Source organism: Solanum lycopersicum, chromosome 3 (genome assembly GCF_036512215.1).
Source record: "Solanum lycopersicum chromosome 3, SLM_r2.1".
In the NCBI taxonomy this organism is placed as follows: domain Eukaryota; kingdom Viridiplantae; phylum Streptophyta; class Magnoliopsida; order Solanales; family Solanaceae; genus Solanum; species Solanum lycopersicum.
The window spans coordinates 51,571,572-51,715,750 of record NC_090802.1 but is presented as its reverse complement, the minus strand read 5'-3'; the positions used below and the strand labels follow the sequence as shown (position 1 = coordinate 51,715,750).

The window sequence follows — 144,179 nt, the reverse complement described above, 5'->3', positions numbered from 1 at the left end:
ATAAAAAATTCCCCAGGACTTGGTATGCTTATGTCTTCAGCATCATCTCATAGCTTAACTGCATATTGTGACTCAGACTGGGAAGCTTGTCCATAGACCATGAAATCAGTCACAGGTTATATGGTTAAATTTAGTTCTTTCTTAGTGTCATGGAAGTGAAAGAAGCAGGATACTCTCTCGAGAAGTTCTGCAGAAGCTGAATTCAGAAGTATGGCATCCACTCTTGCAGAAATATCTTGGCTGACATAGCTTTTTTAAGAGTTAGGTGTCTCACTTGTGCAACCTACTAATCTGCATTGTGATAGAAAGGCTGCAATTCAAATAGCAACAAATTCAATTTTTCATGAGCGAACCAAACATATAGACATTGACTGTCACTTTGTAAGGATAAAATGCAGCAGGGATTAATCAAGACTCAGTACATAGGAACTAAAGAATAGTCAGTTGACTTGCTCACAAAAGGATTGGGAAAGGCACAACACTATCATTTGCTCATCAAGCTTGGAATGTAGAATGTATTTTTGCCGTTCAGCTTGAGGGGGAGTATTGAGTCCAGTAACGTGGAAGTTAGTTAGGTAGTTATAACTAACTTATGTATAATTAGTTAACAATGGTAAAACAGTATACATTGGAGTTAGTTAGATATATGTATTTAGCATTTTAATTTCAATTCATGTATATAAGCAGACTGTAAGTCATTGTTATATTGTGATATTGAATTAAATGAATCTCTCTTCTCTTCTCTTCTCTAAACACTCTCTTGTCTTAATAGATGATCTAATATCACAACTCTAAATCCATAGTGTAATTTATGGTAGCTGAACTTTACAGATAACCTATCTCATCCTCCGATTGTTCTTGAGCAATATTCCATTGAGAGAAGTTTTTGCTTTTTTTAAAAATCCTTTTTTTTTTTTTTGTAAAATCTTGGTTTGTTTAAATGGAGAATAGACATATTATAGGGTAGATACAAGCACACAAAGCAATTTCATTGGTTGAGAGTCTGCTATGCAGTGAGAGACGCGCACCAACCAGAACAAGTTTTGCAGATGCAAGACTTTTGGACAGCTATAGTTTTTACGGAACACAACTCTCAATTTTGTCTAAAATCAGATCCAACGTTTATCATCAAAACTTTAGACACTCGAACACAACTTAAAATAACACATAGATATGCATGTGAGATATACAAATATACAGAAGGATATACAATCGTATATGATTAAATTGGATAAACAATTACCAAATATAATAGTAATAATTTTGTTTGGAGTGACTCTGATATGATTTTTCCATTTGTAAGGTCAGAGTTAGGGACATTTATGAAAAATAGTTATTCTTTTCGATTTTTACTAATGAAGAAACTAAGTTAATTAAGTTATTTTTTCAAATAGTTGAACCAAATCAAATTTAGAATAAATTAACTCAGTTCATTTTTTTTCACGAAAAATCATGACAGAAGTGATAGTCGAATTGAAATGGTAACATAAAATAAAGTATAATTTACTTAAATAAAAATAAAAAAATTAAACTATTGAATGACAGCTAACGGAATATGAAGTTAATAATCTAAGACCGCTTTATGAAAATAAATATGGTACCACCAAAAAATGTGATAGCTCCTTAATCAAAAGTGTTCAAATTTTGAAAATAATTTTTTTTTTTAATAAAAATAGGAATAATGTTCAAGTACTCTCTTAATCTATGTCCGAAATCTCAGAGATATATTTATACTATATTAAGGTCCTATTACCCCTCTGAACTTATTTTATTAATAATTATTTACCCTTTTTCGACCTACGTGGCACTATCTTGTGGAATCAACGATAGTTGACTTTTTTTTTCCAAACTAGTTCCATGTAGGCTAAAAAGGGTAGAAAATTACTTATAAAATAAGTTAAGGGGTAATAGAACCTTAATATAGTATAATTGTGTCTCTGAGATTTCAGGCATAGGTTGAGGGGGTACTTATTCATTATCCCTAAAAAAATATTTTTTTCAAACGAAGTTACTCTATAGAGCAAGAATATAAATTAATCAAGCTTTAATATAAAAGGTTGAACATCAATTTATTGATCTTTTTTGAAGCTAGAGATAATTTTTTATATATTTCAGGGGAAAAAAACAAAATTCTAGTTTTTTGATGACTTAAATTCGTTTTGCAAAGAGAGTCAACGGCAACAAATAAAGGGAGCATTAATTAATCGTTGGTCCACAGGAAAATGTTTTTAAAAAAGAAAAAAAAAATTGACCAAATATTTCTTCAAGGAAAAGAAATCAAAGAATTGTATAAAATCAGAAGAATATTTCTTAAAAGTAATGAAGTACTCCATGAAATCGGATCACGGCTGTTGAAAAAAACATTGCGGCTGAAATATATTACCCTTATATTAATATATTTTTAATCTGTTTAAAATAAGATAACATTTTTTATTTTTTGCAATTTTTAATTTAAACTTTGCGCATGAGTTTTATGTCATATATGTATAAAGTTTAATCAGTATTTTAATTGTATTTTAAATTTAAGATCATAATATTTAAATTTTATTTTTTAAAAACTTTGTATCAATGCCAAGCAAATTTTTAAGGAAAGGATCTTTGTTATTTTGCAGAAAATATGATCTCACTATGTTGATTAAATGAGAAGTTGCAACTGGTAATTTTTATGTATTTTCGTCTTATTTTATGTGATATCATCTGACATAATACGATATTTAAAGAAAAAAAGAGATATTTAAAATTTATAGTCCAAAACAATTTTTAAATATTATTTGTATATTCGTAAATCGTTTATTTAATATTAATTTTTTACAAAAACTGCTAATATGTTTGGATAATCTTTTAAAATCAGATTATTTTGAAAAGTCCAGGAAAACATTTTTTGAGAAATAGATTGTGTTTGATGTTTAATCAAGTTTTTTCAAAGTATTTTTAAAGTTACTTATCTTAAAAGCTTTTTATCTTTATTTCATTTTTAAAAAAACTATAATTTATTTAGCTTCGACTTAGTACTTATTTTCTTTCCAAGCATGATCCAATACATTACTTTTATAAAATAAATGTTTTTATCATTCAAAATTTGATCAATATACTATAAACTTCGTTTTAAATATTTAATGATAAACAACACAGATCGTTCCGAAATTAAAGCAATTTTAATCCTTCGTTTTAAATATTTAATGATAAACAACACAGATCGTTCCGAAATTAAAGCAATTTTAATCCTTTGCAAGTTGAAGTAGATGTTGAATCATGAACGAAAAGTCAAGTTTTTTGTCTATATTTTATTGTTTTAAATTTTTTATTTATTTCATTTATCTAATTAAATAAAATAATAGAAAGTCGTTGAAAAGTATATTTCAGAAGAAGCAATAAAGTCATCATAAGGTCCTTTAGTCAGCACACGTGCCATGTTACGTATACGTACTTAATTATATATGGGCTTGGATAAGAATTGTTAATGCTTCTTCGCACGTAAAATCTAATTTACTAACACTACAATTCAAAAGGATATAATTAAGGGAAAACATTTCATTCGTATCATCAGTTAAAAATTTAATTTATTTATGTTATTATTTATTTTATAAAATTATTTTTAATATATAATTAATTATAATTCGATTAATCTATTAATTTTTTTAATAAAAAAATAAATTCAATTTTATTTAGAATTTTAAATTTTTTATTTAAAAAATTGACACCTATCCACTTATAATTCGATCATGTCATCAATTTTTTAAATAAAAAAAAGTCAAAAATTTAAATTCATTTTTTTCAGAATTATTATTTTTTAATCAAAAAAATTAATGATGTGGCACGTGTCAAAAATGATTTTGCAAATTATTATTAAAAAATAATGACATGATAAGTCTTTTCTTGAATGATAAAGACATAGATGAGCCAAACTTTTAACTGATGACATAAATAATTTTTTTAAAAAAATTTAATGACATATTTAAGTCTTTTTCCTATAATTAAAATGTCATTACACATTATATTCTTATTTGATTGATGATCTTCGAAAGAATTTCATCGTGTAATAATTGGGTGGTATAGCTATTTTCAGTTGTATATTTATTTTTTTCTTTGCTTCAAAAAATAACAGGACTATACACTACTTTGCAGGTGTTAAAATAGACTTTCCTGGAAATATACACAAGTCAAAATATTTAGTCAAACAAGCAACCATTAAATATCCATTAATTATAAATTCTTATTGAGGAACAGACTAGTAGTACATTCTGTGTGTTTGTTTTCTTATGAAAAGCAGATCATTTTTTTTATGGAAAAAATAAACAAGAAAACTCAATTTAATAGTATGATTTATGGCAAAGAATATATATTTCACATTCAAAACTACTTTAAAAATTGAGATTTAGCAACAGAGTATTTTGTAGCTAAACAATAAAATCTATCATCAAATTTAGCATATTTACATTAGGTACGGACAAAATAGTGATAGATTAGCGATGAAGTTCAGAGCTAATTTCATATTTCTTCAGGTAGTTAAATATAATCATATAAGCTGTTTGAATTTCATTTTCTTACCAATGGTATAACCTCTTATCCTCTAATCATCATCAATCATGTGTGCCAAATGGTAGCTTCCTCCTAATTAAATAGTAGGAAGGCAGAGTTAAATTGTAGTTTTTTTTTCCACCAATTTGAACATCGCATAGAGCACATTCTACACCATTTTTAACCAACTTAAAGTAACATTTTATGTAATTTAAATTAAAGATCTAGAAAAAGATATAATTATCAAAATCAATATATATATAAATGAGGACCATAGAGGAGGTGATGTGACACCTCTATATGGTCTCCATTTGCATTTAGTTTTTTCATCTTTTTTTTTTAAAAAAATAATTATTATATATCATAAAAAATTACTTAAATTTATTATAAATAAATATTTTATTAATGGTGGGTCATTTATAACAAAAACTCTTCATATTTTTTATTTATTTATCTCACTTATAATTAAAAGAGAAACATAATTTATTTATTTTTGACTTTTTTTAATTTAAATTAATTATTTTATTGTAAAAATATATTACTTCATTTATACAAATATACAAATAAATACTTTATTAATGTATGAACATTTATAATTATAAAAAAAATCTATATTTTTTTTCTATTTGTTTATCTCACTTCTAATCATGAAATCATATTATTATTTTGTTACATTTTAAGTATTTTTATTTTTATTTTTGAATTTATTCACTAGGAGTTACTACCTATGACTTGCCTTTCTTTAATTTTTACTTTTAATAATATTCATGACTCTCATAATTTTTATATTCATAACCTCCAATTTAAATTTATAAGTTTATGTGTCTTATAAAATTCCTTTATTTTGCCTATAAATTTATATTAGTTTAATGAAGATTCACTTTCACAATTATTCTTTCTTTTTTCATCATATAAGTTTGATCTGTAATAAAAAAAGTACATGAAGGTAAGAAATACTTCATTGAACTTTTTATTTTTTATTTCATCTATTTTTGTCTATAAATTCGTATTTGATTTGTGAAGGAAACTAACATGTAACCAAAAAAAAAAGTACATGAAGTTAATCAATATATCATTCTCAAGTCCTTTTTTTTCATTTCCTTTATTTTGTCTACATAGATTCATATTTATTTTCATGAAGATTCACATACAAAGTTATAATTTCTCTTCTCCATAATACTTGTTTGTGAATTAGCTAACATGTAACAAAAAAAATATATGAAGGTAAGATATATTTCATTCTTAAGTCTTTCTTTTTATTTTTATGGACTTAGACATGCTTACTTAATATATATTTTTGTGTTTGTATTATAATTTATCAAGTAAGTATAATTTAAAAAATCTCTTTAATTCTTAACAATGTTTTGTCCGTATGCAATTACTTTGTTTATAGTTAGTTTTCTATATATAATATAGTTTGATTATAATATTTGTTAGATTTCAAGAAATAATTATTATTTAGTATTGTTATTACTATTGAAAAGATAATATATAAATATATTAAATATGATTTATATTTTATTCTTTTTTTTTACACAATTATTTTTAATTCGTATATGCTTTTTTTTTATTCAGTTGGTTGCATATTTGAAGAGTTTGGCATATGGATCAAAACATGATGATGGATCTCATTGCAAAGGAAGATGGTACAAGGAAAAAAAATTAAGCATAATTAGAGATTATTTTTTCACTTTAAAATTTATTAGCAACTTAATTACTTTTACTAGAGTTTTTAAAGTTTTAATTTATGTAAATAATTTAGCTAAATGTATTATATTGTCAATACTAATCATTCGATCCTTTAGTATTATATTTTCTCTTTGTTATGAAAAAATAAATAAATATAATTATTTCATTTTAACAACAACAAAATTTATGATGATTAGTTTCACTTTTATTATAAATTATAAAAAGTAATTGAAAAATATATTATTATTTTCATGATGTCATTTTTTGCTTATGTAACAATCTGTCGTCGTTCTATTTGCTTTGAAATGTATTTATAATTTTTATGTAGTCACCAATTATTATATTTTCTCTGTTCATTTTTTGTATTTTCACACCTTTTTTTATTTTTTATTTTACAAATAAAATCAATACATAATTAGTAATACATTTAGTGGCTAATAAAATTATACATTTGAATTATTTATAATTCATGTCTCTTCATCTTACTTGTAAAGTTTAATATTAAATATGAATCATGACTTTATATGCTTCATTTTTCGAAAATCTTACAAGTATTTAAATAATGTTTAAAAAATTATGATAAGCAAATGTAATAATAAAATAAAATAAAATAATTTTATTTGACGAAATCAGAGTTTAGATAGAACATCACTACTCCTAGAAAAGATAGAGAAAATTAAAACATCTAAAATATTTTCAACCTAATTCCAATATATTGTTATTTCAACATATTATACCTTATTCCATTTACTTCACCACAGTGAATATTTTGTTCTAATATATACATATACTAAACAAATAAATATATTTTATATGTTTTTAAAAAGTCTATAATATCGCAGACGAGGAGAAATATAAATATTATCTATATATTCGATACTAACCTAAATATTATATATTTCATATTATTATCTTATAAATATTTCATATAATCGCGCGAAGCGCGAATAGTTTCACTAGTGTGATAAAAAGGGAAAATTCCTTCAACATTACTTCAAACATGTAATGACATGTTTCCGTCGTTAGGGAAAAATCAATCGGAAAAGAATTGGGGTAGAGAACTTTTGAGTAGTGACTTGAAAAATTGTAGTCTAGTCAAGATTTGGACGAAACCTGAGTCAGGTGGTTTAGGGAAATTTGATCATGAATGGGGATTTAATTCTGAATTTGATCACATGGGTAGATAGCTAAGACGTTAGGAAACCCGTACGACTTTACTGAATATAATTTGGGCGATTAGAACTCTCGAAAATGATTTTGGCATGAAGGAATAATTTTTGAACGTCAAGGGTTGAAGATGTGTTGTGGAATGGGAGTTTGTAACTCAAACTCCGAAGTTCTGTCTCCGTGCAAGTCTCTGCGGCGGAATTAATCTCGTCATGGTAGTACCATTCTGGTGGGTTAGGGTCCACTATCGTGGTCCAGTCGTGACTGAAGTTGGGGAAAAAATCTCAATTTCGTTATTTTTCTGCAAACTTTGCTCTTAAGAGTTAGGAGACAATCCAGGATGAGTACTTGAAAGTTTTCCGCGACTTTTGGTGTTAAATGTAAGAATTTTACTTACCTAATCCATTTTTTTGATTCGTAGAACTTAGAGTCTTGGGTAACTATCGATAGGAAGGGTCTTGGCCTGAAGTTAATGGTGGGAAAAGCCCTAATCACACATTAGGATCATGATTTTGGTCTTGGATTTGTTATAATCCGGATAAATTAGACCTTAATTTATTGATCATTGTGTTATATTAATTGTTTGTAGGCTTAGAACAAATAGAATGAATTCGAAAAGGAAAAAATTAAGTGTCTTATGAGGATTCAAGCCTGATTTCGAGGTAGGCGATGGTTTGATTTCCTGTTTGCGTGATGAATATTGATTGATTGCTACATGTATGCATGTGTATGTGAATAGGGAAATAAGAATCGAACCTAATGAAATGATGATGTGTGAATAATACATGTCATTAAACCGCTACATGATTGTATGATTATTGTTCATAATGGATGTGATAATGATTATGATTGTGTTGATTGGATCAGGTGTCACGCTCTGACACATATATTAGATCGAGTGTCACGTTCCGACACATACTTTGGATCGGATATCACGACCCACACACTAATAGCTTGAGTATGGTTTTGATGAGAGGACTGCTTGTGATTGGTTGTTTATGTCTACTTGTCATTGATAATGAAAGAAATTCTGCATATGTGTGTTTATTGTGTTGTGATTGCTCGTAGTATATTGTGCTTATGGGAGTAGTCGTGTGATCCTACCAATATAGTGTGTTGTGTATTGATATTGCACTTGCTTGTTCTTTGTTGAGTACATAGCATCTTCATCGACTACTAAGATACCTCATTTAGGAGATCACTTATCGAGACCGGATTCAAGGGTGAGCCAGTTCTTCAATACTTTCATGAATTTTCTGATATTGAGTCTTCGGACTTACACTAGCTCTTTAAATATTTGTTATGTTTTAACTGTCAGGGTTGTACCCCTTTTCCTTAAACTTGTTGATCTTTAGAGTTTTGGTATATTGACAGTTCTAGGAGTTGTCTTTCGCAAATATTTTGGCAGTTATTTGTTAAACTTAGGAATTTATAGGAATTCCATAATTTTCTTTAGACATTTAAACCTGCTTTTGTATCTTTAAATATATTAGTTTTCATTAAGTTGTGTAGTTGGATTGTAGTAATAGTTCTCCCACCGAAGAATTACTGTGGATATCAATCACGATAATCTGAGTCGTAACAAAACAACTAAATGTTTTTACATTTCATCAAACCACCAAATTTGTCATTAGATTCCTCAAACTATAAAATGCATCTACATTGAATCACAATAACATAACTCGGAATTTATCAAAATTAGTGAGAAAAAAAACTAAATCCACTTAAGTAGCATCGAGAAATTTAGAAGAGGGGCTAGGCTTCGAATAAAAATATTCTGTAATGGTTTAAAGGTTTAAGAACAAGGAAGAGAATGATATACCGATAATTCATCGAATTATGTCACAATAAGAATATAGTCGATTCAATTAAATAACATAAAAATTGATACTTAATGAAGTGAAACTATTAACGGAGGACAAATTTGTTAGGTAGTGGAGCCTGATTAATTTTAGGTTTTCCTATTTATTCTCTATTTTAGGCTTTCCTATTTATTCTCTATTTTAGGTTTTCCTATTTATTCTCTGTAACCAAAAATACTCTGATTTATTAATATAAATATACCTCACCGCCGTGGAAGTTTACTTACGGGGTTTTACCATGAAATATTGGGTTTTCTCTTTCTCTCTCTAGATCTCTCATTTCTTTCTCTTGAAAGTTCTTGTGTTCTTCATTCATCTAGTGTGTGTGCGTGAATTCGATCCTAACAACTGGTATCAGAGCCAGGTTGATTCAACACGATCACTGAAGATGGATTGTTCAAAGATTGGAATCGAGAAGTTTGATGGATCCGATTTCAGTTTCTGGAAGATGCAGATCGAAGATTATCTGTACCAAAAAGATCTTCACGAACCGTTGACCGGGGTGAAGTCGGAATCCATGACGGAGGAGAAGTGGAAACTCAAGGATCGTCAGGCTCTAGGGTTGATCCGGTTGACTTTGTCAAGAAACGTTGCGTTCAACATCGTGAAGGAGAAAACTACGTCCGGTCTGTTGAAGGCACTATCAAATATGTATGAAAAACCATCGGCTATGAATAAGGTATATTTGATGCGTAGATTGTTCAATTTACAGATGTCTGAAACTGGATCCGTTTCTGATCATATAAACGAGTTCAATATGATTGTGATTCAACTCAATTCTGTGGATATTAATTTTGAAGATGAAAATAAGGCGTTGATTTTGATGTCATCTCTACCCGAGTTTTGGGATACTGTTGTTGCTGCGATTAGCAGTTCCTGTGGATCTGAGAAATTGAAGTTTGATGAAATCCGTGATGTTGTTCTTAGCGAAAGTATTCGCAAACGAGAAGTGGGAGATTCATCGGGCAGTGCTCTCAGCGTTGATCGAAGGGGAAGAAGTAAGACGAAAGACCAAAATCAACATGGTCGATCAAAATCAAAGAATCGAGGAAAATCACTGAACAGATCAAACGTGACTTGTTGGAACTATGGAGAAAAAGGGCACTTTCGGACGAACTGTACAAAGCCAAAGAAAAAACAGAATCAGAAATTTGGAGATGACAATGATTCTGTAAATTTAGCAGAGGACATTGGGGATGCTCTAGTCCTTAGTGTGAACAGCCCGGTTGAATCATGGATTTTGGATTCTGGTGCATCTTTCCATTCATCTCCAAGCAAGGAGTTGTTCCAAAACTTCAAATCTGGAAATTTTGGAAAAGTATATCTTGTTGACAATAAAGGCTTAGAGATTGAAGGAAAGGGGGATGTTTGCATAAAGACCACCTCGGGAAACCAGTGGACATTAGAGGATGTCAGATATATTCCTGGGATCAAGAAAAATCTGATCTCTATAGGTCAGTTGGATAGCACGGGATATGCAGCAGAGTTTGGGAAAGGTTCGTGGAAGATCATGAAAGGTGCTATGGTAGTAGCTCGTGGCACCAAATCTGGAACCTTGTACACCACTGTAGGGTGTATAAACATAGTCGTTGTTGCTGAAGGTGCATCCGGTTCATGTCTATGACACAACAGACTTGGACACATGAGTACTAAAGGAATGAAGATGTTGGTTGCAAAAGGAGCATTAGAGGGTCTGAAGTCTGTTGATATGGGTCTTTGCGAGAGCTGTGTTATGGGCAAAAAGAAAAGAATAAGCTTCACAAAGACTCCTAGAGAGCCAAAGAAAGTGCGGTTGGAAATGGTCCATACAGATGTTTGGGGACCATCTCCAGTATCATCACTTGGAGGATCAAGATTCTATATTACCTTCATTGATGATTTTAGCAGAAAGGTATGAGTTTACTTCTTGAAGCATAAGTCAGATGTGTTTGAAACTTTCAAGAAGTGGAAAGCTGAAGTTGAGAATTAGACCAGTTTGAAAGTCAAATGCCTAAGGTCTGACAATGGAGGAGAGTATGACAAATCAGAGTTCAAGGAATTCTGTGCAGCTGAGATAATCAGATTGATGAGAACAGTTCCCGGTAAGGCAAGGCAGAATGGAATTGCTGAGAGGATGAACAGAACATTGAATGAGCGTGCAAGGAGTATGAGGATACACTGTGGGCTGCCCAAAACACTTTGGGCAGATGCTGTGAGCACAGCTGCATACTTGATCAACAGGGGACCATCAGTTCCTTCAGGGTTCAAGATTCCAGAGGAGGTGTGGACAGGAAAAGAACTCAAGTACTCACACTTGAGGACTTTTGGTTGCACTGCTTATGTTCATGTTGATCCAGAAAAGAGAGACAAGCTTGATGCCAAGGCTGTGAAGTGTTACTTCATAGGATATGGTTCTGATTTGTTTGGTTACAGGTTTTGGGATGACAAGAACAGAAAGATTCTGAGACATTGTGACGTGACATTTGATGAGTCTGTCCTGTACAAGGACAGAGAGCAGAAGGTTCTAGAGATTACAAAGCAAGTGGGAGTTGAGGTTGAGTTGGAGAAGAGTAACCCCAGAGATGTCGAAGCAAATACTCAACCAACTCCTACTAAAGAATCTGAAGTGGAGCAAGTTACACCTGAGCAGGTGTTAAGAGATCATCCAGATCTATCAGGGCACCAGATAGGTGTTCACCTTCATTACACTATCTATTGCTGACTGATGAGGGGGAACCAAAGTCTTTTGATGAGGCCCTACATGCGGAGGATTCGATCAAGTGGGATCAAGTCATGGATGATGAGATGAGGTCACTTGAGAAGAATGACACATGGGTGTTGACTGAGTTACCTGCAGGGAAGAGAGCTTTGCTGAACAAGTGGGTGTTCAGAATCAAGACTGAACTAGATGGCAAAAGAAGGTTCAAGGCTCGTTTAGTGGTTAAAGGATATTCACAAAGGAAAGGTATTGATTATGCTGAAATATTCTCTCCTGTTGTGAAGTTAACCTCTATTCGGATTCTGTTGAGTATTCTTGCATCAGAAAATTTGCATCTAGAGCAAATGGATGTAAAAACAGCGTTTTTACATGGAAATCTGGACAAAGAGATCTATATGCAGCAACCGGAAGGATTTGTGGTTCCAGGCAAGGAACACATGGTGTGCAAGCTCACCAGGATCTTGTATGGACTAAAGCAAGCACCAAGGCAGTGGTACAAGAAGTTTGACTCCTTCATGACCAAGAGTGGATTCTGCAAAGCTGAAAAGGATCCTTGTTGTTACTTCAAGAAATACACTGATTCATATGTCTTTCTACTCTTGTATGTGGATGATATGTTGATTGTAGGATCTAGTATGAGAGAGATTAACAATCTGAAGACAAGGTTGTCTGCAGCGTTTGAGATGAAAGATTTGGGTCTAGCAAAGCAGATTCTGGGGATGAATATTTCTCGGGATAGACCTGCTGACACTTTAAATTTATCTCAGGAGTTGTACATTGAGAAGGTGCTGAGCAGATTCAGGGTTAATGATGCTAAACCCAGGACTACTCCATTGGCAAATCACTTTAAATTGTCAAAGGAGCAGTCACCCAAGACTGCCGAGGAGCGTGATCACATGACACTTGTTCCATATGCTTCAGCAGTTGGTAGTTTGATGTATGTTATGGTCTGCACTAGACCTGGTATAGCACATGCAGTGGGAGTAGTTAGCAGGTACATGGCGAACCCTGGGAAAGAGCATTGGGAAGTTGTGAAGTGGCTTCTGAGATATCTGAGAGGTACATCCAGTACTTCACTTTGTTTTGGCAAAGGCAAGGTGACGCTACAAGTTTTTGTGGATGCTGATCTTGGTGGGGATGTTGACTCGAGCAAGAGTACATCCGGGTACATTTACACCATAGGTGGAACAACAGTGAGTTGGATGCCCAGGCTTCAAAAGTGTGTTTCTCTTTCATCTACTGAAGTTGAGTATGTGGCAATAGCTGAAGCTGGGAAAGAGATGATATGGCTGGCAGATTATCTTGAGGAATTGGGCAAGAAGCAAAGCGAGAAGATTCTTTACTCAGATAGCCAAAGTGCCATACAGTTGGTGAAAAATCCAGTCTATCATTCAAAGACAAAGCACATCAGAAGGCGATAACATTTCACTCGCAGGGCAGTGGAGGATGGTGATATGTACTTGGAGAAGATAGAGGGTGCAAAGAACCCGGCAGACATGTTGACGAAATGTGTTGATGTTGGGAAACTGAGGTTATGTAAAACCTCGGTTGGTCTTCTGTAGTTGTTGCTACAGATGTTGCGGTGTGGTAAAGATGTTGATGATGAAGAGATTTTTTTGAGAATGTATTTTTTGGATGACTGAGTCAGTCTCCAAGTGGGAGAATTGTTAGGTAGTGGAGCCTGATTAATTTTAGGTTTTCCTATTTATTCTCTATTTTAGGTTTTCCTATTTATTCTCTATTTTAGGTTTTCCTATTTATTCTCTGTAACCAAAAATACTCTGATTTATTAATATAAATATACCTCACCGCCGTGGAAGTTTACTTACGGGGTTTTACCACGAAATATTGGGTTTTCTCTTTCTCTCTCTAGATCTCTCATCTCTTTCTTTTGAAAGTTCTTGTGTTCTTCATTCATCTAGTATGTGTGCGTGAATTCAATCCTAACAAAATTTTATAAATTATATACACTTATAAAAGATACTTTTGACTCTTTTCTCTTATATTAAGTTAATAATGATCCTTCAGAGAAGGTACCCAAAAAAGGTCACATTCTATAATTACCCGTTAGCATATATATAAAATACTACGTCTTTTTCATAAGAATAAAAAAAAAAGGAAGTCCATTTTCGTATTCAACTTGTGTTAAAATAATATTCACTGATTTAAAAGAAATATTTTCCATATATATTATTGTGCTAAAAGTTACATAGGATCTACTTGTAGTATCTCAGTATTCCACTTCTCTCTTAGATTCTTTATATAAAATAGTAGATTTATGCGATATATTTTATTTTTTGAAAATTAAATAAATTAAGTTTAATTGTAAATTTGTGCATGAAAATTTTGATTTTATTTAAATAAAATTTGTATATTTATAAATTACGTAAAAAATATTGTAAATTATAATAATTAATAATTTAAATATTTATAAAAAGAAATTTCACCTAATCTGTTGAAATGTGAACAATTTCGATTTAGATGTGTTTATATAGTAAGATAAAAAAGATCTCAAGTTTTTCCTCTTGTTCTATGTCCATATATTGTATAAAATCTTTACTTCACTTTATTTGTTATAATTTGATACGTTTGACATTTTCAAATTTTTGTGATCTTATTTTCTATTCTTTTAGATTTATTGAAACGTGTGATTTTAGTATTTCATAGTATTTGTACGACCATAAAAAGTTTTAATAAAAAATATACCAACACACAATTTAGTTAAACATTAATAAAAAAACTAAGAGATCGAGAAGTATTGTAACAATTCAAATTCATCGCGAATGATTAGTTTCATTTTCAAATTATTGACATTTTAAAAAATGTGAGTGTTTATATATATATATATATATATATATATATATATATATATATATATATATATATATATATATATATATATCAGATCTTGCACATAAATAAAATATACCCCTTAAATTTTTGTCAATATGTAGGGATATTTCAATACTTCTTTTCAATTTTTTATTAAAAGTTTTATACTTCTATAAAAGTTTAAACACCAACTTTCTATATTATAGAACAAATAAATAATATATTTAAATTTAGTTAATCAAATAAAAAAAATACTTTTTTAAACTTATTAATAATTCAAAAACGATAATCATAATTTACCCCCAGTTCAAAAATATTGTGGATAGTTATCTCCTCATTAAACAGGATTTAGAAAAAGGGAAAAATAGAAGCAACCTAGAAATACAACTCTTGGTGGAAGAGATAACTCATCCATCAATACCCAACTTTTTTAATTGAAAAACAACAACAAAAGAGACAAACAAACAAAGCAAACATCATCACTTTGTTGTCCCACATCATTTCTTTGAAATAATAATATTATAACATATATTTTCTCCGTTTATTTTTATTTGTCATATTATATTTTTATATCTATAGTTAAATTAGTATCTTAATTCAATATACTAAATAAAAAATTTAAATATTCAAAAATTATACAAAAAATATTATATTTTATACATTATAACTTTTTACATATTAATATTATAAAAAAATATCGTAAAATATTAATCAAAATTTTAATAATTTAATTTTAAAAATAAAAAATATGATAATTAATAATAGACGGGTTAGCAATATTTAATTGGCGTACAACAGTAAAATAAAGGTTTATAAATTACCCCACCCCACATGATGCTTCCTCTCTCCATCTTAGAGGCCTCCTAGGAACCCTCTTCTCAATCTTCAAATTTCCACTCTATATAATCAACCCTCAACACACTCTTTTTCCACTCAACTCACACAAGTTTGAATTTTAACATTCCCTTTAAAGAAAAAAATGGGTTCTCCACAAGAGACTTGTACTTCACTTGATTTGATTAGGCAACATCTTTTTGATGAATCTCTGGACCAGACTTGTTTCTCTTTTGAAACAACTCAAACTTCAAATCTTGATGACATCGCAAGCTTCTTTAATGCTACTTCAAAAACAGAGTATGATGGTTTTTTCGAATTTGAGGCAAAACGACATGTTATCCGTTCAAATTCTCCGAAACAGAGTAACTTGAGAGAACGGAAGCCATCTCTGAACGTAGCAATACCGGCGAAGCCTGTTGTTGTTGTAGAGAACGTTGAGATTGAGAAGAAGCATTACAGGGGAGTTAGACAGAGGCCATGGGGGAAGTTTGCAGCGGAGATTCGTGACCCAAATAGAAAGGGGACTCGAGTTTGGTTAGGAACATTTGATACTGCTGTGGATGCGGCAAAGGCATATGACAGGGCAGCGTTTAAGCTTAGAGGAAGCAAAGCAATATTGAATTTCCCACTCGAAGTTGCAAACTTTAAGCAACAAAATGATGAGACTAAAACAGAGATGAAGTCGTCAGGCAGTAAAAGGGTGAGAGGAGAAACAGAGGAATTAGTAATCAAGAAGGAAAGGAAAATAGAAGAAGAAAGAGTACTCCCAACGGCGGCGGCTCCATTAACACCGTCAAGTTGGTCGACGATTTGGGATGAAAAGGGTATTTTTGAGGTGCCACCATTGTCACCATTATCTCAGCTTGTTATGATATAATTTTGGATTATAAGTATTTGATGAATATGCACCTGACTATAAACTAAGTCTGAGGTGAATTAGGATTATAATTATGTGTCTCTTTGGATCTTTAATCTTTAATAATTTCTTTCATTAAGCGTTATTTAATGTAAATAAGCAATCAATCTTATATTTGTTCAATCTTATAATATAGAAATTTTAGAGCATAGACATTTAATAGGAAGCAGCTTGTTCATTGCACCAATTTTATTCAAAACAATTTTGTGTACTTGCAAGGGATTAAGGGCCCGTTTGGATGGGGTTAATAAAAGCAGTTTTAAAAAAATACTTTTAAAAGTGCTGAAACTTATTTTTAAAAAAATAGTTATACGTTTGGATAAAAGTGCTGAAATTGTTATGTCAAACGTGAAAAGGGAAAAATGGAAGAAAGAAATGTTAGGGTTATTTGGGTAATTTGGAGATTGTATAAAAATATTAAGCACAAAAAGATAAAAATGTGGTCAACTTAAAACAACTTATAAGCTAAAAAAAAAACACCCCTACCCCAGCTTTTAACTTTTGGCTTAAAATAAATTTTTTTAACTTAAAATAAGCTGTTTTGAGTATTGCCAAACAGCTAAATAAGTCAAAAATCAACTTTTAAGTCAGTTTGACCAGCTTTTAAGCTGAGCCAAACAGGCTCTAAGTCCCAGTGAAAGGCTACCTCAGTAAAAATCTCTTTAAAATCTATATTATGTCGTTGTAATCGTAAAAACAGCATCTGGAATTATAAGGAGATTGGAGAGCTGAGCCTTTGACAGAACAAATATACGCACGCTCTATTTGGATACTTATTATTTCATAATAAATTGTATTGTATTGTACTCTATTATAGATACAATATTTGATTAGTTTGTACTATTTGTTGTTGTTTATTAACATTTTTATTATTTGGATTGACGTATAAAAACTACAACTACAGATTTGATCTCTTTTTCTTAGGAAATCTCGATTAGATGAGAGAGATATAAAGCTACGAAAATGAAAATTATTATTGCATAAGTAATGAATTATTTCTTATGAGAAGACTATTTGACTAGACAGGTCTCCTTTACTGGAGGTTCCCACAAAGAAGTCTATCTCTGGCTTGCCAAAAGCGTTTAATATTGAAAATGTTGAATGTATTATACACTGGTAGAATTGCGTAATAAGGCTTTTAACTTGCTTAGTGAATCGATTTAAACTAGAAAATATTGTATGTTTTTGTTGGCAGTGAGTAAATCTTTGATTCAGAAGGTGGAAGATGTAATGAATCTAAAGTGGTCTCTTGGCTTAATGTTCACAATTTTTTTGTCTTTTTTCGAAAAGGTATTGTAATTTATAAATTTACTAATATATCCTTAATTATTTTAGGGTAGGAGATATGATTAGAATTAAATAATATAGGGTAAAAGGTAAAGAAGTATTATGAAATATTATGCTAGAATATAATTGAAAAATAAATTAAGTAACAAGGGAAACATACCAAATCAATTATTCTAAAAAATTTTCATTAAAACGTAACAATAAAATATAACAATATAATATAATACATTTTAAATAACAAAAAGAAATATCACAGATACAATAACTATATAATACGAGAAAATAGATAATAATGATCCATATAAATTATCATATTCAGAGGTCAGAACTATTATTGATACAAAATTCTTGGTACGGCTTTCTATTTTATTGAGAGCTATAATTATATGGATTTTTCAAAAGATGATTGATAGTTAAAATTTTAAGATCTTTATAATATGAATATTTTCCTAAAATAATGGTGAAAACTAGAGAAAATGTTATAAATAGTTGAGCTCTTCGTGAAATAAATTTTTAACCCAGTGAAGATAATTTAAGTGGAGAAAAGATTTGAAATATATTTAAATTTTGATTAAAATTGTTGTAATGATGTCAAACATTGAAAATGATTTTTTGTCCTTGCACTATTTAATAGTGTATTTTAAAGTTTCTAAAATATGGTGAAAATTAAAGAAAATGTTATAAGTAGTTGACCTATTCATAAAATGAATCTTTAACCCATTTTTTAGTGAAAAAATATATTCGAACTTTGATCGAAATTGTTGTAACGATACCAAATTTTGAAAATGACCTTTTACTCCTTTCACCATTTAATAGTATATATTAAAGATATGCATATGTGCCCACATGAACATAAAAAATATTACATAATTATAAATACTAATGTATTCACTAGGCACAAATATACCTTTAAAATACACTATTAAATAGTACAGGGATAAAAGATCCTACATAAAGTTTGGTATCGTAACAACAATTTCGATTAAAATAGAAATATTTTTTAGATACTTTTCCCTTTTTAAGTTGTTTATCTATCTCCGCTACTTTTTCTTCAAATTACTCTTACTAAAAGAACTATAATCTCAACAATTTCTAATAAAATTAATGAGGAAAGAAGTTAAAGTCGTAGTTTTATTCAATGGACGATAAAATGAAGCATACAATTGTTATTAATGACGTGAATATATGGTATTTCCTCTTTGGAGGTTAACGATATAGAATCCGCGTAAATATTTTAAATTCAATTTTTCATGGAAAGAACAATTAATATGAGTTCTCAATTTTCTTTACGTAAAATAAGATGAACATAATAATAAAATCAATCTACTTTTTTTTTATAAAAAAAAAAAGGTTACCAATCTACCATTTTATAAATTTCAACCTTTGAAAAATTAAACCGATCTGTTTAATAAAGTTGTTCGAGTACAACTTTTGAATTCAATGGATAATATTTTTTCCTCTTATAATAAAGTTTAGCATATTCAAGTTCTTAAGAGCAATAATATGCTTCATTTTACTGTCTTTTGAATGAAATTATTACTTATATTTTCTTTACTTGTGAATTTTATCTTGAATCGTTGAGATTAAGGTTCTCTGCATAAGGCTAATTTGAAGTAAAAGTAGTTGGGAGAAAGAAACAATAGAAAAAATGGCTTAAAAAATTATTTTTTTGAAACATGGATTTGTTAATATAAATCTAGGTTATTTGTATATAAAATAGTTAGTGGCCAAACCTGATAAGATTTTAAATACTTAAAGGACTAAGTTCGTTAGTTTATAGTTAAAAAAAACTAAAATCGATAAACATATAATTAAGGAATCGAGTTTGATAAGTTTTTAAATAGTTAAAGGACTAAATCCGACAAAACTATAGTAAATAGACCATTTTAGAGACCTACTCCTATAGTTAAATGACTACTTATGACATTTTCTCATACAAACAATAACTCAACTAACTTGTTAATGAAGCCTCTAACACACTGAAGAGAGGTTATTGGGAGAAGACATAAGACTAACTAAACTCTTAACAATATATATGAACCACAAGTATGCTAGATAAACTAGAGCCTTGTGTGCAAGTATCTTGGTCTCACTGATGATTCGATGTTGTGAATATCTAAATATGCATCATAATATAAAGCTTTGCTAAACGACATCAGTAAATAGACTGTACGATATGTAAAATAATTGAATGTAACAAAAGGCTAAAATTGAACATATTGAACTAAACAAATAACTGTGAAGAAAGAATGAATTTAAATTGATTTGATAGTAATGCATTTACGTGTTCATTAACAACAAAACTTTATGACAGAAAATATGCATGAATAACATACTGAAAAAAACGTAATTTCACTTTTCTGTGAAGTTTCTCTAACTGACAATCACCGTGTGAGTCTTATAATGATACAATATTTTACTTATGTAATCAAAATCGTGATATATCTTGTCAGGATAATGGACAAACTTAGCTGATAAATTCATTCACTAAGCTCTTACAAGAGCTTTTTGAGGGGTCGCTTGAATCAACCGACATGATCCTGTCCTACACATACATTGAAACCCTTACCCAATTCGATACTTAATATGAGAACCTTTTTCCTAATTCTAATAACAAATGTTGTCTAATTCAATTGAATTTGTTTGATTATTTATAGCACACTAAAGGACAAAAGGCAACAACCTGGATAGTTACCTAGTTGATAAAAGGAAACAACCTTTTGCAAGTTGAATGATGGTTGATTGCCTTATTGGATCGTTGACGTTGAATGCAAGTAAAGGTAGAAAATGGATGGGTTGACTTTTAAAAATTATTTGAGTGAAACAAGTTTAAAATGTGAATCATAATTCAGGCTGTTCGATTTTTACCAAGTTAAATTATTTTTTGTTCTCTTTTTTATTATGATTTTATGTAACATATCAAATAAAATGAAATATTTTTAAATTTTTTCAGTTTCTTTTTATTACTAATTGGGACTTGATAGTCCAAACTTTGTTGGGCTGAAATAGATTAGACTGAGTTAATAAATAAGTGTTTCTTATGCAAATGTACAAATAATGAAATCAACAAAAACGGACATACGTATACGCAATGTATCAGTATTATATAAATAGTATATAATCATATAGATATAATATATTATATGTCATAGATGATTATATATCTATTGATAGAATATATGCCTTCACTTAACAAGTAATGGACCAGGTCCCTTACTACACTAATGAATAAAACAGAAAGTTAAATGCAGTAAAATCAACACAATGATTTTACGTGGAAACCTCCTTGCTTAAGGGAGTAAAACCACGACCTGTCTCACAGGATTTTCAATCGTTTTCACTAATCTTCAAAAGCAAAAGTAAAACACGATTACACCAAAGGCAAGAAAGAGTTTTCAATCTTACAGTTAAGCAATAGTCCCTCTTGCTTAACAAGCCTAAGTAGAAAACTATCTACTCACTAAATTATCCCACTTGGACAACCTAGACTTTTAACACTACACAACAATTCCTTTATAGATTGAGGAATGGTTTACAGTTTACGAACAAGAGAATGTATTCCTAAACAACTATACGAAAAGCTCCAGAGATTGTTGTTGTTGTTGGAATACTTCTGCCTTTGTTTTCTAGCATCCTTTGCAAATGTTCTTGAAGAGGTTTCTCTCAAGTTGCAAAAACTACTCAAAATGTTTAGGAAAGTGCCTTTTATATGGGCAAGTCACTTTCCTAAACCTCTTTGTCATTGGCTGGAAAAGTCACACTTTCTGACGCCATCGGGAAGTGTGCACCTACTTTCTGTACCGTATCCAACTGGCAATCAACTGGCTCCTCATCATGAGAGTCTGGTACCTCTACTAGGTCCCTGGGTTTGTTTCATCTGCAATACTCAAGCAAGAACCCTGCAATACTCAAGTAAGAAACTGGTACCTTTACAAGATCCCCAAGTTTGTCAAATCATCAAAACTACAAATAACATTTCCCCCCTTTTTTGATGATGACAAACACTGAAACAATGATCTAAGATCTTCTCCAACTTTGTTCCCCCTTTTTATATTCCTCCTCACTGAATTATCATTTAGCTACATTCATTTAGCTACATACAATTTTTTACTTCCCTCTTTTGGCATCATAAAAAAGAAATGCAGTAAATCAGTGATGTCAACATAAACACTGAACAAGATCAAAGCTAAAAAACAATCAAACAGTAAGGAAGAAACATACACAAGAGAAGATAATCAGAACAGCAAAGGAATGAATTAACCAGCATGCCATCATAACATAAATACATTAAAAACAAATTGAACATCCATCAACACAGTGATAAGCCACACAAAAAAAAATTGACACAGGGAAGGGAGTTGTTCAACAGACTAGGAAGAGGGGGGAGGATAAGGCAGGGAATGGATAACAAGAGTGAGTCGTGCATTGGCAGCATCATTATCCGTGATGGCCTTTTCCTGCAGCGCAGTTATCTTCGCCTTCAACTCAGCATTCTCTTTCTCCAGGGCTTGAACCACTGAAGAACCAGGTCCCTCACTCTGTGCAGTAAGCAGTTTTGCTTTGAGTATAGCAATCTCTGCCTCTCTACCACTTAACCGTACAGTAAGCTCCTCAACCTTGTGCTTAAGCTGATCTTGATCATCAATAAGTTGGGCCATCTTGCTCTTGGGATAGCCTCTTCCTTCAATGCATTCGCACTCAACCAAGGTACTTTCGGAGATAGTCCGCTTAACTGTCCCCATTTTTCCCACACTGAGAGGAATTTGAAAATGCTTGAATACCTCTGTGAGAAAGTATCCGTAACCCATTCGGTGAACACCTTTCCTCTCAATGACAGTTTTGTGGATATGCTCAAGCATTAGACCAGGGAGGTTCAGGGCTTCGAAGCTGCACAACATCTCCATCACAAACAAATCAGCAGCAGTTACTACTGTCCTCTTTTCAGTGCGAGGAAGGAGAACTTTGTTGATGAACTCAAAGACCAACTGGTACTCACTCTTCATGACCTTGGTTGTGGGTGTCTTAGAAATCACCGCAGCAAACTCAGAAGAGCAAGTTTTTCCCAGCACAGACCGGGTCCCCTCTTTAGGCACCCTGAGAATTTTGCTCAACACCTTTTCATCCAAAGATATGGCAATATCATTTACCCGTGTGAGGATGCTCCCATCTTCCCTGAATTGAACATTGTATTAAAATTCACGTACTTCTTCTTCATGGAGGATTCGGGATTTTTTGTTGAACAAGTGCAGCCAAGATTGAATCTCTACCATATCGTGTAGAGAATCCATGCCAGGAAGAGTTATGATTCCCATATCAAAAACTCTTCCTGCCAAGACTTCTTGGGTTCTCATGCTGTCAACCACCTCCTGCATGTTGACACTCTCAACTTTCCTGGCTTGGGAACCAGGTCCCTGTGACCGCTTTCTCTTTTTCTCAGATCTCTTCCCTTTTGACTTTATGTTCTCAACCTTCTGTGTAGCCTTTCCCCTTTTCTTCTCTAACCTCTTTTTCTTATTTTTCTTTTCCACTTCTTCTCCAGACAACTCAACCACATTAACTGCAGGTATTTTAAAATTTGATACCTTGAAGGTTCTTGCACTTCTAACTGCAGTAGTAGAAAGTGTATTCGCCTTCAAGGCATCAGCCATCAACTTTTGAGCGGCAGACCTAGTAGTAGGTCGTCTCCTAGGGGCCTTCTCTACAACTTTTTCTAGATTTCTCCCCATCTCTTCTCTCAACTTTCCATTTTAAAGGTTCCCCCTCGCTTGCAGAGTCAGAGGAAGATGAAGAAGAGTACCTTCCTATATCAAGGGTCTTATCAAAGATAGGTTGAGTGAGTCTTACCTCTTCACTTTCTAAGACTTCAGTATGCTCTGCCCTTGCTTCTTCCCGCATCATGGCCAAGCTTTCAATCACGAGCTCCTCACTCGCTGCCAATATGTTGGACTTAGAAGCCTTATGCTTGGGTAGATCCCCTTCAAACATATTGTCAGGCAACATGTCTTGAAACGGACCAGGTCCGGTAGGCATGCAGAACTGTTTAGATCTATGGCGAAAAAGGGATTATCAGGGGTGTCTTGTTGAGAACTGGAAGGGGGAGAAAGGTTGGCTTGTGTAGTTGTCGGAGAATAGAAGGCAAGAGGCTCTATTTCACTGAGAGCATTCAACATCTGTTTGGAAGAAGATGAGGGACAAGACATGGTTTTCACACTAGAGAATAGTTTATTTAAACGACGAAGAGAAGAAAAAGAAGACAAATTTTGCCTTTTGAAATTTTACTAGAACCCTTCGTGAACAGGAAGAAGAAGTTAAGAAACAGATAAGAGTTTCAAAAAGAAGTAAGGGTTTTTAAAGAAAGAGAAAAGGTGCCAGGTCCGTGATTAGATGCGTCGTTTGAGAGAGAAACGATGGGACTAATCGGTCAGAGTAACCAATGGCTGACACGTGGCATTATCAACGGTCATATTTTTTCAGTTTCAATTTAATGTATAAATGCTAACTTGGACAGGCACCAGGTACCATAGCACAATTAAGCTTCATTCCTCAGTTGTTCTAGTTGCTTTCCTTACTAAGCAGGTCCTTACTGAGAGTATACCTACAGAAGGTACAAAAAGGGATCTTTGTTCAGATATTTAAAATTTACACAAAGGATACCTGCACTGCAATTTTAGCCATCAAGGGAGTTCAACTGTTGGAAGCTAATAACATCACTTGGAGATCAACATCCCCAACTTCAATCGATTTCTCTCAAATTGATCCTTGCTGAGGGCTTTGATGAAGATGTCTGCAATTTTCTCCTCCGTTGGACAATAAGTGAGCACAATATTTCCCTTCTCAACATTATCTCTCAAAAAGTGATGTCTAACATCAATATGCTTTGTTCTCTTATGGTGGACTGGATTCTTTCTCATACTAACAGCACTGGTGTTGTCACACATAAGAGGAATTGTTTTGATGTGAATCCCAAAATCTTCCAAGTGTTGCCTGATCCACAGCAACTGAGAACAGCAAGCTGCAGGAGCTACATATTCAGCTTCAGCAGTTGAAAGAGCCACAGAGTTCTTCTTCTTGGTACCCTAAGAGATAAGTGATGATCCAAGGAAATGAGCCATTCCAGAGGTACTCTTCCTGTCAACTTGATAACCAGCAAAATCAGCATCTGCAAAACCAACCAGATCAAAAGTGTCACCTGCAGGATAGAAGAGAACCAGGTACCTGTTTTCTTCAAGTATCTGAGAATACATTTTGCAGCCTTCAGGTGTGAATCACGTGGACATGCTTGAAATCTGGCACACATTCCAACACTATACACACTATCAGGCCTGCTAGCAGTCAGATATAACAAGGAGCCAATGATTCCTCTGTACATTGTCTGATTCACAAGAGGATCAGATTCTTCTACTATCATCTTGGAATTTGTTCCCATAGGAGTATCAATAGGTTTAGAATCAAACATATTGAATTTCTTCAGCAGATCCTTGCCTCGTTTGAAACCATTCTTCAGCAGAAACTTTGACAACCTTTCATACTATGCTCTTGGAGCTTGCTTCAGACCATATAGTGCCTTATTCAATCTGAACACATGATTTGGTAGCTCTGCATCTTCAAAACCAGGAGGTTGCTTGACAAACACCTCCTCTTTGAGATCTCCATTCAGAAATGCACTCTTCACATCCATTTGATACAACTTGAACCCCATAAATGCAGCAAAAGCTATTAAAATTCTAATAGCTTCCATTCTGGTAACAGGTGCAAAGGTCTCATCATAGTGTATTTCTTCTTCCTGATTGTATCCTTGCACCACCAACCTGGATTTATTTCTAGTAATCACTCCATTTTCATCAAGTTTATTTCTGAAAACCCATCTAGTTCCTATAACTGTTCTGTCTTCAGGTCGAGGAACCAGGTACCATACCTTGCTTCTTTCAAACTGATGAAGTTCTTCTTGCATAGAATTGATCCAGTCTGCATCACCTAATGCTTCTTTCACATTCTTGGGCTCAATAGATGATATGAATGCTGAGAATGCAACTAGATTTCTTGTTTTTGATTTAGTATGAATTCTAGAATTCAAAGGAGAAATGAGATTATCAAGAGGATGTGATGAACTATGCTTCCATCCTGACCTTGGAGCTGACTGATTTGGCTGATCAACATGTTCTTCTTCATCAAGAGTGACATCATTTTCTGGGGAGTCTAATGTACTCTGGTTGGAATTTTGAGTAGTACCAGGTACCATATCATCCTTTTCAACCTCAACAGCCTCTTCAGGTGGACTATGATTCTGATCATCACAATCATTTTTCAGTTGTTGATCTGCATCAGCTTCACTTTCTTCAGTCTTCTTTGTTTTGAACAGTTTCATCACATGATCATCATCATTTGATCTATCATTCTTCAAGCTTCCATCTTCATCAAATACAACATGAATACTTTTTTCAATGCATTGAGTTCGTTTATTGGATATTCTATAAGCCTTGATGGATGAAGAATATCCAACAAACACTCCTTCATCACTTCTAGGATCAAATTTTCCCAATTCATCCTTCCCATTGTTCAACATGAAACATCTGCATCCAAATGCTCTAAGATAGCTCAGCATTGACTTTCTGTTATTGAGCAGCTCATATGGGGTCTTATTCAAAACAGCTCTTATTAGACACCTGTTGGTAACATGACATGCTGTGTTAACAACTTCAGCCCAGAAATTTTGAGGAAGATTTGATTCAATAATCATAGTTCTGGTAATGTTCACCAAGGTTCTATTTTTCCTTTCCACTGCTCTATTTTGTTGAGGAGTTCTTGGAGTAGAAAAATTATGGCTCGTACCATTCTCCATGCAAAATTTATCCAGTGTTGAGTTTTCAAACTCAGTACCATGATCAGATCGGATGCTGCAAATAACTTAATTAAATTTGGTTTGAATCATTTTGAAAAATACCACCAACTCTTCAGCTGTATCTGCCTTTGACCTCAATAATCTTGTCCAAGTGTATCTCGAGTAATCATCAACAATCACTAAAATGTACTTTTTGCCATTTTTGCTTTGAACGTTTAAGGGTCCACACAAGTCCATAAAAGCAGCTCTAGTGTTCTTGATGATGTTACTTGCTTTTTGGGCTTAAACAATGACCTGATTTGCTTTCCTTTAACACAAGCTTCACATATTTTATTTTCAGCAAACTTCAGCTTGGGCAGACCTCAGACCAGGTCCTTAGAAATCAATTTGTTCAATAAAGATGAGATCACATGCCCCAGCCTACGATGCCAGAGATCAGCATTCTCATTCTGAGCACTAAGACATGTTAGGTCATCCCCATGAGACGTTTCTAAGTTTTCCACATACATATTTTTACTTCTGTGTGCAGTGAGAATTACTTTGTTTGTAGTTAGACTCACCACAGTGCATTTCTCGGAAGTAAACTTGACCTCATTTCCTTTGTCACAGATTTGTGACACACGTAACAAGCTGTACTTCAACCCATCCACATGATACACATTGTCAATTGAATCTTCAAGAGATCTTCCTACTTTGCCAACTCCCAAAATGTACCCCTTCTTACCATCACCAAAACAGACACCTCCTCCTTAGAGTGTCTTGAGTGAGAGGAAGTTTTTTACATCACCAGTCATATGCTTAGAGCATCCACTATCCATATACCAACATTGACTGCTGCTCCTCTCACTCACCTGCACCAAGAATCACTTGTTTAGCTTGGGAACCCATTTCAGCTTGAGTTCCCAGTAGGCAGACAAAGGAGTGATTAGATTGTATTTAGTCCAATATGGTATATTTTGAAGCTTTCTAACAAATGACATAGAAGCAGGGACAAATTTTTTCTTTGAAAATCTGTGAGTTGATACATAATTTGAAGGACCGGGTATCTCATTTGGTACATTTTTCCTTTCAGCATAATTAGAGAGCCTTTCACAGGAGTTTCTCCAGCTAGAACACTCACCCTTCAAGTGTCCATTCTTACCACAGTGAAGACATAGCAGATTGTCAGATACAAACACATACTTACTATGAGGATTATAAGGAGGAGTGATGTTCAAACTTCCTAGTCCTTTCTTATTGAAATTATTCTGATTTGTTGCATTTGACAGTAACTTTGAGGATTTTGTCCACTTAAGGGATTTTTCAAGTTCTTCCTTAAGTTTGACAATATCCTGTTCTAATCTGTTACTCTTTTCAAGCGATAGACCAAGTTTTTTCTCAGAGTTTTTCAATTTTTCTTGAATTTCAGCTTGCAAACTATTTGACATTCCATTCAACTTTTCAGCTTCTTCAGTAATCTGGTTCAACTGGTTCTTAAGTTCAGAGTTATTTGACTCTAGAGACACCATTTTTGACATTTTCTCTTCAAGTTTAACTTTGTTTTCAGTCAAACTATCAAGTTCAGCATTCATGGTGTCTCTTTCAGATGTTAACTCTATCACAGAATCAATCATGACTATTGCCAAAGTTCTCAATTTTTTAAGAAAATATTTATCCAAGTCATTTTTCATATCTAGAAGAGTTAGCTGATTGTCCTCTTCTTCATCTGCTGTGTGAGCCATGAGAGCAAACATTTCATTGAAGACAGTTTCCTCCTCATGTACAGCAACCATGGACACATCTTTTGGCTCATCAGGGTCTTCTGAATCACTTGAGGAATCACCCCATGCAGCAAGAGCCTTTTTGACAACCAAATCTGCAGTAGCTTTTCGATCTCTCTTGCCGAGTACCAGGTCCCTTCTGTTCTCTTTGTCACTTCTTGGTTTTTGATGTTCCTTGCTTTCATTCTTGAGCAAAGGACACTCTCTGATGAAGTGCCCAGCTTTTTCACACTTGTAGCAAGTATCACCTTGAGCAGCATTTCGAGTATCATTTGATCCTCTTTTATAAAATTTGTTTTTTCTCACAATTTTTTGAAATCTACTGATGAGATATGTCATATCATCATCACTGGGATCTTCATCTAATTTGTACTTCAGCATCAATGACTTGTCCTTCTTGGCTTCCTTCTTTGATAAATCGTAATTTCGATTCATCTCATGTGTCTTCAGATTACCAATCAAAGCATCCATAGTCAGCACCTTCAAATCCTTGGCTTCTGTAATGGCATCAATCTTGATCTCCCAAGACTTTGGAAGAATTCGAAGCACTTTTCTGAATTGTTTGGTCATTCTTATAGGTTCACCCAGACTTCGCAGCTCATTTGTAATGGAAGACAACTTGGTGAACATGTCATGTATTGTTTCTCCTTCCTTCATTTTGAAGTTCTCATATTGTGAGGTGAGCATGTCAATCTTAGATTCTTTGACTTGTTCAGTTCCTTCATGTGCAGTCTTCAAGCAGTCCCAAATTTCCTTAGTAGACTCACAGGCTGACACTCTGTTGTACTCATCAGGTCCTATCCCACAGACAAGAAGAGTTTTAGCTTTGAAACCTTTTTCAATCTTTTTCCTGTCAGCTTCGTCATATTTCTGCCTAGGCTTTGGAACAAGAATAGTCTTCTATCCATCCTTTTCTTCCATCGTCAGAACAAATGGTCCATCCAGTACAATATCCCATAACTCACTGTCTTCAGCCATTAGGTAATCGTGCATTCTAACTTTCCACCAACTGTAGAAATGTCCATTGAAACGAGGAGGTCTGTTTGACGACTGACGTTCTTCGAGGTTAAGTGGAGATGTCATTCTAGAGCAAATATCACTTCCTTGGTGTTAACCAAATAGATAGTGCCTGCTCTGATACCACTTGATAGAATATATGCCTTCACTTAACAAGTAATGGACCAAGTCCCTTACTACACTAATGAATAAAACAGAAATTTAAATGCAGTAAAATCAACACAATGATTTTACGTGGAAACCTCCTTGCTTAAGGGAGTAAAACCACGACCTGTCTCACAGGATTTTCAATCGTTTTTCACTAATCTTCAAAAGCAAAAGTAAAACACGATTACACCAAATGTAAGAAAGATTTTTCAATCTTACAGTTAAGCAATAGTCCCTCTTGCTTAACAAGCCTAAGTAGAAAACTATCTACTCACTAAGTTATCCCACTTGGACAACCTAGACTTTTAACACTACACAAAAATTCCTTTATAGATTGAGGAATGATTTACAGTTTGCGAACAAGAGAATGTATTCCTAAACAACTATACGAAAAGCTCCAGAGATTGTTGTTGTTGTTGGAATACTTCTGCCTTTGTTTTCTTGCAGCCTTTGCAAATGTTCTTGAAGAGGTTTCTCTCAAGTTGCAAAAACTACTCAAAATGTTTAGGAAAGTGCCTTTTATATGGGCAAGTCACTTTCCTAAACCTCTTTGTCATTGGCTGGAAAAGTCACACTTTCTGACGCCATCGGGAAGTGTGCACCTACTTTCTGTACCGTCTCCAGCTGGCAATCAACTGGCTCTTCATCATGAGAGTCTGGTACCTCTACTAGGTCCCTGAGTTTGTTTCATCTGCAATACTCAAGCAAGAACCCTGCAATACTCAAGTAAGAAACTGTACCTTTACAAGGTCCCCAAGTTTGTCAAATCATCAAAACTACAAATAACATTTATATACATTGATTATACAATATGTATAAATTTTTAAGTTTTTTTTAAATCCCGTACAACTCATATTTCTTTTAAGCATCTCAAAATTTAAGATAGAAGCTTCTTTTGATGTTAAAGCTTGATAATATCAAAATTTGAAATAAGCTTTAATGATCGAACGTTGATTCTTTTAATGTGGGCCAACTCAAAACCTCCTCTAAATTATTCAAAATTTTAAATATGAGCTCAAGAAGAAGAACGATGGAAGGAAGAACAAGGAGGAGAAAGAAGAAAAGAAGGCAACCAAAATTATGCTCCCTTCGTTCAGAAATGTTCGTCATGTTCTGCTTATCGAAATTCGAAAGTCTTTTTGATTAATTTTTAAAGATAAATTAGATTACATTAATTCGATGTTTTAAACAAAAAAAATTAAATATTCTAAAACTAGATGAAAAGTACTATAAATTACAATTTTTTACATATTAATATGATGAAAAAATGCATCTTAAAATGTTAGTCAAAGTTTTTATAATTTAAATCTAAAAATAAAAATCATGACAAACAATACCGAACGAAGGGAGTACTTTGTTGTTCATAAATAGAGCCGAATGATATCTTTGAGTTATTAATGATAATTGAGTTATTTTGAATAAAAAAATAAATTTAATTTGATAAGTATTTTTTGTGTAATTTATCAATAAATAAATGAATTATTAATTAATTTCAATTTAAATAAAAGAAATAACTAATAATTTTATAGATTAATGTTATGGACAAACAAGAATGGTACGTGACCTATATTATTATTTGTATTATCTCCTACATTATATATTGTTTTAAATATTACAAAGCGTTAATGCCGTTGAAAAGTAGGTTTGAGAGGAACAATTAAGGGCCTATTTGGATGGGCTTAATAACAGCAGCTTTAAAAAAATACTTTTAAAAGTGTTGAAACTTATTTTTAAAATAAGCAGTTATGCGTTTGGATAAAAGTGCTGAAGTTGTTATGTCAAACCTGAAAAGGGAAAAATGGAAGAAAGAAATGTTAGGGTTATATGGGTAATTTGGAGATTGTATAAAAATATTAAGCACAAAAAGATAAAAATGTGGTCAACTTAAAATAGCTTATAAGCTAAAAAAAAAACACTCCTATCCCAGCTTTTAACTTTTGGCTTAAAATAAGTTTTTTTTTAACTTAAAATAAGTTGTTTTGAGTATTGTCAAATAGCTAAATAAATCAAAAACCAGCTTTTAAGTCAGTTTGATCAGCTTTTAAACTGAGCCAAACAGGCTCTAAGTCAACTGATGCGGTTCTTTTTGCCTTTGGTCATTTCAACGTGTTATGTTTTTTGTTTGATTGCAGCTTCCTGTTTCTTATAAAATAAAAAAAGTTAAAATTACGTGCAATGATAATTTATAATATTTTCTTACAAATGAATTAGTTTCATTTAAAAATAATGATAGTTGGTATCATTGATTGATAACCTGTAATAAATAGTAAATAATCTGTTAAGTTAGATTATTATAGACATAACACATAAATATATTTTTTAAATTTAACTTTAAATCATATTTATACACTTTAATTTTGTATGTGCACAAGTAGACACATAAACTTGTATAAAGTTGAACAAATAGACACACATGTCTTACATGTCATCCTACATGACATTTTTTATCCCGCGTAGTGTTCTACGTGTATTATGTCATGTAGGAGTCACGTGCTTATTTATTTAAAAGTTAAATAGTTAAAGTGTCTGTTTGTACATTATGAAAGTTGAAGATTAAAGTTAAAATTTTAAGTCAAATTTAGGTCCAACATATGTGTTATGTCATTATTATATTATACTCTCTTTATTTCAAATTAATTAAATAATTGAGATATTTTTTATTTTTAAATTTATTTGTTTGTTCAATTTGTAAGATCACATTTAGATTTTTTTTTAATTTCACCCTTCATTAATTAGTACTAAAATTATTTATTAATTAATGTTTAATTATTTTAATTATAAATTTTAACAATAATTAATAACCGGAAATGAAAAACTTTACCTAAGTTATAACTCAATTTTTTTCTTAAAGTACATAAAATACCTCTAGAATAGAAAAATTTTAATTAATATAAAATAAAGAGAGTATAGTTATGTATAAATGTTTTTTCAAAAGTTATAAGATATGCATTAATTGACATTGTGGAAAATAAATTTATGCAATTAAATTACTTAGAAATTAATTACAATAAGCTAACAAAATGACCAAAATAGCACATTTCATCACTTTGTTTTGTTTGAAACAGCAATCTTTAAATGTATTTTAATATTTCCCAAATTTCAAAATAATTATCACGTTTTATATTTTAAAAATTAATTTGATTAATTTTCAAGACTAACTTAGATTAAATTAATTTGTTATTTTGAAGCAAAAAATGCAGATATTAAAAAAAATACGGAAAAATAGTATGAATTTGAATTTTCTCATATCAATGAAAAAAATACTTCTTAAAATATTGTTAAAATTTATTTTAATTGACGCTCAAAAAGAAAATTATGACGAGTATTTTCATGATCCTAAAATGTACTATAACAATGTACGTAAATGTCGTCCATCTTTAGTTTTAAACATATTTTGTGAAAAATTAAAAATTAATTTTTTTTTTTAAAAAAAACATTCTTTTATTGAAATTGGAGTTGAATTATAACATCAAAAAATATATATTTTTTATTTAGTTAACAAATATATAGATTTTCACAATCAAATTTAAACTATTTGTTTGTCGAAACAAAATATTAAAACAGAAGAAGAATTGACTTAATAGTAAAACTATTCAAAACTAATTTTAAACACCCAATATCAACATGGGTTGTGCTGTATTAGAGGAAATATTTCATCCTTAATCAGTTATCTCGAATTCGAGTCCTGAGTATGAAGAAAATTTTGTTGATAAGATCACCCTCAAATAGTGAATAAGCAATCTGAATTTAACCGAAACTCTAACGTGAACTTGAGACGCAAGAGCGGATTTTTTTTTTTTAACTCCCGATAAATAATGCGAGGGACTAAGATTTTGGATTAGGGCTGAGGATGCTTCCTCTCTCCACCTGAGAAGCCTCCTAAGAAACCTCATCTCTTCATTTCTCCTCTTTATAACCCATCCTCCACACACTCTCTTTTCCACTCAATTTTCTCTTCAACTTTGAAGTGTTAACATAAATAGTTGACTTCTCCAACACAAATTATTCTCTTTGGTTGATTAGTGGAAGAAAAATGGGCTCTCCACAAGAGATTTATACTTCACTTGATTCCATTAGGGAACATCTTCTTGATGATGATGTTGCTTTCATGGAATATTACTGCTCTAAATCTTGTTTCTCTTTTCAAACTTCAAATCTTGATCATACCTCAAAAACAGAGTACGATGGTTTTTTCAAATTTGAGGCAAAACCACATGTTATCAGTTCAAATTCTCCGAAACAGAGTAACTTGAGAGAACGGAAGCCATCTCTGAACATTGCGATACCCGCGAAGCCAATTGTTGTTGTAGAGAATGTTGAGAGTGAGAAGAAGAAGCATTACAGGGGAGTTAGACAGAGGCCATGGGGGAAGTTTGCAGCGGAGATCCGTGACCCAAATAGAAAGGGGACTCGAGTTTGGTTAGGAACATTCGATACTGCTGTGGATGCAGCTAAGGCATATGACAGGGCAGCGTTTAAGCTTAGAGGAAGCAAAGCAATATTGAATTTCCCACTCGAAGTTGCAAACTTTAAGCAACAAAATGATGAGACTAAAACAGAGATGAAGTCATCAGGCAGTAAAAGAATGAGAGGAGAAACAGAGGAATTGGTAATCAAAAAAGAAAGAAAATTACAAGAAGAAAGAGTAGTGCCAATGGCATCTCCATTAACACCGTCAAATTGGTCGACGATTTGGGATGGAACAGGTATTTTTGAGGTGCCACCATTGTCACCCTTGTCTCAGCTTGTAATGATATAATTTTGGATTATAAGTATTTGATGAATATGCACCTGACTAAGTCTGAGGTGAATTAGGATTATAATTATGTGTCTCTTTGGATCTTTTATCTTTAATAATTTCATTCATTAAGCGTTATTTAATGTAAATACGCAATCAATCTTATATTGTTCAATTCATATGCATTCATTTTTATAATTCATCCAAATTAGATTGAATTTCTTTTGATGAATTTTGGAGGAAGAAGATGAGAAAAAAAAATTGATTATCACCATTATTATATGAATACACCACATTGATGTTATCATGTTGGATGCTATTCGCACAAATACAAAATTTATTCTTGAAAATAACATCCATTATGAGGAGTGCTTCGTGAGATTTAAGAAACACAACATGTTTCTAAGGAATGGTTGTTGCTTTGGTTCTTGATTTGATTATGTATATGTGATTCTTTTATTCGAGAGTAACTTGTAAACCTAGGCACTTTTTATTACAAGTAGTTAATACTCTTTTTGTTAAGAAAAAGGGAAAAATGGTTGGATATACTCCCAACTTTGTCATTTAGAGTTGATATACTCCTTCTTATAAAAGCTCATATATGTCCTTACCATTATACAAACGGCTTACATATATCTCTGCCGTTAAAAAAGGGCTCACATACATACTTCATTTAAACGGAAGTTAAAAAATTAGTTTTAAATTTATATTTATTACTTCTAATTTTTTTTAAAAAATTATTTAGGGGTATATATGATTCACTATCAAAGTTCAAGGTATATTTTAATTTTTTTCATCCATAAATTATTTTTTGACTTCTTTTATTATAATTATTTGAGTTTCTTATTCTTATTTTATTTTTTTCTTTCATTCCTTAGTTTAAAGAAAAAAAATTAAACTATTTTTTTTGTGTGTATTGTAATTTAATTTCGTATTCGAAGAAAAAATTTGGTCATCTACAATAAGTTTTACAAGAATATTAGTGAAACATAAATAAATTTGATTATCAAAATAATAATTATAAATTAGTCATTCAAACAAAAAAAAGTCAAAAAAAATATGTTTGACGAAGATTAAATTTACTCATATGAGATTATATTTTTTAGAAAAAATTAATAAAAATTTAGATTAAAATTATTTTTTTTTCATTTCCGTTAGAGGAAAAAGATATATGTGAGCTATTTGTTTACAAGTAGGGTATATATGAGCTACTTTCATAACAAGGGCTATATCAGCTCTAAATGACAAAGTTGAGGGGTATATCAGACCCTTTTTCCTAAGAAAAATAATGATCTACTTTGATTAGGCCACGAAGTGTTAAGAAACTAAAAAAGACTTCTAAATTTTTGGGTCCTATTTTAAAATTATGTAAAATGTATAAATTTGTCCTTTAATCTTACAACCTTAAGCATGCTATGTGTAAAACTGAAATTAAAATGTTATCAAAAAATAAATAGATCATTTTTTTTAAACTGACAAAAAAAATTGTAATAGTTGTTTCGAGTGTTTGAAGTTTTGCTTTCTACTTTCTAGATCAGGGAAAAGTCTTTGAAAGGCATTATTTCAAGGGAAAATGATCAAAAATACCCCTCAACTTTGTTTTATTGGTTGATTATTCTTACCGTTAAAACGAAGTTAGTTTTACCCCTGCAGTTTGCACACTTATCATTATTACTATCGAAATTAACGATTTGCCCCAAATCAAACTCAAATTTTCAATTTTAACCCGAATTACTCATTTCAAATAAATTATCAATAAAATTCGACCCATAACCCGTTTAATCTGGTCTTACATGCCAAATGTATAAAAAGAAAGTAATAAATTCACCAAAACCCATTTCAATTCCTAATGAACAAATGAATTTTCAGCCATTAATGAACTTTTAAGAAGTACTATTGGAAGAAAAAACAGAGGATGAAGACATGCCAAGCTTGTGTTCATGCACAAAAATAAGAACAATATTGTTATTGAAATAATCCAATAACCATCTTCCCCAAAAGTCACTGGTCTGATTCTTCAAATCCGCCGCACACGATAGCAAAAATGGAGGTGTTCAAATTCCACCATTAAACAACGACAACAACAAAAAAAAACTAAAATGTTCATGTTGCTGCAATTTTGGATGGGAAATCCTCTAATTACACAAATTCAGATCTGTAATTTCAGTTGTGAAGAAATGGGTGTTCTGTTGTCGATTTGTGTGTTTTGGGAAAGAAGTTGAAGTTATTGATTTTCGAAATTTAAAATTTAGCGGAATAGTCTGGTGCATCGTTTGTACTCTGAACCCTTTTACTTAACTATTTGTCAACTGAGCCCTTAGACTCAACGAAACTCAACATTTTAAACATCCTTGGCTTTGTGTGAACTTCAATCGCTCAATAAAAGTGATACGTCGTCATCCACGTCAGATTTTAAATGACACATCATTAATTATTTATTTTTATTGAAAAAAAAATTATTTTCACTTCTTTCCTCTTTCATTCTTCTTTAACCATGTCTCAATTTTTACATTAGATATCAGCACTACAATCATCATCTTCACTATTATCACCACTTTCCTATATCACAAAAATCACCATTATTTTTTATGTTTTCATCATTCATAAATTTCAGTTATAATTTTTTGTAAAACTTTGTTCATCACTTGAAACTTCATAAACCTCTTTTCTCCATTAATGCAAACTTTATCACCATTAAAATATTTCAATATATCCAAATATTGATTTAATAATTATTTTTTACCATCAAAATTATCAAATTTATACGTTACAAATTTGTAAAAATGAGAAGCAAAAACTAAATAAAAGACACCGTATTGATAGCTAAAGAAAAAAATATTTTGAAGATGCCACCGCCACACCACCAGATCTAGCCGTCGCCGCCAAATCTGACCGTAGCTGCCACACCATCATGACACTGCCGCCGTCGTCCATCAACGCCATACCACCAGATTTGGCCGAAATCTCTTCAATGTTGTAACTAGATCCTCCAACCTAGCCATCGCCGTCGCACTTTCTCTGACGAGCACCACTAATATCGGCCTCTCCCTTTAGAGGCGAATCAATGGAGACAAGAAGGTTTCAATGCCAAGATCTGATTACAAGAGTATAGAAAGAAAAAAGAAAGAATTGGGCATGGAATAATTGGTGTTGAAGGTGGAATATGGTGAAGAAGATGTGGTCTTTTTTTTTTTTTTTTTTAAATTTTGGTATTATTTTATTTTTTTATTAATATTTTTAAAATTGAATATAGAACTCACTAGCCTTAAGGAGTGTGAAATCACACACTCTCGCCAACTCAGCCATCTTAAAGCCCCATAAGCATGGTCAATGGTCAGAAGGGTCCGATATATTGTGTTTTATTGAGTCTAAGGGTCCAGATGACAAATAGATAAGTAAAAGAGTTCATAATACAAACTGATATAAGTACAAGGGTCCACCAGACCATTTTCGCCTTCAAATTTTAAACTCAATATCCAAGCTCCATTAATGACTATGAAGTTTCCATGGTTGGTTCAAGTTTCTGAGCTCTAATTCAACAACTAATACCCTTAGAAGCTTTTAATAATGGTTTTGAAGACATTACATATGGAGCAGCAACTATAACATATCCAATAGCAAGGGAGAAATCCATTCTTTTTTATTTTTGTTGACTTAACAAGATTGAGAAAATTGAAAATTAAATTCGATTTTGTTTATAATGATGGCGGATTTTATATGGGTTGGATTAGAAAAGAATTTCCTAAATGAATTTTAAATGGGTAATTCGGGTCGAAATTGGGAATTTAAGTTTGATTTGGGACAAATCGTTAGTTTGGAGGGTATAAATGATAAGTTTGCAGACGATAGGGGTAAAACTAACTCCGTTTTAACGACAAGGGCATAATTAACCAATAAAACAAAGTTGAGAGGTATTTTTAACCCTTTTCCCTTGTTTCAATCGTTTTAATTTTAGGGGTAAAAATTACTTAGTAATTATAAAGTTGTAATATAAAATAATTGAGAATACAGTGGAGATCTAATACGATATATAGATTAATGATTTTTTACTTCTTTGAGTAAGATATTTTTAATGATAAAATGGTCTCTATGTTGTGTATATTTCGCAACTTTACTTTTTATTTGATGATTGAAGAATTTGATTATTTAACACAGTAGAAGATTCTTTACGTTAGAATAAAATAATTTAAATATTTTGGGATGAACTAATATTAATAATTTGAATAAATAAAAATTATATTTTAGAAGTAATAAAAGAAATAAATTAAATGTGGGTTGGATATACTTTTAGATCAAATGATGCAAGGAGGATATTATTAAGTTAAAAATAAAAATGAAAGATTTCTAAATAAAAGAAAATAGAAGAAGAATATTTTAAAATCATTTTTAATAAATGTAGATCTTATTGGAAAAATTACATAATATAACAAACTTTAATATACATTTAAATAATATAGCTATAATTTAATTTTTTTTATGCTATATGACTATAACTGTACAATAAACAACAAATTTAATTGTATATCAATAATCAATTTTTTTTTATATTTAATATTAACAATTAATAAATAGAAAAATTATTATTAAACTCATAATTAATTATGTATTCATACCTTCTCTTTCATCAATTTTCTTATATTACAGATTTTTTTGTATTCCCCCCCCCTCCCCATCCCCCCCACCCCCACAATTCCTTCCAATTCAAGTTCCTTTTATATGATTGTAGGAGTGATTTTAGTGGTTCAATTCATTATACGTATATTTATACTTATATTTGTGGTTCAACCAAATGTCAAATGTCTATATTTAATAATACTTATATACATAGATAATTGTATTGTAATATTAATAAAATGATGATTTGTGAATATAAATATTATATTTGGATACACAAGTAATTTATCCAATTTGATTAGGCAATACAAGTATAGTTAACGTCAAGCCTAAGTTAACTATAAATAAATACCTAAGTTAACGTCAAGCCTCAAGTATTATAGAAAATTTTACAAAAAATATATCGACGTTTTGTTGGTTTTTTTTAGTTTTTTATATAGTCGAATACTTACACACTTTGATACATAGACATTCTATTGTTTTTCCATTTTCTTATTTAACAACAACGTATTCGTATTATAATATATTGGTGTATTCATATTTTTGGTTAACAATAGTGTATCCATTTTTCAAATTGTTGTATTCATATTCTAAAATTGTACTACTTTACCTTGTTTGATGTATTAATACATTAAATTTTTATAAATACTTGTATCATTGATATATTAATACTTTAAGTTTTATAAATAGAAATACCAATTTGAATCAAAGTATTCATATGCTAATTGTACAAGTAATACATTTTCCTTATTTAGCTATTGTAATTACAACTGTATTAGTGTATAAATAAATAAAAAATAAAAATATATGCAAAAATACAATGAGAAAAGACATGAATAAACTTTTATATTCAAAATTTTATGAATACCTTTATGATTAGTATTTAGTGAATATATTGTATTTAGAAATATAAATACAACCTTTTGTATTATGTGAATCAATCATATTTGCATACAATGTGTAATTATTAGATGGTAATTTAATAATGGAAATTTCAGTTATTTAGGACCATAATAAATAGTTGGTACTTGGAAGTTATGGTAACATATCATACCTTATTTAGTGCATTGTATAAATAATAATAATAACAAAAATAAAATAAATTTTAATACAAACATGTAACTAGAAATTGACATAAAATGTAGTCATTTCTAATAAATAACATATTTATGGCTATTGAACTTTAATAACCTTATAAATGTAGTCATTTTTGTAAATTGCTCTTTCTTTTTTCTAATATAAAAAATATCATCCGCAATTTAAATTACAAAAATAAAATACGCAAAATTAGCCATAAAAGAATTATTACTACTAGTAACAGGACAAGAGGCAGCAACCTGGATAATTCCCTTGTTGGTAAAAGGAAACAAACTTTTGCAAGTTGATTGCCTTGATGGAGTTGATGTTGCATGCAAGTAAAGGTGACAAATAGGTGGGTTTCACCGCTGTGAGCGAGTCAAAATAAATTGAGTTAATAAATATATAAGTTATTAGTTCATCAAAATGAATTAAAATATAAGTTATAATTCAACTTTGTTCGACTTTTATTAAGTTTCAATTTTCTATATATTCTTCTACCATTTTTAGTATCTTCTAAAATTAGTTACTTTTCATAATTATATATTAAATAAAATTTAAAAAATATGAACAAAAAAATTAATTAATAATTTAATTATATATTAGCCTAAACTCTAATGAACAATAGTTTAAACTGTGCTGATAATAATAAGCTCGAACTTGAATAAATTGAAAGCATTATAATTTTATGAATTAATTCTACGTACAAACAAGATGTGCACGATAGCTACATATTGTTAATTATATGTATGATTTCTATTATATTTTGTTAAATATTACTAAGTGTCAATTCCATTGATAAAGTACATTTCGAAAGGAATAATAAAGTCAAGTGATGGGGTCCTTTTTGCCTTAGGTCAATTCACGTGCTATGTTTAATGTTTGCTAGTGACTTCCTGTTTACATATTGCGTCATTTTAATGAGTTAAATAAAATTATATATGTGCAATGATAATTTAGAATACTTATCTTTCTACAAATAAACTATATTTTATATCATTATCCATAATAAACAATAAATAATCTATAAAACGTTTAAGATCTATCTATTATATAATAACTAACAGAGTGAAAAGAATTTATACAATCAATTCAAGTTACTTAAAATGCACGTAATTACAAGTAAGTATAACAGTAAAATATTTGTTGATAATATTAATATAGAAGCTAGCTGGAAATTGGATTGTTGTTGGAAGACGTTGGACTCATCCACCAAAATAGCATGTATCAGCACTTTGTTCCAAGCACCACTCTTCAGCATATTTTAATACATATTTTTTAAATCGGTGTTATAATTTCTGTCACAGTCTTTGTCCTTTGAGTGAGCACGTAGTAAACTTCATATTGTGTTAATAGCTTGCAAATCACACAAGGATAAAAAACAACGTTAGTGAAGCTTTACACAACAAACTCGACTCAGAAGACATTGAGAAGCGATTGATGGGGGTATCGATTCGATCCCAGGTTATCAGTGTGGATGACCACCCAGTCATTCCATATATTTTAACATATTAGACGGGCGTTTGCTATGAAAATTAAATATTATTTATTTTATTTGATATTTTAAAGTTGAAGCTAAAACTATGTTTGTCTATACTTTTTTGTAAAAATATTCAAAATCTTAATATACTTTTACTAAATATAATTTATATCTTTCAATTTTTATAAAAAGAACTAGTTAAAATTATTTACCTCGATTACTTTACCAGAAAATACAAGCAAATCTATATTGGAGTACTTTTCCTAAAAAAAAAATACCATAAAATATAAATTTAACATGAAATATAATTTAAATAGAGTCATATTTATAAAAATAAAATTTAATGTAAAAACTAAAAAACATGCATATAGTGGAATTTTCAAGTTGTATTTGAAATTTCAATGGACAAACGAATTCTAGGAATTTTTGAGTTCAAACATTAAATTATCACAAAATTATAATTTAAAAAAAAAAAAATTCTTCGACTAGTTTATCTGATCTTAATCTTACAATAGCAAATTAGATGACATAAAATGTATAGTAGTCACTTTGAGTATTGTATTCGTGACTATACAATGTAAAATTACTTACTATAGTAATATCAATTGCTCCTCTTGACCCGTGATTATTTCTCTTATTTAGAAGGGTTTTTTCACGTGAAATTCTTGGTGTCATTATATTTCTACTTTATTTTCATTACTTTTACCATATATATTTTTGTGCTTGTCCGTAATTTCTCAACAAACTAGTATCAGAGCCAAGGTTTTATGTGAATATGTTCTGTGGTTGCAGCACATTCTGAACTTCCACATCATAAAAGATTTACTTTGATATACGATAACAATAATTTTTTGGGCAAAAACAATGGAAGCCAACACAAGTAGAATGGTTACTTTGGATGGTGTTAATTATGCCACTTGGAAGGGGAAAATGGAAGATCTGCTTTATGTCAAGAACTTTTACAAATAAGTATTTATCACTGTAAATCCTGATAATAAAACAGATGAAGAGTGGAATCTGGTGCACAGACAGATTTGTGGATTCATTAGGCAATGGATCGACGATAATGTGTTTAACCATATTTCTGGAGAAATACATGCTCGAACCCTATGGAAGCATCTTGAAAGTTTGTATGCTCGGAAGACTGGCAATAACAAAATGTTCTTAATAAAGCAGATGTTGAGTTTAAGTATCATGATGGTTCTCCGATGACAGACCATTTGAATAATTTTCATGGGATCATGAACCAATTATCTGCTATGGGCATCAAATTTGATGAAAAAATTCAAGGCTTGCTTCTACTTGGTTCTCTACCAGATTCTTGGGAAATATTTAAAACTTCATTTTCAAATTCTGCTCCGGATGGTGTGATCTCTATGGATTCCGCCAAGAGTAGTATCTTAAACGAAGAGATGAGAAGAAAAACTCAAGGTTCTTCTTCGTCGGATGTCCTGATAACTGGCCCCAAGGGGAGAAACAAAACTCGTGGTTCTCAATATAAAGAAAAAAATAGGAGCAAATCCAGAGGCAGACTTAAGAATATTGAGTGTTATCTCTGTGGCATGAAAGGGCACACAAAGAAGTTCTGCAGGAAGTTGAAGAGGGAAAACAAAAACAAAGAGGAAAGTAAATAAGATGGTAATGAAAATTACCTAGCCACCGTCACCACTGAAGATCTTGTTACCGTTCTTGATGTAAATATGATAAACATTGCTTGTGATGACTCAAGCTGGATTGTGGACACTGGTGCCGCATCTCATGTGACATCAAGGAAGGATTTTTTCTCTTCCTATACTCCTGGTGATTTTGGAACCTTGAGTATGGGTAATGAGACTGTTTCTAAGGAGGTTGATGATGGTACAATTTGTTTGGAAACTAGTGTTGAAACTAAACTAGTTTTAAATAATGCGAAATATGCTCCTGATGTTCGTTTGCACCTAATTTCTGTTGGTGTTTTAGATAATGAAGGATATGTTAGTACCAATGGTAATGGAAAATAGAAGCTCATTAAGGGATCCTTAGTTGTGGCTCGTGGTAACAAACGTCTAGTGGACTACGACATCTGCTTGTATTGATATGGTGAATGCGATTTAGAGCGATAACTCCTCAACGTTATGACACAAGAGGCTTAGCCACATCAAGGAGAAAGGAGTTAATATTCTACCCAAGAAGAATTTTTTGTAAATTTCAAAGGTGCTAATTAGAAAGTGTAAGCACTACTTGGCTGGTAAACAAAATAGAGTTTCGTTTAAGTCCTACCCTCCTTCGTCAAAGACAGAGTTGCTTGAGTTGGTGCACTCTGATTTATGTGGTCCAATGAAGACAAAGACAATTTGTGGTGCACTCTTGTAACAACATGTTTAGTCTTTCTGAGCAACAGATGCTATTTCTGGAAAACTGGCTGAGACGACGGATCCCACGATGGACCGTCATGGGCACGACGGACCGTCGAGGGGGTCTCGTTTCAAAACACTTAGAAATTCTGAAAAATGGGTACTGAAATCGACTTTCTGAACTTCGTAACGGAATGGCAGGACGGACCGTCACAGACTCTTTAAGGGAATTGAGTCTCTGAACTCTGTGAAGGAGCAGCAGGACGGACCGTCGCAGGCACGACGGCCCGTCACGGGCTGCGTAATCCCAGGCTGAGTCGGATTTCTTTAATGTTTTAAGGGACGTTTTTGACTATTCTTGCTTTAATTATAAAGTTAGTGGGTTAATGTTAATAAGTTTAATTACTTGGGGGTTAAAAGAGATAACCTTGAGTAAATTAGTGGGTTATTATTGCCATCTTTTATTCTTAATTATATGCTAATTAGGGTAAAAGAAAGAGGGTTTGAATAAAGAAAATAGAAAGAACAAAGAGAGAGAGGATCGAACGAGAAGAGGAAAACACAAAGCAAGGATCTTGAGGAAATTGCTTGCTTGATCACGAATCTTCGGTGGAGGTAGGTTATGATTTTTATACTATACATAGTAAACTCTTAATAGCGAATGATATGTATGGGTAGTATTGTAAACCCTTCTATATGCTTAATTGTATGCTTGCATGAATGTGATTATATAATTGTGATGAAATAAGCATGATGAAGCTATTGAATCCTAAATCTTGAAAAAGAAACCCTAATCTACTTTGTTAATGATGATGCCTTAGTATAAAAGAAGGCTTGATGAACGAAAGTAGTGAGATTAGGGGATCGGGTGCCACGTTCCGACACCAGGATAGTATATGGATAGGGTGCCACGTTCCGGTACCAGGATAGTATATGAGGATCGGAGTGTCACGTTCCGACACCAGGATAGTATATGGATCGGGTGCCATGTTCCAGTACCAGGATAGTATATGAGGATCAGAGTGTCACGTTCCGACACCAGGATTGAATATGGATCGGGTGCCACGTTCCAGTACCAGGATAGTATATGAGGATCGGAGTGTCACGTTCCGACACCAGGATAGAATATCTATCAGGTGCCACGTTCCGGTACCAGGATAGTATATGAGGATCAAAGTGTCACGTTCCGACACCAGGATAAAATATGGATTGGGTGCCACGTTCCGGTACTAGGATAGTATATGAGGATCGGAGTGTCACGTTCCGACACCAGGATTAGTAAAGAGAATGAATCTTGAAATATGTTAATATTCTCAATTTAATGAACCTAAATCCCAAATAAGTATGATGGGGAGGCGTGAGTCCTCCTTGATGAGCTTGGTGTTATGACCAAGGGTTATGGTAATTGTAAATGCCGCATGTTGAGTATGGTAGTTGATTTTATGATATTATTTGATATATACTGTTTTCTATTTTTAGTTGGCCGATGATATCTACTCGGTACCCGTGTTTTGTACTGACCTCTACTTGTATGTTTTCTTTTGATTATTTGTGGAGTGCAGCAAACGTGCCGTCATCTTCAACTCAACCGCAACTCTAGCCAGTCTTCATTACTCTGGATTTCAGGGTGAGATAATGCTTCTATCTTGGACTGGATCTTCCTCTTCATGTCTTGATGCCTTGAAGTTCCGGCATGGACTAGCTGTTTACGTATTTTAACTTCTTAGATACTCTTAGATTTAGTAAATTGAAGTAGATGTTCTTGTGATGATGACTTCCATATTTTGGGGATAATAATAGTTGTTGAGTTTTTAGAAGTTATTTAATTGATTTTATTAATGAGTTTAAGCCTTCCGCATTATTTTCTGTTATTATTGGTAAATGATTGGGGTTAGATTGGTTGGTTCGCTAACATAATAGGATAAGTGTGGGTGCCAATCGCGGCCCGATTTGGGTCGTGACAAACTTGGTATCAGAGCATTAGGTTCGTTGGTCTCATCACACAAGAACGAGTCTAGTAGAGTCTTAAGGAACGGTAGGGGGACGCCTTTACTTTTTTTTGAGAGGCTATAAGACTTTAGGAAAATTCCATTCCTTCTTTCTTTCGTGCTATTACTTGGATCCAATTGGTATCTAGGTGATACAAATTGGTATCTGACCATCTTCACTCTATTTCGCAAATGGTTAGAAACTAGAGCAACGACTGCTCCAACACCAACATCGTCAAGACAAGAAGCGTCTGAGCCAGCCACTGGGGCTGTAGCTCGAGGAAGAGTAGCGGCAAGAGGCCGTGGTAGAGGTCGTGGGAGGACGTCCTCTAGAGGAAGAGGACGAGCATCTAGCCCATCTGATACTAGGGCGGTGACTCCTCCACCGACTGAGGAAGTAGTAAGAGAAGAAGAAGGATGGGAGTTTTCGGATGTGCATAGACTACCGACAGTTGAACAAGGTAACTATTAAGAACAAGTATCCCATTCCTCGCAATGATGACTTGTTCGATCAGTTACAAGGTGCTTGTGTCTTCTCTAAGATTGACTTGAGATCCGGTTATCATCAATTGAAAATACGGGCAACGGATGTGCCAAAGACTGCTTTTCAAACTAGGTATGGGCATTACGAATTTGTAGTAATGTCTTTTGGTCTTATGAATGCCCATGCTTCTTTCATGAGCTTGATGAACGGGATTTTTAAGCCATATCTGGATCTCTTTGTGATCATATTTATTGATGATATTTTGGTATACTCAAAGAGCAAGAAGGAACATGAGGAGTATTTGAGAATGGTATAGGAAATGTTGAGGGAGAAAAAGCTTTATGCCAAATTCTCCAAGTGTGAGTTTTGGCTAGATGCAGTGTCCTTCTTGGGGCATGTGGTTTCTAAGGATGGGGTGATGGTGGATCCTTCTAAGATTGAGACGGTGAAGAATTGGGTAAGACCTACTAATGTGTCAGAAATAAGGAGCTTTGTCGGTTTAGCTAGCTACTACCATCGATTTGTCAAGGGATTCTCTTCCATTGCTTCCAAATTAATGAACTTGACTAAACAGAATGTTCCATTTGTATGGTCGGATGAATGTGAAGAAAGCTTCCAGAAGCTCAAGACCTTGTTGACTACTGCACCAATCCCCCTGCCAGTGGAAGGTAAGAATTTCATTGTCTATTGTGATGCATCCTATTTGGGTTTGGGTGCAGTGCTAATGCAAGAGAAGAACGTAATTGCTTATGCTTCGAGGCAATTAAAGGTGCACGAACGTAATTATCCGACCCATGATTTGGAATTGGCTGCGGTAGTGTTTGCCTTAAAGCAATGGAGACATTATTTATATGGGGTTAAGTGTGAAGTCTACATGGATCATCGTAACCTACAGTACGTCTTTACTCAGAAAGATTTGAACTTGAGACAGAGGAGATGGATGGAACTACTGAAGGACTATGACATCACTATCTTGTATCATTCGAGAAAGGATAATGTTGTGGCAGACGCCTTAAGTAGAAAGGCAGGGAGCATGGGAAGTCTAGCTCACTCGCAAGTTTCTAGACATCCATTGGCTAGAGAGGTTCAGACTCTGGCTAACGACTTGATGAGGTTAGAAGTAAATGAGAAGGGAGGATTGTTGGCTTGTGTGGAGGCAAGATCTTCTTTTCTTGACAAGATTAAGGGAAAACAGTTTGAGGATGAGAAACTAAGCAGAATCCAAGATAAAGTATTTCGAGGAGAGGCTAATGAAGCATAAATCGATGAGGAAGGTGTTTTGAGAATTAAGGGAAGGGTATGTGTACCCGGCGTCGATGATTTGATCAACACTATTCTGACAGAGGCTCATGGTTCAAGGTATTCTATACATCCTGGTGCAACCAAGATGTATCGTGACCTAAAGCAACACTTTTGGTGGAGTAGAATGAAGCGTGATATTGTTGATTTTATTGCCAAATGTCCAAACTGTCAGCAAGTAAAGTATGAACACCAGAGGCCCGGAGGAATACTTCAGAGAATGCCCATTCCTGAATGGAAGTGGGAAAGGATTGCAATGGATTTCGTGGTTGGTCTTCCAAAGACAATGGGTAAGTATGACTCTATTTGGGTGATTGTTGATAGGTTAACTAAGTCTGCTCATTTCATTTCGTTCAAGGTGACTTACAATGCAGAGAAGTTAGCTAAAATCTATATCTCAGAAATTATTCGGTTGCATGGGGTTCCACTCTCCATCATATCAAATAGAGGTACGCAGTTTACTTCTAAGTTTTGGAAAACATTGCATGCGGAATTGGGTACTAGGTTGGACCTTAGTACTGCGTTCCATCCTCAGACCGATGGTCAGTCTGAGCGAACGATTCAAGTGTTGGAGGATATGCTTCGTGCATGTGTGATAGAATTTGGTGGTCATTGGGATAGCTTCTTACCCTTAGCAGAGTTCTCCTACAACAATAGCTATCACTCAAGCATTGATATGGCCCCAATTGAGGCACTATATGGGAGAAGATGTAGGTCTCCCATTGGGTGGTTTGATGCATTTGAGGTTAGACCTTGGGGTACCGACCTTCTGAGAGAATCGTTAGATAAAGTGAAATCTATTCAAGAAAAGCTGTTAGCGGCGCAAAGTAGGCAAAAGGAATATGCAGATCGAAAGGTTAGAGACTTGGAGTTCATGGAGGGAGAACAAGTCTTGCTGAAGGTTTCACCCATGAAAGGGGTGATGCGTTTTGGTAAAAGGGGTAAATTAAGCCCAAGGTATATTGGTCCCTTTGAAGTACTTAAGCGAGTAGGGGAGGTGGCTTATGAGTTAGCCTTGCCTCCAGGGCTGTCCAGAGTGCATCCGGTATTTCACGTGTCTATGTTGAAAAGATACCATGGGGATGGAAACTACATCATTCGTTGGGATTCAGTTTTGCTTGATGAAAATTTGTCTTATGAGGAGGAGCCTGTTGCCATTTTAGATAGAGAAGTTTGCAAGCTGAGGTCAAGGGAGATTGCATCCATCAAAGTTCAATGGAAGAATCGACCCGTTGAAGAAACCACTTGGGAGAAAGACGCTGATATGCAAGAAAGATACCCACAGTTGTTTACAGATTCAGGTACTTCTTTTCGCCCTTGTTTTTCTTCTTATGATCGTTCGAGGACGAACGATGGGTAAATTGGTATCTATTGTAACGACCTGTTTAGTTGCTTTGAGCAACAGATGTTATTTCTGGAAAACTGGCTAAGACGACGGATTCCACGACGGACCATCATGGGCACGACGGACCGTCGAGGGGGTCTCGTTTCAAAACACTTAGAAATTCTGAAAAATGGGTACTGAAATTGACTCTCTGAACTTCGTAACGGAATGGCAGGACGGACCGTCACAGACTCTTTAAGGGAATTGAGTCTCTGAACTTTGTGACGGAGCAGCAGGATGGACCGTCGCAGGCACGACGGCCCGTCACGGGCTGCGTAATCCCAGGCTGAGTTGGATTTCTTTAATGTTTTAAGGGACATTTTTGACTATTCCTACTTTAATTATAAAGTTAGTGGGTTAATGTTAATAAGTCTAATTACTTGGGGGTTAAAAGAGGTAACCTTGAGTAAATTAGTGGGTTATTATTGCCATCTTTTATTCTTAATTATATGCTAATTAGGGTAAAAGAAAGAGGGTTTGAATAAAGAAAATAGAAAGAACAAAGAGAGAGAGAGGATCGAACGAGAAGAGGAAAACACAAAGCAAGGATCTTGAGGAAATTGCTTGCTTGATCACGAATCTTCGGTGGAGGTAGGTTATGGTTTTTATACTATACGTAGTAAACTCTTAATAGCGAATGATATGTATGGGTAGTATTGTAAACCCTTCTATATGCTTAATTGTATGCTTGCATGAATGTGATTATATAATTGTGATGAAATAAGCATGATGAAGCTATTGAATCCTAAATCTTGAAAAAGAAACCCTAATCTACTTTGTTAATGATGATGCCTTAGTATAAAAGAAGGCTTGATGAACGAAAGTAGTGAGATTAGGGGATCGGGTGCCACGTTCCGACACCAGGATAGTATATGGATCGGGTGCCACGTTCCGGTACCAGGATAGTATATGAGGATCGGAGTGTCACGTTCCGACACCAGGATAGTATATGGATCGGGTACCACGTTCCGGTACCAGGATAGTATATGAGGATCGGAGTGTCACGTTCCGACACCAGGATAGAATATGGATCGGGTGCCACGTTCCGGTACCAGGATAGTATATGAAAATCGGAGTGTCACGTTCCGACACCAGGATAGAATATGGATCGGGTGCCACGTTCCGGTACCAGGATAGTATATGAGGATCGGAGTGTCACGTTCCGACACAAGGATAGAATATGGATCGGGTGCCACGTTCTGGTACCAGGATAGTATATGAGGATCGGAGTGTCACGTTCCGACACCAGGATTAGTAAAGAGAATGAATCTTGAAATATGTTAATATTCTCAATTTAATGAACCTAAATCCCAAATGAGTATGATGGGGAGGCGTGGGTCCTCATTGATGAGCTTGGTGTTATGACCAAGGGTTATGGTAATTGTAAATGCCGCATGTTGAGTATAGTAGTTGATTTTATGATATTATCTGATATATACTGTTTTCTATTTTGAGTTGGCCGATGATATCTACTCAGTACCCGTGTTTTGTACTGACCCCTACTTGTATGTTTTCTTTTGATTATTTGTGGAGTGCAGCAAACGTGTCGTCATCTTCAACTCAACCGCAACTCTAGCCAGTCTTCATTACTCCGGATTTCAGGGTGAGATAATGCTTCTAGCTTGGACTGGATCTTCCTCTTCATGTCTTGATGCCTTGAAGTTCCGGCATGGACTAGCTGTTTACGTATTTTAGCTTCTTAGATACTCTTAGATTTAGTAAATTGAAGTAGATGTTCTTGTGATGATGACTTCCAGATTTTGGGGATAATAATAGTTGTTGAGTTTTTAGAAGTTATATAATTGATTTTTATTAATGAGTTTAAGCCTTCCGCATTATTTTCTGTTATTATTGGTAAATGATTGGGGTTAGATTGGTTGGTTCGCTCACATAATAGGATAAGTGTGGGTGCCAGTCGCGGCCCGTTTTGGGTCGTGATAACTCTACTTTGTCACTTTCATTGATGATTGCTCGAGAAAACTTTGGGTCTATGTCTTGAAGACTAAAGACCAAGTGTTAGGTGTCTTCAAGCAGTTTCAGGCTTCAGTTAAAAGAGAAACTGGAAAGAAATTGAAATATAATCGTACTGATAATGGTGGTTAATATTGTGGACCATTTGACGAATACTGCAAGCATCAAGATATTAGAACCAGAAGACTCCTCAACTTAATGGTTTGGTTGAGAGAATGAACAAGACCTTGATGGAAAGATTAGATGTTTGCTTTCTGAAGAAAAGTTGTCGAACTTATTTTAGGGTGAGACTTTAATGAACATTGCACATGTTATTAATCTATCTCCAGCTGTTGCTTTGTAAAGTGATGTACCAAATAGTGTTTGGTACGGAAAAGATGTTTCCTATGACCATTTGAGAGTATTTGGATGGAAAGCTTTTGTACATGTGCCAAAAGATGAGAGGTCAAAGTTAGATGCCAAGAAAAGGCAGTGCATCTTCATTGGATATGGCCATGATGAATTTAATTACAGGCTATATAATCCAATTGAAAAGAAACTTGTGAGAAGTCGTGATACTATTTTCATGGAGAATCAAACAATTGAAGATATTTAAAAAGTGGAAAAGGTAGAATTTTCAAGTTTGATGGTATAGTTCAGCATGATGATGTTCTTCACACAGGTGTGCATGATGTTATTGGGTTTGATAATTATGGTGACACCCAGAATCATGTATCGAATCAACATATTGATTTTTATAATAACAATGATATTGTTATTGATGATCTTATTACTCATGAAGTTATGGACGAATCAAATATTTCACTTCGAAAGCCATAGGACAACGATTTTCTTTCTCTCGTTATTCACCCAATGAGTATGTGTTACTCACTAACGGGGGATAACTGAATGTTATGAAGAGGCTATGGAAGATGAGCACAAGAATCAATGGATTGAAGCATGCAAGATTAGATGGACTCTCTGCATGAGAACCACACCTATGAGTTGGTAAAATTACCCAAGGGCATGAGAGCTTTGAAGAACAAGTGGATGTTCAAAGTTAAAGTTGAAGAACACAACTTGAAGACCAGGTACAAAGCTAGATTGGTTAAGGATTCCGGTCAAAGGAAGGGTAATGACTTTGACGAAAGATTTTCTCCTATATTTATCAATGTCATTGGTGACATAGGCATGATTTTATCCTTCTATAATTAGAGCATTTTTGCTCATTTGTAGAACACACAAAGTTAGAGAGAAAAATCATATCGGAGAGCAAAGTGAGGTATTCCATAGACTATAGAAGAAAAATAGTCTGTGAAGAAAAATAAAGTGTGAGCGATATTTTAGTAAGGTAGAAAACAAAAGAGTGTTGTTCCTTTTGAGTGTATAGTAATCACTTTGAGTATTCTATTCGTGACTACACAGTGTAAAATTACTTACTATAGTAATATCAGTTGCTCCACTTGACCCATGATTTTTTCCTTATTTAGAAGGGTTTTTCACGTAAAACTTTTGGTTTCATTATTTTCCCATTTTATTTCCATTACTTTTACCATATTATTTTTGTGTTTATCCGCTTATTCCCAACATTTACAATGCTTTTAAATGCATGCATTAGTTGTTTAAAAATATTATTTCTTCCTCAAATTTCTTTTTCACTATTTCACTATTAGTGAAAGAGAATTTTGTAAATAAATAATTTAATCCCTTCTTCTTAGTTTTTTTTTTTGAAAAAAAATTATTTATCTGATTTTGATTCGATTTAAAATTTAAGAAAAAAATAAATTTTATAGTCTTAAATTAAAGATGTATATAAACACTTTCAGAAGTTAAAAACTGACTTAGACTTTTAAGTCAATTCAAACGGGCTCTAATCTTCTGTCGAGATTTATTCTTATATCGCTCGAGTACAAACATCCCTAGGATGATGTTTGATAGTTGAATAGAGTTATACAGTGGCGCAACCAGTAATTTTAGGAAGGGTGTCCAAAAATCTCATAGCTCCTAAAAATAATTTAAAGAATGGGTGTACTTAAATTTTGTAAAGCAAACTACATAACATGATTAATTTTTTAAATTAAAATGTATCACAAAATTTTAAAATCAAACTACATAATATTTAGCTTTATTATTACGTTTATTGATAGGAAGTGAAGAAATAAAGAAAAAGAGATATATTTCAGTTTAGAGTGAATTCATTTTTATGGTTCAACATTTCACAAACCTCTGATGACTAACAACAAAAAATGAAAAATAAATAATAGAATCAAACAAGTTATATTAAAGAGAATTTATATAAAGTATTTTCACTTTTAATAGCTTAATGGAACAAATAAATAGGATTTTCTTAATAACTTTAAATTTAATAATTCTTTTAAATTTTATTTAAATTTTTAATAAAAAGAAAATAATCAAAGTCAAATAACGGGAATTGAACCAGTGAAAGTTGCAAAGAACTGAGTAGGAGTTGAACGACTAAAATTACTAAGCTAGAAATTTTTTATTGTTTTTCAAAAGGTGTCCAAATTTGTGTTATTTAATCATTTAAAATATTATCTTTTATAAATACGATTTAATTTTTTGACTAAGGGTATCCTATGCCCCGGAAGTTATATATGTATTAATAATGCCCTGAAGTTATACATGTATTAATAAAGTGAGAATTAATTATGCGGATATTTGTTAACAAAGATAAACTATGAGAGGGACTAAGATTTTGGATTAAGGCGGAGGATGCTTCGTTTCTCCACCTGAGAAGTCTCGTAAGAAACCTCATCTCTTCATTTCTCCTCTTTATAACCCATCCTCCACACACTCTCTTTTCTACTCAATTTTCTCTTCTACTTTGAAGCTTTAACACAAATAGTTGACTTCTCCAACAGTTTGTTTGATTAGTGGAAGAAAAATGGGCTCTTCACAAGAGATTTATACTTCACTTGATTCCATTAGGGAACATCTTCTTGATGATGATGTTACTTTTATGGAATATTACTGCTCTAAATCTTGTTTCTCTTTTCAAACTTCAAATCTTGACCATACCTCAAAAACAGAGTATGATGGTTTTTTCGAATTTGAGGCAAAACCACATGTTATCAGTTCAAATTCCCCGAAACAGAGTAACTTGAGAGAACGGAAGCCATCTCTGAACATTGCGATACCCGCGAAGCCAGTTGTTGTTGTAGAGAACGTTGAGAGTGAGAAGAAGCATTACAGGGGAGTTAGACAGAGGCCATGGGGGAAGTTTGCAGCGGAGATTCGTGACCCAAATAGAAAGGGGACTCGAGTTTGGTTAGGAACATTCGATACTGCTGTGGATGCGGCAAAGGCATATGACAGGGCAGCGTTTAAGCTTAGAGGAAGCAAAGCAATATTGAATTTCCCACTCGAAGTTGCAAACTTTAAGCAACAAAATGATGAGACTAAAACAGAGATGATGTCATCAGGCAGTAAAAGGGGGAGAGGAGAAACAGAGGAATTAGTAATCAAAAAGGAAGATGAAAGAGTTGTTCCAATGGCATCACCATTAACACCGTCGAATTGGTCGACGATTTGGGAGAGTGGAGATGGAAAAGGCATTTTTGATTTACTTTGAATTGTCAGTATTGGGTAGATGAAGGATAAATATATGGCACCTGACTCTAAAATGTCTGAGGTGATTTGGGACACGAAGAAGGTCGTGGGTGTATCTAAGTTCTGTAATTTAAGACAAAAACATCCGTAAGATAACTGTTCGATTTTGATTTATTCATTTGTATGAAGTGGGAAATATATACCTAGTGAAGATTCAGCAAGAACTATGTATGTGTGTATAGATTTATTATCCCTGTTATCTAGTGAAGATATATAAATATTTGAATTGAGTTCATTGTTAATAATTCCGGTATTTTTTTGAAAAATATATAGATTTTGGTCTTATTATCTCATGTGAGTTGGGGGCTGGCCGGTGGTGGGTGGGTGGGGATTGGGGATCGGATAAAAAAATAAATTTTTAAAACTGATTTTTTTTTTAAATTGTTGTTTTTTCAAAAAAAAAAAAAATAATTTAAAAGTGGAAGAGAGTTTTGGAAATGTTTTCTTAACTTTTGAAGGGAAGTCATTATCCTTTGTTTTGGGGAAAATAATTAATTTGAAAACAAATTTTCAAAATTTTTATCCCAACCAAACATGAGAAAATTAAATAACATTTTTTAAAAAATATTTTTCTTCGTACCAAACACACTCTTTGTTTCAAACAAATTCAACTTATTATTCTAATAAATAAATTCTGGGCTAAGCAAATTTGGTACCCAATATGGGGCCTTTGCCATATTAATTATCCACGTTATTCTAATTCTTCATTAATTTTGTGTTTGCAAGCAAAAATATATTAAATCAAATAATACAATATTGTTGATCCTAAACCTGAGGGTTGGAGTGATGATTCAAGGGGCGATATTTAGTACAAGTGTAATTTTTATTACTACGAGATATTACAATATGTATATATTTAAAACTTCGAGATATGGATATAATCTCAGTCTCAGAGCTTATCTATCTTAAGCCAGTGACTTGCTTGGAGATTTTTTTCACGATCCAAGAAGTTTGCTTGGTTAGCACTTGAATATCCAAATAACGTGTGTTGAAAATACTTACATGACATCATATTTAAAATATGATGATAATATCATTGTCAAATTAATTGTATCCATAGAATTTTTTACGAAATATTTCTTTCTTTAACGCTTAAATATACTCCAACAAGTCAACAACAACAGTGCAAGAATCACAAACTTTGTACATACAAAATTTTATCATTGATACGATCTCATCAACTTACATTTTCTACTACTATGATTGCTTTAAAGCAACATGTCAAAGTTGATGAATTCTAAGTAATCCGTATAAGAGTAACCAATATATTCAAGATATTTAGGTACGCAAAATGCACAAAATTTCAAAAGAATTACGCACGTTATAAAGAAACTGGCCAATTGTAATTGGTTCATCTCTTTATCATTGAGCAATTGCCTAAACAAATCTAACTATTGTTGAAATGATAATAATAATAAAACTGAACCAAATAAGTGTTGATGGAAATAAATATTTTGCAAGTATAGACATCAATCTTTACTAAAGATGCAACAATAATAAAGTACTATAAGTCATAATAATTGACTATACAAAATATCTAAAACAGACTATAGAGAAATAGGAGATTAACTTGTTTGAATCTTGAAATTCAAAGTGTTACATAAATTGAAACAGATTGACTAGTTATTACTATATCCGTCCACTATTAATTGTCACATTTTCTATTTTTAGAGTCAAACTTTAAAAACTTTGACTAACATTTTAGGATATATTTTTTTATCATATTGATATGCAAAAAAAATGCGATGTATAGTAGTTTTCGTATAGTTTTTGAATATCTAAATTTTTTGATTTAAAATATCGAATTAATATAATAAAATTTTAAAAATTTGTCAATTTAACTTTTATAAAGCGTAATATAACAAATAAAAGTGCGCGGAGAAAATATATGACAATTGGATTATTTTCATACTATGGTATATGAATGGAGAATTGATTTTTTAATTCATGGCACTATCTTCTGAGTCCAGTGCGCATCGACTTTTTTTTTTCAAACTAGTGTCATGTAGGTCGAAAAAGGATAGAAAATTATTTACAAAGTAAGTTCAGAAAATGATAAGACCTTAGTACTCTCTCCGTCCGGTATTATTTGTAATGATTTCTATTTTTTGAGTCAAACTATAAAAACTTTGACTAACATTTTAAGATGTATTTTTTTATCATATTAATGTACAAAAAATTACAGTTTATATAGTTTTAGAATATCTAACTTTTTTTGTTTAAAATATTGAATTAATCTGATATAATTTAACTTTAGAAATTAGTGAAATTGACTTTTGAAAAGTGCAACATGACAAATAATTCTGTACGAAGGGAGTATAATATAAGTGAGTCTATGAAATTTCGAGAATAGATTAAGGGTCCACTTTACTAATGATATATATCAAAGTTATAAGTAAATTTTTTTGGCTTATATTTATTATTTTAGCTTTAAAATAAATGTCTACAAATACTTTTTAACTTTTATTCAACCATTCAAAACTACTTAAAAACTATTTTAATTTAAAATCATCTAAAATAAGTCAATTTAAACGAACACTTAATAAATATGTCAAATCAAAATTCCAAGTAAATGGGGAGATGAAGCGTATATATAAGGAAGCAAGCTTCACTAGTAATTTCCTTTTTTCATCTTGAAAAACACTCCACTCTTACTTTTAACTTTTGTACTAAACCCAAACAAATAAAATAGAAAAAAAAAGTATGATAAGCAAAGAAGAAGAGAAATTAACGTTACAACTCATAAGAGAACACCTCCTCGGAGACTCCTTTATTCACTACCACCCAATACCCCGAGTTAATACCTCAGATGGTCACTCAAGTATGCACTCTTCTCTCAGAAAGTCACTCAACTTTCAATTTTCATTCAAAAGTCACTCAACTATTGCTTTTTTTCTCAGAAAGTCAGTCAACTTTGAATTTTAACTCAAAAGTCACTCAACTATCTACTCTTTTCTCAAAAAGTCACTAAATCTATTAAATTATATTTTTAATTAAAAATTGTTGATATTAATTATTTATATAACAAATCAAAAATTTTTTAAAATATATTAAACCATTTAGTGATTCATCCACCTAATCCGACCCATTAAAAAATATGATATGTTCCATTTTATTTTTGTCTTTAATCCTAAATTAATCCCTCTCTTTAAACCTTGAATTAGGATTAAAGACAAAATAAAATGAGTCACATCATATTTTTTAATGGGTCGGGTTAAGTGGGTGGATCACTAAATGGTTTAAATGGTATTTTTATTTTTTAAAAATTTTGACTTGTTATATAAATAATTAATATCAATAAATTTTAATCAAAAAAACAATTTAATAGATTCAGTGACTTTTTGAGAAAAGGGTGAATAATTGAGTGACTTTTGAATTAAAATTCAAAGTTAAGTGACTTTATCAGAAACAAGTGCATAGTTAAGTGACTTTTGAGTGAAAATTGAAAGTTAAGTGACTTTCTGAGAGCTTAATTCTCCGGTCATCACATCACAAACCCAATAATTTCATTCTAAGCCCAACAACCAGTTCGGTCGGATCCAACCCGGATCGAAAATTCTCCGGGTCAGGTAATGGATCTTCGCCGGCCGATGAAGGAACGAAGAAGCAGTACAGAGGGGTTAGGAGGCGACCGTGGGGAAAATATGCAGCAGAGATAAGAGATCCGACCTGGAAAGGTTCACGGGTCTGGCTCGGAACTTACGAAACCGACGTGGATGCTGCCAGAGCTTACGATTGTGTGGCTTTTTAAGCTGAGAGGAAGAAAAGCCATCCTTAAGTTTCCGTTCGATGCCGGAAATTTAATACCGCAGGAGACGATTGGCCGGAAGAGGAGAATTGATCAGTGATGCACTTAGTTGAGTGGGTTTTTGTTTTAAATAAACTAAATCAATTTGTCGGTTTATTTTAAGTAAACCTAATTGATTGTGGTCATTTTTATGGGGTTTTTTTTCACTCCATCTCTTATCCTCGTTCTAAAAAGATCAACCTCTTAAATTATCACTGAATGAAATTTAGACAATCGATCTATTATATTCTAATGGAAGGTACTATAAAATAAACATATATATCCTATATGGCATAGCATATGTATGATATTATGTAAAATTTAATTTATTTACGTATAATGGCAGGCAAGAAGAATGTGGTCTATTTGTTTAATTTTATAAAAATATCGAATTCATAATTAGATTCCTAAACTTGTTGGGTTATTCTCTTTAAGTACCTCAACTATGCAATTTTCATATTAAATCATTGAACCACTCAAAATTTATTCCTTTTAAATACTGTTGACAGATTTTGATCGGCTATTCTATTATAAATGTCTTCAAATGTGTTCGTATCATAATGATTTCGACTGAAGAAATGAAGACAAACTATATATTAGTCTCATTTGTTTTCTAATGTGTTCAAATAACTTGAAATAAAACACAACTATTCTCGAACAGTTTCACTATCAGTTGGATTAATGAGTTCTGGAACAACATATGTATCCTCTATCAATTCCCCTCACAAAATCCGATTCCACATCAGTCAATGATTTTTAAAAGGAGTAAATTATTGAGTGGTTCAATGATTCAATAGGAAAATAATATAGTTGAGATACCTAAGGGGATCTGTTTATGTCACGACTCAAAACGAGCCGCAAGTGGCACCCACACTTATTCTCCTAGGTGAGCGAACCAACAAATCTAAACCCCAACATTTACCAGTAAAACATTTATAAATAGTAAAAATAATGCGGAAGATCCAAAACTCATTAACGAAATCAATTAAATAAACTTCTAAAGTTTAATACTTATTATTCTCAAAATTTGAAAGTCATCACACCAAGAACATCTATCCTCGAATTTCTAAATCTAAGAGTATTTAAGAAGCTAAAAATAGTAAAAAGATGGTCCATGTCCGAACTTCAAGATATCAAGACGTGAAGGAGAGAATCCAGCACGAGCTAGGAATAATAGCTCACCCTGAATTCTGATGTGCTGAAGACTGGCTAGATCTGAGGACGAGTCGAAGTCGGCGGTACGCTTGCTGCACTCTACAAATAACAAAGAAGAAAATTACAAGTAGGGGTCAGTACAAGGAACACGTACTGAGTAGGTATCATCGGCCAACTCAAAATAGAAAGCAATATATACTGAATAATAATATAAAATCAACCATAATACTTAACAGGTGGCAATCAACAAGTACAAGAACCATTGGCAACAACACCAAGCACACCTATGAGGACTCAAGCCTCCACACCATACTCATTTGGGAAATAGATTCTTCGAATTTGAGTATATTAACATAATTCAAGATTCATTCTCTTTATTATTATCGTGTCAGAACGTGACACTCCGATACCATATACTACCGTGTCGGAACGTGACACTCGATCCAATATTATCGTGTCAAAATGTGACACTCCGATCCAATATTATCGTGTCGGAATGTGACATTCCGATCCAATATTACCGTGTCGAAACGTGACACTCCGATCCAATATTACCGTGTCGGAACGTGACACTCCGATCCATTTATCTCATTATTTTATTTTCATCAAGTCTTCTTTATTTCAAGGCGTCATCTTAATAGAGAGGATTTAAGATTGAAGATTCAAAAGTCTCATCATTCTAATCCACCACAATTACACAATCACAACATACAAACACACAATCAAGCATATAGAAGACTTTACAATACCACCCAATACATATCAATCTCTATTTAGAGTTTATCTATCACATAGAAATAAACCATAACCTAGCTCCACCGAAGAATCGTGATCAAGCAAGCTACTTCCCCAATGCCTTTGTTGTCCTCTTCGTTCTCTCTTTCTCGCTCGTTCTCCCTCTCTGTTCTTTTTATTTTTCTTCTCCAGATTCTTTTTCTTTTACCCTAATTATCATATAATCCATTATGATAAAAGTAACCCACTATTTATTTTCTTATTATCTTCTTTAACCCCCAAGTAAATAAATTATTAAACTTACCCCACTAATTTCATAATTATAATCATGAATAGTCCAAAACACCCATTAAAACTTTTAGCGGAAGTCTGACCAAGTCGGGGTTACGCAGCTACTGACGGTCCATTGTATCTACGATGGTCCGTCCTGCAGGTCCGTCACAATATTCAGAGAATTAACTTCGATAGTGAGGTTATGCAACTTGTGACGGTCCGTCGTATCTATGACGGTCCGTCCTGCAGTTCCGTCGTGAAGTTCAGAGAGTCGATCCCAGTACCCAGATTTCAAAGTTGAAGTGTTTTGGAACGAAGACGCTCGACGGACCGTCGTGCCTATGACGGTTCGTCCTACCTGTCGTCGAGGGTAATGAGGAGAGCAGCAGATGAAATTACACAAGTGTGGGACGACAGAGTCCATCACGGTCCGTCGTGACCATGACGGTCCGTCGCGTGATCCGTCGACCCAGTCAGTTTTTATCAAAAATGATTCTACTGCTCGAACCGACTAAACAGGTTGTTACAATAGATACCAATTTACCCATCGTTCGTACTCGAACGATCACAAGAAGAAAAGCAAGGGCGAGAAAGAGTACCTGAATCTGTAAAAAGATGTGGATATCTTTCTTGCATATCAGCCTCATTCTCCCAAGTGGACTCTTCAACAGGCCGATTCTTCCACTGAATCTTGATGGATGCAATCTCCTTTGATCTCAACTTGTGGACTTCTCTATCTAAAATAGGAACAAGCTCCTCCTCATAAGACAAATTCTCATCAAGAAGAACTGAATCCCAACGAATAATGTAGTTCCATCCCCATGGTATTTTTTCAGCATAGACACATGAAATACCGGGTGCACTCCTGAGAGTCCTGGAGGCAATGCCAATTCATAAGCCACCTCCCCCACGCGCTTCAGAACTTCAAATGGACCGATATACCTCGGACTAAGCTTACCTCGCTTACCAAATCGCATCACCCCTTTCATGGGTGAAACCTTCAGCAAGACTTGTTCACCCTCCATAAAATCCAAGTTCCTAACCTTTCGATCTGCGTATTCTTTCTGCCTGTTCTGAGCTGCTAGAAGCTTCTCCTGAATGAATTTTACTTTATCTAACGATTCCCTCAAAAGATCGGTACCCCATGGTTTCACCTCAAATGCATCAAACCACCCAATGGGAGACCTACATCTCCTCCCATACAGTGCCTCAAATGGGGCCATATCAATACTTGAGTGATAGCTATTATTGTATGAGAACTCTACTAAGGGTAAGAAGTTATCCCAATGACCACCAAATTCTATCACACATGCACGAAGCATATCCTCCAACATCTGAATCGTTCGCTCAGACTGACCATCGGTCTGAGGGTGAAATGCATTACTAAGATCCAACTTAGTACCTAATTCAGCATGCAATGTTCTCCAAAACTTAGAAGTAAATTGCGTACCCCTATCTGATATGATGGAAAGTGGAACCCCATGCAATCGAATAATTTCTGAGATATAGAGTTTGACTAACTTCTCTGCATTGTAAATCACCTTGACCGGAATGAAGTGAACAGACTTAGTTAATCTGTCAACAATTACCCAAATAGAATCAAATTTACCCAATGTCTTTGGAAGACCAACCACAAAATCCATTGCAATTCTTTCCCATTTCCATTCAGGAATGAGCATTTTCTGAAGTGTTCCTCCGGGCCTCTGGTGTTCATACTTTACGTGCTGATAATTCGGGCATTGGGCAACAAAATCAACAATGTCACGCTTCATCCTACTCCACCAAAAATGTTGCTTTAGGTCACGATACATCTTGGTTGCACCAGGATGTATAGAATACCTTGAACTATGAGCCTCTATAAGAATAGTGTGAATCAAATTATCAACACGGGGCACACATACCCTTCCCTTAATTTTCAAAACGCCTTCCTTATCAATTATTGCCTCTTTAGCCTCTCCTCGTAATACCATATCTCGAATTCGGATCAGTTTCTCATCAGTAAACTGTTTTCCCTTAATCTTGTCAAGAAAAGAAGATCTTGCCTCCACACAGGCCAAAAATTCTCCCTTCTCTAGTACTTCCAGCCTTATAAAGTCATTAGCCAGAGTCTGAACCTCTCTAGCCAATGGGCGCCTAGAAACTTGTAAGTGGGCTAGGCTTCCCATGCTCCCTGCTTTTCTACTTAAATCATCTGCCACAACATTAGCTTTTCCTGGGTGATACAAAATAGTAATATCATAGTCCTTCAGTAGTTCCATCCACCTCCTCTGCCTCAAATTCAAATCTTTCTGAGTAAAAACATACTGTAAACTACGATGATCTGTATAGACTTCACACTTAACCCCCATATAGATAATGTCTCCATTGCTTTAATGCAAACACGACTGCAGCCAACTCCAAATCATGGGTCGGATAGTTACGTTCATGCACTTTCAATTGCCTCGAAGCATAAGCAATTACATTCCTCTCCTGCATTAGCACTGCACCCAAAACCAGAATAAGATGCATCACAATAAACAATGAAATTCTTACCTTCGACTGGCAAGGTAAGAATTGGTGCAGTAGTCAACAAGGTCTTGAGGTTCTGGAAGCTCTCTTCACATTTGTCCGACCATACAAATGGAACATTCTGCTTAGTCAAATTTGTCAGTTGGGAAGCAATAGAAGAAAATCCCTTGACAAATCGACGGTAGTAGCTAGCTAAACCAACAAAGCTCCTTACCTTTGTAACATTAGTAGGTCTTACCCAACTCTTCACTGCTTCAATCTTAGAAGGATCCACCATCACTCCATCCTTAGAAACCACGTGCCCTAAGAAGGACACTGAATCGAGCCAAAAATCACACTTGGAGAATTTGGCATAAAGCCTTTTCTCTCTTAACAACTCCAATACAATTCTCAAACGCTCCTCATGTTCTTTCCTGCTCTTTGAGTATATCAGTATATCATCAATAAATACTATAACAAAGAGGTCTAGATATGACTTAAAAATCTTGTTCATCAGGCTCATGAAAGCAGTAGGGGCATTCGTAAGCCCAAAAGACATTACTAAGAATTCATAATGCCAATACCTGGTTCGAAAAGCAGTCGTTTGCACATGTGTTGCTCGTATTTTCAATTGATGATAACCAGATCTCAAATCAATTTTTGATAAGGTACAAGCACCTTGTAACTGATCGAACAAATCATCAATGCGAGGAATAAGATATTTTTTCTTAATAGTTACCTTATTCAGTTGCCTGTAGTTTATGCACATCCGAAAACTTCCATCCTTCTTCTTCACAAATAAATAGGAGCACCCCAAGGGGATGCACTTGGTCTAATAAAGCCTTTACCTAACAACTCCTGGAGTTGGGCCTTTAACTCCCTTAACTCAGCTGGAGCCATTCTATAAGGGGGTATGGAAATGGGGCGAGTACCCAGCTCCAGATCAATACAAAAATCAATATCCCTATCCGGTGGCATACCAGGAAGGTTTGCAGGAAACACATCCAGAAACTCACGGACTATCGAGACAGACTCAATCGAAGGTACTTGGGAAGTATCATCCTTGAGATGTGCCAAGAAAGCTAAACAACCCTTACTAACCATTCTCTTAGCACGAAGAAAGGAGATGATATGAACTGGAGTGGAAATATAGTCACCCTCCCACACTAGCGGATATGTCCCAGGCTTGGCCAATGTCACAGTTTTAGCATTACAATCTAAGATTGCAAAGTTTGGAGAAAGCCAAGTCATACCCAAAATTACATCGAAATCAACCATCTCTAGAATAATCAAATCTACATGAGTATTGCTCCCCACAAAAGTCACAAGACAAGACCTATACACCCTCTCAACTATCACAGACTCACCCACAGGAGTAGAGACACGAATAGACATGTCAAGCAAATCACAATATAAGTTAAGACCAGTAGAAAATGAGGAAGATACATATGAAAATATGGATCCAGGATCAAATAATACAAAAGCCATGCAATCACAGACCAAAAGATTACCTGTGATGACAGCATCAGATGTTTCTGCTTCAGACCTCCCGGGGAAAGCATAACAATGGGCCCTATCTCCTGTCTGCCCGTTGCCCCTACCATGTTGCGCTGCAGTAGTTCCAACTTGCCCGCCACCCCGACTGATTTGATGACTACCATTACCTTGGCCACCACGTCCTCCAGAATGGCGGCCCCTACCATGACCACCTCTACCTCTAGCTATTGGGGTATGTAACTCTGTTTTGGACAATATTTCCTAATATGTCCAGTCTCTCCATATCCATAACAATTTCTGGAGTCAAGCATAGGTCTGTGAGAATGACGAAGTCTGGGGATAACCTCCAAACTCAGAAAAATGCTGACTAGTCTGCGATGGACCCCCAGTTACAGCCTGTAGTGAAGACTGAATAGGACGGGCTGGGTAACCTCCTGAACTCTGCCCTCTGGAGTAAGAACCACTAAATTCACCTCCCTTACAGAACTTCTTAGATGTCGACGTCATGGTGAAGTCGTCTGGCTTTACCCCCTCCACCTCTATCACAAAATCAACCACTTCCTGAAAGGATTTTGCTGCAGCAGCTACCTGTAAGGCTGGGATCTGCAAATCTGACCTCAATCCTTTCACAAAACGGTGAATCCACTCTTGTGGACTGAAGCAAAGCTGGGTGGCGTACCTAGATAGTGCACGAAATTTAGCCTCATAAGCAGTAACAGACATCCTCCCTTGCTCTAGGCTCAGGAACTCATCTCTCCTCTTGTCCCTCAATGTCCGGGGTATATACTTCTCCATAAATACGCTAGAGAATGATGCCCAAGTCATAGGTGGTGCCTGTGCTGGTTGACACTCAACATACGACCGCCACCACATTTTGGCATTCCCCTGAAACCGGTAGGTCACAAATTCAACACCGAATCGTTCTACTATGTCCATCTTATGTAGCAGCTCATGACAATCAACCAGAAAATCATAGGCATCCTCAGATTCAGCACCCTTGAAGACTGGAGGTTTCAACTTTAAGAATTTAGTGAAAAGTTCATGCTGATCACTCGTCATTATAGACCCTGTAGTCAATCGAGGAAACGTGTCTACTTCCAATGAGGCATCTATGCGGGGAGCCACAGCAGCTGCATATTGTACTCCCGGAACCTGAGGTGCTGGTGCAGAAAACACTGGAGGTGGTCTGTCCCTGATCAGATAAACCGCTAAGATAAGTAAAAACTTGGTTAATCATCTCTGGAGTAGGCTGGGGTGGTAATTCCTCATCTTGAATCTGCTCGTTTTCCCCTTCTTCACCCTCTCTCACTACCTCATCAGTCGGTGGTGGAGTCACCGCCCAATTACTAGCTAGACCAGGTGTTTGTCCTCTACCCCTAGAGGGAGTTCTCCTGCGACCTCTACCACGGCCTCTTGACACTGCTCCTCCTCGAGCTACAGCCCCAATGTTTGGCTTAGACGCAGCCTGTCTTGCCGGTGTTGGTGTTGGCACAGTTGTTGCTCTAGTTCTAACCATCTGCGAAATAGAGTGAGGATGTCAGACACCAATTTGTATCACCTAGATACCAATTGGATCCAAGTAATAGCACGAAAGAAAGAAAGAATGGAGTCTTCCTAAAGTCCTATAGCCTCTCAAAGAAGAGTAAGGGCGTCCCCCTACCGTTCTTCAAGACTCTACTAGACTCGTTCTTGTGTGATGAGACCAATGAACCTAACGCTCTGATACCAAGTTTGTCACGACCCAAAACGAGCAGCAAGTGGCACCCACACGTATTCTCCTAGGTGAGCGAACCAACAAATCTAAACCCCAACATTTACCAGTAAAACATTTATAAATAGTAAAAATAATGCGGAAGATTCAAAACTCATTAACGAAATCAATTAAATAAACTTCTAAAGTTTAATACTTATTATTCTCAAAATCTGAAAGTCATCACACCAAGAACATCTATCCTCGAATTTCTAAATCTAAGAGTATTTAAGAAGCTAAAAATAGTAAAAAGATGGTCCATGTCCGAACTTCAAGATATCAAGACGTGAAGGAGAGAATCCAGCACGAGCTAGGAATAATAGCTCACCCTGAATTCTGATGTGCTGAAGACTGGCTAGATCTGAGGACGAGTCGAAGTCGGCGGTACGCTTGCTGCACTCTACAAATAACAAAGAAGAAAATTACAAGTAGGGGTCAGTACAAGGAACACGTACTGAGTAGGTATCATCGGCCAACTCAAAATAGAAAGCAATATATACTGAATAATAATATAAAATCAACCATAATACTTAACAGGTGGCAATCAACAAGTACAAGAACCATTGGCAACAACACCAAGCACACCTATGAGGACTCAAGCCTCCACACCATACTCATTTGGGAAATAGATTCTTCGAATTTGAGTATATTAACATAATTCAAGATTCATTCTCTTTATTATTATCGTGTCAGAACGTGACACTCCGATACCATATACTACCGTGTCGGAACGTGACACTCGATCCAATATTATCGTGTCAAAATGTGACACTCCGATCCAATATTATCGTGTCGGAATGTGACATTCCGATCCAATATTACCGTGTCGAAACGTGACACTCCGATCCAATATTACCGTGTCGGAACGTGACACTCCGATCCATTTATCTCATTATTTTATTTTCATCAAGTCTTCTTTATTTCAAGGCGTCATCTTAATAGAGAGGATTTAAGATTGAAGATTCAAAAGTCTCATCATTCTAATCCACCACAATTACACAATCACAACATACAAACACACAATCAAGCATATAGAAGACTTTACAATACCACCCAATACATATCAATCTCTATTTAGAGTTTATCTATCACATAGAAATAAACCATAACCTAGCTCCACCGAAGAATCGTGATCAAGCAAGCTACTTCCCCAATGCCTTTGTTGTCCTCTTCGTTCTCTCTTTCTCGCTCGTTCTCCCTCTCTGTTCTTTTTATTTTTCTTCTCCAGATTCTTTTTCTTTTACCCTAATTATCATATAATCCATTATGATAAAAGTAACCCACTATTTATTTCCTTATTATCTTCTTTAAACCCCAAGTAAATAAATTATTAAACTTACTCCACTAATATCATAATTATAATCATGAATAGTCCAAAACACCCATTTAAACTTTTAGCGGGGTTACGCAGCTTGTGACGGTCCGTCGTATCTATGACGGTCCGTCCTGCAGTTCCGTCGTGAAGTTCAGAGAGTCGATCCCAGTACCCAGATTTCAGAGTTGAAGTGTTTTGGAACGAAGACGCTCGACGGACTGTCGTGCCTATGACGGTTCGTCCTACCTGTCGTCGAGGGTAATGAGGAGAGCAGCAGAAGAAATTACACAAGTGTGGGATGACGGAGTCTATCACGGTCCGTCGTGACCATGACGGTCCGTCGCGTGATCCGTCGATCAAGTCAGTTTTTATCAAAAATGATTCTACTGCTCGGACAGGTTGTTACAGTTTATATATTTGACTTTATAAAAAATTAAGTGCCTACTTATTATGTATACGCAAATTAAGTCATATTTATCTGATGACATCAAATTAAAAATTATATTTATGTATTTTCTCTAAATTTTAAATAAACAAGTTAGTCAATTAACATATATAATTTACTATAGCTATATCCATTTGTTTTAATGGACTAAAAAACTCATGTCATTTTCAATTTGGTATTGATATGTATGACATATTTATATGGTTAACTTATTTAATAGATGTTCAAACATATAGATAAAAGTTTTTCTAAACCTTAAAGTGTAACCGTGTAATAAAAATATTTATCATGAATTCAGATGTTCAACTGAAATATGTTTCAATTCAAGTGTTTAAATAAAATAAATCGGCAAATTTAAAACATTGTCAATGTATATATTCTCCCTCTTAATAATTACTTTAATAAAAAGATTTTTTTATTAGTCACACAATTTCATAGAAAAGAAGCTATGAAATATTTAGGTTAAATATGAAATTCATTAAGAAATCAATATATGTAAACTTCTGAAAGTTTAATATTAAAAATAAATTTCATAGGAAAAAAGAGAGGTATCATTAGAACTATTGGAATATAAACTTGAGAAGATGTGACCATTTTTAAAAAAAAATTAGGATCTTATTAAGTATAATTTATCAATATTTATGTAAACTTGAAATATAAACGTTCTTTTTGCTTCTTTGTAATCTTTTTAATCATATTCTTAGTATAATTTTTAATAATATGTATACTCAGTTATTACCATTAATAATTATTATCCATGAATACATCATTAGTCAATGCTATTTTTATTCATCATCCGTAATTACTATTACTTGTCGTCGTTATCACCCAATCATAATATATTTTAATTATTTTACTGTACAATATTAAATTAAATTAATATTTGATTAATAACTTTTTAATAATTAAATGATGAAAAATAACAATCTTATTAGTTAGTTTTCATATCTTAATATATTATTATTATATTTAGGTTCACATATCTAATTGCTTTTTAGGATAACTTATATTGGAAAACAAAAGAATGTAAAAAAATAAATTTACAAATAAACATAAAAAGGAACAAAAGATAGAACTAACAACGCAAAAAAAAAATGACACGAACAAATTCCAATTTCTTCTAATTTTGCTTGGCTTAACATAAAAATATTAAAAAAACATATTTCACATTTTAAATAAATATTACCGTTAATATAATAAATTTCTAACAATAAAGAGTCACAGTAATTAAAAGGATTAATATGACTTTGGACTTATTTGTAACATAATTTTAATAAGGAACATTAATTATAAAAAAAATTAAAAGAAAATTAAATTAGAACTATTGAGATAAATATTTTATTATAAGTAAATAGAAAGTAAGGAAGCCAACAATATTTTTAAAATTATAAATTAACCGCAATTTTGAAATAACTTGAGAATTTCTAAAAAAACAACAAAAATGAAAAATATAAAGGCTATAACTTGACTTATTAATAAACAACTTGAAATCTCCTGAAAAGCAACAAAAATGAAAATTTAAAGACGACAGTTTTACACATTAATAAATGTAACGACCCTCTTAGTCATTTTAGAAATTCCAACTATTATTTTTATATTAACGTTTTAGTAGATTTTATAAATAATTTATATGACTTGTAACAATGAGTGACATGATTTTAGATTTAATAAAAGATTATTTTATTGCTAAAAAAATAGAAAAAAGAATTAATTAAAAAGGGGGGCAAAGTGCCCTAAACTGTTAAAAAGCCTCACGGCTTATAAGAAAGAGAAAGAAAAGAACGATCTGAAAAAGAAAAAAAAACGCAGAGAAGAAAAGAAAAGAAAGGGAGAAAAGAAAAGGGGAAAAGGAGGAGAAAAATCAATATTTTCATCTCAAGGCATCAAGGTAATTATTTTCATCCTTTCTGTTAAGTTTTTAATGTAATTAGGAGTAGATTTTTAAGTTAAAACGTGTATAATTTACACTAATATGTGAAATTAGTTTTTGATTTTGTGTACATGTATGCACATGTTATTTACATATAATTATGGACTAGAGAGTATTAAATGAATTATTATTGTTGGTGGATGAAACAATACATGTATAACAGATAAATTTTATGTTGATTAATACTTTTAATTCATTAAGAGTTAGATAGGAAATTGAAGTGGGTTACTGTAGATTTCTAATGAAAAAAAAAGATTTGTGAGTTTGTTTTGAAAGTTAATGGTAATGGGGGGTACTAAATATATAGGAATTTAATGTGTGACATATAGATTCTGAAAATTTGTTGGGGTTTAATTTTCTTTAAATCTTTCTTATAATTATTATGTAATTTGTCAAAGTAATAGTGTCATAACTAGTTATAGATATGTAATTGGATTTTTTGAAATTATTGATGGTGTTCCCTTTGAAAGTATGTCAAGATTTCCAATGGAATATTGATATGCCGTCAATAGCCATTTTGGGAAAATAATTGGACAATTATATTATATGGAAACTATTAGGGTTGTAGTGTTTGGAGAAATTATAACTTAACTCTTAACTTGAAATTTAAGAAATATGAGATTTGACTTATTAGTTAGAACCAAGATTGAGAAACTTTATTATAAATTTGGATAAATTGTTGGGTCAAAGTTAAACAGATAGTAATATGAGTGTTGTAAGATTTGAACTCTTATTGTGGTTATTGATTTGAAAGTACAACAAAGGAGGAAGGCTAAAGTCCCGAAGTGATTGTTCAATAAATTGAGGCAAGTGGATTTCTAAACTTTTGTTAAGTGTATGAAATGCGTGTATTTCCTTGTGGTATATGTTTGGGAGTAACGAGATTGGTGATGGGTTGACTTGTTCACATTGATTAATTCTAATGATGAAAAAAAAGGGATAACAAAAGGCAATGTGATTAATTATTTATGTGTGATGTGTTGAGAAAGGGTTGAAGGCTTGTTGAATCATTGTTGATGTGATTTCATGTTTGTGTGGTTGTGAACTGTGCAATGTTATGAAAATGGTCATCTTCTCATTATTTGTGTGAACTTGTCATCTGCGTTATTATGAGGCATTGGTTGTGACTAGTGTTATGTGCATTGAGAAAGAAAGAGTACTTAAGAGGATGTACCATTTCGAGGGACGTATCGCGCGCCGCGATGGATACTATATTTCGAGGGACGTATCGCGCGCCGCGATGGTTACTATTATCGAGGGTCGTGTCGTGCGCCGCGACAGATGCATGGACAGATATGTCCCCCATGGGTCCCGGACTGAGAGACAGCGGGTGTGTATCACTAGGTCAGACATGCATCATTATACTTGACATTGCATTCCATTGCATTACACATACTTATCATTAGTAAACTTGATATCGTGTTTTGCTAATCTTCTGATTGCCTTTCTGTGAAACTTGTGATTGATCAATATTGAACTTGTTATTGAGGATATGTACTTTGTTAAAGTGTTGTTGTTGAGGATATGTAATTTGTCTAAGTGTTGTTGTTGAGCTACGTGCTATGTAAACTGTGAGCTTTTAGGTTGGGTTGATTTTAATGCAGGTTGTAGTTGTGGAGATTCGGTTGGGGGTGGTAGGAGTACCCGTATTTCATCCCCTTAGCTTGTGTTTAGAGGTTTACTTGCTGAGTACCGTGTGGTTTGGTACTCACCCCTTGCTTCTACAAATTTTTGTAGGTTATGAGCCTGGATTTTTGTTGTACTTGTCATTCTCTTCTTTTTCGAGGCTTCTTGGAGATTTGTCAGGTAGCTGTTTCCATCGCAGCAGACTTTCTTCTCCTTAATTATGATCTTGTTCTATTCTAGAAACAAGTTCATTTGAGACTTGAGTTTTTCTTTTGAATCAATTGTAATACTTTAGAGGCTTGTACGCGTGACTACCAGATTTTGGGGGTTTTATTAAGTTACTTATATTTTATTTCCGCACTTTATTGTAATGATTGAGTTTTAGGCTTACTTGTCTTGGTGGGATAAGACGAGTTCCATCACGCCCATTTTTGGGTCGTGACAATAAATGATTTGTTTTTAATGAAATCAACTGTATTTTCAAAATTATAAATTAACTTTACATGCTAATGCTCTATCATTTTCGTTAATAAAAATTTTTCCACCGGACTATGAAAGTATATGTAAATATTTCTTTCACTAGCATGTCAATATCCACTGACTCATTTCCTGCTTCTATGCTTTAAAATATGGAAAATTTAGGTAACTAGTCAAAAAAATTAATTTATTTAGTGATAAAATTCATACTTTAATAATATCAGTAAACATGTCAAAAATGTATTATTTTAAAAATAAATAATTATCCTGACATTATTAATATTTTCTCTCTCATTATTTACACCCTTTTTTCTCTCTAATAGATTATACATTTTCCTCTCTCTCTCTCTCTCTCTCTCTCTCTCTATATATATATATATATATATATATATATATATTAATGTCATTGTAATTTTTCTCTCTCTTTTCTTAAGCTTATCAATTTCTCTCTCTTACTTCTTCCTAATTAAATCCCCAGATTTTTCTCTCTTTTCTTACTCTTCTTTTCAATTTCTCTCTCTAACATTTTTCCAAATCAATTCCACAAATTTTTGATTCAATATATTAATATTTTCTATTATTCTCATTTAATTTCGTTGCAAGATTTGATTTGAAGATTAACATTGATTTGGGTATTATGTTTTTCAGATTCCTTGTTAAATTACTTACTGATTTTAGTTTGTTTTTTTTAATTTATTTTATTTTGTTGTTGTTCTTAAAACATTTTTTAGGTTTGAGACTACATAATTCTCTCTTCAATGGACGTTTTCAAGAGAGTTACTAGAGGTATTGAACAAAATAATCAAAGTTCTTTCGATTTTCTATCATTTAATTTTTTTCACTCAAAAATTAAACAACAATGTAGGTTCCGCTTCTAAATCTAAAGAAGATATACGATGGGGAAAAATGTCTGAATCCGTCGATGTGCAAAATCGCACACAAATTCATAACCATGAAGTTGAAGAAGACCAATTTGTTGGAGAAGAGTTTTTTTTTCTTTTTTTGAATGTTCTGTGTCTTGCATGTTTAGTTTAATTTGTTTAGTAATTTTTAAGATTCAATGCGTTTGGAAGTGTATATGGAATTTTTATTATGTTATAGTTAGTATTTATTTTTGTATTTCATATATTTATTGTATTTTGTGTTCTATTTTTTTGTGTGTGTTAGTTATGTCAATGTAACACATTATATGAGTTTGATTGTGTATATTTCATAATTTTAATGTTTTTTGTATTCATAGATTTGGAAGTGTATATTGAATTTTGTTGTTGTTTTAGTCGGTATGTATTTTGTATTTCATTGTTTTATTGTATTTTGTATCCATAGATTTGGATTGTATTTTCATATATTTAATTCATTTTGTATTCTGTTTTTTTTTTGTCATAGTTATGTCAATGTACCACAGTTAGTATTTATTTTTGCATTTCATAGTTTTATTATTTTTTGTATTCATAAATTTGGAAGTATAAATTGAATTTTGATACTGTTTTAGTCAGTATGTATTTTTACAATTAATAGTTGTATTCATTCAAAAATTATGTTGCATTGTTTCTGAATTTGACATTTTTTTCTAATTTGTATTTATTATAAAGGTATGTCAACTAGTTATGCATTTTATTTAAGAATGAGTTACACCAAATATTCATTCACTTTTTCATCATACTAATTTTTTGTATTTATATATTATTATATAAAATTCTAAATAAAAACTAAAATAAATAGAAATACAAATAAAATACATATTGAAATGAATACATACAAGATTTTTGAAGAAAAAAATAACTATATAGGGAAAAAATATGAATACAAATATATTTCTTAAATGACTATATAGATACATCCGGCATACCTATTGGAATGAATACAAACTAATAAAAAACTATATAAATATAAATAGAATATATTGTGGAATGAATATAATTTTAAAAAGGTAAAAATTCTGGAGAAAAAAAGAACAAAGTTTAAATTTTATTTGAAAATGTAACTGATGAGAAAATTAAGTAATCCTTACTTTTTTTGAAATATTCTCTCCCTTGATTTTCTCCCTTTTGTTATTAAGTAATTATATTCTTTAAATAAAAACAAATAATAAAAACATAAATAAGATACATAACAAACTAAAATTTGACATTTTTATTAAATATTGAAAGTGTTGCTAATGAGCCACTTAAATGTTAAAATATTGATATTTTGAAAAAATTTCCCTTAAAATATTATAGCCCATAAATACAATAAACTGATATTATCAACTAAAAACTTAGAGATGAATTTACGTGAACAAATAAATTTTTTGAAGAGTGTCATCAATATACTATAATCAAATTATCTAAGAACTACATAAAGGACTAAAGAGAATAAATTAAATAATTTTTTAAAACAAACATAAATGTATGATTTCAACAAAGAAAGAGTTGTAATTATATTAGACATATCAAATAATTTTACCTTTTAAAATCAAATTATGCAAGAATGTCTACCATTTTCATCATAGATATATATCCTATAATCTGCAAAATATGATCAAATAAGTTAAAACAATATCTAGAAAAAAAAAGATAAAGAATAAGGAGAAAATTGCATTTAATCATAACTCCTCCTACACATATAATCATTTTTGAAAAAAAACATAAATAAACCAAAAGAAATAATGTAATAGAAACATTACTTCTGAAGCACCTGAAAAGAAATAAAATAATCAATTTATATAGCTCAAAATTCATTAATCTCCTATCTCTGGATGATTTCATTTCATCCTATACACAAGAGTCAAGAAAAATAACAACAAATTATTAGTCCTTAAATAAATCCCATTGTATGGTCATAAAGAGAATCATAAAGATAACAAACCAAAATAATCCATCCAAAAGAAACAAAAATGTTTTGACATATTAGCCTTACTTACTAATTAAAAGTAATATATGAAATCATATTTGAAAAAATAATGAACCTCAAAGCTTAAAAATATTGTAAGATGTCTGCCACTAATTATCTAACCAAAGATTACTACAAAATAAAATACAATTATAGTGTGATCTTATAGTGTTAATATAACATTCTATATTAAATAATTAGATATTATGAGTATGAAAGGCTTGAGAGGTTATGAATATGAAAGGTTCTTAGTTATGAATATTATTAATACTAATTTAAGAATATGATTTATATATTTAAAGAGGTATATAAGTTTTTTTTTGGAACCTAGGATAACCTGCAATCACTACAACGCCCTTCAGGTGAGCACTCTATGGTCAGTACTTTGTGTGCACTGGGTAAATTCCCCAGTGTACAACCACTACAATCTCTACCACATCCTCTGCCCTTCGGGTGAGCACTCTATGGTCAGTACTTTGTGCGCACTGGGTAAATTTCCCACCGTGTAATAGCCTGCGAACCACACATGGATGTAAACCGCACTAGGCAAGCCCTATGAAACAGACTCAACTCAGAACTCATTGAGGGGAATCGATCTCGGATCATCCGTGTGGATAACCACCATCCAAACCAACTGAGCCATCACGAAGGACTATGAAATAAGAAAAAATGTCATAAAAGGAGAGAACAAAATGAATGGAGGTCATAGAAAGCTGTCACTTCACCTTCTCTCTCTATATATAATTAGCTTTAACTAGGAGGCATGAGAAGCGCAACACCAAATAGTTGAAATAAAAGTATTATAAATAAAATATATTACATGTTGTATAAAAATTCCTTGACATACTTTAATTATCTACAAATATCTGAAAGGAAAAAAAGACATTGACAAAAATGCATGTATGTTACGTAGGAGGACATTAGAATAAGAATGTGGAAAAGTTAAAGACTGACTGAAGTTTGGTAACAAGACAACATTCTTCCTTCTTTTTGCTTTTTTACCCAACTTGATATTTGAAATCTCCATTGAAGTTCAACTAATTTAGATTCGTGTTAGGTAGGATTTCATTCAGAGGTATAGCTCTTCCTATTAAGGATTTTTTCAAACTCAAGGCTCGAAATTGAAACTTTAAATTTAGGATTGTATATTGATCAGTTCGGTTCAGTTTTAAAGTTTATCAGTTTGACTTATTGGTTATCGACTTGTAGAGATGTTAAATCATTATAGAACCATTAAGATATTGGCTTATCGATTATCGATCGTCATCGATTTAACGGTTAAGATTTAATACAATTTTTTTTCTATTGAAAATCACTTAGAAACAAAGTGATAAACCAAAGGAATCATGCACATGAGTTTACAAATTGCATCGTGCTCAAAAGCAAACACTTTTACATCATAGAATAACCAAGAGTTTGAGACAGCTAGAAATAAAAGTATGAAACTAAACTCTAAGTCAGGGACTTTATATACAAAATGGTACAAGTATAATTTTTTTATCTACAATCAGATATCGATTAACTCGTTTAAAAATATCTCAAATCGTTAAGACTCAATAACCCGATAACAAAAACCGTTATCAAAATCGTTAAACCAATAAATTTCTTTTGTTTGAACTATCAATTTCGATTCGTTTTTGAATACTTTACTCTAGTTAATAGAGGAACAACTCCAACCATCGCATTACATTTTCAATCGTGACAACAATGTTCTTGCTCATTACTCTCTTCGGTCTCTTTTATTAATCTACAATGAATTTCATACCCCCTTTATGAAATAGGAGAAAATTCAATGTTTTAGAAGACTTAGTTGAGACTCGCCTTGGGGCTCGCTCGGAGACTCAAATATGGGACTTATATAAGACTTACACTCTAAGCGCCCGATTGTACGTCCTAAGCACGCTCATCGTCCAATGCTAGGGGCTCGCCTAATAGATTTTAGACAAGTCATCCGTTAAAATCTTACTCAACATTGTTGACCCTCGTAATTCTTGAATAAATTAATTATACTTAATTTTTTAATCTATAAAGATAAGAAGATTGAGAGTAACTCAATTAACAAGTTGTAATATCACATCTTTACTATTGGATAACATTGTGAAGGTGATTATATATTACGTAATATTTCTTTTAAAAATACGGAACACAATTTAATTTTTCACTTATCATTGGTCTTAATGGTTTTGTGATAAATCTCAAAATTATCATATTTTATCTAGCTATTTGAAAAAGATTTTATTTTTATTCATGATGAAGTGATGTTTTTATTATAATACTAGTAGGTTTTATTGATTATTTTCTTTTAGGGGGTGAATTGTATATCATGATAAAAAAATATTTTTAGAAATAATGATTCTTTTATTATTCAAAAGTTAAGATATTAGATTATTTATACTTGTATGATCACGTTAGAAGTTTTATTTTCTATAATTTCATTAATCATGTTCGTAATTATTTCAAACTTTGATGTATTTTTATATAATTTGTGTTATTATACTATATTCTATATTAAAACTTTAGAGATCCATAGGACTTACGCTCCACGTCTTGAGGCTTACATCTTGCCCTATACTCCCTCCGTTTCAAAAAGAATGTCCCTATTTTCTTTTTAATTTGTTTCAAAATGAATGACTCCTTTCCTTTTTTGACAACACTTTAACTTTCCACGTGGGATGTTTTAGACCACAAGATTAAAGGACATTTTGGTACATTTAATATAACTTTAATTTTGAACCACAAGATTAAAAAGTCTTCTTTTTAAGTATTTGGTAAAATTAAAGGTGATAATCAATATTTTTTCAGTTAAAATGATTGACATGCTCTTAAATCTATTTACAGAAGATAAAAATTTTGAAAATACTACAAAAAAGGGTTAAATGATTGAAACCGAATGGAGAGATAATTATTAAAAAAAATATATTAGGAGCAATATTTTAACGGTAATAGGAAAAAAAAACTTACCAAGTATAACCAAACAAAAAAAGTTTTACAACTTTATAAACTAGTAAGTTAATAGGAATGATTGAGTTGTGATTTTTTATTGATTTAGGCTTATACACACTTTTTGCGTTTGCAAAAGGCAATAACAACAATAACAATATAATCTCAAAAAACGGAGTCCCAAAATAATAGATATACAAGCAGATCTTATCTTGAAAATTAAAAAAAAAAAAATTTGAAGACCCTCACTTAGCTAATTTAACCAATTTATAAAGTTTTTTAGATTAGCTAAACACCACAATGATAGACCAACAGTCAACAGTGTAGTATATTTTGTTGTTTAATTTCTAGACAAGTATATGAAGTCATCAAGACAATAATCAGACAAAACAAGATAGGGACTGATAGTATATGCTACTTGCAAGATGGGGGATCCTTTTTTCAAAGAAGTTGCCAAGTTGTCTCAAAATTCTTTACATGGCCTACAATGATTATTGGATAATTACGATTTGAAAAATTTAGGTGATTTAGTTTATAATATATCGATAAATATATAAATTTTAGCAACTAAAATAATAATCAAATGATTGAACTCTAGTTGATTAGGAATGTTGCTATGAAAAGTCATTGAATGAAAAGTTACACGCAAGACCCTAAAAACTAGCTCAGAAGAAATAATTATTCAAGCCTTATAAAGAATCCACACATCTCATTTGACTAACAATATGAGACTTGTCATTCTTTAACCATAGACATATATCTTTCATGTGGAGATGTGTGTATCATGTTACCAAAGGTTAGATATTTTGTTCAAGATTATCTTTGCTTTTCGATATAAAAATACTCCAATCTAAAATGGGCATGTCACTTGTCACTTCTCTTCCAATGGTACATAATGAATTTTATAGAACACGTCTCAATTTTGTTCATCAAGATTTCAGAGAATGAATTTCAAATATAGACAACACACCCTAGTATAATCTCACTAGGGAAATGAAATCAAATATAGAATAAGTGATTGAAAAGCACCTTATATAAGACACACCTCATTGATTCCAGCTCAGAAAGTGTTGGAGTACGTAAGAAACATCAAAAACCAGACTAATCTTCCCATAAATGCTCCTCTACATTGAATAATCTTTTCCTACCTAGAATAATCAAGAAGTAAAACAAAAAAGACGAAGGTATTGGATGTGCGGAGACAACTGTCGAATAAATATTTTGATATGGATAAAAATATTCAATCACTTGCTTTTCCGGACTGGGAAACTGCAGCTCCCAACAAATAAAATCAATATCTGGTTAAAAATGCTTACGGAGAGAGATTACAGGATGATGAAATCTATGTGGAATTGATCTTCATATTGTTAATTGCATCAATAGTATTCTTATCAACTCTTTCTCTCAAAGTTTGATGATTAACGAAGCTTGGTTGATTAGTAGAGGCAAGAAGTCGTGCCCACATCCTGCCTGTCATGTTAACGGTGTTTGTAGTTTCAGTGACACGCTGCAATCAAACATCAGGGCATAAACATTAGATCTTCATGGAGACACGGTTGACCAGAATAAAAGAATTCACAAAATCATCAAAATTATTCCAAAAAAAAAAGTATATGGGAATAACAACTCTTAAATGTCCACTAGCAAACTCAATCATAATGATCTTCACACAAGCTTCAAATGCCTCTTTGATTCCACAAGAAACCGCAACCAAATTTCTAGATCTCCTATACCAAGGATGATAATCATCCGCATATCATACAGAGGGTTGTATACCTCATTAAGTTGGTGAAAAAGCCTCACTGGTTTTGATTGACAAAGTAATATGATCCAAGTCAGAAGTATAGATTATTCAATGAGAAGACTCAGTGGATGGCAAAGTGCTAGGTTGATAAATTTCCTCAACCAGTTGAAGCAGAAACTTATATATGTGGCTAACTAGCATACTTTGCACAGGAAAATATACATCAATAACTTTGACTAATGAAATATGTATCAGTCCTAAATTAGTTGGTGCCTGTCATACATGATCCTCTTTTTATCCATTCTACTTCGGTCAATTAACTTCAATTCAACAAATTAATAAATGTGAAAATAGGCTTACATTAATTGGAATATAAGCATGTCTGCTGTTTACAGGTCCAACTGTGAAGCCTGTGAATCCAGCCATCGCTCCATGGACAGCACTTTGTGCAAGAAGTGTACAGTAGATGTTATCTGATGCATTGCTTGGAATTGCTCGAATCATGTATGTAGGGTCTGTCAATAACAAATGAGTAAAGAACATAATATGAACAAAAGCAATGACGTAACAATTGACTGACATATAGGAATTTAGGGAATCCTATAGCTTAAGACGCTCAAAAAACATAAAGCAATTACTACAAATTGTTTTCACAAACAAATTAATGAAACTCTAAGTTGCTCGGACTCTTCAGTTTTCGTGCCGTAACCATATCAAGACCACATGGGTGTGGGTGTGGGTGTGGGTATGGGTGTGGGATCCGTGTCCGATTAGGTCGACCATTTTTAGGTACTTCAATCAAAACGATGGAGAAAGTCTGGACAGTTTTAATGAATTCTATGATTGATACACGAGCTAAGGTGAAATTGAAGAAAATAGAATACCTTTCAATATAGAAATTTCCATGTCACTCATTTTCCTTTAATCTCCTTCCAAGATTCTCCTGAATTTCTCCACATATTATCTCATAATTTAGGTTATATAACTCTATCTTTAGATATTTTAATTATATTTAGGCGAATCACCGCACCCGTATCCATCCATGGATCCATATCCCCGAATTTTAAAAATTAGATCATGAAGGATCCGACCTCTAGATCCGCACCCTAGTTTGAGCAACTTAAATGAATTCTACTCTCATTACTAGTTTTGATAATTCAACCTCACAATACTATCGAGAAAGAATGTCTGAAAGTAGAACACTTTCATGCTTCAGTTTTCAAAACTTCCATAGAAAAGGACCAAACACCTTAACGTATCATTCAACAGAAGTATCTTATCACTGTAACATATTAATAGATTTGCCAAAGGTTGAACATAGAGGCAACACTATTAAGTGTCATCTTCTGCTTATTATGTAATTGTTTGATCCTCAAGCTGAAGATAGAAATTCTGTGTATCAACCACATCAGTGACAACTCCTCAAACTTCATATTGCTGTTTTATTAAATAACTTCTTTTGAAAATTCCCAAACAATCTTATTTCCCACTATGCTCTTTTTTTCCTTCTCAAACTGACAGAAGAAAAATGCCAAGGGAAAGTAACCATAGAGGCTGATTAATCATTAACAACTAAGTACAATCGTTTGGTCTCTCATTTTTTTCTTTTTCTTAATGCTCCCTGTTTTGCAATTTTCCAAACTACTTCACAGGCAGAGTAATATACATCCATAGGGAAGAATTCCTTTGTCAAAAAGACTGTCTCACTTCCTTTCTTGTCTGTAGCAAACTGATAATCACCTTCGTCAAATGAAAGTATTTTCCTCAATTTATAATGTCATCCTATATTTAGTTATGTTGGGGCCTATCCAGCATCTGAAGGTTATGAGTGCCACTATATTTTACGCAAACCTACCACTAGTGACTGAGGTAGAATTTGGAATTGGAGTACATTCGGTCAGTTCAATCCATTTTGGGTTAATTCGGTTCAGTTTACACAAATTTTGGTTCACAAAGAAACCATGGGATCACCAAATAAAGCAGGCTAGGTCCAACTCAACCTAGCTCTCTTGATTCAAATTTGATAGAATAATATCAAGAGAAACATAAAAAAGAAAAAAAAAAGAAGGAAAAGTAGCCTTTTGAATAGGCAATCACACCCCTTCAATTAAGAGATGATGAACTAATCACAAGAAAATTGCAACCTATTCATAATTCTTCACGAACACAGGGTAAATCAACTTCATTCAGCAAGGGAATTGCACCCTTTCCATCAACGAAACAAGCAAAGAGATATAGGTCTGTTGTTGGGGTTCATACAATTTTAATCATAACTATTATTGTTTCGACCTATACAATGAACTGTTATCATAGTGTGAAATAAGTAAATGAACTAGCATGAAAAAGCCTTTGCCATGTTGCTGACCGATTTTATTTATTTTTGATGAGCATGGTTGTCCGGGCACCTCAACTACTTCCACGGGATACCTGCCACATCTCACCAGCAACAGGAGGCTAGGACAGATGGGAATAGTCACCTAGTCTTTTTTTGTCTCCACTGAGTTTTGAACCTGAGACATCAGGGTTCTCAACCAGTTCATTGACCACTAGGCCACACCCAACGTTTATTTATTGCTAAACATTGAGAGCAATCAACGTTATTTATTGCTAAACATTGAGAGCAATCAACGTTATTTATTGCTAAACATTGAGAGCAAAAAATAAGATTCAACAGACATTCCATATGATTTATAAAAAATGCACATTACATAAGAGGGGGATTGTAAATGTCAATGCAGATGTAAACTGTTTAAATTTCAAGGAATATGATTTTTAAAGCAAAGTAGGAGAGAGAAGAATCATCCTATGTAAATAAATGAAGAATACAAAGAGGCTAACTGAGTTAACAAAAAAAAAACAATGAGGCTGACTGAGCAAAGAAAGATGGAGCAAAGATAAATTGCCTTTCTTGTGTGGTTGCAGACTATTACACTGGAGCAGGGTTTACCATGTGCGCACCCGAAGGGTAGAGGTTGCGGTTCCCTAGTCATTAAAAGAAAATGCAAATTAGGCCCATGTTTACTTGGACAGATTTGAACTCTGGTCAAGTGGGTGGAACCCGCATGCTTAACCAATGCAGCTACGATCTCCATTCAATGTGAGTTCGGGTGCCACCCATTATTTATATTTGATTTTTTTGGAAAATATCTATACATACAAGAATTTTAGCCAAGTGTCTGGGTGCTAGTGCACCCCCACCCTTCTACATCACTACATGGATCCACTCTGTTGACTTCTATTCCTCAACGTCATTAAAGAGTTCCATCAATTCTAGTTTTCACCTTGCTTTCTTTACTGTAATGTAGTACATAGTTTCAACCTATTCTAAAATCCATCCAATTCAAACAAAGGTAATAAATTTGGGATATTGGAGGAACTAACATTTCGACATAAGCAAATAGAGGACGCATAACACAATAAATTACTTAACCAGCATACATCATATGTCCGAGACAAGATCCAAAGAAACAAGTTAAGTACCTATGTATTTCATATTTATTGTCATCTTCCTTTCATTTGTGAAATGATCCTGTAACATAAAAAATGGCATTTGAAGAGTAAGTGATCAAGAAAGGAAAAGTTAAATTCAAAGTGATTCAGTTCAAGTAGAGTAACAAACAGCACAAAACATCCAATCAGAGCAACAGCTGTACTCCAAGAGTGGGAACAAGGAAGAAGATACACTACTAAAATTGTTTTGGGTCTTAAATTGTACATCCTGACAAAACAATCTATATAAAAAGGAATCTGTTAATAGTGTTTATAAGGCATAAGTAGCCCAACAATAAGCTGGATGTGACGTATGCACATGCAATTGGGCTGATCATCTTAAAAACCAAATGGTATGAAATGCTTGAAACATCTTAGAGATCCAAGTTCAGCAAGAATAAAACCAAGAAAAATTATATAAAGACAAACACCAAGATTCAAGTTATCAGCGGAACTCTCCAACAGCGATATGGAGGAAGGCACTCGGATTATACCTTAATTTGTTGTGTTAACCAAAGACCGACATCTAGGAGTAGCCTATTTCCAGATGCATCTTTTTCTTGAAATGCTTGCATACTTTGAGCAACATATTCCTGCCCAGCACCTTCTGCTAATACAATTAACACATGCCTATTTTCTTTGAGCTGCTGTTCAACATATTCATAGAGCCCACCTGGACCTTCTAAGTAAAATGGGGACTCTGGGATCAAGCAACAGTCCTGGCACAATTAAGACATTATTAAATGAATATAATCAAGTGCCATGTAAAGTAAGAATCACATAAAAGATTTCACCTTAGATTCCATTTTTTAAAGTAAGTATGCTACCCTTAGATTTCAGTTTAATGAAGATACTGTGAACTGCGTAGCATATACTACGAACATGTGCAAACTGAATAAAGACAGATATCATTGGACATGATACAGATGTTTATTGTATGATCCACAATATTGATGCTGGTTCAAGTCTCTACATATATTATATAATTTCTTATTCAACCATAGGTAAGTACCTTCTATCTTTGCCCTTGTGTTGCATGCAGTAACATTTGAGCAAGCTCCCCCCCCCCCCTCTCTTCTTCCTCCAATAAAATAAGCAAATGCTTTTGTAATAAAGTCACAGGAATGACTTCTCTATTCTATTTTGATAATCATGATGTTAAGAATGTCAGATATCAGGAAATTGTAAATATGGCTAGAATCATACCTTGTGAACGTTGCAAAGGTTTAGAATCCCTGCAATTGTGTAATTAGGCATAGTAATTACTATCTTTTTCCATTTCTTGGATTACTTTTAAACGCTATTTAAATCCAACATGCTTCAGGAAATAACCAAGCAATAAATTTAATCCCTTATCTCTTCTTTCTTTACATAGTATCAGGACGAGGGTAGCAAGTGCTTCTCTTAATTTTTTTTCTTTTTAGTTATTTATCATTTTATTTCAATAACTGTAGTGTCCACACCAACTTGTGTGCATCTCGACTAATTCCATGAGATACATGTTATCTTCACCAGCACATGTACGGGATAACTCGATCCACCAAGCCTTAGACAAAAGGGAAGAAATCACCTAGTGTTTCACCTACACTAAAGTTTGAATGTACGACCTAATGGTTCTCAATCAACTTCATCCTGGATGCTTTTAGTTCTTTATTTTTTTTTTTACAAACCGAAATTTAGGGAGTGCAACCCTAAGGCTGAATACTGAGCAATGGCTTTGGTTACATGTGAGTTTGTATAGCTGAAGTAGGTTGATAAGGCACGCATCTTCCATACTTATTCAAGGAGGAAGAAACTAAGAAAGATGAGAGAAGATACTGATTTGTATCTTCTCAAATTCCTGGAGATTTCACCCATGGAGCAATGAGCAGTTTCTTACCGTTAGTAGGAGTTACTTAGCAGTTTCTTATTGTTTCTAGAAGTTATTTATTCTTATCCTAAATAGTTATAAAGTAGTTATCAGTTATCTATTATATATTAGGAGAACTAGTAAATAAGTGGACATATGCTAATTTATCTCTTATATGCAGAAAAGGTTGTTCTCTAAGAGATAAGGTTGTTCTAGGAGATACAAGATACTTGTCTCTCTTTGTATTTTCTATTGTTTTTTGAGATACGAGATACTTGTGTCTCTTTTTGTATTTTTTGTTGTTTCTATTCAGTATAAAGCCTCGGTTTCTATCATTGGTTCAGAGCAGTAAGATCTGCCATGGTTAACACACGAAATTGGGAGCCATTGACGATGTGGCTGCATTAAAAGCTCAAAACATGCAAAATCAGCATGGAAAATCAAAAAGTTTTTCTGGAAGAGGGTGAAGTTGATAGCACTTGGAGGCATCAAGAAACTTATCGACGTTCGCACACAAAGATGGAATTTCCTAAGTATGAAGGAGGAGATCCTCGAGGTTGGATTTTGAAAGAAGAGAAGTATTTTCAAAATTATCAAACACCTAATGATTGCAAGATTGATGTGGCTTCAATGTATTTGGAAGGAGATTAATTGCATCTTTTTGCTTTGATCAACATTGAAAGAACAATTTATTACTGGGATGAGTTGGTAAGTTATGCAGGAAAATTACGGACCCGCTGAGTTTCAAAATCCAGATGAACATTTTTGTAGTATCCAACAGACTGGATCAGTTTTCGAGTATAGGCAAGAATTTGCAAAACGGGCAACCCGTGTGCAAACTTGGCCAGAACTTTGTTTTGCTTGGAGTTTTCCTTAGCGGACTCAAAGAAGACCTTCATGTGGATGTTAGGATTCAAAATCCTTGATCTGTGTATAAGGTGATTAGTTTGGCCTTAGAATATGTAGGAAAACAAGGACTAAATTAGTCCAGTAAGGTGCCTGCTTGGCCTTATGTATCAAGACCTTCATCAATTGGGACTTCCTCTCCACAGCTCGAGAATCCTTTAATTTTCAATCATCCCGCCAACCAGTTACATGCCCTTTCTCACAGTTGCATGTCGTGATTCACTTGATATCCGCTAATCACTCTCAATTGATTGCTCTGGCATGAGAAAAGTAGGTGTTGAGTTACAAGTTGTAAGATTTGAGACCCTTCACTCTTGAAAGTCAAATAAAGGCAGTTGAACCCAACTTTTTTTGTACTTCATTGAGCTGGACTGTCGTTAGAGTAAACTGGATGTTCTATTTGATCTTTTAACCCACAAAAGATTGAGAAAGAAAATCCCTCTCAAGAGACACTAGTGGTGTTGATTGTCTCATTTCCTCACCCTAGTCTTAATGAAATAATCCTATTACCAATATCTCTTTACTTCTAAAACTTTATTATTTGAAGTCCTGGTTGTGCAATGATCAACTCCATCTAAATTATCTAATCCACAATACCCCAATTTGGGACCTATGCCGTCAATCTTTCTGGCATTTCCCCAGTCCAATTAGTCTTTTGAGACGCGCAATATCAGATATCATATGCCTATTGAATTTGGAAATTAAGAATATTAAAACTCCATTGCCAAGGTCTTACCACATCACGGTTACCTAAAGTTGCAAGCATTGCAATGAATCCTGCAGAACCAAAAGAGAAAATGTTTAACAGAGATGTTTCATAGATGCATAAAAATCCAAGATGACAAGAAATGAGGGTACAAGGAACATCGCCTATTAATCAATCAAGCTACTTACCACTGTATCTTCCCATAAGCTTTACTATACCAACTCCATTCTGCACGCTTTCTGCCTCTACATGGGCAGCATTAATGGCCCTCTGAGCTTCCTCCACAGCAGTATCAAAGCCAAAAGATTTGTCTATCACCTACATGACATTGTAAGAATAAAAAATTGGACACAACGTGCTGACATGCATAGGAGAAGATTTATATGAGAGGTCAATGTGGAAAGTCCGATGATTTGATATGTTTAAGAGTGTCATATAGGTTCTTTCATGTATTGAAGCATTTTTAAAAAAGCCCCAGCTAGGACAAATTAAAAAATGCATAAAGTGAAAGCACATAAAGTAACTATCTCTTCATGCAGGCGCTGAGACTACCATCTATTTGAAGGGGAAAATTAGTAGGAAACACTTCAGGGATCTTTCAGATAGATTCCTCCAAATATAATCTCAGCAACATAAAAATAATACTACATGTGGAGTCTGAAATTGGCTTGTGCTGTGGGGTAAGAGAAAATGTAAATTAGCCGTGCTTAGTAACTTCTTATTTTCAAATGTTCCATTCACACAATCTCTTAAGCAGTTACACTTTTCTTAAAAAAAATTTCCACAGAATGCACATCTGCTAATTCACCGAACCATTCACATCAGGAAAAGAGAAAGCGGATATCTTAAGCACATCATACAAGACTTTGTAGGTTTTCTAGTTCTCATATTAAACGAAGGAGAAATCTAGCAGAGGTAGCTGGCAAAAATCATGTGTAAGGCAGCTGATCAAAAATTATGTGTACGTCTCTTTTCATGCCATTTTTATGTTTTTCCCAAACAGTGTTCAGGAAATTGAGTATCAATGTAGTACTTGTCTCCTATTTATGCTTCTAGGTCGCATATATAAACTTCCATGTGAGAGAATTTTAGAAAATTGCACTCATTATAAAGGAATATTTTAGAAGAATGCAAAACAAATTTTACTGGAAATTCTCTTGAGATATATCAACTTGCTTCTAATATTTATTCCCAACAAATCTTCTTTGATTGGATTGGCTCTTGGACAAACAAAGAGGTAAAACAAAAAGGGAAATACAAAAGAACTGTTGATGTATCAATCTAAATTCTGAATGACTAAGTCATTCCATGTTGAACAGAAACTAAGCTCCAGTTCACATATGGTATAAGTATTTTAGCAGAACTTTTGTTTCCTTCCGTTTTTCCCTGTTTCCTCAATGTATGGCAAAATCATAATGACAAACTTATAAGACAAAACAGATCACCCTGAGGCAACAAGCAGCACAACTTAAGTGTTCATCAGCAAACACAAATAGTAGAAGATAAACATCACACTTTAGTTGGCATTACTTACCGCGATATCATTATCAATTGTCTTGGGAATCCCAGCAACAGCTACCTTAATACCACGTTTTTCAACTTCCTAGGCAAACATATAGATGCAGTCATAGATATTTTAAAGAATAATAGTTTCAATAGTCAGAAATTAATTGAGGAAAAGAAAATAGCATAGTATAAACACCTTGTAGATTGCAGCAGCCCCTTTTTGAGTTCCATCCCCTCCAATTATGTATACCTAGAACTCAAAAATGAAGAAAGCAACTAAACACTGTCAGGTTGTACTAAACTTCCAGGTTAGACATCACAGATGGGTACAACACACCAGTCTTTTTTCTTTTTGGAGGACAAGTAACAATACCTGATTTATTCCACGGTCTTGAATGTTGTCAACAATCTTTTTAGTATCATGACCTCCTCTAGATGTTTGAAGAAAGGTTCCACCACGTTTATGAATATCATTAACGACTTTTGTTGTCAAGTTCAGGGTATTTTTTGAGTAAAACCCACTGTAACCTCCCTGGAAATATAGAAACAGTATTAAAGCCTCTAGGCACAGAAACTACGACAGACATATCGAGATACAAGATATTGATGGTAGGATCTCTCATAGTCTGCTCCAACAGAGACAGACAAATAAATAAGATTTATAAAGCTCACATCAAAACATCAATTTTTCTAGGATTTCAGAATATCAAATGAAAATTTCGTATTTAGTCATCATCACAAAACCACAAGAAAAGAGCAAGAAATTGCACCAGCAACGAAAATCAAAGAGACTCCTTAATTTTTTGATAAAGTAAATAAATTTCACTAATATTTGAGCCAAAATGCATTCATACCAAAGTTAGAGAACCTACCAAAATACATGATTTCTTTTATTTACAAAAGACACCCAATCTTCTATACAACAAGGAACTTCATGGATGCATCAAGAGAAAACAAGGGATAGAAGAGTATTCTTCAATTTAACATAATCCATCTATACCCCTACGCCCACAAAAGCACTCTTATTTCTTTCCCTGCAAATAAACCACAAAAGTGCTAGTGGCGCAACATTTCAGCCATGTGCCTTGTCCTCCTCTTCCCGGCTCCCACAATTCGAACAGAACATTAACTCCATAATGGTGCTTGGCCTTACATGATAAACCAAACAAATTAAGTATATTCCACCATGACCTCAAGGAAAACTGACAATGTAGAAGGAGACGAGCGACAGTTACCCGCCTCCATACACTTGAAGCACCAAGTAACACAAATGACCAGCCACTTCCTGAGATTCTCTGTTTTCAGAATCTCCTCTCTAGTTGCTAACCACATGAAAAAACGAACCTTTTCTCAGCACCTTTGGGATCTAAATTGAGCTATATGAGAATGCAACCTCCTCCCTACTCAAATGCTTTTCATAGAATGACTTAACAGAGAAAGCTCTATTATTCCCAACACTCACCTTCAGGCTCCAAACATAATGACTATCTGGTGACATACATTGTTTGTGAAGCAACTCTAGTAACATTGAATTAGTCATTTCTATTTGGTATACTTACTAAGGGTTAGAGTCATAGTGATCATCCTATTCGACAATTTCAACCATTTCCAAGCACCTGATATCTTCTTTGGGGTATTTGAATATCGGACCATGTTTGCATATGTACTCGTATGGATGTATTGCTAAGACAAAAATCCTTCATTGATTAGCACATGGGTATATTGTAAATTGGATAGACGTATGTTTGGTAAAAAGAGTGGTACTTCATTGATCAATGGAAGCAAAGTTTAACCCACCCACCCACCCCAAACAAAAAAAAGAGTGGTATTTGATTCACAAACATTAACTAAACTTTGGCACCAATGAAACCATGGATAAAAAGACGGATAATTTTACATAGTGACATGCACACACTAGATAGTTGAGATAGGTCTACTATCAAAAACATCACAACTGAAAATAATCTTATACCATCATAACAAGTATTAATTATCCTTCTTTTAACATCTGGCACTAAGCCAGAAACACCATTAGCAGCATTAGATTTCCAGGGGAAACATTAATCTAATAGTACTACATATTCAAAATAACACGCTTGAAAGAAAAAAAATCAAATGAAAGGATATTACAGAAAAAAATCCATCCAAATACAACTCGGTAGATCGGGGAAAAGAGTGGTATTTGATTCACAAACATTAACTAAACTTTGGCACTATTCGTGTAAAACTAACAGCCAGCAGCCAATATGAGTTTGTTGTTCCCTAACCACTAGAAACCAGAGAAGAATCAATTTTATTCAATGAACAGTTTCAAAGAGAACAATAACATTATGCAATCTTTATCTTTGTTTTTTATCGTTTTTCTTTGAAATGAATGACCAAATTTATACATTGATGAAAACACAAGAATAGTGTTCCCATTATACTAACCTGAATGCCAAGTACATCATCAACTCCATACATATTCTTTAAGCCGCATACAATTTCACGAATCACTGTATTGATTCCTGGGCATAAACCACCACATGTCACAATACAAGCACGGACTTCTTCCGGTGTAAAGAAAACCTAAAACCAAAAGTGTCTTTAGAATGAAATTATTTTAGGACAACAGTATTATAGGTTAGCATTGAAAGTGAGACCTTTTCTCGAGGTCCTGCACGCCGAAAATGTATACCCCTGGGGCTGTCCTTCTGAACGATGATCTAAAACCAAGCATGCATACCAGCGATTAAACAAAAGAAGGCATAATAGGCATAAAGGGAACAGCTGAACAGATAAAAGGGCCACATACTTCCTTTGCCACCATATCTTCTGGACTAACAAAAGTTTTCCTGTGTCAAGACAAACCATCAGGAACTTTAAGCAGCAATACTCTCACAAGATAAGGCACGGACAGAACACTGCAGATTTTCTAAGTTCTACAAAAATAAAGCACTCTTACTTACTTGACAATAGCATAAGCTTGGCTCTTTTTCAATGGATTAGTATATGACTGCAATAAAAATGCCGGATTAGCAATAACCAAGACATTTTTTTAATCCTAATTCTTTGGTAACTCAGCCAAAAACCCAACCTTACAATTTTCAAATAACCTCTACAAGCATAATAGTTCTCAAAAGTTCAGGTAGACACTAGAAGAGCTGGCTTACAACAAGTATTAATTATCCTTCTTTTAACATCTGGCACTAAGCCAGAAACACCATTAGCAGCATTAGATTTCCAGGGGAAACATTAATTAAAAATAACACGCTTGAAAGAGAAAAAAATCAAATTGAAGGATATTACAGAAAAAAAATCCATCCAAATACAACTCGGTAGATCGGGAAACAGGCGTTTCGCGTAGGTAGAAACAACAAGCAATATCAAAGTAGTACAAATTATATTTTTATAGGATTTCGGAAATTACCGGTAAATCAGGAAGAAAATGGGTCAAGTGAGGAACATCCTCTACAATAAAATCGTCCTCGCCATGTTTATCACCACTAGCATTGCTTTCGGTAGCGGTTTGAGCGTTGCGTCTAACTAAAGGAAGTCGGCGCCAAATCAACGGTCTACATGTAGAAATTGATTTTGATGCCAATTTTTTGATGGAAAAAGTATGAAATGATCCAAGGGTTGAGCGATTATGGAGAGGAAGGAAATCATTTTGAGGAAAACGAAGTGAAGAAGAGTTGTATAAGGAGAACTCCATAGCTGCTCTGCGGAAGGTGAATGAGGAAGAGAGAGGGAATTGAAGCAACCAACAGTTGGGAACTGGCGTGATCAGGTTGACTTGAAAAAACTAACTCTGTATTGCATTTATTTGACTTACCATTTTTATTTCTCAACCTTAATGGCATAAACTTTATCCCAAAATAATATATATGACATAATTTTCTTGCTTTCTTTCTGGTGTACAGCAAATCTTTAAGGGCCATTAGGTCATGAATTTTTTATTGAGAAAATTATATGTAATAGCAAATTAATATCTTAAAATAAAATGGAGTAATTAGGATTTGATTTAATTGTGATTCATAGTAAATGTTTGTAAAAATTGTCAAGCGCTTCTCTCTCAAATATCTCGCTCGTCACTCTCCTCCAATCTCTCGCTCGCTTCCTCACTTTTTTTACAAACACAAGTGTATAAAAATTGTTTTTAATTTTATAAAGAAGAGAAAATTGCATAAATACATATATTTTTGTTCCCCTCTCTCCCCTCTTCCAGATCTCGCTCTCCACACTCGCCTTTCTCACTTATACAAACAGAAGCGAAATGTATAAATTGTGTTTTTGTTTGTATAAAGCGTGAGAAAATTGTATATACACATGCAAGTACATATATTTTCGTCCTATACACTTATAATTATACAATAAAAATATTCCTCTGCCCAGTTTCTTTTGTCTTTCTCTCTTTCTCGTTTTATACAATTTTCAAATTGTATCTAATTTCTCTCTTTCTCGTTTTATACAATTTGATTTAATTGTATATTCATTGTCAAATCTCTTATGTCTTTCTCATTTTATACAAATTCAAATTGTATATAATCGTTCTATACACTTATAATACAATTCATTTTTATACAGTTCTCTGCCCAAGTGTCTTTCTCTTTCTTGTTTTATACACTTCGTTTTATACAATTTGCTTCAATTGTATATGTATAGCTAATTATACAGTTTCTATGTTTGCTATGCAGTGCAATTATATAAACTTTGCTATAGCATACAGATATGAAATTTTTATTTGTTATATGTGAAAGTTGCCCTTTTTAAAATAATATTTGGGAGAAATTTAACAAATAGTGTTTATCCATACAATTTGTTATTATTTGGCAAATGTTTTTGAGAAATATCCCAAATTTTCAAATATTGATTTTTTCTAGTATTTGGGTCAAGTATCATTATTTGGATTCTTTTAAAAATTGAAATGTTACACCAAATTTTTATCTTTTACAAAAACACCCTCTATAATTGTTGTTTATGTTGTATTACATAGTTTTTTACGTAAATACGAAAATAGTGTTGAAATATGAAAGTGATGATATGGTTGTCGATGAAAATTATGAACAACCGGCTCAGGGTAACAAAGTCATGTTCTTTGTCTACTTCACGATGTATGGAATGATGCTTGTTACACTTACTGCAAACTACCGCATTGCTCTAATGTCATAGACACTATTGTTATTTGTTACAACGAAGAATCAATTGACTTGTAATACAAATTTATGGTTTGTTTTGATAGTTTTTAAAACTTATGGGTACATATCATATTTTTCTAAAAAAGTGAAATATATTTTTCAAATGATATGGTCAAACACATGGTCAAATTTTCATCAAAATAATATTTGCAAGAATATTTAGAAATCTATGGTCAAACGCTAGCTAAGTGTATATAATATGAATCATTATGCCTCTAGTTATAGTGTAACATAGATGTGTACTAAAAATTAGTCATAAACATAACATTAACATAAATATAATAGAGGAGGTTATGGAAACAAAAGATTATTCTTATAATTGTTATAAAGTTAGAGGTTATGATCATAATTAAAAAAAGTAATGGACATAATGGGTGAGAATAACTTTTTGATTTAGTGAATATCCACACTATAATATTTTATAACAAAAAACAAATAACCACATAACTTGTGTAATAAAATGTACCCCCTCCTTTCTACCGCTTTAGATTTTGCATGCCAAAATAATATTAATATACGTATTTTACGATAATATTTATATTAATCAATATATAGCTAATAGTCAAAATATAATAGAGAGATATGATTTTATTTTTATAAATGAAAAGTGATAAATAAAACATTGAATAGGTAAAAAATAATCGTGAGTGAGAACATTTTCTGGCACAAGTTATGTTATTACATACTTTCTCTATTTTATATTAGTCGAATTTTTGAAATAGTTTTTATAACTTAAATTAACTTAATTGTTTAATATTTTAAGATTACTTTTAGAATTTTCTTCCGATTTGTCCTTCATTAGTCAGTACTGAAATTAGTTATTAATTAATGTTTAGTTGTTCAATCATACATTTGACAATAATTAATAAGAGTAAGAATGGAAAGTGATGTCTAATCTATGTCTTAATTTTCTTTTCTTAAAGGGTGTGAAAAATCTCAACAATTCAATTAACATAAAATAGAGGGAATAATTATTAGTGTTGATAGAAGGGAATTAGGTAGTTAAAAATTGCTTTATTACTAATTTATTCATGTATTTGACTTGGGAGCAACATTGTGTCGGTCGTAGTATTAGCCTATTCATGGGTTTGATTTTTGATATCTAATACATTTTGTTTAAGTGATAGTACGTTGTTATTGTTATGATTTATTGCGAATATGTTTTGCACTACTTTGTTACTAGTTGTCATGTTTCTCTACTGTCGTTTTTAAATAGTTCTTTTGATTTGCTTGTGTCGATGGTTTAAAAACAACCTCTTTACCTTGAAAAAGTAGTAACAAAGCTTGTGTACACTACCACGCCATTTGTGAAATTTCATTGATATAGATTACTATTTTTGTTCTATTCAGGTCAAACCACATTACATCAATTCTCCAATTTTACTTGACTTTGCTTTAGGGCATCTCCAACCCTACACTCTATTTTACTCTTCAATATAGATTTTTCTATATATTTTACTCTCTAAAAAAGAATCTTTTCTCTCTCTTTGATATTATATTATTATTTCTATTTCATCTTATTTTCTTCTTTCATATAAACCATTTATGTTTTTTTCCTGATGGTTACTTTATATAATTCTCATGTGATAAAAAATTTATTTTTTTATTTAATATAAATTATATTTTATTCTAAATTTTTAAATATCATAAATTGCACGAAAAAATAATATAACATAAAAATTAATATTAAAAGTAAAATATGATTACATAAACATTACATAAACACTCAATTTTTGAAATTATTACGCGGCTCTCATAAATGCTCTATTGATGCATTGTGGAGTTCAAAATGAGCATTTATGTCTAGCTAAAAATTGTTATAATCAGAGATTTTCATCTACCACCATTTCTGTCGTTACAGTTGGAGCCTCTACGACATCCTGAATTGGTGCATTATGATCACGTCCCATAATCACATCATGTACTATAATACATGTAGTAATTATATCATGTAGCACTTTCTTTCTCCAAAAAGTGACAATCTTGCACTAATTGCAAAACTACGAATGCACGTTGCACATTTTTTCGACATGATTCTTATTTCATCGCGAATTAGTTATTATGTTATGTATTTTATCTTGTATTTAAATTAGTATGTTATGTATTGTATTGTTATTTGTATTTAAATTATTTTTTTCATCTTACCATTTTAATTTTGTATATTCTTTATAGGTTAAATTAATAATAAAATAAAATTTTAGTATTGGTGAAAATTATTAAAAATATATTAATTCAAATTAAAGTAGTATATATTTTTAAAATGGTATATTACATTTAAAAAGAATCATGAATATCAAAAATTTAATTAATGAAATTATACATAAAATAATATGGTAATTGAAAAGTAATGAAAAACTACTAAAAAGGTGAAATAGTGAGTGTGATTAGTAGTTCTCAAAATTTAGAGAATTACTATTCACCTCTCTATAAAATGGAGAATAGAGAGTAATATGTTGGTGGGTTGGAGAGGACATTCTTTATTATACTCTCCAAATATAGAGAATGGAGAATAAAATAGATATGGGTTGGAGATGGTCTTAACGGATCCATTTTAGAAAGGGAAATTTTTTAAAATGTCAATATTTTAGCATTTAAGAGGACTCATTAGCAACAATTTCAATATTTAGTAAAAATGTCATTTTAGTTTGTTAGGTATATTTTTATTATTTATTTTTATTTAAAGAATATAATTATTTAATAACAAAAAGGAGAAAATTAAGGGGGGAATATTTCAAAAAAGGCAAGCATCCTTAATTTTTTCATCAGTTACATTTTCAAATTAAATTTAAATTTTGTTTTTTTTTCTCCAGAATTTTACCTTTTTTAAATTATATTCATTCCACAATATATTCTATTTATATTTATTATAGTTTTTTATTAGTTTGTGTTCATTTCAATAGGTATGCCGAATTTATCTATATAGTCATTTAAAAAATATATTTGTATTTTCATATATTTTTTCCCTATATAGTTATTTTTTTCTTCAAAAATCCTGTATGTATTCATTTCAATATGTATTTTATTTGTATTTCTATTTATTCTAGTTTTTATTTAGAATTTTGTATAATAATATATAAAATACAAAAAATTAGTATGATGAAAAAGTGAATGAAATATAAAATTGAAAAGAAATAATTGAATATTTGGTGTATTCATTCTTAAATAAAACACATAACTAGTTGACATACCTTTAGAATAAATACAAATTAGAAAAAAATATCAAATTTAGTTGACATACCTTTGTTAGTTTGTATTCATTCCAATATGTATGTCAAATAAAATGTAGCTATTTAAGAAATACATTTGTATTCGTATATATTTTCACTATGTATTTATTTTTCTTTTCAAAATCTTGTTTCCTTTTCTAAGTCATATTCATTCCAATATGTCTATTATTTGTATTTGTATTCGAATACAAATAAACTAATAGAAAGTTGTTCTTCTTATAAATAAAATACATAACTAGTTGACATACATTTGGATGAATACAAATTAGGGACAAATACAAGATCCATAAACCATGCAACATGAAATTTTTAATAAATATAAATATTGATAGTGTACATAGTGATTGGAATACAAATTAAAGAAAGCATACCAAATTCTAAAAAAGAACTATAAATACAAAACAAACTAATAGAAAATTGTTCGACAACTATCCGATCTTCGTCGTCTTTTTCAAGATCCTCACGAGTAGACAAAGATTCTACATTTGCGTTCTGAATTTGAGGAAGGTTTTGCACACCAATGAGTCTTGCAAATGTTCTTACCCTCTTTCTTCCCTCATTTTAGCAGCGGATCATACATTATACACTATTTGTTAAATAATAAATAAATTAAAGGATGAAAAGTCACCAGAAATTGGTTGATTAAGATGAATACCTCTACTAAACCTCTTGGATTCAGCCATTGGAGAGTAAATCATAACGGAAATTGAAAAATACAAACAATATTTTTTTAAGATTTAAACAAAAATAAAATTAGAAAAGAAATCTGAAAATAGGATAAAGATTAGAGATACCTTAATCAAAGGGATTCTTGTTGATTCAATTTTGGTATATGGCAAAAAAATATTTGCAACTTGAATGTTGGAGGAAAATCAGAAAAGATAACCATGAGAGAGAAAAAAAATTAAATGGGAGGGAGAATTAATAATTTGAAAAGATAAATATGAGAGAGAATGATTTTTTTTTCTTCTAAAAAAAGAATATATAGAATTAATTGAAAACGAGAGATAAAATAGGAAGAAAATTGGGACACATAAATTTTTTAAAATAATGACATTTTTGCTAATATTTATAAAGTATGGATATTTTTACTAAATATGTTATTTATTTTGACTAGTTTACTAATTTTTCCTTTTAGAAAATCAAAGAATTGTATTTATACTATCCTTGGTGCTCACTCTTTTCACTTTTTTTTATTTTAAAAAATAAATTTTACTCACCACTTTTTAACATATCAAAAAGATTATTATTTATTTTTAACATTAATTTCTTATTTTCCAAATTATTCTCCAAAAGCGGGTCTGGTATAGTATAATACCCATATCAAAAATTTATATTGTGGTTTTGGTGTACCAAATACATGTATGTCCATTGTTTGTATAGTAGAAAACGATTCTATGTTTGAAGTTATTTAACTCTGCAGGAAAGACTAAAATTGTCAGGTTCTCGAAGAGAAGAATGAGAAAGTCTTTGAAGCTGCTTAGTACCTTTCTCTTCTATAATTTAGTATTTTCTCCTCTCGTGTAAAGGAACCCCCTTTGGTTACACCTTTTTTCAATTTAATATGATAAATCCTACTTCGGATTTTAGAGCATGATATGATATCCAACAACCTCCACAGAAAAGTAAGAACTTCTTCTTACATGGAAAAATGATGTTTTATCATTGAGAAGGAAACAGGTTTAAGGTTACATTAGGACATGAATTGAGTTAACAAAACTGCTTTACTATAAATTTCATGAATGTCGTAATCACAAGACACTAGTACAATTTCAACCTGCAATTAAGTAAATCAAAACAAATCACAAACTATACCAGAGCTCCTAAGCACAACATCTAAAACTTTTGAAAGGAACAAGTCTGTAGACGCAAGCTAAGGTTACCTTGTATATTCAGCAGTCTCCATCACGATCCAATGTGCTTCAGATTTGTTCGACTACTGTAGGAGAAAATTATCTATTATATGTTGGACAACATCAGCACCTTCTGCATGCATGTAGTGGTCCTTCACCTATAAGCAAGCAACACCATGAGCATTATACGCACTGTTGATCTTAAACCCTTGAAGCAATGCAACAAGCATGAAGGACTAGAAAGCCTTAATTACAAGTACAATATGTCTTTTAATATGTCTGACATTATCATTGGCAACATCAAGGATCTCAATTTTGAAGCAGGCACATAAAATCTGAGTAACATATATACATTTTCAAGTCTGAAGCTCTATTTCAAACATTAGCGGCATAGAATATAAAACTCCAAAAAACTGTACTAGGAAAAAAAAATGTCAAGCAATACAACAGATCCAATGCTCACTTTTTCCCCAGCACAATATCATCCACCAAATGACCCTTTTTTCGTCCTTATGATTTGACCTTTGTATACTCTGATCATCATTCAGTTACAGGATTTTTTAAGTAAATGACACAGTCAACCCCCGATAAGCAACACTGATGACCTAAGATCACTCTTACTTAGGAACTCCAGATTTAGTCCACCAAGAACCTCTTTGTTCCAAACTGAGCCACCAACTAATACTATATTAGCATACTGGTTTTAAACTTCCAAAAAAATGAACCATGGGTTAGCTTGCAGAAGAATATTCATTACCATGTCACAAGGGAGTAAAAATTTTACACAAGCTCTTCCCACGATGACCACTCATCAGGTCAATAAATTACCAATACAAACCAAATCACACGGCAATCTGTGCACAAGTGCCCTTGATGATGTATAGTACCTAATAGGCATAAACGTAGCTCATTTATGAAGATCTAGGCATGAAATTTCATCAGTTTGTTCCAACCACCATCACTCTCCAAGCCTATTAAGTCCCCTATCAGTTATAGAGCTAACTTGCCAAAGTACAAACATATATACTCAGAAATTTGTGCACATGTGCCATTGATGTAATGTAGTCCCAAAAATATGTAGAATTGGCCAAAAACTAAAGATCAACACATTTTCAGGTTATACAACTCAATTCTGATCATCACATACACGACAACTCTCATCAAAAACATTATGTGGTGGACAAAAGTGCTTCCTAATTCCTACCAAGATAAGAATAATTAACACTTTATTAAATGGGTTGGAAAACTTTGCAACATTTTGGAAGTAACCTCATATTTACAATCCTTTCAAGCAAACGAGGCACTATGTTGCGGGCTGCTTACCCTTCGGGGTGGCTCAGTGGTTTGGGATTAGTACTTTCGTGTTGGAAGTCTCAAGTACGAAACTCTTGCCAGCGAAAGAGCAAGGGGTTCACCTTCTGGGTCGAGCTCGTCGCACCAGGCTTGCCTAGAGTGGATTACCTCTTCTGTGTGGTTTGCGAGCTATTGCACGGGAGAAGTTTTTTTACCCTGTGCGCACCCAAAGGGTAGCGGCTGCGGGTTTCCCTTGCTCCTTGTGTTTGGTTTTGTATATGTGATCACTGGAAGAGTGGAAAGATCCACCTGATTTGGGTTTACACATAAGGACAAAAGCAACAATGGTACTTTATCCAACCTCAAAAATAGTGCACAAAAAGGCATTATTCAAGCAAGTGATAGACAATCTAATCCAGTAACTCCATTTTTTGAGCAACACATACATGCCCTGCACTCAAAGCTGTATTATTTTTTTCCTTATAAAATCTATTTTATTTATTTTTTTCTTTTTTAAAAATAAATAAATTTATAAGCATCTCAGAGAATAAAAGATGGAAGAACAAGAGGAAGAATGCCTGTTTCAAGTGTAAATTTATGGGTAAGCATATGCAGTCTCTCACAAATAAATCTAAAGAAAAGACTAGGCAGGACGACTAGTGAGCTATCAATACTTAACAAGTAACACCCAGGAAAAAAATAGGAGTTGCTGTCAGATTGTTGTTTGATAAACTGAGCACATGATTCAGATTCATCAACATTAAATTAAATGCAACTGACTGTGATTCCAGGAGAACCAAAAACAACAACTATGCTTCAGTCTCAAACGAAGTTGTGGTCGGCTATATGAACCCTCACTTCTTCATTTAAGCTCATTTCTTATCCCCATCATAGGAAATAAAATAAAAGCCAAAATAACTAAAATATATAAGTACTTAATAATAATAATAATAATAATAATAATGATAGACATTTCTAACTTGTCCAAACCAAAACAAAATATATTTTAGAAAAGGCTTTGTGCATTGATGAAATTGACTGTATTAAGGCGAGAGAGAGATACGAAAGAGAGAGAGAGATAATGCTAGGGGAGTACAGAAAGAGGGAGACCTGAATAACACTATGTGCAGCAAATCTGTTCCTGCTGCTGTGAAAGCTGACATCTATTTTCTCCCAGGATACCCGAGATAAACCAGTCACCAATTCCTCTGCATAAATGGTCAAAGCATTAGCACAATAATATCTTTATAGGTCAACTGGTCAAATCAGTTTTAGTTCTACAATATTAGGAAGCCAAGACAAAACAACCTTCCTTCCTTTTCCTTCTTCGAGATACGTATTGTATCAATATATTATCAACAGGCACTAAACTCTCACCAAAAGCTCTAAGTTTCAGTAGTATTAAAAGAAATACAGTTGCAAACGAACAAGCACATCAACAACAGAGTCCTAGTAAGCACTTGAAACTTGATTTCTGAAAAATATCGGAGGGTCAAAGACTACTCTGATTTACAAACAAAATTGCATAGTCCTTTAGGAACAGCGGATTTTTTGTTTGTATTGGTGTTAAGCCTTAGATGACAGAAGGAGCAATCACACACACATTTGAGAACATATAGCATCATGAAAAGCTCAGTGGAGCAGCATTAAAAAATGTATCTGAGACGTAGCTCAGGAAGGGGGGCGGGCAAGGGATGATTTCACTAGAAGTGAATTTCTCTTATAAGAAGAGAGTTACTAACCTTCTAGCTTGTCAAATTGATCACCTTCCTTCACAACAGACTCACCCTGCTCACCATCACACGCCTTGCAATGCTCTTGATACACAATGTGAGGATACTTCTTACTTAAGGAGTCCTCCCACTGCAAACACAAATTGTTATGATATAATGTAGCACATACGATTGGATTGTATCCACAAGAAAATTATGTACCTTAGGCAGTTCATTATTACGTCTAATTGACGATGTTCCCCAACCTACAATATCTAAATAAAGCTTGTTAAGGAAAAATAGCCTTTGATCTTTTAGAAGTTCTGATAACAGAGACCGATTGTCTGATTCAACAGTACAAACAGGATACGATCATAACCAACATTTGAGTATGCGACCCTTCGCTTGAATGAACTTAATGCAGACCTGTATGTGAGAGTTTTGCAACAAATTAGCATCGACAAACTGTACTTTTTACTGCAGATCCTCATAAAAGGTAGGATCATGTTATCCAATGCATGCAGTATCAGTAAGTAAATCTTATAACATACATAAAGCGTAATTCACCATCATCTTCCACCATCCGTCTTAGTAATGGAGGCTTTCCTTCATCTTCGTTAAGGAAAAGGTGTCGGCCTGTTTTCTTGAATATCCAATGAACACAAAGCCCAGCAGCTTTCTCAAAGGCAGTTACACCAAAAAGAAATGGCACCTGACAATTAGCTCGAAAATTAAATATTGCAAAAAACAACAATGACAAAGCAGATATCGTAGAGAGAAAAAGCAAAGCAGATCTTGTAAGATCAGGAGATAGAAAACTCACAATCTTAATAATGCAAAAATAGACTTCAAAAAAAGAAGAATACTTGCTCATTCCTTAAGACCTAGACTACAGAAGAAGCATGGAAAAAGTTTTGCTTCTTGATACTTCTGTCAGATAACTGAGCTATTCTCCTTTTCACAGTTCACAACATTAAATAGGGGATCAATATCTATTATTACTAGACAGGATCCCTCAAGAATACTGACTATCAGCCAGGCAAGTAGATGATATAGTATGATACTATGATCCAAAATCATAATTAACTTGATAGTTCTAGAAGCCACTGTAGCACGCAGAAGAATGTAGTTTACAAGAAGTGCCGAGGTAAATCAAAGAGGTATTTTTCTTTTATATTTCAGTAACTTTGAGGTCTTCTTATCAAAAGAAGGATCAGAATCACACACAGGAAAACCCTGAAACAACTTCAAGGTTACTGAACAGTCAAAGCTACCATTAGATCTAAGGGGTTGTTAGCTAGATGGATCAGGATAAGATAAGTTAAATATCATTCCGTGTTGGTAGATTCCCTTGGACAACTAATCAAGATGGAGGGACAGAAACTGTCTCGAAATGAGGAATACTCTGTTATTTTCTGGTTCTTGCGGCTGTAAAACTTTGTCTCTTGAAGTAAGATTTTCCAGGTCCATCCTGCTGTAGAATAATTTTCCCAAAAATTAGATGCATCTTTCCTTTGTTTTTCCCCTTGATGCAGTGCATTCCTTGCTTCTCTATTTTACTTACTATCTCAGTGAATTTATTGATTTTTCTTTTCAAGTTTTTTTGCTGATTTTGTCTCCACAGTTGCTACTTTACCAACTAAGGATGGAGATGATAGTCGAAGATGAGGAACCCATTAATTAAAGAATTGGTGATAATATGTTCTTTTCATGATAATTTTGAGATTCATGGAAAAACATAAACTTATATTCGATTCATACAGAAGAAAAGGTTCTCTATGATCTTAATGAGGTGCGTGGCTTTGCAACTGACATTCGTTGGGCTTCTCTCTTTGGGAGCCTGTGCACCCGTTCGCCACTTTGTTCACAACTCTTCTCACCTCCAGGGCGAGACAAGCTACTTTTAGCTGGGTGCTTTATCGTAATTTCATGATATTGAAGCTCTAAGTCACCCATAATAACTAACTAAATTCATTGTCCACTGTCTCAAAACACCAAGAGACAGAGCCCTCTCATCCAAGAGTAAGCTTCACCAGCTTAAGAAGACAAAAGGCAAAGACATAAATGCATAAATTAACCTTTCTTCCTCAGCAAGACATGATGGGGCTACTTTCTATCAAACAACAAAATACTCGTAAAATTATTGGTGACCAAATAAATTCATACCTGCTTGTTACCCCTGGAACCCAGATGAGGTGAGGCAACAGTGATGAAATTTATTGGTGCCAGGCCGGCTATTGTCCCCTTTGACCCTTCTTCACTGGTATCATCCGAGAATTTCTGCCCATTCTCCGTTCGTGGAGGTCTATATAATTTCCCAATTGCATATCTTGCCACTACTCCTCCAACCGAATGTGCAACAAAAGAAATTTTCTTCAAACCTGGCCTTCTTTTGACCACATCAAGAACCTAACAACCATATCATTACCATCAGATATGATATACACATCATGTTTTGGAGAAAATATTAGGAAAAAGGAATGAGAAAAAACAAAAGAAAATCAAATCACATAGAAGCAATCAACCTCCTCAGCTAATCGCTCTCCCATTACATCCACACCATCCAACGATAGTTTAGCCATATTACGTTCACTGCCTGCCAAGAAATTTATGTTCATCGTTCATCAAAGAAGAAAATAATGTCCATCAAGACCGTGCAAAATATGCTAGTGCTCGGCCATTATGAAGAAGGTAAAAACAGAGACATTGATACATATAATAATAAGTTCCACATGAGCAGGGAAGGTAAGAAAATCTCTTTTTACAGAATAAGTTCTCTACTTATTCAATACAAGAAAGCTCAAATTAGAAAAGGGAGGACCAATGAAGTTGGGAATCACAATCAGAGCAGACTTGAATGGAATAGGAGATTACACAGCATAAGAGGCAGATGTGGAGGCAAGAAAAAAGACTTGGTGACTGCCCACAGGAACAGAAGATAAAGTAAGGGAAACCAACTTACTTTGTCAATCAGCATAGCAAGCAAGAACAAAAGAAAAGTTTTGATTTAGAGCAATAGCTACCAAATATAAAAAGGTAAGTATTAAAGGGTAGAATTACATGACATACAGAAACTAAGTGCTGAAACACCACAGAAATGGCACTCAATATATACTCACAATGAACAAAAACTTTGTCGGGAAGATTCCGAACAAACTGCTCCGCACCAAACTTCCAGTCCGAAGCACTGTTGTAGTACAAAAACAGTAAACCCAGCAATAAATACAAATTTTTAAAACCAACGCCAGAAAAGCACCAACTTTTTTGTAAGAATTCATCATTACTCCAGAAAAAAACTTTTCTGTTGGTGGTTGTTTGACGTCAAACTGAATTAATAGACAGGAAACAGGATTGGCTAGCCAGCATTTTAGAGTGTGTTTGGGCTTTGGTATGACGGAAAATGTATGAAGTCAATTTGTGGTGTTTGGTCAGCAGGAGCATTTTCCATCAAAGGGAGAAAAATATCTTCCCTCAGTTATGAGCGAAATCATTTTCCTTCACAAGTATCTCATATATCCCTCCAACTAACAATTAACTATTATCATCAATCCTCAAGACTACAATTTTTTTAATCAAAATCTCAACGCAAAACACTATCCAATTCGTTGACAATATTATTAAACTTCAAATCATTTTTCTCATTGCCAGGGAAAGGAAATTCTTGTGATCTGGCTATCCATTGCTCACAATAAGTCCCAGAACTCCCCATAAAATGAAGCAATTTGCAACAGCTCCAAAATTTAGGACATTAAATTACAAATAGATAAGGAAATCTATAGCTTCACATGCTAATTGAAAGAGAAAAACACAAATCAACTTGAATCTTCATCAAACATGACAAATGCCTAAAAACTTAATTTAACGCGCATTTCATAATCATAAAATTACCTTCCGAGAATACCGTGTACCATCATAACAAGATGATCGGCGGTAGAAACATCAGACTGTTTAGAACTATATACATCTTCACCGCCGTTGAAAGTTTCCGATGAAGAAACTCCTCCGTTCTGTAGTTTTCCGTTCTCCATTATTGTAGCATTTGATACAGAGTTGAATTGATCAGAGATTTTGGTAGAAATAATTAAAAAGTGAGTACAGTTTAGGTCAGGTATTTAAAGATGTGTAGAGAGAGAAATGCTTGTAACGAAAGAGACTGAATGAGAAAGGAAGCTACTTTATAAAGAGATAAAAAGTGATTTGCACAAAAAAAAAAAATTGTTGTTCAAGTTAAGAAATCTTTTAAGCTTAAATAAGGCATTATAATAAATTTAAGAAGACGACAGAGGTAAATAACACAAGTTTAAACTAATATTTAACGAGCAATCAATTGTTAATGCTGGTTAATAACACCATGTAAATTTTGAACCGACTAATTATTAGCTAATTTTTTATTCAGGGAATCGAATCAAAATCTATAAATATATACCTAAAAGAAATTATTTATATATATATAATGTAACTTTTTTGTTGAAAAGATTCCAGTGACTTAATGATATAAATATCATTTGATCCATATTCTTTTTTATTAAAAGATCATTAGTAGAAATAATCTTAAATTCAGTGTAAAATTATTAGCTTTTAATTAAATTATTGATAATTTTAAAGATATATATTTAATTGGTTAAATACATAAATGCATATATCTCTGAATTTTGGTCAAATTTAGATAAGTTTTTAATACTTTTTTTATTTTTTATTAAAAGTTTTATGTTCCTACTATGGGCCCGTTTGGCCATAGATTCCCTAAATAATATTTGGGGAAAATTTGACAAATAGTATTTGTCTATACAATTTGTCATTATTTGAGAAATATTTCGAATTTTAAATATTAGTTTTTCCTAATATTTGGGTCAAAACGCATTTTTTGGAATCTTTGAATATTAAATTCTACATCGAACTCTTATCTTTTACAAAAAAAACATCTTCTATAGTAATTATTTGCGTTGTATTACATAATTTTTACGTGAACGATAAAGTAGTTATGAAATATTTAGTGAATATGAAAGTAATGACATGATTGTTGATGTAAATGATGAACAATCGACTCAAGATAACAAAATCATGTGTTTTGTCTACTTCACGATATTGAAATGATGCTTGTTGCACTCACTCTAAGCTACAACATTGCTCTAGTGTCATGGACAATACCTGTTATTTATTGCAACAAAGATTCAATTGACTTGTAATACAAACTTATGTCTAGTTTTGACAGTTTTTAAAACTTATGGATATAAATCATATTTTTCTAAAAAGTGAAATATATTTCTCAAGTACTATGGTCAAATTTCACCCAAACAATATTTGCCAAGAACATTTGAAAATCTATGATCAAACACTAGCTATATGAGTTTAAGACTATTTATTTTATCATGTAACATATTGTTAGTGGCTTAACTAGTAAGTAGAATAATAATTTTTAGACGGTCTAATTCAGAAGTAAACTAATAATTTACGTTAAAATTGACATTTTTTTAATTAATAATGATGACAATGAATATTTGATATATTTCCATTTATGATTCATTATTTAGGTATAACTTATAAGCAATGTAATGTAATCCTGCTTATTTACGGTTCGTTCATACCGCCGACGAATCAGTTTAGGTTTGCGGCTTTGGTGTTGTGGTGGGATCCACGCGGCCTCACCGAATCAAATATATAAATATATTTTACTTTTAATTTTATTTTATTAAATTTTAAACTTCTAAATTAAATAAAAAACAAATCAAATAATAGTCATTTGATTTTATTCAAACACCGACATGAAATAATTATTTCGTCATTTCACTATTTTACTATTAATAAATATGAACGGATACGAATTTTTATATTATATTCCAATATTGTTTTTGAAGTTTTGTATATTTGAATTGCAAAAGATTCTTTCATTTTAAATGTTTTAAATTAATAAAATAATATTATACAGAAATAAAATGATCAAATCTTCAGAAATAATTAAGAGGAGATAAATCATTAAAAAGTAGACAGATGTCTTTGAAAATAAAACTAAAAATCAATAATGTATTACACCATATCATATGAGTGTTTGATAATTAAACTTTCAAAATGTTGGTGTCGACATGTTTTTAAGAAATGAGCTTTAATGGTACCATAATGCATGTGACATAAGTAGATCAAAATCAAACTAATGATTAAAAAAAATATGAAATGTGTATAATTTGATTTGATTTTCCTTTTTGATTCTTTGGTAAAACAAAATTCAAATTAAATATTTTCCTTTTTTATTATTTTCTTTTGGTTTGAACTAAATAGAAAGTGTATATATTAAGGATTTTAAAAGCACGAGTAATTTTTACATTATGTAAATTATTTTAGTATACGAACAATGAAACATGACTACAATTCATTCAATATTATTTTTTTGAAAACTTATGATTCCCTACTCAAATAATAGTTTTCTTTATTGATTTTCTTGTAAAGAATATTTGAAACTAAATTTAACAACCAGAACATTTATCAAAAAGAAAAAGAAATAACAAATTTTTAGAAAAAGAGATAAAATCAAATAAAAATTATAGTACGTTATCTCTTTTTTTTTTTTAAAAAAATAATCATTCCTCCACGTTAAAAATTACTTAAAAATGCATTTTTAAAAAAAAAAATCAGAAAAATGCTTTTGAAAAAAATCAATTTATATTAGACCAATGTTTATAAAAAAACAAAAAAAGTCAATGCACTCTAATATTAAGATCTAAAATTATAATATTAAGATTTTTTTATAGAGATAAAATATTTTTATTGACAATAAATTTTTATTTTTATAAAATTAAAATGTATATATTCAAATTTCAATCAATATACTATACATAGGTAAATAAAAAAAAAATATATATATATATACACACACATATACACATATATACACACTTTCTTAAGAAGCAATATTTTAACTTCTTCTCCACAAAAGAAAAAAAAATTGTGCTTCCATTGAAAATTATTTTACTTATTAATCAAACACTTATGTTTTTTAAAATAAATATTCTTTTCTTCAAAATAAATGTTTTTGGCCTCCTAGCAACCATCAAATAACATCGATATTCATCACTTCCAGAGACCTAAATAATTTTCTTTAAAAAATATATACTCATTGATATAGGTACATGCAAAGCGTGTATTCTAGAACTTATCAAAATATATAATCATCTCTTTTAAAAAAATAAAAATAAAGTTATTTATTTAATTATATTATCAATAATAAATAAGAAAGTAATATGTTATGATGAAATGTAAAAAATACATGTTACTGTTAATTTAAAAGATTTGGATTTTATAATTTAAGCCTTATTTATTTTAAATTAAAAATAGTTTTATAGAGTACTCATTATATTAGGGAAATATCTGAATCTATAGCCGACCATATATCATTTTCAAGATTTATTTCATTGCTGGAAAAATTTTATCAAAAAAGAGTGCATTTAGACGTCACATCAAAAGCTGAACCAAACAACCAAAGTAGATTTCTTTTAAAAATTGGCAAAAATGACACCACAAAATTCAATTTTAAAAACATAAACTACTCCTTCAAATAAACATTTCATATTTATATTTTTTTTCTCAAATTTCAATAAATCAAACAAATAAAATTTATTTAATATTTTGCAGGGACAAAAAAATAAAAGGATAAAAATAATCAAAAGTATATACTATAGGTGTATTTGGTACGAAAGAAAATCCAAAAATATTTTTCGTCTCTCATATTTGATTGGAATAAAAGTTTGAAACATATTTTTCAAATCAACTTATTTTTCTCAAAATTAAGGAAAATGACGTTGCTTCAAATATTAAGGAAAACATTTTCCAAAATTCTCATATATTAATTTTTCTAAAAAAATATTTTAAAAAAAATATTTTCAATTTTCAAATTTTTATTTTTTCATTCCACCCCCAATCAGCCCCCATCCCCCTCAAAAAAAATTATATTTGTTTTCTTAAAGAAATATTTTAAATGTCAATTTTTTATATTTTCACCTCACCTCCCCCCACCTACCCACCCACCCCTCTCAAAGAAAAAATTAAATTTTGTTTTCAAAAAATACTTTAAAATTTCATTTTTTTTTCCAACCCTACCGGACCCCCTCTACCCCCTCCCCCCCCCCCCCCCAAATAAAAAAAAAATAAGTAAACTACAAATTTTTATTTTTTTCACCCCTACCCTCACCCTCTTCCAGCCCCCACCCCATAAAAAGTTATTTTATTTTTAAAAAATATTTTCAACTTCAAGATTTTATTTTTTTTCACCTCAATCCCATCTGTTTTTAAAAATATTTTCAATTTCAAAAATTATTTTCTACTCTAGTAAAAATAAAATATATTTCTCAAAAGTATTTTTATTCATAAATTAAACACTAAAAATCATTTCCAAAAAATATTTTCTACTCATCAACCAAATATGAAAAAATAAGTTTAAAATTTACTTTTTTTTCAAAAAAATATTTTGTAGAAAAATATTTTCCTTTCATATCGAACACACCCTAAAAGAAGATGGTAAATATGCCTTCATAAACTAAATGAAGCCAGTGACGTGATATTCTATTGAACATTTGGAGAACCGTGAGAGTGGTCAAGATTTTGGATATTATAAAGATAAAAATTTGAGAAGGTTATTCAAGATGAGAAGGGGGAGGGTGATCAGATCAGAAGAAATTCTTATAATTTTTTTGAAAAAGTGCATGTAAAGAAGATATAGAGTAGTTTATCGGTGTAACATTTCGAAATTTTTAAGTAAGGTTCGAACCATTCTTCATATGCGTATAAAATCGTATCGGATGATTTCTAAATTGTTCTCATGTATTAAGGTAAATTATTTAGTGTGAGAATGATTTTGTATACGAATTGAGGTCACTAGAACCCCTAGAACAAGTTGAGTTGAAAGTTTTAGGTCAACTTCAACCGATCATATCTCTCATTATATAATGAATTAGGTGGACTGTGGCATCTCAAATTAAAGGACTATGGGTCATCTTTCCAACGCCATCAAGTTTGCCTTATTTTGAGTTGGGAGAAAAATGTTATGTCCTTTTTAGTGAAATCCTGTCAAGCCGTCGAAGTTCTATGGATGACAACTATGAACAATGGAATGTTCCATGAATTGTAGAGCCCACTATGAAAGGTTACTGCAATTTTTTCCAGCATGCATTCCAGGGTTATTTTGATTTTTTCCTTTGTTTTTTAACACTAAATCATTTTAAAATATTTTAACTGAATATATCATTCAAATAACTAGATTTCCTCTCAAAATCTTCAATCTAAACATTAAAATATGGAAATTCTCTAAAAAAATCACCTAGGGTTCCTTTTCTCTATCAAGAACCTTAAACTTCTATGTTAAAATTTAATCACAAAGAGAATTCCCCCCCCCCCCCCCGCCCCCAAGGTTTTCTCAAGTCCATCCACTCTAAGAACTTCATAAAAGAGTTTCTTTTCTCAAGATCAACCATCATGATTCTCAGATCAAAGATTTCCTCCTAAAAACTAATATTTTTCCTCAAGCTCAAAAAAATTGAAGTCTCCACCAAACTTTTTGGTCTAATAGTTTCATAATCAAGTATGTAAGGCTATTCATAATGTTGAACTAAGTTTGTATTCACACTTTACATCTAAATTCAGTCGATAAAATTTAAATTTAGCTTTTGCTCAAAGTTTTATGATTTTTCCTGAATTCAAATTGTGTTCTTATTGTGAGTTTGATTTTCTTAATTATGAGATTATGGTATTCTATTCATTGAGAATTGAGACCCTTGAATTATTATTCATGCTTATATTTTCACATGAACCCTAAGTAATGAGATTTTGTTGAAAGCTTTTGTTCGATTATTTTCATGCATTAATTTTAGAATTTAAAGTAAGTCAAAGTACATTTAAATGTAATAATTTAAGAAGAGTTTTTAAGGTGAACGCTAACGGTCCAAATGTATTATTTTTACATTGAGAAAGAAAGTATTATTTCAAGAATAATATAAGATTTTTCAGAAGCATTTCAGTCAGAGAAAGAGAATTTTTATTTGTTAGGATCGAATTCACGCACACACACTAGATGAATGAAGAACACAAGAACTTTCAAGAGAAAGAGATGAGAGATTTAGAGAGAGAAAGAGAAAACCCAATATTTCATGGTAACACCCCGTGAGTAAACTTCCACGGCGGTGAGGTATATTTATATTAATAAATCAGAGTATTTTTGGTTACAGAGAATAAATAGAGAATAAATAGGAAAGCCTAAAATAGAGAATAAATAGGAAAGCCTAAAATTAATCAGGCTCCACTACCTAACAATTCTCCCACTTGGAGACTAACTCAGTCATCCAAAAAATACATTCTCAAAAAAAATCTCTTCATCATCAACATTTTTACCGCACCGCAACATCTGTAGCAACAACTACAGAAGACCAACCGAGGTTTTACATAACCTCAGTTTCCCAACATCAACACATTTCGTCAACATGTCTGCCGGGTTCTTTGCACCTTCTATCTTCTCCAAGCACATATCACCATCCTCCACTGCCCTGCGAGTGAAATGGTATCGCCTTCTGATGTGCTTTGTCTTCGAATGATAGACTGGATTTTTCACCAACCGTATGACACTCTGGCTATCTGAGTAAAAGAATCTTCTCGCTCTGCTTCTTGCCCAATTCCTCAAGATAATTTGTCAGCCATATCATCTCTTTCCCAACTTCAGCTATTGCCACATACTCAACTTCAGTAGATGAAAGAGAAACACACTTCTGAAGCCTGGACATCCAACTCACTGTTGTTCCACCTATGGTGTAAATATACCCGGATGTACTCTTGCTCGAGTCAACATCCCCACCAAGATCAGCATCCATAAAACCCTGTAGAGTCACCTTGCCTTTGCCAAAACAAAGTGAAGTACTGGATGTACCTCTCAGATATCTCAGAAGCCACTTCACAGCTTCCCAATGCTCTTTCCCAGGGTTTGCCATGTACCTGCTAACAACTCTCACTGCATGTGCTATATCAGGTCTAGTGCAGACCATAGCATACATCAAACTACCAACTGCTGAAGCATATGGAACAAGTGTCATGTGATCACGCTCCTCGGCAGTCTTGGGTGACTGCTCATTTGACAATTTAAAGTGATTTGCCAATAGAGTAATCCTGGATTTAGCATCATTAACCCTGAATCTGCTCAGCACCTTCTCAATGTACAACTCCTGAGATAGATTTAAAGTGCTAGCAGATCTATCCCGAGAAATCTTCATCCCCAAAATCTGTTTTGCTGGACCCAAATCTTTCATCTCAAATGTTGCAGACAACCTTGTCTTCAGATTGTAATCTCCCTCATACTAGATCCTGCAATCAACATATCATCCACATACAAGAGTAGAAAGACATGAATCAGTGTATTTCTTGAAGTAACAACAAGGATCTTTTTCAGCTTTGCAGAATCCACTCTTGGTCATGAATGAGTCAAACTTCTTGTACCACTGCCTTGGTGCTTACTTTAGTCCATACAAGCTCCTGGTGAGCTTGCACATCATGTGTTCCTTGCCTGGAACCACAAATCCTTCCGGTTGCTGCATATAGATCTCTTTGTCCAGATCTCCATGTAAAAATGTTGTTTTTACATCCATTTGCTCAAGATGCAAATTCTCCGATGCAACAACACTCAAGAGAATTCGAATAGAGGTTAACTTCACAACAGGAGAGAATATTTCAGCATAATCAATACCTTTCCTTTGTGAATATCCTTTAACCACTAAATGAGCCTTGAACCTTCTTTTGCCATCTGGTTCAGTCTTGATTCTGAACACCCACTTTTTCAGCAAAGCTCTCTTCCCTGCAGGTAGCTCAGTCAACACCCATGTGTCGTTCTTCTCAAGTGACCTCATCTCATCATCCATGGCTTGCTCCCACTTGATCGAATCCTCCACTTATAGGGCCTCATCAAAAGACTCTGGTTCCCCCTCATCAGTCAGCAGTAGATTGTGTAATGAAAGTGAATACCTATCTGGTGCCCTGATGGATCTGGATGATCTCCTTAACACCTGTTCAGGTGTAACTTGCTCCACTTCAGATTCTTCAGTAAGAGTTGGTCGAGTATCTGCTTCGAGATTTCTGGGGTTACTCTTCTCCAACTCAACCTCAACTCCCACTTGCTTTGTAATCTCTAGAACCTTCTGCTCTCTGTCCTTGTACAGGACAGACTCATCAAATGTCACGTCCCAATGTCTCAGGATCTTTCTGTTCTTGTTATCCCAAAACCTGTAACCAAATAAATCAAAACCATAGCCTATGAAGTAACACTTCACAGCCTTGGCATCAAGTTTGTCTCTCTTTTATAGATCAACATGAACATAAGCAGTGCAACCAAAAGTCCTCAAGTGTAAGTACTTGAGTTCTTTTCCTGTCCACACCTCCTCTGGAATCTTGAAACCTAAAGGAACTGATGGTCCCCTATTGATCAAGTATGCAGTTGTGCTCACAGCATCCGCCCAAAGTGTTTTGGGCAGCCCACAGTGTATCCTCATACTCCTTGCACGCTCATTCAATGTTCTGTTCATTCTCTCAGCAATTCCATTCTGCCTTGCCTTACCAGGAACTGTTCTCATCAATCTGATTTCCTCAGCTGCACAGAATGCCTTGAACTTTGATTTGTCATACTCTCCTTCATTGTCAGCCCTTAGGCATTTGACTTTTAAACCGGTCTGATTCTCAACTTCAGCTTTCCACTTCTTAAAAGTTGCAAACACATCTGACTTATGCTTCAAGAAGTAAACCCATACCTTCCTGCTGAAATCATCAATGAAGGTAACATAGAATCTAGATCCTCCAAGTGATGATATTGGAGATGGTCCCCAAACATCTGTATGGACCATTTCCAACCGCACTTTCTTTGGCTCTCTAGGAGTCTTTGTGAAGCTTACTCTTTTCTGTTTGCCCATAACACAGCTCTCGCAAAGACCCATATCAACAGATTTCAGACCCTCTAATGCTCCTTTTGCAACCAGCATCTTCATTCCTTTAGTACTCATGTGTCCAAGTCTGTTATGCCACAGACATGAACCAGAAGCACCTTCAGCAACAGCGGCCATGTTTATACACCCTGCAGTGGTGTACAAGGTTCCAAATTTGGTGCAACGAGCTACTACCATAGCACCTTTCACGATCTTCCACGAACCTTTCCCAAACTCTGCTGCATATCCCGTGCTATCCAGCTGACCAATAGAGATCAGATTTTTCTTGATCCCAGGAATATATCTGAACATCCTCCAATGTCCACTGGTTTCCCGAGGTGGTCTTTATTCAAACATCCCCATTTCCTTCAATCTCTAAGGCTTTATTGTCAGCAAGATATACTTTTCCAAAATTTTCATATTTGAAATTTTGGAACAACTCCTTGTTTGGAGACGAATGGAAAGATGCACCAGAATTCAAAATTCATGATTCAACCGGGTTGTTCACACTAAGGATTAGAGCATCCCCAATGTCCTCTGCTGAATTTACAGAATCATTGTCATTTCCAAATTTCTGATTCTGTTTCTTCTTTGACTTTGTACAGTTCGTTCGAAAGTGCCCTTTTTCTCCACAGTTCCAACAAGTCACGTTTGATCTGTTCAGTGATTTTCCTCGATTCTTTGATTTTGATCGACCATGTTAATTTTGGCCTTTCATCTTACTTCTCCCCCTTCGATCAACGCTGAGAGCACTACCCAATGAATCTCCCACTTCTCGTTTGCGAATACTTTCGCTAAGAACAACATCACGGATTTCATCAAACTTTAGTTTCTCAAATCCACGAGAATTGCTAATTGCAGCAACAACAGTATCACATGACTCGGGCAGAGATGACATCAAAATCAACGCCTTAATTTCATCTTTGAAATTAATATCCACAGAATTGAGTTGACTCACAATCATATTGAACTCGTTTATATGATCAGAAACGGATTCAGTTTCAGACATCTGTAAATTGAACAATCCACGCATTAAATATACCTTGTTCATAGCCGATGATTTTTCATACATGTTTGATAGTGCCTTCAACAGACTGGGCGTAGCCTTCTCCTTCATGATGTTGAACGCCACGTTTCTTGACAAAGTCAACCGGATCAACCCTAAAGCCTGCGATCCTTGAGTTTTCACTTTTCCTCCGTCATGGATTTCGGCTTCACCCCGATCAACAGTTCGTGAAGATCTTTCTGGTACAGATAATCTTTGATCTGCATCTTCCAGAAACTGAAATCGGATCCATCAAACTTCTCGATTCCAAGCTTCGAACTATCCATCTTCTATGACCGTGTTGAATATCCTCAGCTCTAATACCAGTTGTTAGGATCGAATTCACACACACACACTAGATGAATGAAGAACACAAGAACTTTCAAGAGAAAGAGATGAGAGATCTAGAGAGAGAAAGAGAAAACCCAATATTTCGTGGTAACACCCCGTGAGTAAACTTCCACGGCGGTGAGGTATATTTATATTAATAAATTAGAGTATTTTTTTTACAGAGAATAAATAGAGAATAAATAGGAAAACCTAAAATAGAGAATAAATAGGAAAGCCTAAAATAGAGAATGAATAGGAAAGCCTAAAATTAATCAGGCTCCACTACCTAACACTATTACCCTTAAAAAGGGTACTTATTTTCACACTGAAAAGGGAGTACTATTTCCAAAAAGGTATAAAGCATTTTCAGAGTTTTCAGAAAGATTGAGTACAAAACAGTTATCTCTTAAAGAGGCTTTTTTGAGAACTTATCTCAACCATAGAGTAATTTGAGCATTGAGTGTTACCTATATTTTGGGAGTAGTATTGAACACCGATATAAGGAAGAATTCAGACAACTCACATTCTCCATAAATCACATAGCCAACATGGGTTATGATTGCACCGACTTTCAAGCGACTTCTAATTGCCTTTAAGTAAACCTTTTAGCGAATCCATGAGTTGAGTTTGTTCTATACCCCGGCAAGGTATTAGACAATATTACGTGGCTCATATCGATAGTTTCGGTTAGAGAAAACCCCTAGTAAAGTAAAGTAAATATATTTCAATTTAATATTTGCTATTATTGTATCCTTAGCATAAGAGCTTAAACAAATTTTCATCATGACTTATACGATATTTTTGTTGAGTTACCTTCAGACTTTCAGCTCAATTATTTGTTATTTAACTATATTACATACTCATACAATGTACTGGTGTCATTCAACATGCATCTTTGTATGATGTAGATTCAGATACTTAGGATCCTCAATATGAGTTTCGTTGAGATCATTCCATTCGCTCGTCAGCTTTTGAGTGAAGCCTCATTGTTTTCAGTGAACTCCAATTTCTATGAGTGATTAGTAGTAGCATTTTGATGTTGTGGGTCTTGTCCCCACACTCGTCTTTATACGATAGAATCTTGATAGACAAACAACTTTGGAGAAACTTTTAATTTCAGATGATTTATTTAATACTTATGTTTCAAATTATTCAGAGAGTTTGAAATGTAATAAATTGTTGTTAAACATTTCTATCAGTTTGATGTTTGTGATTGCTTGAGTTAGTCTTTTGCTTGTATTTGTACAAGACAAGGGCTCGTTTAGGGAGCGACAATGGCGCTCTCAGGAACGTCCAGGGTATAGACTCGAATCATAACAATCAGGTTCCTTAATGTTATTCATTAACGTAAAAAATGCTTGAATAATAGAGATGAAGTACAATAATTTCAGTGTAAGACAAATGTGATATTCAAAATTGCAACAACTATAGAAGTTTTAAATTGTTAAATCTTACAATGAACATTTGATAGAGGATAGGTGTAGTACTTAAGGGTAAAAAATAGGTGTCTATTACGAAAATGAATTTGATTTCACATCAGAGTGTTCAACTATAGAAGTCATTCTTCTAGTAAGAAGATTGATTTAACAATATAGAAAGAAGAAAAAGAATTTAGATATGGTGTTCATTGATGTAGAAAATGCCTACGTCAAAGTCCCATGAAGGGTTATACAAAGATGTTTGGAGACTATAGGTGTGCAAATAATTTATATTAGGGTGATTAAAGACATGTACGAAGGAGCCAAAACTTGAGTAAGAATAGTGGGCAGAGACTCAAAGCACTTTTCAGACATTATGGGTCGCAATGGGGTTCAAATTTTAACTCATTTTTTATTTACTTTAGTGATGAATAAACTAACATGATATATCCAAGCAAAGGTGTCATGGTGTATGTTAATATTTATGCATGACATAATATTGATTCACAAAACTCAAGGTGGAGTTAACGATAGGCTGGAGGTTTGAAGACAAATCCAGAGTCTAAGGGGTTCAAGTTGAGAAGTACTAAGACACTGTACTTAGAGTGCATATTCAGTAATGTAACTCATGAGGTAGATGTTTAAGTGAGGATCTATACATAAGTCATCAGAAAGGAAGTTTCAAGTATCTGTGTGAATAATTCAAGAAAATGAGAAGTTTGCCAATGATGTTATTGGAGTGAAGTGAAGTTTTATAAAAGTATATATGGTTCTGAAACCAACTATGAATGTTATATATATGGGGCGAGAGTATTGACCGATAAAGAACTTGTACGTCCACAATGAAAGTTTCTCCCATGGTGGGCAAGAGGAGGGAAGATAATTGAGATGGTTCAGGCACATGAAGAGGAGATGCGCATATGCCCTAGTGAAGAGGTGCGAGAAGTTAGCTATGACATGTGTGAGGAGAGGTAGGTCAAAAAATACTGATGAGAGGTTAGCTATAACGTATACTTATAGCTTAATGAAGGCCAGGTTTCTAGATAGAAATATATGAAGACAAGGCTTATGGTAGATTGTTAAGTTCTAACATTGTCAAATCTCCCTAATCATTATTGTTATTATTATCTCCAATGGTGTCTCACCTGAGTGACAAGCTTGTGCTACCAAAATCGACATGCTTTTCCAAAGTTGTCATTCATCACCCGAACTTCATGATCGATTGTCTTAGACCTCTTGGTTGTTGTTTTAGGAGGGCAGCCCCTTTCCAACATATATACAATCTGCAATTTCGAAACATTTTTTTTTTAATTTTTTCATGTTTGGTCAAAATATTTTAGAACACATTTTCTTTAGAAAAATAAGTTTCTTAAAAATGAGGAAAATAATTTCTCTCCATAAGTGACATTCCAAGCTCATGTCCCATCCCCGAACCTCCACCCCAATCCACTACCCTGCATTCTGCCTATATAGTTTTTTGCCAAATTACACATAAATATTTTTGAGATTTTATTTTATTGTAAATTGTACATCACATCTCTCTTGCTAATCTTGGGTAATTCTAAGCATTAGAAGATAATTCATCATGCTCTCAACATAAATCAATCATTTAGCTGGACCATTGCTCTTTAGTTTGTCTATTTCTCTTTTTATTTCATTGATTTATTGGGTCAAGTTGTCTTGAAACACAACATCACATGCAAAGTGCAACAATGTCCCTCACCACTCATATATGGATTTTAAATTATATGTTTATACTTTTGCAATTATTTTATATCAAGCCTTAGCTGGAACTTGTAGGCAAAAGAAATTGAAAACTTATCCATATATAAACATAACTACTCCTTGGCTTGAATATAATGACAATTCTGGTTGGAGTTTTGCAATTATTTTTGGTCAAACCTATGCATATTAAAGGGTCTTTTGATAAAACAACTCACTATATTTATATCAATTTTATTAAGTGGCATTTCTTACTACCTAATTATTAATTATATAATAGGGTGTCAAACCTTTAAAAACACTTAAATTATTTTATTTTTAAAAGTTTCATTACTAATTTGTTGGTAAGGTGAGAAACATACTTAACTATTACTTTGAAAAAAACACATCAATATTTTCTGGATCAAATGTGTGTATATACACACTAGGCGCATCTGGTTCAGAATCTTCGTTCACGTGACTTTTTTTTCTTTCTACTGACACTTTTTTTTTTTGAGTTTAGTGTAAAAAACATACTTAACTATCTTTTTTTTAGTTTCATATTTAAACTATTAGGATCGTGAGAAACACATCTAAAATATTACTTATTGATTTGAGAAACACATCTTAATGTTGACTAGAGTTGAATTTTCATCCACGTTGGCTTCTTCTTTTTTGCTGACACATTTTTTTATAAATATTTTCAATTGATCCTTAAAGAGTGAAATTATATGTTTCAATTATATATTTTTAGTTAGAACTGTTACATGTATTAGTTATGAGTTATCATATTTTGCCATGGTGGAATTGTTTCCCAGGTAGCAATCTATGTGGGAATTTTTGAATTTTAAAAAGAGAATGCAATACACACACTATCACATATTATTTGAGATGTATATCTCAAACTTATGAAAGATAATTTAGATGTGTTTCTCACAATCTCAATAGTTTAGATGTGTTTTTGACACTTGAACTCTATTTAAGAACGAAAGAAGTAAAAAACATGTTGTAAAAGCTTAATCGTGTACCGTTGTCATATTCAACTTTGTACAATCAACTAAAGAACAAAGAGAATGTTGAAGTTAAAATTGAGTTATTTCCTTGAAGATGAATTCATTTGTTGGTTTTCTAGTTTCCCTTTCAAGCAAATCATAGTCCAAAATTAAGGTTCTCTGTAATTTTCAATTTAAGGAGAAGGAATATCTTTGTGACCAAAGACCCAATAAATTTCTAGTATGAAAAATTTTGCTCCCTCAATTTCATTTGTTTATCTTACTTACTGCTCCCTATTTAGATTGTCCAAGAATATTTTGTTTTACTTATTTTTTCAAATACTATATATTTTAAATTGTCAATTAGTACAACTTATAGTACTTTTTATGTAATTTCTAAAGTGACCATTTCTAAATACGTAACTTTTATTTCAAAGGAATAATAATTGAAGATTCTATGTACAAGTTCACGCAAAATAATATTACTTAGTTTCATTGAGATCTCTTTCTCACCTAAATAGCCTTTTCAAATCTCTTAAATGTAAAAAACAAACATATCTCTAGAAGATAAACAAATAAACTTGTAAAAAAAAATAGAAAACCATTTCTCCCATTGGGTGGACAGTCATTGCAAGAAGAAAAAAGTAGGGTGATTTTATGAACTCTAATATACATCAACAATAAGGAGAAGATCAATAAGTTAATTCTCTGTTGTATTTTTGGGCTATAAAAATTGTAGATTTTGTGCTATATTCACTTATTAAGAAACCAAAAAGGTGGATATTGTCTAACATGGCTACAAAAAGGAAAAAGAAAAAAAAGAAAACCAAGAACTACAATTAAGTTTATGCCACCTGAAGAATGGAACTTCAGATAAGCTCCATTGCAAGTTGGCAATAGTTGTGCTTCAGGCGTTGCGCATTAACTAGAAAAAAAGGTGTTAGTACATTACACTTGATCCCCAACATAAGCAAAGGTGCTCTCTAGAGACACCCTTTGACCTATCTATTAGGAGATAATGTTACAAATCCAGATTTCTAAAATCCGTCCTACTATTTTGGATCTCAAATATACACCATTAGAAAGCAAATAAACAAGATTATCACAGCCTTAGATTACCTCTTCTTCCTGTCAATAGTGCAAACTGAAAAATAATAAGCAAGCAAAGCTGTCGCCTTGACGAAGGATACTCACTTTGGGAGGTGTGATGAACAAAAGATTTCAGCTCCATAAAGTTTCATAATGTGTGATGATGGAAGCATCAATCATCAGAGCTATAATCACTGGATTCTTGCAGTATCTCCGGAGAAGCACAGCAGAATGACTCCTTGTCTTTGAGAAAAAGACAGCTCCCATCGGAGTTCCATTTCAGATCAATTACCGCAAATTGAGGCAATGGAACATTTATGCAATAAGCACCTGAAGGTGTCCACATGTATATGTGGGAGCTTCCAGTACATAAAACCAAACGTGGAAATGTGGGATCCCAGGCTGCAGCTCGGATGGGATCTTTTTGAACTAAGATGGCAGCTAGCTCAAGATGGTTTATGTCCCATATCCATAGTACAGTAGGCATGCTATCATTGCGAGTGCAAATATATTGACTATCACTGCTCCATGACATCAGGCCTGCATTTAAGTTTCCATATTGTTTTAACAAAGTACTCATGTGTGAGCCTTAAGAGTAGTTTCTCTTATGGAGATTCAATAGAACATCAACCAATCAAAAAGAAGCTTCTACTTCCGGATCTAAGGTCTACAAATTCACAAAGGTTCTGCATTAACCCTTGATGATGAAGATACTAGGCTGATACAGCTAATTTGAGATCGAAGAGACTCTTACCAAATAGAAAGGTAAGAGTCAGTTATCATTCAGAAATGAGAGCACTGTCAGACTTATCGCGCAAGTCAATAAATGTTACTATCAAGGTTTGAGATTTTCAAGAAGTAAAAGAAGAACTATGTGGCCATTCAAAAGATAATAAATGCTCAGTATCTCCTATACAAATATCCAAGTGTTCAACTTTATCAGACATTTGACATATTTGGGTGACATTCATAAGTAATCAGAACAACTAAGGAAAGACCAAAAATAGTGATCAAATTTCTCAGTTAGTAAAAAAATTGAACCAAAGACTTACTGATTCCTTGCTTGGGATTTGGCTTATCTGCAGGTGGTTTCTGAGAAGGGAGATTGATAGGTACCTCCAAAACATTGTATCTGACTTGAATATGTGCCTCGGAAGCATTATCTGGAAGACGAATAAATTGGTTTGAAGATCTCAAAAGTTCTAAACAAAAGGAAACGATTAGAATACAAAAGAAATTTTGAGTACATTCACACAATCAACTTTCCGTTTCTGCCAGTGAGCCGCTTAGAAAAGCACTACCTACCATGCTTGGACAATTTGTCTGCAGCAGTAGATTTACATTTATTATTGTGGCAGAATTACTTCAAGCTTTGGTTTCTTGAAACAATTATCCGTGTTTGGATTTGATTTTAGAAGAACCACTTTTGGAAAATTATTGTATTTGGATTGGGTAAATAAACTCATGAAACAGTTATAATCAGTGAAGTCTTAAAACATTGACAGACTTTTCATACACAGTCATAGTTACAACTTACAACTTACAAGAAGAATTAACTAAATCATCTTTATTTTCTATTAAAGCTTATCTCTAGACAAGAAGGGTTGTTTGGATTGTAAGCTACTCTCCACCTCCAACGTTAAGGTTGTGGGAGTGAGTCAATAAGGGAGTAAAAAGGGTGGGAGATCCTTTTGGCTTCTCGGCAGGTTGGAAACCAAACTGAGCTAAATGTAATTGGAGACACGATATGAAAATTCAAACTGAATAAGTAAAAGAAAGACAACATATGTCAAAGGTGTCGTCAAAATGAAAAGGTTTATACAATACAGCAACAGATAGTGCTAAAATAAAAATTGGTTTTGCTTAAATCACAAAAATAATTTGCACATCCTTCTAATAGAATTACAATTGTACAAAGTTAAGCTAATGAGGAAATCAATAAACTGTATAACCACGTCATGTAAAAAACTTAAGTTGTTAGAGAAGTAATGGTGTTATTATTAACTTTAGGTTTGTGAAACATCTCCGCATGTGAGGGCATGACTTTTTCCATGAACAGAACATGTGGAAAACCTGCTAGTGATGGATGACAGTAAGATTCACAGTAAGTATGTATGTTTGTGGGAGCATGGATGAAGAATTGAGAAGAGTAAAGAAGCAAACATGGAAGATAACTCCATTATGCATCATGTGAACTATAAGGTAGGAAATGAATAGTAGGTATTCAAGGGAAGGATACAACACCCTTCTTTTGTAAAGTACAGGTGTCCAGAATCTTTCAATTCATGGTCTAGGTCTATTATGTAGGACAACCAAGACTTCCTTTGGAATTTGTGGATGTTATGATGTAGTAAGTATGTGGAGGAACCTGAAGTTCCCTTTTATACTTCTAATGTACTCCTTGGTACTATTTATTACCACCCGGTTCAAATATGTGACATATTTTTCTTTTTGGTACGTTCCTAAATGAGTGACACTTCTAAATTTACAATTAACTTTACACTCTCCATTTTATCCCTAATGAGAAGCCTTATACCATTCTCCATCATACCCACAATGAAAATATTGTATAACAACACAAACAATATAGCATGGTTAAGGTCACAAGCTTCAAATGTTTTATAGTCATACAAATGCTATGTATGTTTTAAACCAATTGTTTCATGAGTCTTTTCTTAAATTTCGTGTTGATTCATACTATGACATTAAATTGGAACAACAGGAGAAATAAATTACCTAAGTTTAATTCACAACGAAAATTCTGTAATGAGCAAATCAAAACCACATTCCCCAATGGACTACTAAGATTTCCCATCCCCTCTCCCCTATACAATAACAATGCTCAGTGTAATCCAAAAAAGGGGTCTAGGGAGGGTGATGTTTACGTAATCTTACCATCTTATGAGGGTAGAGAGGTTGTTTTAATAGACTCTTGGCTCAAGCAAAGCACATAAAAAACAGTATGAAAAGTAAATATAGTACTAAAAGAAACCAAATAGAAAATAATTAAAAATAAAAAAGAACAACAGCAACAACACATACGACGATATCCGAAACAAAAGAAACAACAAGTACTAATAAAATTGAAGGATAAATTAATAGCCAATAGAAGAGTAACAACAACATACCCAATGTAATCTCACAAAGTGGGGTCTAGGGAGGGTAGATGTATGCAGACCTTACCCCTACCCTGGAGTTAGAGAGGTTATTTCGATATAACATCGACTCAATGAAACACATACAAAGCATTTCGGAAAAGGAAATAACAAAAATAAAGTAGTCATGGAAAAATACTATAGAAGCATGACAAAGCATCTTGCACAATAATAAAAATAAGGCTTAAGTCATACACAGACCCTTAAAGTTGTCCTAATATTTCATTTAGCCACCCCAATTCAATCTTTTCCTCTTTAACACCTATACTGCAGTAAATTTGTACCTAGTAGACATTTTTTGTTGACATGGCACTATGTGTGTAATACACACACCTAAAGACCGTGGAAGACATCATTTACTTAAAAAAAAAGATTTTTTGTTAAAAAAATTAAAGTAATATCTCCTCTTCTTCTTTCACTCAACTTAACCACCATTGCTACCAACTTTCCTCCATCACCATTCTTTCTCCGGTCATTTTTTTTATCTTTTCTTTTTCAAGCCATCGTTTTTTTCCCCTTCTTTCACCACCCACCACCGACATCACACATATTTAAATATATTGTGGTAAGAAATAGAATCAAAAATAAATTTGAGAAAACTTCATTTTTTCCGACGAATCTGAAATTATTTTTTTCAAAATCGTTAAGAAATTTAAATCCTAAAGAACTCACAACATAGAAGAAAAAAGTATCAACAAATCTAAATTTATATTTAAGAAAGTAGTGAGATTGGGAGAAATACCAATTACAATAATGAGTAAGATTCAAGGAGAAGGATAGGTGGATGGATGGAAAACAAATTCATATAATTTTGAATTGAAAGGAAAAAGAGTCAAATTCAAAATTACTATCGAAATGCTTCGATTTTGTGTCTCGTGCTAAGGGAAATGGTGAACGGATGTTAGGGGAGGGATGGGGTGGGATGTTCTGGGAAGAAGAAGAAAAGGGGAAAGAAATATATTTTTTTAATTATTTTTTTTAGTGAAAACATAATTTTTGTTTATTTTATTTTTTTTAATTTATGTTTAAGTGTTTTTATGGGCCCAATACCACATGTCTCTTTTTTATTAGCTATTATGCCACGTCAGCAGCGAGTGTAGGACACTCTTTACTTTTAGTTAATTGTCAAAATATGTTCAATAGGTATTTTTTTTAGATAAAAAAAGTGTTCAATTGGAACAAGCTTAAAAATAGGTGTCTAAATGAAATATGTGGACAACTTTAGGTGGCTACAGATGACTTAAGCCTAAAAATAATGATAAAGGAATCCAAGCAACGCTCAACTACTTACTAATCTTCTATCCTAATCATTGACCTCCATTCTTTCGGTCTAGGGTGATATCCTAGGTGAGTTGTAGAATTGTCATGTGTTGTCTAATAACCTCTCCCTAATACTTCTTCGGCCTAACTCTATAGTCCTACCTCTCCTCAGACCCACCTATTGGTAAAATATCGTTAATATCTTAAAGGAAAAGGAAGAATCTTTAAATACTCTTTTGTCTATTATTAAAGTTGGTCAAAGGAATTCATTATATATTATAGTCCTATATTTTATTAGCCTTAATGAATTCCTACTAAGAATTTTTTCAAAGTTGCCAACGGTTATTATAGCGGTGGGTTTATAGCCTTTATGGCATTTATCAAATATTGATCGTGCACTATCTGAAGTAATGTATGGCAATTGAGTCAATAGCCTTTATGGCTTATTACACATTGAATGTGCATAATGTGCACGGTTTGAACTCTCTATTTGTTGATCTATATATAGTAATTTTATTTTAGCTAAAGGGGGGAGAAAACAAAATCTTCTTATTGTTTTGTGATGCTGGATTTTTCTTTTAGGTTAAATTTTTTCGTTAGTTCTGGCTCCTACTTTTAATACTAGAAGATCTTGTTGAATCCTAGGGGATACACCTCAACCGGTGAAATATCCTTATGGATAGTGAAATAGGCATGCTCAAGCTACAAGATTCCGTGTTTTCTATCAATATTTTCCAACACTAGCATAGTCAGCCTCTCACATCTCCTCACTAGGCATTTGTGAATCTTCTCTTCATAAGCTTAATAAATACCATGTAAAGACATCAAAGGATAAGCAGCATCCAATAAATGCAATACAGACCAAATCCAACTCTTATTGTTTAAACACATTTAATGACATGAAAGACAATTTACTGAAGTTACCAAAATGAGGGCATACTGTAACTAGGTAAACACATTGGTGCAACACTTTGTCCAAAGTTGGTGCAGTAAGTTTTGAGAATATATTGAACTCAACCTGAGCCATTCTTCCATCATTGATGACAGAACATCATAATTGAAGGGGACGACTAAGCCAAATGCAGTATTCAGTATCTGAATCCATTTGATCCTTGTAAATTTATCCAAGGCCTCTGATATACAGCTTGAGCATAAAATTAAATAGCTCACACTTAATAGGAGCCCCTGGGGAGTAGAGCGGATTCTTCACCGCATATTCAACATAAAAATTGTAAATATACTTCAAAGATTCCCTCAGATCACCAGTCCTAGGATGTGTGACCAGGATCATCTTTATTCCGGACATATTCTTCACAAGCTTGAACTATCTCAGTCTCGCCTCCCTAATTTTGTCCACCATAAAGGTCACTCCTACCTTGTCCCGAATATCTTCGTTCCTAATCCTATTTCTCCTAGTATGCTCATACATCAATCTTAACATCCTCATTTCTGCTACTTTCATCTTTTGTACGTGCAAGGAAATGCATAAAGAAGCTACATAATTCTCTACTAACTTATCCAGTATTATTTCAGAAGACAACACCTTTACTCCACAGAGTCAACATAATATGCACCATTCGAAATCAGCCAAATCTGATGTGTCATTTCACTTGGTTGTTTCACGAGAGTTTTGCCTCAGTGAATTTTACGTCCTATAATTAGTGGCATTTACTTGTTTCTTAAATTTTCCACGAGACTAAATCAACAAAAATAATCAAAATCAGCACTTGTTGAATAAGAAACATATATACTAAACCTTTTAAGCTATGTAGCCAAAAGAACTCTAGTGCTCACCACTACTATACTGGACAAAATCATCTCCTAGTGATAATTCTGACATATCAAGTTCCTCATCCACTTCCTAAAATCAAAGAAGGAAATGATCAAAATCATTATATAATGTCCTGCAAATACGGAAAGAAACAAAAGATTGGGTACCTTGAAAATAGCAGCACAACAAGGACCTCTAACAGCAGACGGGTGCACAAATTCTGCAAATACTTTCCACGTCAGGTGATTCAAAACCCTTAACATCTGGTCATAGCTTCCCACTGCTAAAAACTGGCTGCAAGGTGACCATGAAACACTTTTTACTCCTAGGCCACTCTCATATGCTTGATACTTAGCCAGGCACCTCCCATCTGGAGAATAGATCAAAACCTAAAGAAAACGGAACATTCAAAGCCTTTCCATATTTCTTACATTAGAGATGATTTTACATAACCATTTTAAGTGATGAAGAAAATATCAGTTTCAGAACATTTTTTTGAGGTTTCCCCAGAAATGAGGAAAGTACATCTATACGAGAAGCTATAAACAGTACATGGTGACTACCTTGTACTCAAGAGGAGAATCCCAGATGACTATAGCACTGTCATCTGCAGACCACTGAACATCAGCCAAATCTAATGTATCGACAGCAAAAACACCCATTATCTCCCATGTATGACAAGATAGCAGATTAACATAATCCTTGCAATCGCGTCTGGTGCAAATAGCAGCAAACTTTCCATCCTTGGTAAATGATACCCCCTTAGACCCATGTTTTGGCCATTGAACATGTATGCATGCCGTGTTAACCAGCGACCAAACAGTTAACCGTAATTGAAAGTCAGATGTGGTGAGTATGTGACGACTGTCTGGACTCCACCTAGCATAAGCAACTCCTGCAGGACCTTCATCTATTTTACACGTCCACTCAGGTTGTGTCAAAGACCATGCTTGTATCATAGGTTTCTTGTAAAGACCACAAAGTATATATTCGGAATCAGGGGCCCATTCAATGTATGTAATCTTGTCCAGACATGAAAACAGTTGCACCACCTGAAGACCCAAAATTGACATAAAATTACAGTGAGATCACAAACCTACTGACCTTGCATAATCATTGAGTAAAACAGCTCTTTCTTTTGAATAACTATCACATTTTGCTAATTCGCTTTCTTGGTACATTGTTGACTTCTCATCTGACATGACTTCCATGCTATGAGTTCTTTTGAGGCATCATAAACCAACCTAGGGTGCCATTAAGTTGATAGAGTTTGAATTTCATAACACACAAATAATTTGTGAGCGCTTAAGAATTTTAGCACATGATAAAGGCAAATTTTTTCTTTTCTAAGTTGTCTTCTTTAATACTATTATAACATATTGTGAGCTTCACGTCCCTTCAGCTTATTCACGCATAAAAGAGCAGTTTTTCAGTGATATCACAAAATCTTGAGACAATAAAACCATTCAAATCTAGTTGGTATTACAGATAAAGCTGTGACCTTTCCTTTTAGTTGTGTCAGTGTCAAACGTAAAAGACAGAGAATGAGGTGTCTAAAGGGATATACCTAACAGCCACATCCCTCTTTTATGTATATTACATTGTTCTGTAATCAGCTTGTTAGAGACAGTAAAAGAATGAAATGAATCAAGTCTTAACATATTCCACTCTCTAATAACTTTAGTTTTGAGATGATTTGTTAACTTAATTCAATACAACTTCTTCCAAAGCCGCGTGTTGAACATGATGGTAAGGTCAAATTCTGAACTTTATGTACTGATTCAATAGGGTTATTAAATTAAAATGCTGCCCTGTTGTCTAAGATTAATTTTTTCAAGAACGTAATAAACAGGTTTGCAACTGCTGAATTTAGCGGAATTTCCATTTCCCCAAGAAAAAAAAACAAATTGACAATTAACATTCAGTAAAGTAAAAATTCATTGAATGTGACAAAAATAGAAAAAATGCAAAAGACCTTGAGTGAGAGAACATCACGAATCACGAGACGATAATCAACAGCGACAGCGAGAAATCGAGCATTTGGTGAGAAAGCATAAGAACCAGTTTGCTTATAAGCTTCTGTAAACTCCATTAGAGGTCAACTCGAGATTGCATAAGCTATAAACGAAACCCGCATCTACTGGACACCCACATTGCTTGATTTTTTTTCTACTTTGTTGGTCAACAGATTTCAATTTAAGGTGAACGGATGGATCTGTTGGAGAATGGAGTTCGTGGATCTCTCTGATAGCGAAAGTAAAAGTGTTAACGAATGAATTTTGAAATGTGAGAGGGACTTTAAATTTTTGTAGGGCTTATTTGTGTGCCATTAAGGAAGCTCTTAGTCTTAATTATTTGAATTTCAATCTCAACTCCATTGATTATTTATAATAACTATTAATTATTCAACATAAAATATTTTTTACATAATTTAGTTTAAGGGCAATAGAAATAATTTCCTTCCAATCTCTAAAAAAAATTAAATTCAAAATTAATCTAATATAACAAGAATCTTCTTAAAATTTCATTCACATCTTCAAAAATTGCAAACTACAAACATAATTACTATAATGAAATTTCAGGAACAAAGAGTTAATCATTATCAAAATATTTACCAATCAAATTGTATATTGATTCATGATGTTTCAATTACTAGATCTATCTCTCCACAAATTTTCAAAAGATTCCAACTTGCTTTCTATGAGAAATTAAGTGCGAAAGTTTGATAAATTTTTATTTTGTATATTTGTATATAAACATCTTTTATAATTTAGTATAGTATTATAAATTGATGTATAATATTATATACGAAAAAGAGTCTAAAATATTTTTTAACTGCGAAATGATATAAAATTATCATTCGTTACCTTTCGAACATAAAATGCTCTTGACATCAACTTTTGGCTCTATTATACCCTTATATTTAACGATCAAAATAGTAATCTCATTAGAAAATTCATTTATGATGTATCGTCTTATTGGTTACTCTAATAATTTAACATCTTTCACATGCGCAAAAAAATAAGAATAGCATATAGAGTAAAAATAAGAATAGCATATAGAGTGTGGAATGTGGAGAAAAATATTGTTTACTTGCATATATATCAATTACAAGAAAATAAGTAATATATTATTTATTTTTCTAAAAAAATATTTCCGATACACCTGTAGACTATAGTTTTGTATAACTTGTTTCCTAAAAATAATACCTTTATTTGACCAAACAAACTTGAGAAAGTTTAAAAACATCAAAGTGATATAGATAATGGGAATCATGTAGTTGATCTCAAAATGTCTAAGGTCCTAAATCTAGACTTTACTATCCTCCCCCTCACTTGAAACACCCGTCTACCACTAAAGTTAAAAAGAAATCATGCAATGAATTTGATTTTCACGTGTACAAACCTCTATGCAAATATTAAAATTGAAATAAATAGCAAGTTTAAAATGAAGTTGTCTTTTCAAGTAAAATGATGGAATATATGCCTTCACTTAACAGTATAATGGACCAGGTCCCTTACTACACCGATGAATATAAACAGAAAGTTAAATGCAGTTAAAACAATACAATGATTTTACGTGAAAACCTCCTTGCTTAAGGGAGTGAAACCACGACCTGTCTCACACGATTTTCAATCGTTTTCACTAATCTTCAAAAGAAAAAGTAAAACACGATTACAACAAATGTGAGAAGAAGTTTTTAATCTCACGTTTAAGCAATAGTCTCTATTGCTTAACAAGCCTAACTAGAAACCAATCTACCCACTAAGCTATCCCACTTGGACAACCTAGAATTTTAACACTATCCACTGATTCCTTTATAGTTTCAGGAATAGTTTACAATGTAAGAACAAGAGAATGTATTCTTAAACAGTTACATGAAAGCTCCAGAGATTTCCGTTGTTCTTGGAATAATTCTGCCTTTTGTTTTTGCTAGTAGTCTTTGCAAGTGTTCTTGAAAATTCTTTATCAAGTTGCAAAAACTGCAAAAGATGTTTAGGAAAGTGTCTTTTATATGGACAAATCACTTTCCTTAAACTCTTTGCCATTGGTTGGAGAAGTCTCACTTTCTGACGCCATTGGGAAGTGTGCACCTACTTTCTGTATCGTCTCCAGCTGGCAGTCAACTGGCTCGTCACCATGAGAGTCTGCTACCTCTACAAGGTCCCTGAGTTTGTTTCATCTTCAACACTCGTGTAAGAAACCTGGTACCTTTACTAGGTCCCTAAGTTTGTCAAATCATCAAAACTGCAAAAAACATAAAAAACAAAGTTATAAACGAGAGTAGAAAGATCGTTGAGATGATAAACAACTACCTCATAATTCTCCACAAGATGCCTCAGAAACGAAGATAATAGAACGTATCATGAAATCCGAGCTCGTAACCTACAAAAATTTATAGAAGCAAGGATGAGTACCAAACCACACAGTACACAACAAGCAAACCTCTAAACACAAGATAAGAGAACAAAATACGGGTACTCATTACACCCTATCCGAACCTCCACACTACAACATGCATAAAACCAACTCAACATAACAGTTCACAGGCACCCAGCTCAATAACAACACTCTGACAGATTAGAATTGTCAATAACAACTCAATATTCGTCAGTTACATATTTCACAGAAAATCACTCACAAGATTAACAAAACACAAGTTCAAGTTCATCAATAATTAAATTGTGCAATGTCATGAAATGCAATGTCAAATACAGTGATGCATGTCTGACCTAATGATACACACTCGTTGTCTCTCAGTCTAGGATCCATGGGGGACATACCTATCCATGCATTCATCGCGGTGTGCGATACGACCCTCGATAATAATAATAATCGCGGCGTGAGATACGTCCCTCAAAATATAATATCCATCGCGGCGTGCGATACGACCCTCGAAATGGTACATCCTCTAATCACATAACACTTATCACAACCATGTCTCAGATGCAATGCAAATGACATGCTCTCAAACAAATAATGAGGAAAATAATCATTTTGATAACAATGCACAATTCACAACAATGCAATCGTAATACAGTATCAACAAATAAGCAATAATCCTCCAAATCATTCTCAAACATCACACAAGGAAATATACAAATTTCGTGCGCTTAACAAGGGTTTAGAAATTCACTTACCTCAAATAAACGAATAATCACTTCGGGACTTGAGCCTTCCCCTTTCATATCTCCTCTATTTGAATTTTTTTGTAACAATTATTTTTAATGTGTTTTTCATTTATGTAATAAAATACAAGTTGACAACTTTGCCCTTTTCTAATACACTATTAAACTCCTCTAATTAATTATTGTTAACAAAATATCATATGAGATAAATTATTTAAAAAGAAAATAATCCTTGGCTCAAAAAATTCTTCTCTGCGAACAGGTCCCAAGTTCTCTTCCCCTTCGGTCTTTCTCTTTGCACGAGTAATCGGACATCATTATTTTATCCTCTGTATACATAGCAACAAATAAAGTCCCTCACGGTATAATTAGTTTTGAAGTAAAAGTATTGAGGGTATGTGTAGTGTATCGGTTAGTTTGATTTAAAGTTTATTGGTTCGATTATCAGTTATCCGTTTGTATATATTCTAAATTGTTATAGAACCACAAAGACATTTTCTTATTTGTTATTGATTTATTGATTATTGATCATTATCAATTTGGTTATTGGTTTAACTAATTTGGCATCAAAAATAATCTTTGAAAATTACTTAAAAAGAAAGTGAAAAACCAAATAAATCTGAAAAAATTGCATGTTAGTATAAAATAAATAAAATTGCGGGATTTTAGCATTGTTTTTCTGTTGTAAAATATGAGAATTAAATGAAAAATGTAATATTAAGAAAGGGTAAATTTGTCAACTTGTATTTAGTAATATTAATGAAAAATAGATTAAAAGATCAAAGATTCAAAATAAGGAAGGTATATGTAATATCGTAAACCACGAGGGAAGTCAATGTGATTGAGCGAGATGTGAGGAAAGGTCTTTAAAATTATTCCTTATTATTTTTATTTAATTTTAAAAAATAAATGTAATGAAACATTCGTAACAAACTATATATAATAAAACACTTTTTTAAAAATATAATTATTATTATTTATAGCCAAAACAGAATATCCACGTTACAAAGAATGTTCAATTTAAAATTTTAATTTTTCTTTAAGAATACAATATTTTATTCTTCATTTTTAACAATTATTTTGTACTTCTTAATTTTTTTCTTCAAACTTTAATATTTGTCTAAAATAAAATAAAATTAAAAATTTATTATCAAAAATTTAACAAGGTTAGTCTCGTCATTTCGAATCAAAAACAACATGAATTGATAGTGAAATCAATATCCTTTTTTTTATTATCAATTGTAATATTTATGTGTCAATTCATTTAGATTTATAATTATATTTCTATTATAAGAAACTTTGGAAGACCTTAAAATGAGTTTTCTAAAAGTCATTTTTTTGGATAATAGTTACAACATTATCAATCTTAGTCGTAGGGATCCCTAATGAGCTAAAAATTAAATAAATGTTTTAGCCTTTTACTTAACAATAGAATTTGTGAAGTTCCTTCCTTTTGCTTGACTTATATATTGAATAATCTCTTTTTCATCAGTAGGGAAAAAAAAGATTGTGTTAAGCATATCGACGACTAGAAAGAATAAATAAGCAAAAGGACAAAGGGAGAGACTTCTTCCTTCAACAAAGACAATGCTTATTCTTCTTCTTTCTCAATACTCTCGAATAAGGTAAGGATTTTTCCTATTTTCTATCAAAAGCATTTTCACTAGAAAAATAAAGTAAACGTCAAATTAGTAATTCATGTTCCATAAATTTGTAGTCAAAAAAATAATATTTGTTTTGTTTTTTTGGGATCTCAAAATTTCAAGGTCCAAAATCTAGACTTTACTATCCTCCCCCTCGCTTAAAACACCTGTCTACCTCTAAATTTTTAATCAAATCCATTAAGGTAAGATAACAATGAGATGCACATTAAAGACGATGAATGTGTCCGTTCAATTACCTAATGCGAATGAATTTAGTCAAATACTAACACATTTGTTAGATAGTAATCGCAACAAAAGTGATAACTTAAAATCATATTATATAAAAAGACCTTAAATTTTTTTTCATAAAATCAATGTAATAATGAAAGACACGAAAACAAATTCATGATTTTTATCTAATACTAAGAGTACAACATATGTGGTATGAATTAGACATATGTTATGACATTTGTTTCTATTTTATTAAAAAGAATATGATATTAAATAAAAATAGTAAACGAATTACGATTAGATCATATTTAAGTTTGACCTTGCGACACTTGCTTCTGGACTTCTTAAACAAAGGTGAGACACAAACATAGTTTTTTAGATGGATCAATCTTATAACAAAAATGATTATGAATTATCGAAAAGGATTATAAATAGAGGTAGCAAAAACAAAATTAATAAGAAAGCAAATGTTTTTTTTTAATTTAATGAGATTTTGTTGTATTAACTGACTCAATCTAATAAAAATTCAATAAAATGTGAAAGCTTTAAAAAATAATTATAGAAATATAAATAATATATATTATATAATAATACACCACGGTATATCAATTCTTTTAAAAAAATTATAAAGAAAAAGTTAGCACAATTGTGTTGCTTATCTACAACTTTCAACTAGATCATATATATATACTAGATGGGCAGACCCGTGCCAGGCACGGGCCCAACACGTATATTTATGTCCTGTTGAAAAAATGATTTAAGTTTTGATTTGTCTACCGTATCATTATTCATCTACACTTGAATTAAAAGCATTTTAATTATCATTACATCATATAAAAAAGGAATTTTGTAATTACTGTAGTTCCGATAAAATAGAGAAGAACTCCAAAACTAAATAAATCTTCAATAGTTGATGCAAAGAAAAACTCATCCATCAAAAGTTCTCCCTGCATTGCTGTCACAAGCTAAGATTTTGACAAAGAACCTGAAACAAAATTAAGCAAACCTTAATTGTTGAACAGTATAAACTTATCATCTTCCTAAATTTTGTATACACATTACTCAAATCAAATACTACTACGAAGAAGACTCGATAAATGTCTCATTAAATAAATAGTGCATATGCATTTCACAAAATTCATAACCACAGATCCATTTGCTTGCGAAATTATTCAAATTGAGTATGTCCTAACAATAAAAAAAAACAGAGAACATAATTCTCTTCTGTAGAAACTTCACAAATCATTATTCATAATAAAAGGAACTTTATCTACTCAAAAAATAGAAAATATGAAGTACACTGATAAGGCAAATGTATTTGTGAGATGATTAAAGAAACTAAGCTTACACAATATCTATTTCTCACCTATAAATGTTTGCTACATCTTCTCCAGCCTACTCCACATCCTCGAAAGGGCCCCGAATCAGGAGAATAGACTCAATTACTTAGGAACTTGCCTAGCTTATAGGCTATAGCCTATCCAGCTTTGATAATCATTTCGTTTTGCTGCACTCCCATCACATTGTCGAAGTGGTGCATCAACAATGATTTTCTTTCGGGGGACCAAGTGGCAAAAACTACTTATTTGAGAGACATTTAAGCAATTGGAAGATATCATCATAAGTCAATGTGCAGGTTTATTGAAACTAATAGCAGAGCCAAACAACTGTAGTCGTAACAGAGAATTGTGTCTTGTGTAGATGTAGAGATTCCTATTACTGAAAACATGAGTATTGATATTTGGCTAGTGTTCTTGCATAGATTCTTGGGTATTTTTAATGAGTTTGTATCTCATATATCTTAATTTATTCGTAAAATATATTATTGAGAAAAAGAAGCTGCCTCAAAAAAAGAAATTGGCATGGGAATATAGAGGATCTTTACTGAGGTTCACTTGATCTACAGAATTCCAGAACATGAAGGCTTAAAGGAAATAAATTCAGAATAGAACTGTTACTCCGCTACTAAAGCTCAACCTAAAACGTTTGTTGCAAACAATACATGCTAGACATCTATGACCCTCATTATTTTTCATGTGATACATTATATTATCTGATAATGCAAAGATGTCAGAATCAAGAAAAATAAGAGATATATTACATGTAAGCTTTATACCTTAGAACATGGAGACCATCTTCTATGTCCGATTGAATCTTGTTATTCATATGTAACATGAAGCTAGTCTGTAATCTTTAAAGTAGAACTTCATATTACCACATAACACCAACAATCCATTCATATAATCTGACACGACAACTTTTGAACACCTACCAAAAGAGATGAATAAAAGAATTAACTTGTACTTTTAGCGAGTCTCCTCAAAATATAACCATCATTTATATGTAAATCACCTAACTTTCAAAAAATATCATCATAAATCATGTAAATCACCTATCGCATCCGATTAAGTTCTTTTTATTAAACTTGTGAACTCGATGGAGAAGTTTCTATTAACATAGAACACCAACAGGATGGAAATACACTTTATATTGCTGCATTCGTGCTAGGGTTAATGAACCTTTATCTTTTCAATCTACTTTATATTGTAACACTCCCGGTAGCACTGATGAACCTTTAAGCTTTTCACTTTAGAGCTGAATTATAACTGCAATTAAAGATGTAGTGTTACAATTCATGACCTCTATCAGCATGAAACTAAAGATTTGTATCAACCTTAAAATTAAGTAAAGAAATATAGACGTTGGCAGGTTAGTTCAGTGAAAATTTGATAATACTTTATTGTTTAACTTATTCATAACTTCCTTGAATAGTTTTCTTCGTATAATCAGTGTCTCATTGATCATATTCACTTATGTACCACATTATCATCTTGGTAGTACCAAAAACTTAATGAAGCTACCTGTTACATTTTCGGTAATGTTTCGGTAGGATAATACAGTGGCTAATGATCGAAAGCATCAGACATTAAAGATAACAACTTTAAAGTTAGAAGCTCACTGCATTTCACACGTTGTATACATATACCATCTAAAGATTACACGATTAACTCCATCTTAGGGTGAGAAAGGATCAAGTACTCATAGTCATAGTCTAACAGAGAAAAGTGATATCTTTTCTATACTTTAAAAGTTGAATACTCCTATTATTTCTACCTATTACTTCATTGGAATATTGAAAGACTTCTCCTATTAAAGAATGTAAGTTTATTCCTTCATATCAACATTTTTCAGTTTTAACAATAGGGTGTAAGCTTCACTAATCTTTTTATGTAGTACAGAGTCTTCCTGTCACTATCACATGAAGGCATTAGGTGGCCTTTTAGATCTAGTAGATCTTTAATATGAAGGATAGAGAAGTTAGAATTTAATGTGAATGTGTTACTACTGATCTCCTCTTACACACTTTTATATGTAGAATTATCATCCAAAAGTTCTATATATTGTAGGTAAAGGTATTAAAGATTTGACATTTTTTGGGTTTGAATGTGAATATTGGCTTTTGAGACATTTGATATTGTTTCATCTCTTCTCCTAGTTGGCACATTCTAAAATGGACCTCTCTAGCACGCCAGTGACATCATCATTATCAGTAACACGAAGATAAATAGATACATAAAAGGTTGAATGGGTAAAGACCATCCTAAACTTGATGCGTTTTAGTCACATCTCTTAAACTATCATTAATCTTAATTATCTGCCAAATTTGATTATTTAAGAAAAAGTAAGTTCTTCTATTGAGTTTTTAATTTACTGTAACCACAAGTGCATCTCTAGCAACCAACACGGTAAATAATAATATCAGCACAAGAAACAACTCCAGGGCATTCAACTTCAACTAATCTCTTAACATCATCGATGAATGAGAAGCCTCTCGATGCCAAATTAGGATTATCTTGCTTTTTTCAAAGCACATGTCTATCATTAGCCTACAAATTTTTAATAGAAAGAAGCAAAACAGAATCAGGAACGATGCAAATTTATTTAGCAAGGATGTACGTCAAACAAGACAAAATTATTACTTCCTTCGCTTTATTTTAGGTGTCATGGTTGGTCGAGATACCGAATACAAGAAAATAAGGATGACTTTCAAATCGTATGATCATAAAACTAAAATTTGTATAATATATGAAAGTTTCAGTCGAACCGAGGGAGTTATTCTCACCTTAACAATACAAACTGAGTATGATCGCTACAATATTTGGACCCTGTAGAACTTGTTTCATCATGTAAAAAACCATCCAATTTAGTATACAGAGTAATTAAACAACAATAATAGTTAGTGAGGCCAATAATATGTAGCTATTGAAATTAGAAAAAAGAAGGGCAAAAATAAGACTTGCAGCTGCAAAATTTTCTTATTCCTTTTCACAACTTACAACTTTGATCAAACACTCTGGTACATTAAAGGAAAACCTCACATAATATTGACATGCATGTAAAAAACTTTACACTAAATTCATCAACAAAGAATCCATCCATCCTAAAAAAGTATTTAAATATTTTGTTACACAAATTTCATTACCGATTCACCCTATTTCCATTTCCAAAATTGAGTATCAAATTTCATTATCAATAAAAATACAATGGCTAAAAAAAAAAAGAAACAGAGACGCAGAAGAAGGTGAAAAAACTCACAGAATTCAATCTTAAAAGCTTCTGAGTTGAAGATGAAAATTCATGTTTCAAATGAGCGTTTTGAGCATAAATGCATTTGTATCATACAATACATGAATTATTATCCTTCCAAATGTACAAGAGCCAATCAAATAGGGCCAAAAATTATGAGGCCTTAATAGTATAACTTGAGATGCTTTTGGTACAACTTTGTGAAGCTATGTTCGTCCAACTCAAGTGCTACTTCTATATAAGGGATATATATATATATGATAATGCACAAAGTATGATATATTTTTTATAAAATAAAAAAAAAATGTATCGTATACGTGTTAACAAAGAGAAAAAACATGTTTTTGCATCTTTTAATTCTTATGGAAGCAAATCTAATTACCAGCACAATATCAATTGAATGTATGTTTTTCAATCTTTTTTTACTATTTTCTAATTTACTAATGATTAAAAAAAATTAATCATAAAATTTTAAAACTTAAAATAAGTAATAAAAAAATATATTGATTCCATAATCTACGAAAATAATTTTATTAAGAAGTTAAATAATATATGTATATCTTGTTATTAACTTGTCTAGAATTTTAAATTTTAGATAAACAAGTAATTATTCAATAACTAAGGAATTATTCGAGTAGGTTAACCAGGAATAAAAACAATGCATATATTAGTATCTTAAAGTTAACTTTTGATAAGAAAAGTTTTATATTATTTTTGAATGATAAGTCAAATATTTTACAAATGCCAAAAAGAGTTTAGTTTTTTTTTTTCTGTTTACAATGTACTGTTATAGAACTTTTAAGTTCACACACTAATATTATTGTTTATATAAAAAAGAGACCGTTTAAATAAATGAGATGTTAGACACATATTGACAATGATATTATTGTAAAAACTCTACTTATTAATATGACATTTAAAGTAGTTTAATTTAAATTTCAAAATATTTTGAAGAGTTGCCATTCTTCCTTTTTTTTTGTTCTTAACAATTATTTTGTACTTTATAATTATTATTTTTGCAAATTTTAATATTGTTTAATCTATAATAAAATCAATAAAATTTCGAGGTCCTAAATCCAAACTTTACTAGCCTCTCCTCTCTCAGGAGCCACCCTGATAATTCAATCAAATATTTTAGAGCCTCAATAATGACAACATAACAATGAACAAAAACATTAAAGATAATAATGCACTTCATTACCAAATGTGAAATTGCTCTTCAAATTTTGCCATAATAATCGCATTCACAAATTAAAGATTAGTAATTTTTCAAAGTTATGCCTGAGATTTGAGACGATTCTTATTACTTTGAATTCGTCTCATCGCGATCCATCGAAGCTTTGTCCTTAATCTCATCCTTTGAGGCAATTCAGGTAAATCATTGAAAATTTTGATTAAATTATGTAAAGTAATTTTAGGAATTGTCCTAAAGTGTAGTTATATCTTAACTTCATCCAATGGTTTGAATTTGGAGATTTCATGTTGGAGGTTTCAAGTTTGATACTCTTAGCCGTCGAAAGAAAAAGATTTGTCTATCAGATAGAATTCGTCTGCTGAGCTTATGTAATGCAGATTACCTATGTGATTTGCTGATAGTAGCAATTTTTTTTACCATATGCAACTCAAATAAAAGCACTAGCAGATTTTCCGTATCATTAAGAAAATTTGTAATCTAAATCAATCTAATGTAATCTAAAATTTTTACCATGTGCAACCAAATAATAGCAATGACGATAGTTGTTAGATGAAGTGCAAAAAAAAAATTAACTACACTTTTGCGAAAACCAAAGAGAGGCCGAAACCATTGGAATGATTTCAAAAGGTCTAATTTTGCTTATACATCATAGATAATAGAAAAATTAGCATGATTTAACTTCTCAAAATTAATCGACTGAATTGAAGCGTTGACTTCCCTAGTAGCAATTGTACCTTCAAATAATTTTGAAATTAAGATTTTCAGTAAAGAATGTCATTGATTACCATAAAAAGTACAATTATACAGCTAGCAGAGTTAAAACACATGACCTCAAAGAAGTTTTATATCACACTAATTAACCATTGTATTAAACCTTCACCTTGTGTTAAGAGGTGTTAGTACTTTTTTATGTATATATTTATTAAATCAAAATTTTGCTTATATATATAGTGTTATTTTCGACGATAGGGAATTGTTTGACACTCCTCAAGCAAGGATACGTGGCTCCGCCCTTGTCTCTAAGGGGTCGTTAGGTGGGCCGTAAAATAATCATTTTTTACGCACAAGTTAAAAATACGACCAAATAAGAGATTCTAGACTATAAAGACACCACTCACAAAAGCATCTTAAAAGACTTCTAAATTTTAGTAATTTGAGGTGTATAAAAGAGCTTTTAAGAGTTGAGGGTGACTTCAACTTTTATTTTGACTCGATCTACCTTGAGAGTTAGATGGTTACGTAGTTTATTGTGATACTTTAAGAGTTGTCTTGGGATGTGTGTTGGTGAAATAAGAATAAGGTAATTGTCTAGACGAAGAAGCATAAAAGAATTATTCGATTCATTATTTGGATTAAGCTACTGTTGTTTTTATCTTCAAAAAATTGGCATCACCGGTGTACGGAGAGCACTATAATGTCTTCACTAATCACAATAGATTGCTGTATATTTTCAAGAAACATGAGTTGAATATCAAACATAAAAAATTGTTGGTGTAACATCTCGCAACTTGAAATAGCTAAAAAGAAGCTAGCAACTGAAAAACGATCTTTTTGGAAAGAATGAGGAAATCTAGAAAAATTTGGTGGTAAATTAAAGTTGAGTTTTGGTCTGATTCAAACGATCATAACTCCTAGATCAGGAGGAGATAGGTGTAGTTCTAGATATGGTTAGAAAGGTCTTGGAAGTATCTTTCCAATGCCACCAAATTTGGGCGATTTTGAGTCTGTATGAGTGAGTTATATCTTTCGTAAGTTGGGTTGTTGGATTAAGGAAAGTCCAATTTGAATTTTGGAAGGGCAAGATTGTTTTTTCCATACCTAATTAAATCAATTCATTTTAAGGGATTAATTGGTATAAAAACTAGACTTGGTTCAGTTTATAGAGTTGACAATTAACGTTAGGGCTTTTGGAGAAAGAACGCAAGAGGAGAAGCAAGAATTTTCCAAGAAACGATTGATTATTGTGGATTTCTTCGGGGGTGATCCCTAAAAAGGTGTGTGAGTCTCTCATAGTGTTAGGTTCATTCACCCACGCACCGAAGATGTTTAGTTCAGCTCAATTCATCCTAAAAGAGTTTTGAATGTTGATGTTCTTGAAATGAATTCTTGAATTTGAATGTTATTCTTGAATTGGGTTCAATTGTGGAGTTTATAAGATCTTTCTGTTGAAATTTAGAGTTGTTTGGAGTTAGGTTCTTGATTATATATATTGGGTATTAGGATTTAAAATGAATTTGAGAGAAATATTCGAGTTTAGGCAATTATGTTGTAATTACGTTACACACACACACACACACACATACACGACACACACACACAAAAATATATGACAAATATACAAATACAATCAGTCTTTCTCCTCCCTATCTCAATCTTGCTCGCCAGATAATACATATGTATATCATTTATATATGTATACACACACAATTATATGACAAATATACAAATACAATTAGCCTCTCTCCTCCCTATCTTAATCTCGCTCGCCAGATATACAAATACATATGTATATCAGTTATATATATACAATTCTCTGACAAATATACATATACATATACAATTCGTCTCTCTCCACTCTTTACCCTCTCTCGCTCACCTCTCTCCTCCCTCTCTCAATCTCGCTCACCAGATATACAAATAGATATGTAGATCAAATACATATATACAATTATTTGACAAATACATATACAATTCACCTCTCTCCACTCTATGTCTTCTCTCGCTTGCCTCTCTCCTCTCTCTCCCAATCTCGTTCGCCTCTTTTCCTTTTTAACATGTAGTTACGAATCAAGCATAATTAAGTTATTTTTGAGTGACTAAATGCAATAATTCCCCTTTTTTCTATAAACTCATCAAAAATTTATTAACCCAATAACAATAAGCCAATAACATTTTCTCGATTTGATATATCGATCAGTTTATTTTTACACACCCCTAAATATATTATCAAATACATAAAGAGATTGAGAATGTCATGAGCTAGTTCCAATTGTAATAGGAACATATGGATCTTTACAAATCATAATATATAAATGATGGTAGTAAATGATAGTTTAATCTTTCAACATTTATATTGGTGCTTTTATAATTTGTATCGTTTGAAAAAATTTGTGTTAAAGAATGTGATAAATCATTCATTTTGATTTTACTTTAATTTTAGAATTCAAGAAAATTAACATACCTATCAATAATTAATACAAGATTAATTGGTTTTAAGAGATTCATTAATATTCATCGACGTGTAAGATTTTTTTTCACACAAGTAAATTTAAAACCTATTTTCAATAACAATCGTCATTTTATAAATATTTAATTTTGAATAAGAAAATTAGTAGTATAAGGCTGCAATTTGAACACTACATTTAATCTATTAAATTTTAATTAGGATCACAACTCTGTTTAACGAAAAATTTTACACTATATTGCTCTAGAGTTTCGAGATTTTAAAGAAATACAAAATTATCTAATATCTAGTGATTCGTTATATATGTTATGTCTGATAGAAAAAAAGATGATTCGATATATTATAGTATCTTCAAGTCAATTTTTGATAAGAGAGTTTTACATTATTTTTTAATAGTAACTCATATATTTTACACATGCCAAAAAGAGAGTTAATATTGCCATTTTTTCTTGCTTAGAATATAATACTCTTTAATTGCATAAATACTTTAAGTTCACACACTGATATTTATATTACTATTTACATAAATAAGAGATAATTTAAATAAATAAGATGTTAGACACATATTGACAGTACTATCTTTGATATAATAGTAAAAAAACTATTTATTAATATGGCATTTTAAATAGTTTAATTTAAATTTCTAAATATTTTGAAGAATAGTTATTCTTTTTTCTCTGTCTTTAGCAATTATTTTGTACTTGTTGGGTTTAAGCAAGTTGTAATGAAAAATATGAATGAATAAGAAATCAAAAAGTTAAAAAATCAATTTGGAGTGAAGATGAAAAATATTTTTTTTCATATTTGTTGAAGAAAGGAAAATGTTTGTACTTATATTAGGAAACAATTTCTTCAACTTTTAAAGAGTTAAGTAGAGGGTCTCCTTGGGATCGTCGTCGTTCGACCTCGGCTTTGGCTTTTGACAAATGATTAATTCATAATTTTTTAGGTAAACTTTATTTAATCAGTCTCATTAATTAATTTTATTTTTCTTTCAAAATTATATCGGAATGTTAATTAACTAACGGAATTAATTTGTGTTAGCGTAACAAAACTGTTTTCAAAATTCTGGTAGCCGTACAATTTGAATTTTAGTTGATTATAACGGGTCAAGTCAGAAATTCTTTAATAACATATGTCACTTGGATCATGTTTATTAAAATTAGTTAATCGTTGATTTTTATTAGTCAGTCATTGGAAATTATATTTAAACAAACG

At 32.6% G+C, this 144,179-nt stretch overlaps 6 protein-coding genes across 17 annotated transcripts; 3 read left to right on the top strand and 3 right to left on the bottom strand.

The window, feature by feature from the left end:
• Positions 1-15,742: 15,742 nt before the first annotated feature.
• ERF5 (ethylene response factor 5) lies at positions 15,743-16,598 on the top strand. Its single transcript, NM_001330445.2, is given in 1 exon segment — positions 15,743-16,598. A coding segment is annotated over 1 exon segment (735 nt). The 5' UTR covers positions 15,743-15,745; the 3' UTR covers positions 16,481-16,598.
• Positions 16,599-33,407: 16,809 nt separating this feature from the next.
• Positions 33,408-34,486, top strand: ERF-B5 (ethylene response factor B.5). The gene has a single exon (XM_004235137.5). It carries the CDS (start codon positions 33,603-33,605, stop codon positions 34,326-34,328), a length of 726 nt encoding a protein of 241 aa, XP_004235185.1. The 5' UTR covers positions 33,408-33,602; the 3' UTR covers positions 34,329-34,486.
• A 19,116-nt stretch (positions 34,487-53,602) lies between these two features.
• Positions 53,603-54,791, top strand: ERF-B4 (ethylene response factor B.4). Its single transcript, XM_019212950.3, has one exon. The coding sequence runs from the start codon at positions 53,822-53,824 to the stop codon at positions 54,506-54,508; it is 687 nt and encodes a 228-aa protein (XP_019068495.1). The 5' UTR covers positions 53,603-53,821; the 3' UTR covers positions 54,509-54,791.
• Positions 54,792-66,332: 11,541 nt separating this feature from the next.
• On the bottom strand, positions 66,333-91,871 carry LOC101266704 (ATP-dependent 6-phosphofructokinase 4, chloroplastic). Of its 10 annotated transcripts, XR_011220039.1 has the most exons (18): positions 91,444-91,871; positions 90,983-91,029; positions 90,829-90,868; positions 90,677-90,739; positions 90,465-90,602; positions 88,408-88,566; positions 88,231-88,284; positions 88,063-88,131; positions 86,717-86,846; positions 86,559-86,599; positions 83,562-83,786; positions 83,059-83,107; positions 82,482-82,560; positions 79,939-80,093; positions 79,151-79,341; positions 78,864-78,982; positions 74,469-74,530; positions 73,739-73,872 (listed from the first exon to the last, which is right to left on the bottom strand). XR_011220039.1 is itself a non-coding variant. In XM_004235135.5 (15 exons), exons 1-14 carry the CDS (start codon positions 91,726-91,728, stop codon positions 79,177-79,179), a joined length of 1,620 nt encoding a protein of 539 aa, XP_004235183.1. In that variant the 5' UTR covers positions 91,729-91,871; the 3' UTR covers positions 78,710-78,982; positions 79,151-79,176. The 10 variants fall into 10 exon arrangements, 1 of the variants encoding a protein (XP_004235183.1); XR_011220036.1 differs by lacking the exons at positions 73,739-73,872; positions 82,482-82,560 and adding an exon at positions 66,333-66,623 and having other exon boundaries at positions 78,880-78,982; XR_011220032.1 differs by lacking the exon at positions 82,482-82,560.
• Positions 91,872-98,071: 6,200 nt separating this feature from the next.
• Positions 98,072-105,511, bottom strand: LOC101266402 (lipid droplet phospholipase 1). 3 transcript variants are annotated; one of them, XM_019212949.3, is made up of 12 exons: positions 105,185-105,495; positions 104,416-104,483; positions 103,822-103,892; positions 103,463-103,705; positions 101,848-102,008; positions 101,667-101,722; positions 101,519-101,571; positions 101,327-101,447; positions 100,695-100,792; positions 99,615-99,893; positions 98,322-98,449; positions 98,072-98,215 (listed from the first exon to the last, which is right to left on the bottom strand). In XM_019212949.3, exons 1-10 carry the CDS (start codon positions 105,322-105,324, stop codon positions 99,774-99,776), a joined length of 1,131 nt encoding a protein of 376 aa, XP_019068494.2. In that variant the 5' UTR covers positions 105,325-105,495; the 3' UTR covers positions 98,072-98,215; positions 98,322-98,449; positions 99,615-99,773. The 3 variants fall into 3 exon arrangements, with proteins under 3 accessions (XP_019068494.2, XP_004235182.2, XP_069151210.1); XM_004235134.5 differs by lacking the exon at positions 99,615-99,893 and having other exon boundaries at positions 105,185-105,511; XM_069295109.1 differs by lacking the exons at positions 98,072-98,215; positions 98,322-98,449; positions 104,416-104,483 and having other exon boundaries at positions 99,632-99,893; positions 105,185-105,441.
• Positions 105,512-120,551: 15,040 nt separating this feature from the next.
• LOC101266105 (uncharacterized) lies at positions 120,552-129,349 on the bottom strand. Its single transcript, XM_010319875.4, has 6 exons — positions 128,968-129,349; positions 127,556-128,044; positions 127,160-127,381; positions 127,016-127,082; positions 121,859-121,969; positions 120,552-121,346 (listed from the first exon to the last, which is right to left on the bottom strand). The coding sequence occupies exons 1-6, from the start codon at positions 129,082-129,084 to the stop codon at positions 120,979-120,981; spliced, it is 1,374 nt and encodes a 457-aa protein (XP_010318177.1). The 5' UTR covers positions 129,085-129,349; the 3' UTR covers positions 120,552-120,978.
• Between the last annotated feature and the right edge of the window lie 14,830 nt (positions 129,350-144,179).

Excerpts from the sequence above, each read along its gene's own strand:
- ERF-B5 (XM_004235137.5), top strand. The coding sequence starts at position 33,603 with ATGGGCTCTCCACAAGAGATTTATACTTCACTTGATTCCATTAGGGAA.
- ERF-B4 (XM_019212950.3), top strand. The coding sequence starts at position 53,822 with ATGGGCTCTTCACAAGAGATTTATACTTCACTTGATTCCATTAGGGAA.
- LOC101266704 (XM_004235135.5), bottom strand. The coding sequence starts at position 91,728 with ATGGAGTTCTCCTTATACAACTCTTCTTCACTTCGTTTTCCTCAAAAT. Across the intron at positions 86,600-86,716 it reads GCTTATGGGAAGATACAGTG|GATTCATTGCAATGCTTGCA; the intron begins GTAAGTAGCTTG and ends TTGGTTCTGCAG. Across the intron at positions 83,787-86,558 it reads CTTTAGGTAACCGTGATGTG|GACTGTTGCTTGATCCCAGA; the intron begins GTAAGACCTTGG and ends TAATTGTGCCAG.
- LOC101266402 (XM_019212949.3), bottom strand. The coding sequence starts at position 105,324 with ATGGAGAACGGAAAACTACAGAACGGAGGAGTTTCTTCATCGGAAACT. Across the intron at positions 104,484-105,184 it reads GTACACGGTATTCTCGGAAG|TGCTTCGGACTGGAAGTTTG; the intron begins GTAATTTTATGA and ends GTACTACAACAG. Across the intron at positions 99,894-100,694 it reads CTGCACATAGTGTTATTCAG|GTGGATCTTTCCACTCTTCC; the intron begins GTCTCCCTCTTT and ends AACCCAAATCAG.
- LOC101266105 (XM_010319875.4), bottom strand. The coding sequence starts at position 129,084 with ATGGAGTTTACAGAAGCTTATAAGCAAACTGGTTCTTATGCTTTCTCA. Across the intron at positions 127,382-127,555 it reads ATTCTCCTCTTGAGTACAAG|GTTTTGATCTATTCTCCAGA; the intron begins GTAGTCACCATG and ends CGTTTTCTTTAG. Across the intron at positions 127,083-127,159 it reads GTTGTGCTGCTATTTTCAAG|GAAGTGGATGAGGAACTTGA; the intron begins GTACCCAATCTT and ends CTTTGATTTTAG.